This window comes from Urocampus carinirostris, chromosome 20, assembly GCF_059441175.1.
Source record: "Urocampus carinirostris isolate Australia breed hairy pipefish chromosome 20, RoL_Ucar_1.0, whole genome shotgun sequence".
Taxonomy (NCBI): Eukaryota; Metazoa; Chordata; class Actinopteri; order Syngnathiformes; family Syngnathidae; genus Urocampus; species Urocampus carinirostris.
Genome location: NC_142368.1, coordinates 28,461,677 through 28,588,915, shown reverse-complemented (window position 1 = coordinate 28,588,915; position 127,239 = coordinate 28,461,677). Strand labels below are relative to the sequence as shown.

At 42.9% G+C, this 127,239-nt stretch overlaps 1 protein-coding gene and 1 pseudogene across 5 annotated transcripts; one reads left to right on the top strand and one right to left on the bottom strand.

The window, feature by feature from the left end:
- Window positions 1-14,919: 14,919 nt before the first annotated feature.
- Window positions 14,920-71,348, top strand: enpp1 (ectonucleotide pyrophosphatase/phosphodiesterase 1). Of its 5 annotated transcripts, none has more exons than XM_088324536.1 (24): window positions 15,092-15,137; window positions 22,233-22,299; window positions 29,616-30,915; window positions 32,720-32,786; window positions 33,243-33,340; window positions 33,421-33,500; window positions 34,368-34,487; window positions 34,558-34,667; window positions 35,809-35,898; window positions 36,297-36,369; window positions 36,729-36,837; window positions 38,440-38,571; window positions 38,651-38,682; window positions 38,757-38,884; window positions 39,333-39,402; window positions 39,522-39,609; window positions 47,320-47,504; window positions 47,597-47,633; window positions 51,145-51,305; window positions 52,763-52,883; window positions 69,727-69,801; window positions 69,894-70,026; window positions 70,795-70,939; window positions 71,022-71,348. In XM_088324536.1, the coding sequence occupies exons 3-24, from the start codon at window positions 30,579-30,581 to the stop codon at window positions 71,172-71,174; spliced, it is 2,544 nt and encodes an 847-aa protein (XP_088180662.1). In that variant the 5' UTR covers window positions 15,092-15,137; window positions 22,233-22,299; window positions 29,616-30,578; the 3' UTR covers window positions 71,175-71,348. The 5 variants fall into 5 exon arrangements, with proteins under 5 accessions (XP_088180665.1, XP_088180664.1, XP_088180666.1 ...); XM_088324537.1 differs by having other exon boundaries at window positions 15,095-15,137; window positions 35,833-35,898; XM_088324539.1 differs by lacking the exon at window positions 29,616-30,915 and having other exon boundaries at window positions 14,920-15,137; window positions 35,833-35,898.
- Window positions 71,349-115,058: 43,710 nt separating this feature from the next.
- On the bottom strand, window positions 115,059-115,212 carry LOC148346805 (U2 spliceosomal RNA; annotated as a pseudogene).
- Window positions 115,213-127,239: the final 12,027 nt, after the last annotated feature.

The following is a 127,239-nucleotide window of genomic DNA, read 5'->3' as shown; positions in this document are numbered from 1 at the left end:
ATACAAAGACGGAATGGTTTAAGTAGTATTACATTCCCAACAAATGCAAGATGAAGTGGTTTTGGTCATATGTTCGCCATTAGATTCCCGAAAAGTGATATAAAAGTGAGATAAAACGAGGTAAAAGTGGTTATAGTAGCTAGGGGATGCAGATCTCGGCACGGACATTCCAAGACATTGCTCCGAAGAATGGCGTTCTATAAAGAGAGAACCTATAAAAAGAGGTGCAAAAATGTTTGGCTGTTCAGCTAATCTCCAAATCCTTAAAGTGGGTAGAAAAGCCAGAGACACTTGGAAGAAAATTGAAGAAAACAATTAAACAATTAAAATGGGCCGGAGAATAACCAGAATGGCAAACGCTCATCCAATGATCTGCTCCTGGACAATCGAACACAGTTACCTATAAATGTTATGACAGTTCGAAGTAGTCTGTGTGAAGCAACTGTATTATCAAGAATGCCACACAAATTCCCTCTGTTAAAATGGGGCATGTGGACAAGATCATTTTGCTTATTTGTTCCTTGCAAATGTTTAAAATTATAATAAAAAGTAAGTTGCTCTTTTAAAATAAATGAAAGTAAAATAGAAACAAGTTCAAATAAATTACAAAAGGTTTTTAATATTGTTGTTTTTCTGTACTGTATTTTTCTTTTTTGTTTTCAAGCCCCAGTGTGTAAAATTTTAACACTAAATTGCACTGTATTGTCCAATGCAAACAAAAACCAGTGCCATTGTCATGTCCTGCATGGTCGCCATGACAACCAGCTGGTCCCGCCCCTTGACACCGGCTGACACAGATTGTCCTAATTACGTTTGGGATTCTTAAGGGCTCGTTTGGGGACTGCCGGTTGCTGGTGCATTGCATTCCTCTGTATTGTTCTGTTTTGCTCTGTTCTGTTTTGTTTGACTCGAGGAAGACCTGTCATTCCCGTTTGTTTGAGTTAGTGCCTTTAAGTCTGTTTTGTGAGTATTTCCTAGTCTAAGTTTCTGATTGCCTGTAAGCCTGTTTTTGTTTTGTTTTTGTCCCTGCGTGTTGGACGACTTTTATTTTCTAAATAAAAGTAACTGATCGTTACGCAATTGAGTTCACCCTTCCTGCCTCACTGGTCCGGCTCCGTGACAGCCACAAAGTACAACGTAGCAGCAAGATTCCAAAGAAAAATTGTGGCAACCTCTAGGTCAGGGGTGTCAAACTCATTTTAACTCAGGGGCCACACTATAGAACAAACATTCTGTCGGGGGCCAGACTAGTAGATTAAAGAGAAAGAGAGATAAGGAAATAAGAGAAAGAGCGAGGGAAAAGGAGAGAGGGCAGGACAAAGAAAGAAAAAAAGAGAGAGAGGGAGAGAGCATGTGAAACAAAAGAGATAAAAAGTCATGAGAGAGGGGGAAAAGAAAGGGAGAGGAAGAAAGAAAGCCAAAGAGAAATAAAAAGACAGAGGGAGAGAAAAGAGAAAAGAAAGCACAAAGGGTAGGAAGAGAGAAAGAAAAGAGGGAAAAGGAAAAAAGGAAGTTAGAACAAAAGAAGTTAAAAAGACACAGTGAGAGAAAGAAACAAAGAGCAACAAAGGAAGAGAAAAAGAGAGACACAGAGTGGGAGAAAAGGGGTGGAAAAGAGAGAGAGAGAGAGAGAGAGAGGGAGAGAGAGAGAGGGAGAGAGAGAGAGAGAAATACAAGTACAGTGTCTTTGTTCGAGGCTCCTGGCTTTGGCAACATCGAGTCGACATATTTCAACCTGCCGCTTGTTTTTCTCTTGTGCTTCTCTGAGTGTTGTCTCGCGGGCCGGATTCAATCCCTTCCCGGGCGAGATCTGGCCCGCGGCCTGCCTGTTTAACACCTGTGCTCTAGGTCCACTGTGTAAAAAGAAATTTCTCGACATGTGATTACATATAAAAATTATCATTGGTTCATGTATTTTTTTTTTTGACCACTCAGAGGCACTAAATGTTACACGCTATCCCTTTAAGAAAAAAAAAATCAGAAATAGTACTAGTACCGGCCAAAAAACATTATTCTTTTTTGGGGCTCCAAAATATTGTTAGTTCATCCCTACAAATTCAGAAAATTTAAGCCACTTTTCTCCTAAAAGAAATTGTTTGTATCCTTAAACAATTTGTTGTTTGTAAGCAACTCAAATAAAAATAAAACATTCCAGCTGGCCAACAAAATCAAAGAGCCTTCAGCTGGTACAAAATGCTGCAGCGAGGCTTTTAACTAAGACAATGTGTTTGATCACATTACCCCAATTTTAGCTAACCTGCATTATATAGAATTTTAAACAACTAACCCGTACAAACCCTGCATAACTCAGACACCACTCCCACTGTCAGCTGTTAGCTTAAGATGTGATTTTAAGGTTTCTTTTGGTAGTATACAAAATCATGCATGGACTTTCTCCCTCATATCTTTCAGATCTAATTTCCCCCTATGTTCCGGACCGGAGCCTTCGCTCTGAAAACGCTGGTCTACTAGTGATCCCAAGAGCCAAGAAGAGATCCGCAGCTTCGAGAGCATTCTACATCCAGGCCCCGGTCGTGGAATGCTCTTCCCCCTGAGATTCGACCTGCAACCTCAGTGGAAATGTTTAAATCTAAACTTAAAACACACTTCTACTCTGTAGCATATGAATAACCTATATTTTATAATATGTATATTTTTTGCCCTCATGTAGGGTTTAGATGAGGGGATGGTGTCATAATAGTCTGTAGTTTGCAATAGTCTTTGATCTGTGCAGCCCTTTGAGACTCTTTGTGATTAAAGGCTATACAAATAAACATTACTTGACTTGACTTGCGTGTCAGGTTAATTGGCCAGTCCAAATTGTCCCTAGGTGTGAATGAGCGAGCGAATTGTCTGTCCCTGTGTGCCCTGCAACTGGCTGGCAACCAGTTCAGGGTGTCTCCTGCCCACTGCCCGGAGATGGCTGGGATGGGATCCAGCACCCCCGCGACCCTACTGAGGATAAGCGGAGCAGATAATGGATGGATGGATGGATGACTTGACTGTACAACAGCTATATCACATTTTGATATTCACAGCTAAATCACATTTTGATATTCACAGCCAAAACAGGAATATATTCTTGCAAATTAATGAATGCAACATTTTTCATAATTCTGACCTTGACTACTTTAAGGGAGGAAAATAAAAACTGGTACCACTTAAAAATGAATTGTAGGGTAACCACAACCATTGGGCCATAGTTTGGACAATAAATAAATAAATAAATAAAGGAAAAAGAAAAATTATGAATTCACCTTTTTGCCTCACATTTATTGCTAGCGTTGAACAAAAAAATGGTCCAATGACGTCTGCTTTTGCCGGTCTTTGACAGTACGTCAAAATGCGCGAGGCCTATGTAGCGCTAACCCGACTTGTCAACACTTTTTCCAGGTAACTCCTTTCCACAAATTCTAAGACTTCGTGGACTTTTGCTAAAATGTCCTAAATTTGGGCCGATTAAATGATGGCTGCGTTATCTTCCCCGCTATCTTGCCGTCACTGAACTCTGACGGTGACACGAAGAACATACTGGGAGCGCACATGCGCACTGGGTTGCCAGGCAGATTTTAAGGGATGGGCAGTTTGTTCACTATTGGGAAACTCTGGAAGTGGCTAATAGCAGCGGGTACTGTAACACCTTTGTACCAAGATGATATATTTTTCCGTTCAGGTACTTCGTTACCTGAAACCTTCGTTTTTAGAGACATTCGTAAGACTATAAGAGCAAGTGTTGCATTCAAAAAATGTTTCATTTTTAAGGTGTTTTACAGTCTGAAAAATACAGTACATTATTGAAAGAGACCCTAAAAAAGATTGTTGAAAAAAATCCATAGTTTATAATTTCCTTTTTGGACACTGTGAAAATGTGACAACTTGTCATTTGGATTATTTTAATTCCTTGCTCTCCGGATTCCCTACAATGAATCGCTGTTGCAAAGTTTCCTTATTTAACACTTGCAGCTGCATTTGGGTGTCTGAAAAGTGCTTTGCAAATACAATTTGATTTGATATTCTTTTGTATATTCATCAACACTCATCAATCCACTTTCCTAAGGTTCCTACAATGACTTGAATGCATACGGAGAGTGTGTTAAGTAATGTCATCATACAGCATGAGGACATCCTTAAGGCAAACCCGTTGAGACAGCAGCCATCAAAGTCCCTCATATAATAATAATAATAATAATAATTTCCTTGTATTGTCATTCTGTGTAACAATGTACACAGAACGAAATGTCGATTGCACCTGACCCGTTGTAGCGAGCCGATGCAGCCGCAGCCAACAGAGGGCGCCGCCGACCACTTTTTAAGTCTTAGGAATGACTCGGCCGGGGCGCGAACCACCGACCTCCCAGTCTCAAAGCGGGCGCCTTACCATATCGTACCTCCATGAGTCTTAACTCCCCAGCCACAAAGCATAATGGGAAGGGCACCCTTCAGCCTGAATGTAACCAAATAAGACAGCTTTTTTTTTTGCTTCATTTTTCACAACCAAGGTTCGAACACCATTTTCTTTGCCAAATTCAAACACTTTTCAAGCATTTTCATAGCCATTTTAAAAATGTTTTCAGTACCTGCTAAGGGAAACATCAAACGCTGATCAAAATAATTTTTTTTTGTTTTTTACTTTCACAACTAAAGTGAAGTTGCTATCTTGCTGCCAGCACGTACTCTGCTGTTTTGAGTAATGTCAAGTCAAGTCATGTTTATCTGTATAGCCCTTAATCACAAAGACTATTGCAAACTACAGACTATTCCTGTCTATGATCTATCTTTTTGTGTCAATGGGCAGCTATAAATTAACATGATTTCTGCCATTCTGCTTCAACAGTGATGGCTACGTCACACAGATTTACAAACAGGAAAAAGTGTTAATAATTGAATTCAACACGGAAGACAAAAAAAAGTAAAAAAGTAGCGTATCTGAAAAAGGGGAAAAATTTGCCAAATTTTGATTCATTTTAAGTGTCACAAGCCAGAAACGGAGACAGGACCCAATAGCGTTGGTTTTTACTCAGTTTTATTGAGAAAAAAAAGTGCTTGCTTCCACGATCTGATGGCAGGAACGCGGAAGTGGCACTTCCATGTTGAGCGAGGATAGTCGTAGGCAACGGGAAAACTGGTTGATAGATAGATAGATAGATATGTAGCGACCCTCATTCATGCACGACACAAGGTTTCACAGTCTCTGGGTTTATTGCCTGCATTCAGTAAACAAAACAATACAAAAATCAGGGGCATCTGTTCACGACTGCAATTATCTTTAGCGCTTACAAATTCACTTAAGCTACGGCTAGCAGACAACATGCGAGCACATTAATAATGAAACTTCCATAATAATAATGAACATAACTTTCCCACGTACCTGCATTCAGTAAACAAAACAATAGAAAAATCAGGGGCATCTGTTCACGACTGCAATTATCTAAAATATTAAAGATACAAAAAAACGGGTCATCACTCAACAGGCCGCACCTCGTGGCGTGTTTGCATCAAAACACGTTGCATCATCGTTTCAAGCTGTATTGCTTTACTTCTTATTTAGTGCTTTTTTAAATATTCATCATTTAGCACAACTTATGTATCTTTATATACAAAAATAATTTGCGAAAGCAGCTCATATGTCTAGCAAAATATGCATTTTTTATCCAACTGATATTGGGCACATCTTACCTTCAGCGCTTACAAATTCACTTAAGCTACGGCAAGCGCTGAAGCCCATAAAGTGCCAAACGAAAAAGACAGTCGCAGACGCCCATGACTTAACAACTGAATGAGGTACCGGAATATTAACAGTAATACAACAAAAACACAGATTTTGTGAGAATTCAAAAAAACATTCAAAACAATCAAATTTCAACTCTGTTACAGATAGATAGATACTTTATTCATCCCTGAAGGGAAATTCACACATAGCCGGGGGAGCAAGGGCGGTAACAAGTCCAGAAAAGAGGTCGGCAACAGGTATCAGGCAGGAAACAGGGCAGAACAGGTCGATGGCCGGGACGGAAGAGCAGGTCAGAAACGGGTCCAGAAACAGGTCGGCAACAGGTATCAGGCAGGAGAAAACAGGGCAGGAGAGTGTCGGAAGGTACAGAGCTTGTTTTTCGGAGGAGCTGTGTCTAAATTGTTCTAAATTGTTTTTTGTTGTTGTTTTGATCCATTTTAGCATTCATTTATAGCACTGAAAAGTTAATATTTGAATTTTTTATTTTAATGTGTTTTATTTCAGGGATTTTGTGTCCTAGTGTGTAAAAAGCCAAAATTGTTTTGCATTTTACGATTATTTTTGTCGAGCAGAGAATATTTTATTTTGTCGTTATTTAATGCGTGGTCTATAGAGTCGGACTGCCAAGAACAATAGCAATGCCGACCATTTCAAGAATTTTCAAGCACATCACCCAAAATTCAAGCATTTTCCTGACCTTGAAGACACAATATTAAAATGCAACCTTTTTTAAGGATTTGTAGCGTACAAACCCTGCATAACTCAGACACCACTCCCACTGTTATTGGCAAAATCTGTCCAACTGCGCCTAATTTTACTGGATTGTTGGAACACGTGCAGGGGAAGGTACACATTGCAGTTGAAAGTCTCATTGGCGGCTTGTATTGTATAATACTTGCACCCTCCCCCCACATAGCAATGATTAACCGCCCCGTCGCCATCCTTTCTCCCAGTTGATCGCCGATAAACACAGACAGCATGATCCTCACTAAAACCCAGTGTTAAAAAAGGTCACAATGACATCAGTCACAATCTGAGAGACCAATCCATTTAACCAGCCGGTCTAGTAAGATATTATTGTCCACTAATCAGGAACAAAATAAACATGTGTGTTACATTAGAGCTATCAAAAAGGACATAACTGCGTAGCAACTAATACAATCTTCCTCACTTGGACACTAATAACTGCAAAAAACTCTTAAAATACAAAGCATGCGCAGCTATGCCATTATCCTTAGGGCCATAATAACTATGTAGGATCCACAAAGTAAAGGTAACTAGACAAATTAAGAGTGACCATTTAATTGCCATCATAAGCGCCTAAGCAACTGCATAGTAACTATAATTACGATCAAAAGGGATATTTCAAATAGGGCTGTAACTAACGATCATTTTAATAATCGATTAATCTGACGATTATTTTTTCAATTAATCGATGAATTGGATTAAAAAACACATTATACATTTCCTCTCCTTTATTCAAAAATTGAAATTCCGCGTACATAAGAAAATAAAAGAGAATTATTACTTTTTTCACCGTCGAAAGACATAACAACTGCATAGTAACTATAGAATTTTAAACAACTAAAACAATCTGTGTTGGTCAAACAACAGACAAATTACATACAAAAATGTGTGCGATACACCTGCAAATATATTCCTTTTTTCTATAAAGTGCAAAAAAGGCAAATTTGTTTAAGGGGACATGAGCTTTTGGAGCAAGAAATCATTGCAAATCTGAAAACCCAGTGAAACAAATCAACATTTAGATTCCAAGTTTTTGTCTTATACCTGGTAATAACGGTAAACATGAATACATACAAATCAATGGTATACACATGCAAATGTATATGAAAGTCTTTTAAAAAGTGCAAAAAATAGGTTTATTTGTTGTTTAAAGGGACATGAGCTTTTGGAACAAGAAATAAATGCAAGTGTGAAAACCCAGTTACATGATTTTCAACATTAACAAGCAAATAGTAACCACTATCACCCTTGCTCACCAACTCACCACTCATCCTTCTTTGAGATCTTTGCATTGCAATGCAAAAATGTGAGGATGTCAATAAGGATCATGGAGATGCTATCAAGTGTTACAAGCTGCTTGCTGTGATGTGCATGATGTCTCTTTCTCATCATGAAGCTTTAATTGTTTGCTGTTTTCTTTTGAGATAAGAACTTATAGTCTGAGTATTGTTATGGCACAATTTACAAGGACACAATAACCAATCAGATTTTGCCATAAAAGTAAAACTTGAGGCTTAATTTTAAACTTATTAACATTACATAACGTGTGCAAGTTGAGATTTTTTTTTATAAAGCACAACTAAACACCGCTGGAGCCTACACCCTATGGGCACATGTTTATGATAATATTGTATTGTTCAGTAGATTTTTTTGTGTGTGTGTTTGGTGCAAACAATTTGTTGTTCCCTTTGTTATTTAGTGGTTGGTACTGTTTATTCTGCTGTGCCCAAACACACTTCATTCTTTCCTTTAACTGAAATAAAAAGTATTTTACTCACACAAAGGCAGTCACTATTAAGCTAACCAGCAAACGCTAGCACATCAAGTGGGCGACCAGAGACTGTTGTTACATTTCCTCACTTAATGACTCAAACTTTTCAGGAAAATTAAACCTTGATGCTGAATCTTACCACCATTGAGTGAAAAGGGAGGGTTTTTTTTAACGAAGCACGATAAAACACTGGGGGCAGCACGGCGGTTAGCGCTTGTGCGGCACAGTTCATGTCATGGGAACCTGTCGTGGGTTCAAATCCAGCTCCAGACTTCCTGTGCGGAGTTTGTATGTTCTCCCCGTGCTTGCGTGGGTTTCCTCCGGGCACTCCGGTTTCCTCCCACATTCCAAAAACATGCATTTCAGGTGAATTGTCTGGTCCAAATTGTCCCTAGGTGTGAATGAGCGAATGAGTTGTCTGTCCCCGTGTGCCCTGCGATTGGCTGGCAACCAGTTCAGGGTGTCCTCTGCCAACTGCCTGGAGATGGCTGGGATGGGCTCCAGCCCTCCCGCAACCCTAATGAGGATAAGCGGTACGGCTAATGAGATGAGATAAAACACTGCTTAAGATGATATAACTCAAGTAAAAAGTATCACACACATGCGCGCAGTCATTAATTGGCTAAAAAGCAAACGCTGACATCAGCTAGGTACCTGAGCCGAAGGTTACGTTTCCACACTTAAACCCGGAAATAAAAAACGAATATAAAACAAATATTGCCGTGGCTTAACCTTGTTAGTGACTCCATGTTTTGGTTTTGATTGCTGACTCACTATCATGGTGATTCCGTGCCATATTACTTTTGCAAAGCTTGCAAGTGACGCACTTTTTTTGTTTTGCTGACTTCGGTCAAACTGTTTTCTTCGTGTCTGTCATGTTTCAAGAGTTCAATTTATCGTAGCCTTTGGAAATAGCTCGTTAGTTCGCACTCCACCTCGCTCTGTTATGCTTGCAGACACGCGCTGCATTTGACGTCACTGGCTCTTCGACGTGCTGAGTGACGCATAAATCGCACCTCACCCCGAATCGATTAAACAATTCATTGCCAACTCTTTTTAATCAATTTTATCGATTCCTTGTTGCAGATCTAATTCTAAGTACTTAGAAACTGACAACATTATATTAAGGGAAGAATAACCACACAGCAGCTTAATAATAAGACTGATTAGACTAACTGAAAGTATTTATTTCATTAGCACTATTAAAAGGGACAATACAATTCCATAGCAACTGGCAATATTCTCTTAAGGGCAGAGTAGCAGCAAAGAAACTACAAATTAAGACTGATTACACAAACTAAAAGGAGTGTAGTTGTTACATTATCACTAATCAAAGAGATGTAAGAGTTGCAGAGCAATTAACAGAATTAGCCTTATGTGGACTATAGTAACTGCATAGAAACAGACAAATTAAGAATATGACGTCCTAATACCGGATATAGTAACTTGATCGTAACTACAAATACCATCACAGGGAACATGACTATGTCACGATTTGTCACTTGCCCTCACCTGCGCTCACTCTTTCAGCCCCAGCTGGCACTCGTTCCCTAATTAGTCCTTCTATTTGAGCATGTCATTCTCGTTTACTCCTTGTCAGTCTGCAATGTAAATGACTAACCGACAAAATAAGAGTGGCTACGTCATAACCAAACTGGATAGTAACTACAAACACCTTAACAAGGGACATAGAGGCTTAATAGCAACTGAAACTATTGACTAAAACCCAATAGTGACTTTATAGCATCTTCAAAAATAAGAATGACTAGAAAGACTGGAACTGTCTATTACACCGTCATTGTGAGGGGGATAAGAATGTCATCGCATCATCCTGGGGTCATAGCAATTGACAACATAATAACTGTACTAGAATGACCTAATGATCTAATCCAAATACAGTCCTAACAATTGAAATACTGTTTGTAAAAATGCTGCATGTACACCATGCTTTCGAGAGATCAACTGACAATGTGAGAGGAGCCTTCTGTTTATGTACATGCCAAACAGTGGTAGGTCCCCCACCCAGATTGCCACAAACCACACAGTGCAACTGGGAATTCAAGCTTGGATCTCCTCGTGTAACCCTACGCATTTTAAGCACTAAAATCTATTTTTAAAAAAAGACACATTCGCCAGGGGATGTTTGTGTCCAGTGAAGAAATGTCCGAAGGTCGTAAAAGTCAGGTGTTGTAGCACATTATCAGGTGACGCAGTTGAATGAGAGGGTAACTTGACTTGCTGGTGACCTTTTCTGTTTTTCTGTTTATACTTTATCACTATGAATACATTAGAAGGGATTAATGTCTATGTGGTTTTACATTGGGCAACACCGCCACTTTGTGGAAACTCTTTTTCACTTCAATTAATTAGTGTACATAACAGCCCCTTGCATAAATTGAAATCTCCTTCAAGCTTAATTTCCTTCCAAAGTTTTATACACACATATTGACAAAAAACACAAAAAAAGGCTTTGTGAAAACCGCCTTTATGTTTTTCTATCAAATCTAAAATAATAGGGAACAAATGTATATGATTAATGATTGGTCGATCAAAATTCTAGAAAATAGTTGATGGCTTGATTTATTTTCTTTAAAAAGTAGGCTGCTGATTATTCAGAAAGAATGGAAAAATAAATTGAAAAAACAGAAAAATAATCATGCAATACATACAAATGAATGCTATACACCTGCAAATATTTTAACTGAGAATGAATATTCAATGCAACCTACAAGAATATTTAGAATACAGAGGGGGGGAAATAATAATCTGAATATATATACAGTGCAACCGGAAAGTATTCACAGCGCTTCACTTTTTCCACATTTTGTTATCCATCCATCCATCCATCCATTGTCTTCCGCTTATCCGAGGTCGGGTCGCGGGGGCAGCAGCGTTAAAAGGGAAGCCCAGACGTCCCTATCCCCAGCCACCTCCTCCAGCTCATCCGACGGGACCCCGAGGCGTTCCCAAGCCAGCCGAGAGACATAGTCTCTCCAACGTGTCCTGGGCCGCCCCCGGGGCCTCTTGCCGGTGGGACATGCCCGGAACAACTCCCGAGGGAGGCGTCCAGGAGGCATCTCTATTAGATGCCCGAGCCACCTCAACTGGCTCCTCTCAACGCGGAGGAGCAGTGGCTCTACACCGAGTCCCTCCCGGATGACTGAGCTTCTCACCTTATCTCTAAGGGAGAACCCAGCCACCCTGCGGAGGAAACTCATTTCAGCCACTTGTATCCGGGATCGAGTTCTTTCGGTCATGACCCAAAGTTCATGACCATAGGTGAGGGTAGGAACGTAGATCGACCGGTAGATCGAGAGCTTTGCCTTTTGGCCCAGCTCCCTCTTCACCACGACAGACCGGTACAGGGTCCGAATGACGGCAGGCGCTGCACCGACCCGTCTGTCGATCTCCCGTTCCATCCTACCCTCACTCGTGAACAAGACCCCAAGATACTTGAACTCCTCCATTTGGGGCAAGACCTCCTCCCCGACCCGGAGGGAGCATACCACCCTTTTCCGACTGAGAACCATGGCCTCGGACTTGGATGTGCTGATCCCCATCCCGGCCGCTTCACACTCGGCTGCGAATCGCTCCAGCGAGAGCTGAAGATCACGGCCTGAGGAAGCCAACAGCACCACGTCATCTGCAAAAAGCAGTGACGCAATGCTGAGGCCCCCAAACCGGACTCCATCCCCGCCAAGGCTGCGCCTAGAAATTCTGTCCATAAAAGTTATGAACAGAATCGGTGACAAAGGGCAGCCCTGGCGGAGCCCAACCCTCACCGGGAACGAATCCGACTTTTGTTATGTTACAGCCTCCAAATTGTATTAATTTGATCTCTTATCACAAAATTCTACACAAAATACTCCATTATGACAATGTGAAAAAGTTTTTTTTTTTACTTTTTGGGAATTTATTAAAAATAGAAAACTAAGAAATCACATTTACATAAGTATTCACAGCCTTTGCCGTGAAGCTCAAAATTGAGCTTAGGTGCATCTTTTTTCCACTGATCATCCTTGAGATCTTTCTACAGCTTAATTGGAGTCCACCTGCAGTAAATTCAGTTGATTGGGCATGATTTGGAAAGGCACACACCTGTCTATATAAGGTCCCACAGTTGAGTGTGCATGTCAGAGCACAAACACCAAGCATGATGTCAAAAGAACTGTCTGTAGACCTGCGAGACAGGATTGTCTTGAGGCACAAATCTGGGGAAGGATACAGAAAAAAATCTGCTGCTTTGAAGGTCCCAATGAGCACAGTGGCCTCCATTATTCGTAAATGGAAGACATTTGGAACCACCAGGACTCTTCCTAGAGCTGGCTGGCCTTCTAAACTGAGCGATCGGGGAAGAAGGGCCTTAGTCAGGGAGGTGACCAAGAACCTGATGGTCACTCTGTCAGAGCTCCAGCGTTCCTCTGTGGAGAGAGGAGAGCCTTCCAGAAGGACAACCATCTCTGCAGCAATCCACCAATCAGGCCTGTATGGTAGAGTGGCCAGACGAAAGCCACTCCTTAGTAAAAGGAACATGGAAGCCCGTCTGGAATTTGCCAAAAAGCACCTGAATGACTCTCAGACCATGAGAAACAAAATTCTCTGGTCTGATGAGACAAAGATTGAACTCTTTGGTGTGAATGCCAGGCGCCATGTTTGGAGGAAACCAGGCACCGCTCATCACCAGGCCAATACCATCCCTACAGTGAAGCATGGTGGTGGGAGCATCATGTTGTGGGGATGTTTTTCAGCAGCAGGAACTGGCAGACTAGTCAGGATAGAAGGAAAAATGAATGCAGCAATATATGGAGATATCCTGGATGAAAACCTGCTCCAGAGCGCTCTTGACCTCAGGCTGGGGCGAAGGTTCATTTTTCAGCAGGACAACGACCCAAAGCACACAGCCAAGATCTCAAAAGATTGGCTTCAGAACCACTCCGTGAATGTCCTGGAGTGGCCTAATCAGAGTCCAGACTTGAATCCGATCGAACATCTCTGGAGAGATCTGAAAATGGCTGTGCACAAACGTCTCCCATCCAACCTGATTGAGCTTGAGACTTATTGCAAAGAAAAATTGGCAAAACTGCCTAAAGATAGGTGTGCTAAACTTGTGGGATCATATTCAAAAAGACTTGAGGCTGTATTTGCTGCCAAAGGTGGATCAACAAAGTATTAAGCAAAGGCTGTGAATACTTATGTAAATGTGATTTCTTAGTTTTCTATTTTTAATAAATTCAAAAAAAGTAAAAAAAAAAACGTTTTCACATTGTCATAATGGAGTATTTTGTGTAGAATTTTGAGATAAGAGATTAAATTAATACAATTTGAAATGAGGCTGTAACATAAAAAAATGTGGAAAAAGTGAAGCGCTGTGAATACTTTCCGGATGCACTGTATATATATATATATATATATATATATATATATATATATATATATATATATATATATATATATATATATATATATATATATATATATATATATATATATATAATATATATATATATATATATATATATCATCTCATTAACCGTACCGCTTATCCTCATTAGGGTCGCGGGGGGGCTGGAGCCCATCCCAGCCATCTCTGGGCAGTGGGCAGGGGACACCCTGAACTGGTTGCCAGCCAATCGCAGGGCACACAGGGACAGACAACTCATTCGCTCATTCACACCTATGTACAATTTGGACCGGCCAATTCACCTCAAATGTATGTTTTTGGAACGTGGGAGGAAACCATATATATATATATATATATATATATATATATATATATATATATATATATATATATATATATATATATATATAAATCATCCCTCCTAAAACGACATGTCTAGTGTAAAAATATATTTTTGAAAAGCGGAAAAATTTAATGAAAAAATATTCATAAACAAGAACTATTGTTTATTACAACGCAGAAGAATATTCATAGAACAGAGGGAAATATTCTTCTGCGTTGTCATGAACAACAGTTCTGGTTTATGAATTTTTTTTTTTTTAAATGATTCCGATTTTTAAAAATATTTTTTTACACTAGACATGTCTTTTTAGGAGGGATATATATATATATATATATATATATATATATATATATATATATATATATATATATATATATATATATATATATATATATATATATATATATATATATATATATATATATATATATATATATATATATATATATATATATAACTATATAACTCTCCCCTCCAGAAAACATGTAAAGTGAATTTAATAGGCAATTTTGACTAAAATATGTCCTTCGAACACATTGTTATTAGATATTAGCCAAACACTACACGGTGTTTACATTTCCTCCTTATGTCACTGAAATTGACTGCGCATTCGTAAATGCTTTTAGCTGGGAAAATACTGTAAAATGTGCCGTGCGCATGAATATTGGTCGCACTAGTGACATAATTCTTGTGCACCTCATATTGTACGCCAACAATCCTATGGTTACTTTCTAAAATACACTAAAAAATACTTCAACTTAGTGTTGTTTACCTCACTTAAACTTAAGATTTATACTTGTGGCGAATATTGGACATTTCCGTGTATGTACAGTACCTGTAGTTTGAAAGTGGGCGGGGCTAGATGGTGAAACTGCCTATGTAAAATTCACCCGATTTTAATTGGTCAATGAAAGAGACAAGGCGGAGTTGTGCTCCTTCAGGGAGCCACAACCCCACTCTCTATCTTTTATTTCTTTATTTTTAAAGGATTCTCCCTTTTCCACTCGCCGTCTTGTCTGCAGCCATGGAAGGAGCGTACAAGCAGGGAGAGGAGCAAAACTCGTCCCCGTTTGTCACGCCGGAGCCGGAGGTCCTAAGTCAGACGCCGCAGAAAAACAGCAGGCGATGGAAAATCATGGGCGTGGTAAGTATCTACATTTTTTTAACAAGTCTATTTTCGTTGACTTTTTCAAAAAACTTAAATATATAAAGATGCAAGGAGCAATAACAACAATGACGTCAAAGTTGCAGAAAAGAAACATATTCGTCATCTCCCCTCTTATCAAGGTGTCGGATTTAATAATGCATGGTTTATGCGCGTAAGTATACGTAGTACAAAGTACACGCATTATAAGATTGAGTGCAAGTTTAACACGCTTGATTTACACTGTGTACATGTGAGTGTGAAAATGGAAAGCAAATGTTTTCACTCTAATGTCAGGATGCAGCCCAGGAGCCAGACATGAGGTCAAAGGGACCAGTGTTGCTGACTTAGTTATTTGTTCTCTCTTTTTTTCTCGCTCATGGTAAAGGGAAGTCACAGTAGAGCAGGGGTCTCCAACCCTTTTCAAACTGAGATTTACTTTCTGTTACTAATTGGCTCAAAGGGCACCCAATTTGATATGCATTCTGTTAAGATTTGTCAATTTAATAGCGCTCTTACTCGTGGTATTGCGGTAGGACGGTTTCCATTGTGTGACATCATTACGCACTATATTTTGTTTTTGCTATTGTAGATTGCAATGTTGTATTGAATGGAGCCGCGTTCTTGCTTGCTTGCTGTTGAGGAATAAATATGCTTAAAAGCTGAACCACTATGTCCTGCTTATCTTCTCATGCATAAGAAAGCTGCACTCTCTGACATATCCTTTCCACATTTCTACAAATAACACTTACTATGTTACTACCATGTTGTTACTATGTTAATATGAAGTTAATATTTGGAGTAGGGTTAAATAAATGTTAGAAAATGTCCCCGGGCAGGATAAATTAGAGACATATGCAAGCAAACTTGAGATTTCAATCTGCAACTTCCTGGAGTACATGAACACTACCATGCATCTGGTAGTAATTGCAACACTGGCAGTGTCATAGAACAATTTGCAAAAAAAAGTAAAAGAAGGCAGATGTATAACTAAGAAATAATATGCTTCTTTTTCAGATGTAAAATATATAAGTGGGAAATGAAATAAAGAGCTATGATAAATAATCATCTAATACGAAAACACTTCCCACCTACTCCAACAACATCAAACACCATGACCATGTGTGGAAAAGGACCTGAGGGAGGATCACCCAGTGCATTTCTGAGTTTAATTTTACCATCACTGCCCAGATGAGTACAAGAACACTCACTTATTAATTATGACTAACCAATCTGCCACTATTATGGACTTGTTAAAAATAATCTGTAGTGCCCGGAAAACATGCTCACATGATTATAAATTAGTACCAAGGTCAGCCTAAGAAGAATTGTTAAATAAAAAACAGCAACAACATATTTCCTCATTTTTGTCTATAATTAAAGGCTATATAATAAGAGCTTGTCTGTACTCTAGAGTGACTCGTTGTAAGCCATGAGTACACACATGTGTTGCACAAACAATTTCAGAGCTCCTCAAAAGAACATGGGTATTTTCCCAAACAACATTTGTCCTATAAATTGTGTCCTATAAATTATCCTGTGAATTTGAATAAAAAAGGTGTAGCACGGCGGATGAGTGGTTAGCGCGTCCGCGGCACAATTCTGAGGTCATGAGATCGAACCTTCTTGTGTGGAGTTTGCATGTTCTCCCAGTGTTTGCGTGGGTTTCCTCCGGGCACCCCGGTTTCCTCCCAAATTCTTAAAACATGCATGTCAGGCTAATTGGCTGGTCCTAATTGTCCCTAGGTGTGAATTAGTGAGTGAGTTGTCTGTCCCTGTGTGCCCTGCAACTGGCTGGCAACTGGTTCAGGGTGTCCCCTGCCCACTGCCCGAAGATGGCTGGGATGGGCTCCAGCATCCCCGTGACCCTACTGAGGATAAGTGGTGCAGATAATGGAAGGATGGATGGATGGATGAATATACATTGAAATTGTATAACTGACCAATTCATCAAGGTGTAGCTAACATGGTAACTTTGAACCCTAGTACATTTTATGGTGTGGGTGTCTCAAGTGAGATAAAACAATAAAATCTACTTTGCCTTAATACACATAATTTTAAATTGGCAAAAAGCTAAGGCAAGTTATGTTTAAAAATATGAAAATAAGATTTTTTTGATTTTATAGTATAGCATAAGGCTACATTATATGAGTTCAAATCCTCTAGAGTGCTTCGTTGTCAGCCATGAGTGCTCGCAATTTGATGCATGAGCAAATAAGAGCCTGTGTTTTCAGATTTGGGAGCCAGCAAGTGAACCAGGATGTTAACACATCTGCCTACAAAGCTATTTTATAAGACCTTGTTGTCAGGAACCAGAATGGAATCTTGGACCCAATTGCGTTTGTTTCAAAGGAATCTTTATTGGATTGAGCTGACAGAGCTTGCTTAGGGCCCGGTCACACAGCCGTTTGCGTCTGTATCGAGGCTGAATCACGGCCAGAAATTTCTGCCTGTGAAGCAGACGCTGTTGGACGCTTTGAGATCGCCATACAGACGAGATACAGCAGTGCTTTACACGCGGTCGGAAATTCACACGCTGTTGGCAGCGCGAAAAAGTTTTGCGCTGCTCAAAACTTTAGACCACGTGTTAACCGCGGGCGGCACACGTGGTACACACGAGGTAATGACGCGGAACGACGTGCTATGGCCGCGGCCAGGGCGTGGTTACACGTGGGTAGGACGCGAAATATCAGCGGGTAATCGTGGGTGGAGCACGGTCATAGCATGTTCTGCGCCTGTATCGCGGTGTTATTACGTGAAATTAGCGTGTTACGCGTGTAACGGTCAAACGCCTTTCTCCGCGTATATACAGCGCGATTTGCCGAGCACACGTCAGTTGTGCTCGAGACGTCAAGGGGTGAACATGGATCCCCGTCACCGTAGTGACCTCGTCTTAATCCATTTTTATTTCTTGACATTTCTTTTCATTTCATAACAAGATAATAAAATAAAAATGAAAAACTATTACAATAATAACATATTGGCTTCTTCGGTGCCATAGCTTGAAATCTTGATCTTCACGGGACTGTGTCTTGAGCGGTTATGATTTCTACAGCCCGGTGTTATGCGGAGAAATGCATCCCTGCTGAGATTTGCATCCCCTCGCTACTACAACCACTTTTACCTCGTTTTATCTCACTTTTATATCACTTTTAGGGAATGTAATGGCGAACATATAACCAAATCCACTTCGTCTTGCATTTGTTGGGAATGTAATACAACTTAAACCATTCCGTCTTTGTTTTTGTTGCGAACGTAATCGAACGGTGATGCACACCGTATATAAATCACTTTTGAGAACTGTTATGCACTCTACCGTAAAGCTTATTATGCAGAAATAAGCTTTATGGTAGACTGCATAACAGTTTCAATACGAGCGATTTGAATAGAAAAAGGAAAAATAAACATGTTACCTGCTCAAATGTGATTTGTATACGGCGTGCGTTACCGTTCGATTACATTCACAACAAATACAAAGACGGAATGGTTTAAGTTGTATTACATTCCCAACAAATGCAAGACGAAGTGGTTTTGGTTATATGTTCGCCATTAAATTCCCTAAAAGTGATATAAAAGTGAGATAAAACAAGGTAAAAGTGGTTGTAGTAGCGAGGGGATGCAAATCTCGGCAAGGATGCATTTCTCGGCATAACACCGGCTCGGCAGCTTTTATACCTGTGGTCCACACGCGGAAATAACGCGATGAGGAAGCGGAACAGTCGCCGGCGTCTGTTTTGCGGGCATACCACCGATGAACAGCGGGTTGGCCAATTTTGCGCATTTTCCATCGCGGTCAACCACGGGCAAAAAAAAATCGCAAAATTTTACCCGCGATACAGACGCAAACGGCTGTGTGACCGGGCCCTTAGGAAGCCGAGGATTGTCGATCGCTAGCAGCGTTGGACGGAATGGCAGTTCCGTGACAGGTAGGCAGAATCGATACGTCTTAGCGGGCAGGTCGATGGCCAGGGCAGTAGAGCAGGTCGTAAGCGTGGGGCAGAAACAGGTCGACACCGAAGGCAGGCACGAATCTAAACATGAAAGGTACTGGAATCTGGCAAAACACACAGGGAGACACAAGTGCGGTCTGACACCCTCCTCTGGCCGCTGACAGCTTAAGAGGAGAGTGCCAGCCAATCAGAGAGCGCGCTCCTGCGCGCCACACTATTGCCACAGGTGTCTTCATTTTGGCAATCATGACACTTGTGTGTATACTAAAGTACCTCATTGTCAGCTGTGAGTGCATGCATGGGATGCATGAGCAAGGAGGTGTATTTTTTTTTCTTTTTTTCAATTGACAGTTACCGAGTGAACAGGGGTGTTACATTATTGGGCTTATGTGTAGTTTAGACTGCCTCATTGTTACTCATGAGTGCATGCAGTTAATTATATATTTTTATTTATTTTCTCACTTCATAACCAGTGAGTAAATTGTGGTGTAAGCATATTACCGTAAAATCCGGACTATAGAATGTATCTGATTTTAAGCTGCACGTACTACATTTTACAGGCATTATTGGTTTTGTCCTTACGCATGCCGCACCTGTATATAAGCCGCATGTGCCCACATTATAAACATGTAGCAAAGTCAAAAGTTCATCCCAAATTTGACTAGGTGCTGCGATTGTAACTATAAATATAATATACAATCCAAACACCACGATCGGCAACATGAATGGAAAATTATACCTGTAATTGGAATTTAATGCAGACCTTTAAAGTCCGGGTCCCGTTGAAAGTAATCCAATGAAAAAAATGTATATTTCCAAAGTTAAGGGTGGGAAAAATATATACCGGTATCCACTATTGTCCGCTGCAACAACAAACAGATTTAACTCATCTTCACCCCACTTCCCGTCAGCCCGCGTTTGCTCCGCCCCTTCTTTTTGATTCGCTCGTAGAAAACATATAACAATGAGTCTCTAAAATAAATACATTACAAAAATATACAGTTGCAAATACATATTTTTCATGGTTACACATATTTACAAAGAAAGATGGCACACCGAGAGAGTTTTCAAAGCTTTAATAATAATAATATAATTTTCATCCCAAACCGTGCCTGTGAAAGGTACCAACGCGCTTCAAATAACACGCTCGCAACGCATCATGCGTATCTGTTAAAAAAAGCCATACTGCAATTGCGAAATTCACAGTTAACCGTCCTCATCTTTCTCCTTATAACTGCCGCCATCAAGGGCGACTTCCTCATTATCGGAAAGAACCTTTGTCAGACTGACAATTGGTACGCAAAGAGTACTTATTCCACCGGTCTAAATCTTACCTTTTGTACTCGAGTGCCGCTGGTGGCAGTTAGAAAAATTACATAAATTGGCCGCTTCACTGAATAAGCTGCAGGGCTGAACTTTTGGGAAAAAAATAGCGGCCTACAATCCGGAATTTACGGGAGCTTACGAGCTTTAGAGTACCTCATTGTTTTGGTGACTCAGTGTATTTTCACAAGTATTTTTCAATTTGGTTTTGACTGTTGATCTTTTTTAAGCTTCTTATTTTCGCCATTAATTAATATTTTGCAGTTATGACTCTGACGTTTGTCAAATTCAAAATACATTTATTTGCACTTCGCATGGACATGAAATAGTCAAGAGAACAGTTGTCTCGTGTTGGACAAGACTAACTTGTACAAGCTTTACATTCAGGATTATTTCAACACATGCATGTCAAGAAACTTCTTTTTTTTCTTTTTTTCTTTTTTCTTTTTATCTCTGAGCACTAAATCGGAGGAGCTCGGGATTTTGGTTTGTATATTTAAGGTTAATGTTTCTGGAACTTACCCCAAATGTTCAATGAGTCCTTTTTACAGCAATGCTTATGTCTTTTCTGTCGTTAAGATCATACAACTCGGACAATTTAATTGCTCCTATTAAGTGCTTTTTTCCACCAGACAGCCTGTTTACATTGACAAAACCACAAATGGGCTAAAAGGCATTCCTGGGAAGACGGCTCACTCTCACTTTCTTCTTCCTAACCCCATAAAATTGCAGACAGGCACCGTGACCACAGCATTTCACAAGAATTCCAGTCAGTTTAAAATAGCTTTCGGTTCGCCAATTGTTTATAATTGCTATGAACTGAATGTTTATCACATTTTTTTTGGTTCATACACAATTTTGCTTTCCTCCACGCTAACTTTTGCCGGCCTAATGTGGTACATTGCGCATCGCTGACAAAACTCTAAGACCCTTTCTGACTGTATAAACCGCCGAAAAAAATAACCTTTGATTGCGACGGTCCGTCTCCTCTGCTTCCAGTCAACCATTTTGGAAACTCGTAGCGCCTCAATAATATAAAGGAGCGCAAAAGGATCGTTTGTGGGAGATGATCAGACTGATAAGAAACACAGGATGCTGGGCTGGAAATTAGATGCTAGCTTTTTTCTCCAAGTTTGACAAATGTAAAAACCAAACACAAAAAAACCCCAGAAAAAAATAAGTGTGGTTTTTGAACTTTGATATTCCAAACTCCAGAGACTGGAATTGATCCTTTTATTGGGTTTTCCATGCCGTGACAACAGATGCAACAAATGCTAGCTATTAGCTTGTGAGCTAACCTTTTTAGGGTTTTGCAATGGGTAGCAGGATTATTTATTACTTTCTAGAAGAACATGTGTCCTGTAAACTATGATGTTCAGGAAATCTGAATGAGACTAAACTACATATCATGCTATAAAGCAGGCTCTCCCCATAAAGACAGCGGAGTTGCCCGTGGACGTGTTCTGAAAATAGCTCACTAGTGCGGGGTCATTGTGATTTGTTAGTAAAATGATGTTTTTAGTGGTCGATTAAGTCCATTTAACCCTACTTCCGAATGTTAATCTGATAATAATTGCATTCCCAGAGGAAGACGTGTTGGTGGGATTGAGGAGGTCTTCGAAGTACAACATAGTAATAACATGTTATTTTAGAAATACATATCAAACTTTGTGCTCTTTTCGCTTTTTAGTAACAAAAAGTAGCTATCAGCCTGTAAAAGGTTAGAGAACCCTGCTAAAAAGTTAGCTGTCATGCTATATGTGAACTGTGAGTAGTACAGTATATGAATATTTAATGACTAAAATAAATGTTTTATTTTCAGGTTGTCCTTCTGTGCTTACTCATCATCCTACTTGCACTGATACTGTCTTACCAACACCCCCAAAACAGTAGGTTTGGCCTTTTTCAAGGTATTTTTATTTTTGTGGCATATTCAGGGGTTTTCTTTAAAAAAAATAAATATTAAAAATAATAAACATTACCGAGAAAATCACCTCAGTTTTCCCTGTCCTGGGTGGAGTACCTTTTTTGGGGCGCCACCCTCTTGTATTTACTCTCTATTTTTATTTTTCTGGGAAACATATGAAAAGAATTTAACCGCAGCCTTATTTTGAGGCCAGACCGATGAGAGCATCTTTCTTGGGTGTCATTCCGCCTCTTGTAAAACGTGCTCATTGATACATAACCAAGTGTCTTCAAAAATACTTTCACTAGTTTAAGTTGGGAACAAATGAACCGAGTAAACATGCCACGAGTAGTGATTAAGTGTAAATAGGCAAAAGCCATTTTCATATTGTTTTGATCTACCTAGTGAGTCATTAAATCCTTCCCGATGACTTGCATAATATAAAGGTTATGTTTAAACTTGTACCTTCCAGTTTATACACCTCAAGTCACATTTATTCGTAAAGATCTTGTATAGGGTCTCAAAGGGCTGCAAATTCCCACAGTTGTGGTCATTACAATATCCCCTGATCTTTCCAGAGAATAAGTCGCACCTGGAGTGTAAGTCGCATATGCTGAGGCCTCCAAACCGGACTCCATCCCCACCAAGGCTGCGCCTAGAAATTCTGTCCATAAAAGTCATGAACAGAATTGATGACAAAGGGCAGCCCTGGCGGAGTCCAACCCTCACCGGGAACGAATCCGACTTGTTGCCAATGCGAACCAGACTCTGGCACCGGGCATACAGGGACCGCACAGACTGTGCGGTACCCCATACTCCCGAAGCACCCCCCACAGGGCCTCCAGAGGAACACGGTCGAATGCCTTCTCCAAGTCCACAAAACACATGTAGACCAGACAGGCAAACTCCCATGCACACTCAAGGACCCTGCAGAGTGTGTACAGCTGGTCCAGTGTTCCACGGCCAGGACGAAAACCACTCTGTTCCTCCTGAAACCGAGATTCGACCTTTTACGGACCCTCCTCTCCAGTACCCCTGAATAGACCTTACCAGGGAGGCTGAGAAGTGTGATTCCCCTGTAGTTGGAACACACTCTCCGGTCCCACTTCTTAAAAAGGGGAACCACCACCCCAGTCTGCCAGTCCAGAGGCACTGTCCCCGATGTCCACGCAATGTTGCAGAGGCGTGTCAACCATGACACGCCCACAACATCCAGAGCCTTTATGAACTCCCGGCGGATCTCATCGACCCCCGGGGCTCTGCCACCGAGGAGCTTTTTGACCACCTATGTGACTTTAACACCAGAGATGCGAAAGCCCAACTCAGAGTCCTCCAACTCTGCTTCCCCAGAGGAAGACGTGTTGGTGGGATTGAGGAGGTCTTCGAAGTACTCCGCCCACAGATTTATAACTTCCCGGGTCGAGGTCAGCAGCGCCCCACCGGCACTATACACAGTGTCGATGGCACACCGCTTCCCCCTCTGAGACGCTGGTTGGTGGACAAGATTTCGGAAGTCAGCTTCCATGGCCTCGCCAAACTCCTCCCATGCCCGTGTTTTTGCCTCGGCAACCGCCGAAGCCGTATTCCGCTTGGCCAGCCAATACCTGCTAGCTGCTTCCAGAGTCCCACAGGCCAGGAAGCCCTGATAAGACTCTTTATTCAGTTTGACGGCATCCCTCACTGTCGGTGACCACCAACGGGTCTGAGGGTTGCCGCCGCGGCAGGCACCGACTACCTTACAGCCACAGCTCCGATCAGTCGCTTCGACAATGGAGGCGCGGAACATGGTCCAATCGGACTCAATGTCCCCCGCCTCCCTCGGGACATGGGCAAAGTTCTGCCGGAGGTGTGAATTGAAACTTCTTCTGACAGGAGATTCTGCTAGCCGTTCCCAACAGACCCTCACAACACGCTTGGGTCTGCCGGGTCGGACCGGCATCTTCCCCCACCATCGGAGCCAACTCACCACCAGGTGGTGATCAGTTGACAGCTCCACCCCTCTCTTCACCCGAGTGTCCAGAACATGCAGCCTCAGGTCCGACGAAACAACGACAAAGTCGATCATTGAACTACGGCCTAGGGCAGGGGTCGGGAACCTATGGCTCGCGAGCCATATATGGCTCTTTCTATGAGTATCTGTGGCTCAGAGACCAATTTGATTGCATGCAAAATTTCTCCATCTTGTTCAAAACCGGGGTTGTCTATCCTATCCAAGTACACGTAAAGCCAAACCAAAGCTCAACACGAAGATAACACTTCGCAGTATATATAGGGCACGTTTTTCACTACAATTTACAGTCAAGGTGTCACACAAAAAAGGGGGGGGGGAAAAAACTCGTTTTGGTTGTACAACGCTAAAGAATCCTTTATTTAAAAGTTCACTATATAATCTGTGTTCAGTGTGCAGATACTTTATGATGAATCCACAGAACTGTAAATACGCCAAAACACCGGAAGAGAACTTAGTCATTTGATTGGGTGAGTGGGAGGGATGGGTGGAGCTATGCAAAAAGTACAAGCATTCCCTCCCATCTCTCACCAAAGGTAAGCACATAAGGCTCCCTATTCTCAGAATGTTGTGACGTTTTTACAAAATAAATGCTTGCATCTGGTTTTGAAACCAATATGTATGAAAAAAAGGGTCAAAAGGAGTTCAACCGATCTTGAGTAATTGCAAGAAAGAGACAAGTTTAAAGTGGTATGTTTGTTGAATTTGGGACAGGGGCTCTGGCATTATTCTCTTTTCATAATTTTTATCAAATCATCAAAAATAAATGTGCTGAAGACTTAGCTTTTGTCTGGGGCGCCGGTTTAGCAATTTAGTAAATTTGTCTCATAATATATGGTGTGGCTCTTTCCCAAAATAAAATTAATATTTTTTGCTTTTATGGCTCTTTGAGTCAAAAAGGTTCCCGACCCCTGGCCTAGGGTATCCTAGTGCCAAGTGCACATATGGACACCCTTATGTCCAAATCGGACTCTATTAGAAGAGTGAAGCACAGCACATTTGCACCTTGTATTGAAATCACTTTTGAGTAAGACAATAATTACTTTGGCGAAATGACGCCTTATCTTCTGAAAACTTTTCTCCCAATTGGTGAGAAAAAGTGGTGTCATGTTGCCAAAGTAAATATTTTCTACTAGCTCAAAGAGGATTTCTATACACACACAGTTCTGAGGTCATGGGATCAAATCCAGCTACCAGTCTTCCTGTTCGGAGTTTGGATGTTCTCCACGCCCTTGCGTTCCTCCGGGCACTTCAAAAACAAGCATGTCAGGTTAATTGGCCGATCCAAATAGGTGTGAATAAGTTGTCGGTCCCTATGTGCCCTGCCACTAGCCGGCAACCAGTTAAGGGTGTCCCCTGCCCACTTCCCAGAGACAGCTGAGATGGGCTCCGGCACCCCCCCTACTGAGGATAACCGGTGCATATAATGGATAGATGGATATATAAACAAGTACACAACAATTTGTAAATATTTAACCATCTTAGGGTTGGTACATTCACCCATAAGCTGTTACGCGATATTTTCTCACTTTTTGGCAGTAAAATGTATAAAGGTTATTTACAAGGCCCTAGGGCTGCACGATTTTCAAAATAAAATAGCCTAATAGCTATTTTTAAGACCTGTATTGCAATTTTGATGCGATTTAAATTTTACAAGAAAAGTGCATTTCTGTGCTTTTTTTGTTTTGGGAAAAAACTTAGACATAGTGACTTGCAAACTTACCTCAAGGTTATGTCCTTAAAGACTGAGGGTAAACTGTAACAAAATAACTACAGACACTGCAATACTTATGAACGAGAGGTTCCGGATGATCGTTTGTAAGTTTAATTTGTTCGTAAGTTGATTCAGTGCTATATTTTGTATGTTTAAGGTTTATATAAGTATGTTTAAGTCTTGTATAAGTAATATTTATTGTCTTGCACTAAAAAAAATAAACATTTCCTAAAATAATATGCTCCATAAAGATAAATAAAGTTAAGTGTAACTTACCATTGGAAGATGAGCTTCAACATTTTGGCGACTTTCTCCTCCGTGGTAAAAAGTGGCAGAAAAAAAGCAATCCCACCATTTTCTCATCAAGCATCAAGCTTCCGTATTCCACTTTCATTTCAAATGAAACAGCCCGCCTCTTTACACAAACCATATTAAAAGGATGCACGAAATAATAAACAATAAAAATGTCAAAGTTCTTTGCACGCTGGAGATACAGTATAGAATGTTTACACACAAACTAGGAAGAGGAAGCAGATTTCTTCAGGGTGGATTCTGGGTGACCTGTCACAGCGCCACACGCCGGTAGCGGCGGAAAGCGACACTACAGTAATGTCCAGTAGGTTCACACAATACAAAATCTAACTTACAGCAATGTCCGGATATTTTTCGACATCCCGAAAAAAATGTTCGTATCTACCGTTCTTTGTAAGTCGAATGGTCGTAAGTATGGGAGCGTCTGTATCGATCTACAAATGAAAAACAGAATTGCAGTTGAATAGATAGTCTTTATTGTCATTATACAAAAGTACAAAGAAATCGGAGGGGTATTCCTTTCAGTGTAAGAAAATAATTTTGAGGAAAGCTGGCTAGCTACACCCTAGCGTCGGGTAACAACAACTTTTCGTGTCAATTAGAATACAAGAGTCACAAATGTAGCTTTTTTCCATGAGTAGAAGCTCCAAGTCGTCTGTTTCATTTGTAATGGATCTGGCGTTGGTGACGAGACAAGTTCGGCAGTGGTGGCTTAAGAGTTGTTAGCCTAGCTGTTAGCTTTCCCTTCAGACGCCGCCTCAGTCAATTCCTGGACGTGACAAAAAAAAAAAAGAGGGTTCGCAATGGGCAAACCCTCAGACGCGGCGTCACACGGCGCGACGCGAGAAAAGGCGGCGGGCGTGATCGGGCTACCCCCAGTTACGGGGGTAGCCCGATCACGTCGACCCCAGTAGCGTGGCGCGACGACAGGCGGCCGTCCGCGCGCGGCGGGCGAAAGGCGGCGGACGTGCGCGGGACCCCCGTAACTGTGTCGGTGTCGTGCGTATCGCGCCCGAAAGTACCTGCGGCGCGGGTTAGGGGCTCGCTTGCGGGAGCAACCGAACAGCACCCGCGGTAAAAACCCTGTCGTGAATTTGTCTCCGATCGTCCCGGGCGGACGTAAAATCGCCCAGCTGTACGACTCTTAGCGGTGGATCACTTGGCTCGTGCGTCGATGAAGAACGCAGCTCGCTGCGAGAACTAATGTGATTTCCAGCTGCGATTGGCTGGCAACCAGTTCAGGGTGTCCCCTGCCCACTGCCCGGAGAGGGGCTGGAGCTGGGATGGGCTCCAGCCCCTCCGCGACCCTAATAAGGATAAGCGGTGCAGATAATGAGATGAGTTTTTTTTTTTTATGTATATATATATATATTTTTTTTTTTTAAGGGTCGTCGCTACTTCGCAGATTTTCATGTTTTGCGGGTGGTTTTGGTCCCCATTAACCGGGTCTAAAAAAAGAATCAACATTTTTTTTTTTTAAGGTGCGCCGCTACTTCGCGGATTTTCACTTATCACGGGTGGTTTTGGTCCCTATTAACCGCGATAACCGAGGTCTTACTGTAGTCCGACAGTGTGACCGCAAACCACTGCGTTTTTTTTTTTCAAGGATTCATAGTTCCACTTTGTTAATTGATTGAGTGTTTGGCCAACAGGGGTTTGACATCACGAAGCCCCCCCGAAGCTCCTGGGTTTTAAGCAATTTACTTGTCCAAAACTATGCTTGAATATATCATTTAAGTAACATCTTTAGAAGATTTAAATAACAAAATAATTTGCCCACATACTTGATTTTTTGGTAAATAGTGCAAGGTCAGTGATAAGGTCTTTTCTTCTGAATTGTTGGCAGACTTCTTCCATTCTCGACAAGGTCTTAGCGGCTAGTAATGCTAACAAGCTTGTACGTTTAGCGAGACGTAATATATCCGAAGGCCAACATTGGCTAGCAGCATTAAGGGCAAAGAACTTAAATCTCATTGGATTACAGAGAGATGGACACATTCAAGCCCAATCAAATTTCAGTATACAGTGGAACCTCAGTTCTCGACCATAATCCGTTCCAGAACCCTGTTCGAAAACCGATTTGGTCGATCACCGAAAATCTTTTTTACCATCAAAAGTAATGTAAAATCGTTTTAATCCGTTCCAACACCCTGAATGTTTACCTAATAAAAAAAAAAGATTATGAATAGGATTTTTTACCTTTGTGGTGGACGGTGGCGAGAGAAAAATCATCAAAAGTTTTTCAACCCCTTCCAAAACTTGCTTGCTTATAGCGCTAACTTCCTTAGCCGCATCACCCAATTTCACAGCCTCCTTATTCTTTACTATCGTACTGATAGTAGATTTAGCCATGCTGTATTCACTAGCAAGATCGGAAATTCGTACACCTATTTCTTATTTAGCTATTATTTCTTTCTTAAAGGCAATAGTTGGACAAACAACTTTTTTTTTTTTCACCTGTCCAGCTCGGTAGCCTAGATGGTAGGGCGCTCCGAGACTGGGAGGTCGCTGGTTCAAGCCTCGGCCGAGTCATACCAAGGCTTACAACATTGGTACTCATTGCCTCCCTGCTTGGCGCTCGGCATTAAGGGTTGTAATTGGGGGGTTTGTTCGCCTAATGACTAAAATGGCTGCGCCCTGTTTGGCTGCGGCTGCATCGGCTCGCTACAGTTTAACTGTACGGGTCAGGTATATCGACATTTCGTTCTGTGTGCATGGTTACAAAGAATTACAATAAAAGTAAATTCTATTCTATTCTATTCTTGCACTGACCTTCTTCGGAGGCATAATTAGAGGCTAAAACACCCGTACGCCGCTCAGCATCGCACCCTAGCGTACCGGCGTTCGAATTCCGATTTTTTGACCGAACAGCGAAGCAAGAATTTCTCGAAATTTTTGGTACACCGATTTGTCTGAACTGAGAGGCGTTCGAAAACCGAGGTTCCACTGTACTGAATTCTGTGTCACCCCGACAAGGAAGTGGAAGAAATGTTGCCCCGACTCAGGTGATTTGAAAATAAAAGTACGCTTTAAGAATCAATAGGTGAAGTATACATACTATCTTAAACTTAAAATACGTAAACTATGGAAAAAGTGAAAGTGAAAAAGTTATAATTCCGACTATAGTCGGAAAAATCACATCCCTGGAAGACATGTCCAATCAAATAATTAAAGAATTATTTTGTGATATGTATGTATTTTGAAAATTGTGTAGACTGGACCACTATTTTAATGAGCTTGAAGGGCTATCTATTGCAATTCACAGGTATGTCATGTCCAGCATGGTCACCGTGGCGACCGGCTGGCCCCGCCACCTGGGCACCGGCTGTAGCAGATCGCCTAATTTGCGTGTGTGCTTCTTAAGGGGGGTTTTGGGTATTGCCAGTTGCTGGTTCATTGCGTTTTCTGTTCTGCATTATTCTGTTCTGTTGGACTTGATGAAACCTGTGTTTGCCCGTTCTGAGTAAAAACCTGTTTTGTGAGTATTCCTAGTCTGAGTTCCTGTTTGCCTGTAAGCCTGTTTTTGTTTTGTTTTGTCCCTGAGTGTTGGACAACTTTTATTTTGCAAAATAAAAGTGACTGGTCGTTACGCGATTGAGTTCAACCTTCCTGCCTCCTGCCTCCGATCTGGTCCGGTCTTGTGACCGGATGAACCAACCAAGATGTGAACTCAGCGAACGATCCCAACACAATTTGGGGAGAGCTGGAGGACGCCGTTTGGCAAGCGCCCAGTGAGGTCACCTTCCCTGTCCATTCGAACCATGGCCCCCCCCCATCGTGGCCATTGCTGTGCCTCGAATGGGGTCCCCGGGAAGATTTGACGCCGACCTGTCCGACTCTCCTGCCTGCCTGTCCGACTCTCCTGCCTGCCTGTCCGACTCTCCTGCCTGCCTGTCCGACTCTCCCGCCTGCCTGTCCGACTCTACCGCCTGCCTGTCCGACTCCCTTGCTTGCGTGTCCGACTCCCTTGCTTGCCTGTCCGACTCCCTTGCTTGCCAGTCCGACTCCCTTGCTTGCCAGTCCGACTCCCTTGCTTGCCAGTCCGACTCCTTTGCTTGCCAGTCCGACTCCCTTGCTTGCCAGTCCGACTCCTTTGCTTGCCAGTCCGACTCCTTTGCTTGCCAATCCGACTCCCTTGCTTGCCAGTCCGACTTTTGCTTACCTGTCTGATTCTCCTGATGATCGCCTGTCTTATTCCCTCTGATGATCGCCTGTCTTATTCCCTCTGATGATCGCCTGTCTGATTACCCTGATGATCGCCTGTCTGATTACCCTGATGATCGCCTGTCTGATTCCAATGATTATCGTCTGTCTGATTCCCCTGATGATCGCCTGTCTGACTCCCCTGATGATCGCCCATCTGACTCCCCTGATGATTGCCCGTCTGACTCCGCTGCCAATCGCCTGTCCGACTCCGCTGCCGATCGCCTGTCCGACCCCCCCTGCCGAGCGCCAAGTCCGACCCGTTCGACGCCGACGGCACCTGCCTCTCCCCGATCCTGCGTGTTCGGAGGAGGGAGCGGGGTTGCCCTTATCGGGAGCGTCGACCCATTCCGGGGTGCGAGGTATTTATTTTTCTTTTTGGGACCTCAGGAGCTGTCCCTTAAAGGGGCGGCTCTGTCATGTCCAGCATGGTCGCCGTGGCGACCGGCTTGCCCCGCCCCCCTGGGCACCGGCTGTGGCAGATCGCCTAATTTGCGTGTGTGCTGGTTCATTGCGTTTTCTGTTCTGCATTAATCTGTTCTGTTGGACTTGATGAAACCTGTGTTTGCCCAATCTGAGTAAAAGCCCGTTTTGTGAGTATTCCTAGTCTGAGTTCCTATTTGCCTGTAAGCCTGTTTTTATTTTGTTTTGTCCCTGAGTGTTGGACAACTTTTATTTTGCTAAATAAAAGTCACTGGTCGTTACGCGATTGAGTTCATCCTTCCTGCCTCCGATCTGGTCCGGTCTCGTGACAAGGTAGGTAGATAATGTACAAACATCGATTGAGGAATCCAAAAGTAAAAAATTGTCAGCAAACAGCAACCATAATAACAAAGCTCCCCAGAAGAGCACGCTGTGTTCTCAAGGTTACGTGTGTCAATATGATTGAGTACTGACAAAAAACAACGACTAGCACAGAGAATCCACTTTAAAAATAAATAACTAAAAACACATCGCATCGATATCGCTGTACTGATCTGAAAAATCGCAATTAGCTTTACTTCCCAAATCGTGCAGCCTTAGTAACAAGCCACTAAAGCTATGAGCTGTGGCGTTTGTTTTTGTGGCTATTGGTAGCGTTTGTTTTCATGGCTATTTGCGCAAGAGCTTTTTGAATGCCTATCATAGTCGTGCACACAAGTTTCGCAAACTTTGCCTCGCCTTTATTGGTTAGTTCCATTAAAACCGTCTTACGATTGGTTGGCAAAGTTTAACTACGAAATGTGACAATTCTTGTTGACCAATCACTCTGTCGCTCAAATAACAAACTGGAACTATAAATCATTGGGGGGAAAACGCAGTGGTTTGCAGTTACACTACCGCGATATCGATTGATTTCGGTAAATCGTGCAGCCCTACAGGGCACCCTAACATAAATTGAATGGATGAAATACAAGTTGCATAAAACGAGAAGTGAAAACACTTAATTTAACACTTATCTATTATAATCTAATTGTGCTGCCTTCGCAACCATGTATTTGACCAACACCTTTCTGATACCAAGGACTCTGCACACATGAATGTGTCAAGCTGGTTTAATAGCATTCAAAAGGGTAAAACTGAAAACACAGACTAAATATATTGCAATATGTACATATGGTGTCTGCCAGTCATATGAAAGAAAATGCATCGCAGACGCCACTTTGACGAGCTCCGTGTTCGCGGGTAATTAGCATATTATTACAAACCGGACAAATTCTGATTATAACCAACAAATGTAAATTCACAAAATACAAAGAACGTAGTTACACACAATTCAATGAAACTTCCAGGCAATGCAACCTAAACATTCCAAGATTTCAGATGACTCAGACGGTAGAGAATGGCGTGCTACCAGTCTTGTACCTACTGAAAACCTAACTTGTTGTTTTTTCAATATGACCACACAAAAAGTTGAAGTGACCTAAATGCACCTCTAAATGGTGCTAACAACATTGCAATAAAACTAAACCATAAATTAAGTCACATACCTCGTTTCAAATCGTTTAAATTTAGTATTATGATATTTGCCCTCATCAGAGGATGTTGCTACTATTTCCGTGTTTTCCCTAATAGATAAATATGATTTAATTGAAAATGATCAATATTTGATGCGTCTTATTGGTGATCATTTGCTTGGATTTGGTCAAATCCTTCTCAACGACAGTTTTTTGTCTTTAAACCTAGACGATGGCGTGCACTGGCTGCAGCAGGATATCTCCCTACCAAGTGAACAGCTTCAGTGTCCACCAAGGTAGAGTTTATTTTAAGATTTTCATATTTCTATTTTCAATATTATCTTACACAACACAGTATTGATATACAAGTAAGTGACCTGTATCCATGTATAAAGCTAAAAGGGTAGACAGAAAGCCCAAAATGTAAATGTAAAAAATTAATTATTGTGGTTGTGCAACTAATGAGCAACACCCACTTAAATGGGGTGTGTGTGGTCCCCATGGTTCCAAGTATCCTTAGTTGGCGGAAAACAGAAAAGTTTTGATATGCTGTCTTTCTCCTGCTGGAAAATCCAGTTGTATGACTCAGGCATGCGTGTACCGTGTTTATCTCAGAAGTTTTATGACAACATGGAAAAAGCAAATGTCTTCAAGTTTTTTTTCCTCTACACTGTGAACAGGCTGGCTTATGTCACTGCATTTTTTTTAAAGAAATAAGTCCACCAGATGTGCCTTCTCATGTTCTTGTTCAGTTTCACCAGGTGGCCTCTCATTCTGGTGTCCTTGGATGGTTTCCGGGCAAAGTATCTACAAGATCACTCCAGCCACATACCCGTGATTAGAAAATTACGTAAGTGGACTAAAAGTTTTTGGATTTTTTTTTTTTGTGGCAACTGGCGGCCGATAAAACGTCTTGCAAATCCGTTGCAGGTGCCTCGGGAACGAGCACACCAAATATGAGGCCAGTCTATCCTACAAAGACGTTTCCAAACCACTACACCATTGTAACTGTAAGTACTGGTGTGGGATATATATATATATATATATATATATATATATATATATATATATATATATATATATATATATATATATATATATATATATATATATATATATATATATATATATATATATATATATATATATATATATATATATATATATATATATATGTATATGTATGTATGGATCTTTTCATGAATACAAATGGCTTGGTAATAAAATGCTACCTGTGCAAATTTCTCCATAGCATTCCAATTTTGGTAAACTCAATGTCAGGTTTGGTGCGTGCACAGCTGAAGCTACTCTAGTAATGCATTTTGTTCGGTCCAGTATATAAAGGGTACAGTTTTACCTACAGTTTACTCTCAAGTGGCACACCAACAGACCCCGTTTTAGCTGTGAATTGCTAAAGAATCCTTTATATGGAAGCTTATTAAATAATGTATGCTCACATTAAGATATTTTATGATAAAAACCCACACAACAAACTAATTACACACAAACACTAGCCGAGCAGACAAAACTATTTGTTTGGGTGAGCGGTAGGGCCTGCCAGATCTATGCAACTCAACACGCTCCCCTCTCTTTAATGCGTGCCCGTTGAGCTCAAGGGGAAATACAGCCACAAACTTTTCATTTGCAATTTTTTGGGTGACACATGGAGAGCAGGTTGAGTGGTTTTGCTGAAATGTGCCTTTAAATATGTGGTATGGTTTTTTTACTGTTATGACTCTTTGGGTCAAAAAGGTTTGCACACCGGGAATGTTTGTCATATTCAAAGATTCAACCAAGAATCCAAATTCGCTGACAGTACTTTGAAAAATAGTCCTGAACTACTGTAACAGCATCTGTAAATGTATTTTATTCTGCAGGGCCTTTACCCCGAGTCCCATGGAATCATTGACAACAAGATGTACGACGTAAACCAGAATGCTTTTTTCAGCTTAAAAACCCAAGAGAAATTCAACCCCAAATGGTACCAGGGCGAGCCAGTAAGTGCCCTAATTACGTGATTCTATGTTATGTTATTCCAGATCTAATCATTTTCATCTTTCTCTCCAGATCTGGATCACTGCCATGCGTCACAAATTGAAAACCGGAACCGTCTTCTGGCCTGGCTCGGACGTCGCCATCAACGGCAGCTTCCCCGATTTCTATAAAATCTACGACAGGTCAGATTTTATGTCACGTAACATTGCCTATGGGTTATTATTTTTACGGTTGAAACTAACGATTATCCTAATATTCGATTCATCTGTTGATTTTTTTTTTGATCAATAGATGAATCTGATTTTTAAGTCAAGTCATGTTTATTTGTATATTCCTTAATCACAAAGAGTCTCAAAGGGCTGCACAGACCACAGATTATTGTAAATCACAGACTATTATTACACCATCCCCTGATCTAAAACCTACACGAGGGGCAAGGAAAAACTCAAAAACCTCAACATGTGGAAAATGAAGAAACCTTGAGAAGGGACTTCACATGAGGTAATCCCCCTTCTAGGATGACCAGGCCGCAATGGATGTTCCAATCACAAATAATAAACATATATTGTCAACATAAAATATAGGTCATGCATATGCTATAGAATATAAGTGTGTTGTAAGCTTGGATTTAAACATTTCCACTGAGGTTGCAGATCGAATCTCAGGGGGAAGAGCATTCCACAGCACCGGGGCCAGAATTGAGAACGCTCTCGAACCTGCGGGATCTCTTCTTGGCTCTTGGGATCACTAGTAGACCAGCATTTTCAGAGCGAAGGCTCCGGGCCGGAACATAGGGGGGAATTAAATCTGAAAGATATGAGGGAGCAAGTCCATGCATGATTTTGTATACTACCAACAGAACATTAAAATCAAATTTTTAGCTAACAGGGAGCAAATGCAGGTCAGCTAAAATGGGGGTAATGTGATCAAACTTTCTTGTCTTTGTTAAAAGCCTCACTGCAGCATTTTGTACCAGCTGAAGGCTCTTGATTTTGGACTTCGGTAGGCCGGAGAGTAGTGCATTACAGTAATGGAGACGGGAGGTAACAAACGCATTTTCATTTCCTCCTCTTTATTTCAATATTGAAGTTTTGGACCAATGGAAAAGTAGTCAACAAAACTTCAGAATATTCTATAATATGAAACAATCCCAATGTGCAAATGCGATATGATATGCTTAGGAATCTGCCCCTTGTGTTTAGTTAGGCATACCCTCATTTTCTTTTCTTTTTCATAAATTGCGTGACCTGACAAATCGATAAAATTAGTTGCCAACACTCTTAAAAATCTATTTTAATCGATTTTATCTTTTTTTTTCTGCAGCCCTAATTATTTTCGACTTTACAGGAAAATGACCTTCGAGTCTCGTCTGTCGACGTTGTTCGAGTGGCTGGATTTACCGCAAGGAGAACGGTATTTGTGGATAATGTTTGCCCCCTTTAATTCAAGGGGTCGAGATTCTAATGATAGTAATTACATAATAACTATTACAGAGACCCCTCGCTTTTTCACGCTTTGGTTATTGCTGGTTCACTCATTTGTGGATTTTGAATAGAACTGATTTTGTCTCTATTGTTTGTTGATATATAAATGTAATGTGCATTGTCTTCTGTTAGCAGCGGGGACTGATTAGGGAGGGTGTTCTGTGTTGAGTGGGTGTGACTGTCAGTGTGTTCAACTGTGATAGATGGGCTGGTGTGACGGTCTGTGTGCGCAACTGTGATAGGCTATTGTGAGTTTCTTTGTGTGCGACTGTGATAGGCTTGTGTATAGTGTAAATTTAACAGCGGTGATATGATTTTTTTTTTTAGACCTGACTTTTACACCTTGTACCTGGAGGAGCCTGACTCATCGGGGCATCACCACGGACCGGAAAGCAGTCAAGTAAGTCTTTGTCTCAACAGGTATCAGAAAAGGAAGATTGCGGAAAGCAGCTTGTTTTGGATGAATGGGAGTGAAACCTCAACCCCCGTTTTGGAATCCGGGGAACGTGCCACAGTCATAAAAGACTTGTATATAAAATTTGGGTTAAATAGTTAATTAAATATGCCAAGGAACAAAGTAAAGCAGATTTTGGGGAGTGGTTTTAAAACAACTGCAAAGTAGAAAATTCAGTTGAACAAAAAAAGTTAATCCCAGCAGAATGGACAAAAATTCAGAAAACATCAAAACTGTTTTCCCAGGTTACGAGACCTGATTATCACTATTGATGACGTTGAAATGATACTCATTTGCGCTACCAGGTTATGGAGGCCCTGAAGGAGGTAGACCGGATTATGGGACTCTTAATGGATGGCTTGATGCATAGGAACTTGCTCCATTGCGTCAACCTGATTATTATTTCCGACCACGGTGAGTAACGAAGAACGTGTATTATCTAATGAAAATATTTGGATGATGTATTCACGGTGTTTTTCATACATGGGAAGATTCTGACAGGCTGCCAGGGTTTAATTGGTTGTGTGTTACAATAACCTCCTGTAAACCATCGAAGAAGAAATAGCATCCTGTCTTAACAATGATTACAAAAGCAGCTATATTTCATACTGTAATTTACCAAATCACCAATATGAGTCTGACATTTACCGTATTTTCTGCACTATAAGGCGCATTGGGTTATAAGGCGCACCCCCCAAAAATAGTTTTTTTGTCAAATATTTTCCATAGGGCGGATTTATTGCTCGTCTTGGGTTAAAGAGGTCACAGGTTCGATTCCCAGCTTCTCCGTGTCGAAGTGTCCTTGGGCCAGACACTGAATCCCTAATGCCCCTGATAGCATGTAGTTGCCTTGCATGGCTGACGCTGCTATCGGTTATTTAGTGTGTAAAAGGGAAAAGTGTGAAGCAACTTGTAAAGCGCTTTGGGAGGTCTTCGTTGACTTCAAAAGCGCTATATAAATGCAGAACATTTACATACATAAGGCACACTAGACTATAAGGCGCTACAGTGGGAACGTCAATAAAACAGTCAGATAGTTCAGTCAAACTTATTAACCCCTTAACATTTTGACGGCTCGGAAAAAAGCAAAATTTGGTCTCAGACACGTACGGACACGGTGTCTGTACGATGTCACCAATAACTCAAATGCGTCATTCCACATATCATAAGGAAGGCTAAACTCTTGGGATTCATGAACTGCCAACCATTTCTTAGTTATTATTTTCTTTTTCGCTGGCAACTGTGTGTACAGCAAAGTAAGAATTTAATTGTGCAGGGAAACGTGGTTCTTTACTGTGCATATGACAATAAAAACTTTGAATTGAATTGAATTTAATTTAAAAATAGACTCATCACAGAAACATCAAGATCAGTCTAAAACAAGATACTGGGAAAAGATAAAGCTCACCAGAGTCATCTAGCAGCCATCACATTCAATAATAATACGCAACCATGGTCCTCTTACATCCGTGAGTGTAGTAAATCTAACCGTTTAAAATATTCACAGATTGACATTTTTTTCGACTGCATGCTTTGTCAGTTGCAAGACCTTGCGACTCAATATTGATCCATATTATAAGGCGCATGGTCAGCTTTTGAAAAAAATAAAGGCTTTTAGGTGCGCCTTATAGTGCGTAAAGTATGGTAATTCAATTTAAAACACATATCGGTGATTTGGTCTGTTTACTTGCAATATGATACCTTAAAATAGTACAGCATCAGCATTGGAACAACACCAGTTAGTTATTAGTCCTGCATTGCTGTATGCTCTGTGGGTGTCACTTGTTAGCTGTGTCATTGCCTTTCACAACTAGTGTACTCAACAGTTTTGCAAAGTCACACATTCAACATAAATCTAGCCTTTTGATTTTGCTATGAAAATGCAACTAATCGATGTGTTTAAAATTAAAGGTTACAAAATGTTCATCTGGGCGAGCATGCCCATGCACTGTCCATCCACCTGGGTCTTACAAAATTCTGTGGGAATCAATGATTTGTACATCATCATTTCCAAAGGTATGGAAGAGGCAACGTGCGAAAAGGCAGAATTCGTGTCCTCCTACCAGGACAACACCGAAAACTTTGGCATCATCCAAGGCGCAGCCGCTCGGATCCGGCCTAGCCGCCTGCCGAACGACTTTTTCTCCTGTGAGTCCCACTCAATTCCCAGAGTGTGTTCTTTTTTTTATATCTCACCTCCAACTACACTCATCCTCCCCCCCTGTAGTTGACTACGAAGGCCTGGTGCGCAACCTTTCGGTATGCAGAAAATTGCAATTGTGACTTACGGTGAAGATGATCAAACGCGTGTTGATCTGGCGTCCCTGTTGAAGTGCAGGACCCCCGAGCAGCCAATGAGGGCATTTCTTAAGGAGGACCTTCCCAAGCGCTTCCACTTTGCCAACAATGTGAGGATAGAAAGAGGCCACTTGTATATGAAAGAAGGATGGCAGGCTGCCTTGTAAGTCATGCATGTCTTTTATTCCTAATTTGATATAAATTATTTCAGGGGTCTTCAAGAATGTTAAAGAAGAGAGCTAAAAAAAGAAAGAGAAAGAGAAAGACAAAATCAAAAGGAGACAGAGTGAGATAGAAAGAGAAAGAGACAAAGGGAGAAAAAAGAGTAAGAGATAGAGAAAGAAAGGATGATGAGAATAAAGAGAGAAAGAAAAAAAGGGAGAAAATAGTAAGAGAGAGGTGAGAAAAAGAGGAAGAAATAAATTAATAAAGAGATACAAGATAAGTAGTTAGTAGTGTTAATTTGACTCAGTCGACAACAAGAAAAAATAATTTTACTAAAAAATCCCAATGGTTGGATATTTTCAGAACAGGTCTGCGGGCACCTCAGCTGTCTTCAAAATGCACCCTGGTGCCCACAGGCCCATGTACTATCCATCTTCTGTCCACAGAAGCCGCAAGGAAATCAAGTACTGTTCAGGCGGTTTCCACGGCTCTGATAACCTTTTCACCAACATGCAGGTGAGACAAAAGCAGAAATATTTATCACTGAATGTAAAAATCCAGAACAGATTTAAATCTCTATGCTGATAAACAAACCACCATCTGTAAGAAAGGAAGACATTTATTTTATCTTTTAGGCAATCTTCATCGGCCATGGTCCCGGATTTAAGAGTGAGACGATTGTGCCTCCTTTCGAGAGCATTGAATTGTATAATCTTATGTGTGGTAAGTGGCACATCAGTTTATACATTCCGAGTGGAATGTATGCTGTACATCAGGGGTCTCTAACCCTTCTCAAGCCGAGAGCTACTTTTTGTTACTATTCAGCGCAAAGGGCACCGTGTATGTTAAACATTTCTGAAGTTCGGGGTTCCTTGAAAATGCTTGAATATTAATGTTGTTTTCAAGGTTTGAAGAGTGCTTACATTTTGGGTGAATTTATTTCTTTCTTGTGTTGGTAATGGGGAAATTGAAAATTGGCCTTTAAAGTCTTTAAAAAGTGCTTGAATTTTGCAATGATAAAGGCATATGAACCCTGAAAATAACAACTTATCATGTCATTACTTTGTTGTTACCAGGTTATTGCTATGTTATTATCAGGTTCATTCTTGGAAGTAGGGTTAAATATACTCAGTCAACCACTAAAAAAATAATTTAACTAGAAAATCACAATGTCCCATCACCGTGAGCTATTTTCAAAATAGGTTTGCGGGCACCTCGGCTGTCCCTAGGTGGCACCACATTGGAGACCCAGGGTGTAGGTTGTCTTTCAATTTATATTAGATGTTGCAAAATACATAGCTACTGTCATAGAAGATTTGGATGTCCAAAATTGGGTCAAGTTGTCATATTTAGATATTCAAAATTCAGAAAAAGAAGGAGTGAAAAAACTACAAAAACAATTTGAAGTACTGAAAAACGAAAAATATACCTAAAAACTACACAAAATATTCTGAAAAATAGAGAAGACATAGAAATAAAGAAAACGATTACACAAAAATAGGGATCAAAAGTATTTCGAGAAATCTTGCGGAAAACTGCGCTAAAAACATTCCAAAAACAGAAAAACTAAAAAGGTTTCACAAAACCTTACAAAAAATATTTAGGAAAAAAATTCAGAATAAAACTACAATTAGAAAAAAACAACAACTGACATAGAAAACATACTCTAGTGCAAAAAAACAGAAAAGAATCTTCTCAATAACATTGTAGAAAGAGAAAAAACTTTTTGAAAAATCAAAAAAGCAGAAAAAAGCAAAAAAACTAAATCTGACAAAACAGCATAAAAAATACTCCCAAAAATAATTAGTCAGAATAACAGGAGTGTTTTGAATATCAATATGTACTGGCTTAATATGTTTTTTATCCCTTTTAGCTAACTAAAGCTTTGCAAATTTGCAATATGTCAAATCCCTGTGCATAAGCTATAATCAAAATGATTGCTATTGTACAGCCTTCTGTATAAATTGAATTGTTATATAGATGTGTCATACACAAGAGCTCTATAGAAGGTCCAATTTGCAACTTTTTTATGGCCAAATTCAAGCATACCATCAGAAGAAAAATCCAGTGCTGATCAAAAGAACAAGAGTAAACCAACTCAATCCCCTACCCTCCTAATCATAGCCCTACACATAACCCTAGCCCTAACCCTGTTTTATATTATAACCTTATCTCTAAACCCTATCTGGATCAGGAGCAAATGTTAAAGAGGATCTACAGAGCAGAAGTAAATGGAAGGAGACCAAGAGGAAGGCCGCGGTTCACATGGAGGGATGGTGTTTTGAGTGCACTGGAGGAAAGAGGTCTAAATGTAGTGGAAGCTAGAGCTATAGTTGGTGATAGAAAATAATAGAGGTGTTGTTAAAGGATAGTGGGATGTTTGGACACCTTCAAGGGATGGTCAGGGCACCTGTATGATGCGGCAGGGGTAAGCCAGTGCTTGGGGCCCTGCTGTTGAACAGAAGAGTGTGTTGTGTTACCCCGACCCGAGTGACATGGCCGCTTTCTTTTGTCCCGTTTCATCTGGAGGGACGAAAGCATGACCAACTTGGGTGCCGAAGTGCTTAACTTGTTTGGGTGTTTGGGTATTTGCGTTGGCAATGGTCATTTTTTTGTTTTTTTTTTGCTACTTTTTCCTATTCTTTGTTTTTGTGTATATGTTTGTCCTGCTGTCGGTCACCCCTCTCGAGGGATATGACCAGGGTAGATAGATAGATAGATAGATAGATAGATAGATAGATAGATAGATAGATAGATAGATAGATAGATAGATAGATAGATAGATAGATAGATAGATAGATAGATAGATAGATGGATGGATGGATGGATGGATGGATGGATGGATGGATGGATGGATGGATGGATGGATGGATGGATGGATGGATGGATGGATGGATGGATAGATAGATAGATAGATAGATAGATAGATAGATAGATAGATAGATAGATAGATAGATAGATAGATAGACAGACAGACAGACAGACAGACAGACAGACAGACAGACAGACAGACAGACAGACAGACAGACAGACAGAGAGAGAGAGAGAGACAGACAGACAGACAGATAGATAGATAGATAGATAGATAGAAAGATAGATAGATAGATAGATAGATAGATATCTAAACCTATTCTAGACCACACATTCAGTTTAGGCCGCGAACATGGAACTCAAACCCTAGTTTCTAGCTCTAACACTGGTTCAAACCGTAACCCTAGCGCTAAACCAATGGTTCCCAAACTTTTGCTGGCTAGCGTCCCCTTGGCTCCCCAGTGTATTCCTTTGATGGAGGTTTGTTTACCCCTCAGTCCTTTTGTAGATCCACCTTCTTTGTCTTTTTGACATGCCTTGTATTGTAATTTGTGATAATTCTGGTACAAATGGCTTTTGTTTCCTCTGGACCTAGCAACTAAGCGAAAGCAAATTCTGCAATGGGCGTTTTCTTCTGTTCCACGTCCGCTTCGTCACAACCAAAATAGGTCCAAACAAATGATGTGCCGCCCTTCTTCAGTGCAAGCTTTGTTTCTTTCTCTTTTGTCGACTATGTTTACTAAGTCCGCCATGACACTCAATGAGCTCACACAGTGGGTGTAGAATAGTGTGGTGCTTGCAAACTTTGAATTGCGTTTATTGGCTTGTGCTATTATTAAAACTTGCCTCTGATTGGTCAGCGCTTTACAAACTTGCACAGTAACAATTGTGGTTGGCCAAAAATCCATCACTCATGACAAAACCTTGAAAAAAAACGCAGTGCTTTGCGGTTTCACAACCGCATTAGGTTTAAACTTCTGACTTCGACTTAGGACTGCCGCCCCCCTAACGCCGCCTTCTTCTTCATCGCCACCCCAGATCGTTCCACCGCCCACTTTGGTAACCACTGCGCTAAACCTATTCTGAAACCTTATGTTTAGACCCCATCATGGACCCCATATTCAGAAACCTAAATTCAGTTTAATACCCTAAAAAGGACATAAACCTTAGTTTCTAACCCTAGTTCCAATCAAATTTTGGAACTATAAAATAAATTTAAAACTGGTGTTTGAAGCCCAAAACGTAGCCCGACACCTAACCTAAGAAACATTGCAAAAATTTCAAGCATTTACAAGCACTTCACCGAAAATTCAAGCACCTTGAAAACCCAACATGTCAAGTCGAGTCATTTTTATTTGTATAGCCCTAAATCACGAAGAGTCTCAAAGGGCTTCACAGATTATTCGTTGGTCGTTCGTTCGTTGGGGTTGTCCATCGATTCGATGATGACCATCTTCTTTTATTTGTGAGTCTGCTGATGTTTGAACAGTCCGATCCTGGATTGTGGTCGGAGACTCAGGTAAAAGAGGATACCTGCGCAATGACGGTTTTTAAAGTGGCGTAAGGGGTGTGCTTTCCCCAACGCCACTATCTTGATTGTAAAGAAGATGGTTCCAGTGGCAAGGGAGACCCTAGACGACCGGCATCTTTCTACAACTGCAGGCGGCTAACGGGATCCAGGTCTGTAGGAAACCACCTCAAAGCATGCCGCCACCAGCTTTTGGGATCACTCTTAGTCTGGACTCTACCCTTCGACCTGTTCGGCTTGGGTAACCCTACCAGGAGTACGAGACTCCCGCCGACATAGCTCTAGGGGTCATGGAGACGCGCAAAGTGCCCCACCACGATAAGGTGGTCGGGACACACAGATTATTACACTACATTACACAGACTATTTTTCAGCCGACGAGAAGAGTAGGTTATTGAGGTTAGTGAGTTTTAAGCTTAGATTTAAACATTTCCACTGAGGTTGCAGATCGGATCTCAGGGGGAAGAGCATTCCACAGCACCGGTGCCCGGATGGAGAATGCTCTCGAACCAGCAGAACACTTCCTTGCTCTTGGGATCACCAGAAGACCGGCACTCTCAGATCGTAGGCTTCGGACAGGGACATAGGGGGAAATCAGATCTGAAAGATAAGAGGGAGCAAGTCCATGTATGATTTTGTCTAATACTAAGAGAACCTTGAAATCACATCTAAGGCTAACTGGGAGCCAATGCAGGTTAGCCAAAATCGGTGTTATGTGATCGTACTTTTTCGTCCTAGTTAAAAGCCTCGCTGCAGCATTTTGTACCAGCTGAAGAGACTTGATTCTAGACTTCGGGAGACCAGAGAGTAGTGCATTACAGTAATCGAGACGGGAGGTAACAAACGCATGAATTATAATTTCCGCATCCGACTGAGACAGTATTGAACGGATTTTAGCAATGTTACGAAGATGGAAGAAAGCGGTTCTAGTAATTTTCTTTACATGCGTTTCAAAGGATAGATCAGGGTCAAATATGACACCTAAATTTTTAACTGAGTCACTCTGTGTAATGTGACATTTGTCAATGTTCACAGCAGTTTTTGAGAGTAAGTCACGGCATTTAGATGGACCAATGACTAACATTTCGGTCTTTTCAGAGTTCAGACGCAAGAAATTGAGTGACATCCACTCTTTTATCTCAATGAGGCAGGCCTCCAAATTTCCACAGTTTAGTGAGGGAGATTCTTCCAACGGAAGATATAGTTGAGTGTCGTCTGCGTAGCAGTGGAAGCTGATATTGTACTTGCAAATAATATCACCTAATGGAAGCATGTAAATGCTGAAAAGAAGGGGGCCAAGCACTGAACCCTGCGGAACACCACAGGTAACATTAAAGGGCTCAGATGTAATTTCGCCATATTTAACACAGTGCGTCCTATCTGAGAGGTAGGATCTGAACCACGAGAGGACGGTTCCTGAGAGACCAATCCATTTTTCCAACCGTTCTAGTAGGAAATTGTGGTGCACTGTGTCAAAAACAGCACTAAGATCCAGCAGCAGCAAAAGTGATGAAGCGCCAGAATCCATTGCCAGTAGGAGATCATTTGTTACCTTGATCAGAGCTGTCTCAGTAGAGTGGTTAGCCCTGAATCCTGATTGCATAGATTCAAAAAGGTTATTCTCGGATATGAAATCATTCAGCTCCTGTGCCACTACTTTTTCAAGTACTTTAGAAAGGAAAGGCAGGTCTATAATTACAAAAGATTTCTGGATCAAGGTTGGGTCGTTTCAGTGTGGGTTTAATAACGGCGGACTTAAAAGCTGCTGGAACTACACCTGAGGAGAGTGATATTTTTATAATATTTAGAACTGAAGGTCCAAGGACGCCAAAAAGACTTTTAATAAGTGAACCTGGGAGCGGGTCGAACTGGCAAGTTGTCGGTTTGGCCGCATTCACCACCTGTTTGAGATCATCAGTTCACTAAAACTGGTTAATTTCCCTGGACAGCCATTCTGTCGTGCATCTTTAATATGTGTGGTATTAATAATGTCTTTAGCAATTTCTTCCTGTATGCATTGAATCTTCTTAGTAAAGAAGACCATTAAGTCATGAGCAGAGCGCGTTGAACTATCTGCGATAGTCTGTTGCCTTGTAAGCGATGCTACAGTGTCAAAAAGGACTTTGGGATTGTTCTTTTGAGAAGCAATCACCTTCGAAAGGTAGGCTGATTTTGCAGAGGCAAGGGCCGCTTTATACTTTGACAAGCTGTCACACCAGGTTTGATGGAAAACCTCAAGCTTGGTAGTGCGCCATTTTCTTTCCAATTTCCTGCATTCTTGTTTAAGGGTTCTAGTTTCATCAGTAAACCAAGGCGTGCGTCTTTTAGGACGTGATTTAAGCTTTATGGGCGGAATCCAGGACACTAGTCAGGGTAGTATTGAACTCATTCATGAGTGAGTCAATCGAGCATTGTATGAAGGAAAGGACGCAACTGCTCCAGGAAGGAGTTCAAAGAGCTCAGAAACTGTGCCAGTGCTTATATTGCGTCCGCTAAATCCTTCAGCTTTTTTAGCACTACATTCAGCTAGCACCTCAAAATGTAACTAAATAATGATCCGAGATAACGGTAGTACAATTTTTGAGGTTAAAACTCCTCAAGTCAGAACCAAGTCTAGCATGTTTCCATCTTTATGGGTTGGCAAATCAACCAGTTGATTAAACCCAAATGCATCAATTAGAGACCGAAACACAATAGTAAGTGAACTGAGTGGGGAGTTCATATGAATGTTAAAGTCCCCCATAATTATAATTTTGTCTGCATAAGGTTACTAGTTTAGACAAATGTTCAGCAAATTCGTCTAAGAAAGTTGTGTATGGCCCAGGTGCGCGATAGATAGTTATTACATAAATTGACAATAGAGAGGACCGCATCACAAGAGCCTCAAACGCCTTGTAATTATTAGAGATACGAGGATTAAATTTGAGCGTTTTTTCAGAAATGAGCGCGACACCGCCACCCTTTTTCAACGTGCGTGCTACATGGCTACTCGTGTAGCTGGGGGTGAAGCATAATTTAGCGCTAAATACTAAGTTTCACAAAGACCGATACAGTTAAGTTTATAATCACGAATAATGTTATCAACAAGTAAAGCTTTAGGAGCAAGCGATCTAATATTTAAAAGACCAAATTTTAGCTTTGCTGAATCATTTGACTTAGCTAAAGTCTTTGTAGTCTTTGTCGTCACAAGATGTCGCCGTTGTCGTCGTTCGTTAGCATTGAGTTTAAAGCGTCGGTTGTCCGGCGAGGAATGAATGGTGGAATTAGTCACATCCTCGCGTCCTTCTTGCTCCTTCCACTTCGCACGCTTCACACATTTACCCGCACGGCACCACACTTCTCTTTTCTGTCTTTACGGCGCCGTTGTCGTCGTTTATTAGGAGGAATAGTTGTCCACAAGGATGCCGGATCTCTTTGAAGTTCGTTCGGTATATCTTAGGCGGTGTAAAAAGTACCCGAAAAGTCGAAATTTAGACGCCCCCCCAACCGAATAAGTTCGTCCGTACTGTAAGAAGTCAAGCATTTTGAAGGATTAAAGCAACCGTGTGAACCTCGAATTTTTTCCTTTTTTTCACTTACTTTCAATAAATGTAACTATTAATATAAATTTACTTCGATAGATCCATCCATCCATTATCTGTACCGCTTATCCTCAGTAGGGTCGCGGGGGTGCTGGAGCCCATCCCAGCTACCTCCGGGCAGTGGGCAGGGGACACCCTGAACTGGTTGTCTGTCCCTGTGGCAGGGCACACAGGGACAGACAACTCACTCACACATTCACACCTAGGGACAATCTGGACCGGCCAATTCACCTGAAATGCATGTTTTTGGAATGTGGGAGGAAACCGCAGTGCCCGGAGGAAACCCACGCTAGCACGGGAAGAACATACAAACTTCGCACAGGAAGTCCGGTAGCTGGATTTGAACCCACGACCTCAGAACTGTGCCACACACGCGCTAACCACTGTGCCGCCGTGCTGCCCTTTACTTCGATAGATAGCTACTTAAATGATATGAAATATGACAATCAAGAGTTTCAGCAAAAATGTTGCACTTGTTTTTTAATTTTGGATTTTGTCCCTCTCTCCCAATAGATCTCCTGGCCATCCCTCCTACGCCAAACAACGGCACCCACGGGTGTCTGAACCACCTCCTTAAGCATCCTGTCTACTTGCCTGTCCACCCGGCCCAGTTGTCCCACGACACCCCCTGTGAGGTGGACGCATCCCGCCCGACTGTCAATCTTAAATGCGTGTGCACGTCGCACAAAGGAGAAACGGTGAAAATTTCCTTCAGAGAAAATTTTAAGACTGAAAATACATGTATTAATTTTGCTGTAATGCATTTCAACTGTGTTGCCTTCTTTACCAGGAGGGTTCAAATACTGAATTCAGAACTCCAAACACCAGTAAGTTTTTTTGATTCTTTTTTTCCAGTATTCATATGGGTGCTTAAAACTCCTTAAAAATGCTTGACTTTTGATGTTGTGTTTTTACGGTCAGGAAAATGCTTGAATTTTGGGTGAAGTGCTTGAAAACGTTTAAATCTAGGATTAAAACACACTTATATTAAAAGAGCCCATGAATGACCTATATTTCATGGTAACAATGTCTGTGTATTGTTAGTTTTGTATTGTTTGTTTGTTCCCTTGCAACATCCATTGCAGCCTGGTCATTCTGGAAGGGGGATTACCTCATGTGCAGCCCCTTCTTAAGGTTTCTTATATTCCTCATGCTGAAGTTGAGTTTTTCTTTGCCCTTGTGTTGTCACATTGCCATGGCGCCCAATTGGCCCCGCCCATGTAAGCCCCAGCTGCGGCTCATTTACAGATTGGCTTTCCGTCTTTTTAAGCTCAGTGCGCTCTCTCTTACTTTGTCAGTCCGTCACTTCTGCCCCGCAAGACGTGGGTTACGACTCGGTCCTGTCCCTGTTCGTATTTCCTGTCCAATATTGTTCCCATTTATTTTGTCCTGTTTAACTTCTGTTTCCAGTTTTGTCTTTTTTTGTCCTGTTTATTATTTTGTCCAGTTCTCGTTCCCGTATAGTTTGTCCTTTTTATTTTTGATATCCTGATTCATTATCTGATTTTATCCTGTCCTGTCCGGACTATACGGTATAGACCCCATCTGTCCGATATAATCTCAGGCAATTGGAATCAATCTCGTCGGTCTCTGGCTCCCTGTCTTTCCACGCCAAACAGCTGCCTAACGTGCATGACTCCCCATTTCCTGTAAACTAAAAGGCTTGTGTGAGAATGTCACGCGTTTGGCTCCTGATCCTGTTCTGGTTCTTGAAACGTGTAAGTTTTAGATCAGGGGATGGTGTAATAATAGTCTGTAGTCTGTTATAGTCTGTAGTCTGTACATCCCCTTGAAAATTCTTGTGATTAAAGGATTGATTGATTATTGCTCCAGCGAAGGTCGGGGGGGCCCGTCCCTGTGCGTTGAGCCGACCAGATGAAACCAGGTTTTTCCAATGCTGGCGGTCCTGTGCCAGCTGTTCTGCATCCTCTACAGCAACTCCGTGTTGTTGGAGGTCGCCCGCAACGACGTCGAGCCATCGAGTGCGGGGTTTCCCTCGTGGTCGTCTCCAGCCTGCGGCCTTTGGGTCAAACTGGAGAATGGCTCGTGTCGGATGGCCTGGTGGTAGACGAAGGACATGGCCAAACCAGCGGGTGCGGTGTTGTGCGACCAAGGAAGATGCTCGGGGCTGGCACGTGCGGGCTCTTTATTGGAGACTCGCTGGGGCCACCTGATGTTCTCGATGGTTCTGAGAGCCCTGCTATCAAAACTGTCGATTCTTGTGGCCAGGGTGTCGTTCAGGGGCCATGTTTCAAAGCCATAAAGCAGCATAGAGAGTACGGCGAGGTTGTAAATGCGGAGCTTCGTCTTGCATGCGATGGTCTGGTGCCGCCAGAGTGGTTTCCAGATGAATTGCAGAGCAGATGCTGCCAGGGCTCTTCTGCGGAGAATCTCTGGTTTTAGGTCCCCATTGTCTGTCACCATGGACCCCAGATAAACAAAGCTCTTGACAGGCTCTACGAAGTCGCTACCAATTTGGATGGTAGGTGGATCTGGTCCATCACAAGAACTTGGTTTTCGTCAAACTCACTTGGAGGCCAAGCCGCGCTGCCTCTTCGCTGTAAATTCCCAGAGCATCTCTCAGCTGGCTGTAGGAAGTGCTGAGCATGATGGTGTCGTCAGCATACTCCAGGTCAGTCAGGTGGTAGATGCCGAAAGACACTCCGGGGATGCGCTCACTAACCCTGAACATGGTCGATGATGCAATTAAAAAGGTCGGGAGCAGCCACGCAGCCTTGACGAACGCCGCTGGAGATAGTAAACCAGTCGGAGTCAATGCCGTTGATACGGACACAGCTCTCTGCGTTGCTGTAGAGCAGCTTGAACAGGGCTATGATCTTGGGTGGTGCTCCGAGAGCTTGGAGGATGTTCCACAGTGAAGAGTGGCAGACGGAATTCTAGGATATACAATAAAACTTGACTTGACATTGTGGCCATTGGCATGTTTCTTGGTAGTCTGGCTCAATGGCCCATGCAATTGGCTTGTCAATATTGTTTCGTCATGTGAAGTGTCGCTGACCCCTACTAGCGCACCCAGGAGGGCAGTTCTTTTTAGAAAACCGGCTCTTTAGGCTAGGCTCCGAAATGGCTCCTCAATTTTTTTTATTTTTTTTAATAACATATTATCAATAATAATAGAACATTGTCCACCAAATTATTTGGTAATTTGTAAATGCATATATTTTGCAGGTGATCCCTGAAAAACACATGAAAAATAAATACAAATATTGACAGATCTACCCCCAAATAATTTGTATCATACAAAACAATTTTAGCTTTTTACACACTTAACAGATTTGAAATAGAAAAACATGAAATCCTTGAAAATTAAAAAAAACATAAAATAAATAGTAAAAATATTAAAAAATGATAGGATGCAAAGTAACTATCTACCATTCTTTTACAACCAATTTAAACACAGATCCTCTGAAAAACACGCAAAAAATATAAATGAAAATAAGTAAAACAATAAGCAAAAGATCAGCAGTCTCTAAGATTGAAAGATTGAATCTGCTTCAGAGCAATCAATATCATGAAAAATAGTTTAAATTTTGCTCAACAAACTGGGGGAAAAATGATACTTTGTAAAAGAGATTGTCACAAGCCAGAAACGGAGACAGGAGCCATTAGCGTTTGTTTACTCAGTTTTATTGATAAAGAGAGAGAGCAGTACTTGCTTCCACAATCCGATGATCGACGGACACAGGTAGCAGGTGGCAGGAACGCGGAAGTGGCACTTCCGTGTCGAGCGAGGATAATCGTAGGCAGCAGGGATACTGGTCGCTAGCCGGGACGGGAGAGCAAGGCGGTATCGAGTCCAGAAAAGAGGTCGGCAACAGGTATCAGGCAGGGAACAGGGCAAAACAGGTCGATGGTCGGGATGGAAGAGCAGGGCAGAATGCAAATACATTGTACTTTGTGCTTTTTTCTTCTCAGTGAGCCGAGCCAAAAGAGATACTTCTCGAAAAAGAGCCAGAATCTCCATGACTAGTCTGATAAAATTGTCCTCTTGGATGCGACAGTAGGGGTCAGTAACACATGTCAACTGAATAATAAGGACTGGATCCACCGTCAGTGTCATTTTCACGCACTTTATTTATTTGTCCTCATTTAAAAGTAAGGTCTTACGAGTCAGACTGCCAAGAAACACAGCATTGGAAATAAATTTAAGCACTTCAACCAAAATTCAAGCATTTTTCTGATCTTGAGAACACATTATTAACTTCAAGGATTCCAAGCATTCGTATGAGCCCTGTCGTTTCCAAAGACAGCTTCCACTTTTTATGACGCCAAGCCTGGTTGACTCTATGTGGGTAGCATTTGGTTTCTCTATTGCAGCTGTCAGGTGGAGCTTACGCCGCTTACACCACCCTTTCGGGGTGCCCAGTGTGGTTCAGCCAGATGCAACCTTTTGTCTTCTGCACCAGCCCAACTACGTGACGGGCTACAGCCAAGACCGTCACATGGCTTTATGGGTGTCGTATAGCATCCCCAATTTGGTATGTCTTTTAATGTTTTAGCTGCTGTCCGGGCCATGATGAGTTGCTCTCGCACAGCTTCAACTGCAACTTCTTAAAATAATAGCTAGAGATTGTTTTGATGGGAGGCTGGCTAGTAGCAGGGACCGTAAATTCCGTTTTCGTCATGGTAAACCCCCCTTGCTTGCATGCTTGAATTCTTAATTCATGCTTGAATTCTTAATTCTGGGTTCATATGGGGAGGCAGGCTTCTACTTGTCTACTACTTTTACTAAAATATATATATATATATATATATATATATATATATATATATATATATATATATATATATATATATATATATATATATATATATATATTTATATAAAAAAATAGATTTAAATACTAGGCAAAATTACCTGAATTATCATACCAACGTTTATTTTTATAAAGAAAAATTGTATTAGGTAGAGAACGGTGTATTTCTTTTACATAAAGGAACCTAAGGTCTCTGCCATGTTTGTCTGGCAACCTGCTGCTACGCTGTGCTCTTTGGCACTGGTTTCTGGCCGCTTCAGATCATCGGTGTGAATCAGGCCCGCCAAAGGTTTTAACTCAGCCCGCGGGAGTAACCTGATAGAAGCACAAGAGAAAAAGACTTGCAGTTTGGATGCTGCCAAAGCCAGGCTCCACTCACAGAGCAACTGGAGCTATTATTCTCTCTCTCTTTTTATTTCTCTCTTTCTCATTCCCTCGGTTCCCTCTCTCTCTTTTTCACTCTCTTCCGCTCTTGCTCTTTAACTACCTATCTGTCTTTATTTATTCTCTTTCTCTCTCTCTCTATTTCTTCCCTCTCTTTCTCTGCCTCTTGGTCTCTCTATTTCATCTTTCTGTCACACCCTCTCTGTTTTTTCTTCTTCTGTCATTCTTTTCTGTTTTTCTTCTCTCTTTGTATTTTTTCCTCTTTCTCTCTGTCTCTATTTTTTCTTCATCTCTGTCCCTCTATTTGTTCTCTTTTCTCTCTCTCTCTACTTCTTTTCCTTCTCTCTCCCCTTTTGTCTCTTTATTTTTTCTGGATTTCTCGTCCTTTTTTATTTTTCTCTCTATGTCTCTATCTCTTTCTTGCTATTTTACTATCTCTCTCTATCTCTCTCTCTCTCTCTGTCTCTCTCTCTCTCTCTCTCTCTCTCTCTCTCTCTCTCTCTAACATACTAGTATGGCCCCTGTGAGAGTATTTTTTACATTTACCATGTGGCCCAGAGCTTAAATTAGTTTGACACCGCTGCTTTAGAAAAAACAGTACCATCTATTGGTCAAGTACATAATACACACTGGGGCTTTAATATTATAAACAAAATATTACTGTCCTTGAAAAGCCATTGTTCTATTCACAATGTGTGCATTAAAGATGCCATCTAGTGGTGAAAAGGGAAATAGGACCAAGAAGAGTGAATTTTTCTCTTAAAAATGCCACTAAAGCCCAATTTATTTTTCAGGCCACAATAAAACCTTGGCCCGAATCACCACAAATGTGTATTCGCTCAGATGTTCGAATTCCACCAGCCAGCAGCCAGATGTGCGGCAATGACAACTCCCATGGCTTGCTGTATCCCCCAAGTGAGTGTGTTTCCACCTCATCACCGTAATGGAACCTGACATGTCCGAGAGCTGCTTTGTCATGTAAAACTAAAAACAAAAAATACAGTATTTGTGACCATTGTCAGACAATGTTTTCTTATATTAGGTTTCCCGCATAGCATTGAAAAGTCTTAAAAGGCATTGGATTCATTATTCTAAAAACAAGGGCTTAAGTAAATGGTGATTGGTAAATGGTCTGCATTAATATAGCGCTTTTCAAGTCAATGAAGACCTCCCAAAGCGCTTTACATTGTGCTTCACACTTACCCACACACACTCACTCACCAATAGGGAGTCAGCCATGCAAGGCACCTACCTGCTTATTGGGGGAAATTAGGGATTCTGTGTCTTGCCCAAGGACACTTCGACATATAACACGAAGGAGCCGGGAATCGGAATAAGTAGCATGAAAATCCACTTTTTGAAAGTTTTAAAAATGTGAGCACACAAGATTTATATTTCATCTCATGTCATCTCATTAGCTGCACCGCTTATCCTCAGTAGAGTCGCGGGGGTGCTGGAGACCATCCCAGCAATCATCGGGCAGTGGGCAGGGACACCCTGAACTGGTTGCCAGCCAATCGTAGGGCACACAGGGACAGACAACTCGGACAATTTGGACCGGCCAATCCAACTGAAATGCATGTCTTTGGAACGTGGGAGGAAACCGGAGTGCCCAGAGGAAACCCACGCAAGCACAGGGAGAAAATACAAACTCCGCACAGTAAGTCTGTTAGCTGGATTTGAACCCACACAGGAGGTTCCCGAGACCTTAAAACTGTGCCGCACACACGCTAACCACTGCCCCACCGTGCTGCCCGGATTTATATTTGTTTGAAGCAAAAAATGCATAATTAAGAAGGAAGAAAACATGTATACGTTGCATTTGGATTATTAGTTGCATTTTTGGGGACAATTCATTTGAAAAATTCAATACCAAAAACATACAGTGCATCCGGAAAGTATTCACAGCGCTTCACTTTTTCCACATTTTGTTATGTTACAGCCTCATTCCAAATTGTATTAATTTAATCTCTTATCTCAAAATTCTACACAAAATACTCCATTATGACAATGAGAAAAAGTTTTTATAGATTTATATTATATATTTGTCGCCGATTTACGATTTCAACCTCGATAACACAAAATTTTGGGGACCCATAGATCTCTGTTGGGACCCATAGATTTTTGAGCATGCGAGTCCCCGGGACCCATCACTTTTCAGAAGGAAAATGAACACTGAATACTTGGTCAGGAATCCCTTTGCAGAAATGACTGCTTTAGTGCGGCGTGGCATTGAGGTAATCAGCCTGTGGCACCGCTTAGGTGTTATGGGGGCCCAGGATTCTTCAATAGCAGCCTTAAGCTTAGTGTTGGGTCTGGTGTCTTTCAACTTCCTTTTCACATTATCCCACAGATTCTCTATGGGGTGAGCGTTCTCCATTCGGGCCCCAGTGCTGTGGAACGCTCTTCCCCTCCTGAGATTCGATCTGCAACCTCAGTGGAAATGTTTAAATCTAAGCTTAAAATACACTTCTATCCTATAGCATATGAAGAACGTATGCTTTATGTTGACAATATCTGTGTATTATTTGCCCTCATGTAGGTTTTAGTTCAGGGGATAGTGTCATAATAATCTGTTTTGCAATAATCTGTGGTCTGTTCAGCCCTTTGAGACTCCTTGTGATTAAGGGCTATACAAATAAACATGACTTGACTTGAGAGTTGGCAGGCCAATTAAATACAGTAACACCATGGTCAGTAAACCATTTACCAGTGGTTTTGGCACTGTGAGCAGGTGCCAAGTCATGCTGAAAAATAAAATCTTCATCTTCATTAAGCTTTTATTAGATGGAGGCATGAAGTAATCAGAAATCTCCTGATAGCAAGCTGCATTGACCCTGTCCTTGATAAAATCCAGTACACCAACACCAGCAGCTAACATGGTGCCCCAGACCATCACTGACTCTAATTACTTGACTCTGGACTTTTTTGGCATTTTCTTTTCCCCAGTCTTCCTCCAGACTCTGGCACCTTGCTTTCCCAAGGACCTGCAAAATTTACTTTCATCTGAAAAAAGTACTTTGCTCCACTGATTAACAGTCCTGTGTTGCTTCTCTGTCGCCCAGGTCAGCCGTTTCTGCCGTTCTTTCTGGTTAAAAAGTGGCTTAACCTGGTGAATGCGGCACCTGTAGCCCATTTCCTGCACACGCCTGTGCACTGTGGCTCTGGATGCTTTTACTCCAGACTCAGTCCACTGCTTTCTTAAGTCCCCCAAGGTCTGAAATCGGCAGTTGTCCACAATTTTTCTCAGAATCCGGTCACCTCTTCTGGTTGTACGGCGATTTCTACCACACTTTTTTCTCTTCCCACGGACTTCCTTAATACAGCACTCTGGGAACAGCCTTTTTGCTCAGAGATTTCTTTTTGTGTCTTACCCTCTTGCTTGAGAGTGTCAACGGTGGCCTTCTGGCAGCAGTCAGGTCAGCAGTCCTACCCATAATTGCAGTTTTGAGTAATGAATCAGACTTGGGAGTTTTTATCAGTCTCAGGAATCATTCGCAGGTGTGTAGAATTAACTGGTTGACTCAGATAACTAGGTCAGTAGCCTGTTTAACATTTCATAATATGCTATTTTTTTGAGATAGGAATTTGGGGTTTTCATGACCTGTATGCCAAAATCATTCATATTAAAAAAATAAAAGACCTGAAATATTTCAGTTGGTGTGTAATGAATCTAAAAAGTATAAAAGTTTATTTTTCATCATTACATTTTGGAAAATGGGGAACTTTATCACAATATTCCATTTTTTTAAAAAAGACCTGTATAAGTCTCACTGGAGTATTAGTAGCAGCCCCGGCCAAACTATGAAAATAACAGTGACTTATAGACCAGAAAACAAGAAAGTAACTAGGGCTGCACAATTAACCGAATTCTAATTGATATCGCGATGTGACGTAGTGCGGTTGTAAAATCGCAAGACCCTGCGTTTTGTTCAAGGTCTTATAGTTTTTTGATTGATGGAGTGTTTGGCTAACTGTTAGGTTTAAGTCCCCAACATTTTTAATAAAACACTCTGAAATAAAAGAAGACATAGAGAATCGGTTATTTTTAATCGGTTATTTTATTAATCATTATCATGAGAGCCGCGGAGACAAGGCTGTTACACATCTCCTCCTCGCTCGCTCTGAACAAGTCCCCGAACCCTCCCTTCTAATATTAAGAAAAACAACTTGAGTTATGGCATGCACAGGTCAGGGTGCACCCACTGGGATGTGAAACAGACAGAAACAAAAAACAACTCATGGCCTTGAAGAACAGCTTAGGCTGAAAACTATACAAAAAGGGCTGAGAACACTTATAACATATGACTGTCAACTGTAGGATAAATATATGCATATAACTCCAACAATTCCCCCCTTTTTTTTTCTTTTTTTTTTTAAATCCAACTGGTGATATTAATACTTCATTCAACATTCAGACATAACTAGGTTTTAACTTTTATTTTACTGAATGTCTCAAAATTTCCCCCCTGAGTTAAAACCTGAGTTCACTATCTATGAATACGAGTGAAATAAGACACATTTATAAATTTGCAAGATGAATTTATCAATCTTCCTCAAATACATTTACACTTTGTATTAACAAGACTCTATATAACTTCAAGCAGACGTATTCTTGAATGTTGTTGTCTTTCAGTCTTTTGATTTGCTTATTCCACATTACAATCACCATTTGAATGTTACTTTTGGCCCATCAAAAATACTTTCAAAATGTGTCCATCTCAAACACAAAATGACTTTATTGACTTTTTTGTCAGTTCCACTGGCAACGACTGCAGGAATCTCCTGTTAGCTGTGAAAAGCAGCTGGGATGTGCCCCATCACCCCCTTGGCCTCGCTGTTGATAAGCGGCGCAGATAATGGATGACTGATGTCTTTGTGTCTTTCAGCAATTTTTGTCCATGACCTCTTTTTGACAGATTGATATGTCCTTTGGAGAGTGCACTGACTTTCAAAAAGAAAGGAAAGAGTCTTTTTGTGGAATTCACTGGCACTTAAGAGTCTCATTAATTCCATTGTGCTTACGTAGTGGGATTTTTTTGTTGTTGTAAATTGGCCGTATTATTCAATTTTTTCTCTAAATTTAAGTACTAGTAGACATTATCTTAGTTTAATCAATTTATATCCATTTATTTCCCATGCAATTATTTTTAAATTAGCATATGTCTCGAAATCAACTAATCCGTTATTTTTATTTCTTATGACCCTCTTCAAGATTGTTCAATCTATTTCTCATTGTCTTCTAAAAATGCTCTTCCATAGAAACCGTTTCCTTTTAACTTAACCAAACCATAAGTCAGTATTTGTTACACATTTGTTTATCACTTGTCAATCGTAACACTCATTCTAAACAAAATTCAGTGTGTAATCAATTGTCCTCCCAATTGTCCTTTGGGCTAAACTTGTCAAAATTCCAAACCCTCACACTATCTAAGGGGCGGTCACACAGACATTTGCGGCTGAATCACGACCAGAAATTTCTGCCTTTGAGGCGGACGCTATTGGACGCATTGAGTTCGCCATTCAGACGAGATACAGCGGTGCTTGACACGAGTTCGGAAATTCGCGCGCGGGTGGCAGCGCAAAAAAATTTTGCCCTACTCAATTCTTCAGAGCGCGGGTACGCAGCCTTTCACGAGCGTATTGAGGCTGATCCACGGCCAGAAGTTTCTGGCCGTGAAGCAGATGCCGTTGGGCGCTGTTGGACGTTTAGAGACCGCCATATAGACGAGATAGAGATTGTGCAAGATGGCGGCTGCGCATGGATACATGCTTGCGGCTAGCTCTCCAGCTAATCTTCTATTTATTGCCGTTCTCTTGTCTTTTTTGCTTTCACTTTTGGACACATGTGTGGCCAAAAACACTTACAGTAGGGACGAACTTATTCGGTTGGGTGGGCGTCTAAATTTCGATTTTTCGGGCACTTTTTATACCGCCCATTATATACCGAGCGAACTTCAAAGAGACCCGGCATCCTTGTGGACAGCTATTCCTCTTAATAAACGACGCCGACGGCGCCGTAAAGAAAGGAACCAGAAGCGTGGTTGCCGTGCAGGTAGATGTGTGAAGCGTGTGAAGTCCAAGCAGCAAGATGGACGCGAGGATGGACGCGAGGATGTAACTAATTCCACCATTCATTCCTCGCCGGACAACCGACGCTTTAAACTCAGCGCTCACGAGCGGCCACAACGCCGGGAGCTTTTGAAGATCTCGACAAAGACTACAAAGAGTTCAGCTAAGTCAAATGATTCAGCAAAGCTGAAATTTGGTCTGTTAAATATTAGATCGCTTGCTCCAAAAGCTTTACTTGTTGATAACATTATTCGTGATTATAAACTTAACTGTATGGGTCTTTGTGAAACGTGGTTACGCCCGGATGAGCACTTAGCGCTAAATTATGCCTCTCCCCCAGACTACGAGAGTAGTCATATAGCACGCACGCTGAAAAGAGGTGGTGGTGTTGCGCTAATCTCTGAAAAATCGCTCAAATTTAATACACGTACCTCTAATAATTACAAAACGTTTGAGGCTCTTGTGATGCGGTCCCCTCAATTGTCAATTGATGTAATAACTATCTATCGTGCACCTGGGCCATACACAACTTTCTTAGACGAATTTGCTGAACTTTTGTCTGAACTAGTAACCTATGCAGACAAAATTATAATTATGGGAGACTTTAACATTCATATGAACTCCCCACACAGTTCACTTACTATTGCGTTTAGTTCTCTAATTGATGCATTTGGTTTTACTCAACTGGTTGACTTGCCAACCCATAAAAATGGGAACACGCTAGACTTGATTCTGACTCGAGGAGTTTTAACCTCAAACATTATGGTTCTACCGTGTACTACTGTTATCTCTGATCATTATTTAGTGACATTTGAGGTGCTAACTAAATGTAGACTTAATAAAGCTGAGGGATTTAGCGGACGCAATATAAGCACTGGCACAGTTTCTGAGCTCTTTGAACTCCTTCCTGGAGCAGTTGCGTCCTTTCCTAAATACAATGGCTCGATTGACTCACTCATGAATGAGTTCAATACCACCCTGACTAGTGTGCTGGATTCAATAGCGCCCATAAAACTAAAATCACGTCCTAAAAGACGCACACCTTGGTTTACTGATGAAACTAGAGCCCTTAAAAAAGAATGCAGGAAATGGGAGAGAAAATGGCGCGCTACCAAGCTTGAGGTTTTCCATCAAACCTGGTGTGACAGCTTGTTAAAGTATAAAGCGGCCCTTGCCTCTGCAAAATCGGCCTACCTTTTGAAGGTGATTGCGTCTCAAAAGAACAACCCCAAAGCCCTTTTTGACACTGTAGCATCGCTTACAAGGCAACAGGCTATCGCAGACAGTTCGACACACTCTGCTCAGGACTTAATGGTCTTCTTCACTAAGAAGATTCAATGCATACAGGAAGAAATTGCAAAAGATATTGTTAGTACCACACGTATTAAAGGACTGAAATTTACAAATGCACGACAGGTTGGCTGCCCTGGGAAAATGGCCGGTTTTAGTGAACTGTCACTTGATGATCTCAAACAAGTGGTGAATGCGGCCAAACCGACAACTTGCCAGTTCGACCCTCTCCCAGGTTCACTTATTAAAAGTCTTTTTAGCGTCCTTGGGCCTTCAGTTCTAAATATTATAAATACGTCACTCTCCTCAGGTGTAGTTCCAGCAGCTTTTAAGTCCGCCGTTATTAAACCCACACTGAAACGACCCAACCTTGATCCAGAAATATTAAGTAATTACAGACCTGTGTCAAACCTACCTTTCCTCTCTAAAGTACTCGAAAGAGTAGTGGCACAGCAGCTGAATGCTTTCATATCGGAGAATAACCTTTTTGAATCCATGCAATCAGGATTCAGGGCTAACCACTCTACTGAGACAGCTCTGATCAAGGTAACAAATGATCTCCTAATGTCAATGGATTCTGGCGCTTCATCACTTTTGCTGCTGCTGGATCTTAGTGCTGCTTTTGACACAGTGCGCCACAATATCCTACTAGAACGGTTGGAAAAATGGATTGGTCTCTCAGGAGCCGTCCTCTCGTGGTTCAAATCTTACCTCTCAGATAGGACGCACTGTGTTAAATATGGTGAAACGACATCTGAGCCCTTTAATGTTACCTGCGGTGTTCCGCAGGGTTCAGTGCTCGGCCCCCTACTTTTCAACATTTACATGCTTCCATTAGGTGATATTATTCGCAAGTACAATATCAGCTTCCACTGCTACGCAGACGACACTCAACTATATCTTCCGTTGGAGGAATCTTCCACACTAAACTGTGGAAATTTGGAGGCCTGTCTCACTGAGATAAAAGAGTGGATGTCACTCAATTTCTTGCGTCTTAACTCTGAAAAGACCGAAATGTTAGTCATTGGTCCTTCTAAATGCCGGGACTTATTCGCAAAAACTGCTGTGAACATTGACAAATGTCACATCACACAGAGTTACTCAGTTAAAAATTTAGGTGTCATATTTGACCCTGATCTATCCTTTGAGATGCATGTAAAGCAAATTACTAGAACTGCCTTCTTCCATCTTCGCAACATTGCTAAAATCCGTTCAATACTGTCTCAGTCTGATGCGGAAACAATAATTCATGCATTTGTTACCTCCCGTCTCGATTACTGCAATGCACTACTCTCCGGTCTCCCGAAGTCCAGAATCAAGTCTCTTCAGCTAGTACAAAATGCCGCAGCGAGGCTTTTAACTAGGACAAAAAAGTACGATCACATAACACCGATTATGGCTAACCTGCATTGGCTCCCAGTTAGCCAAAGATGTGACTTCAAAGTTCTCTTAGTATTGTACAAAATCATACATGGACTTGCTCCCTCTTATCTTTCAGATCTGATCTGCCACTATGTCCCGGTCCGAAGCCTACGATCTGAGAGTGCTGGTCTTCTGATGATCCCGAGAGCAAAGAAGTCTTCTGCTGGTTCGAGAGCGTTCTCCATCCGGGCACCGGTGCTGTGGAATGCTCTTCCCCCTGAGATTCGATCTGCAACCTCAGTGGAAATGTTTTAATCTAAACTTAAAACTCACTTCTACTCCATTGCATACGAATAACCTACTCCTCTGTCGGTTGAAAATAGTTTGTGTAATATAGTGTAACAATCTGTGAAGCCCTTTGAGACTCTTCGTGATTTAGGGCTATACAAATAAAAATGACTTGACTTGACTTGACTTGCTTTACTCGCGGTCGCAAATTTTCACGTGGTTGGCCGCGTTCAAAACTTTTGAGCAGCTCAAAAGTTTGAGCACGTGTTTAAACCGCGTGCCGCACACGTGGTCAACACGAGGAAATGACGCGGAAATGACGCGGAACGACGTGCTCTGGCCGCGGCCAGGGCGTGGTTACACATGGGTAGGACGGGAAATTTCAGCGGTTAATCGTGGGTGGAGCATGGTAATAGCATGTTCTGCGCCTGTATCGCGGTGTTATTACGTGAAATTAGCGTGTTAAGCGTGTGACACTCAAACGCCTTTCTCCGTGTATAAACAGCGCGAATGCCAAACACACGTCAGTTGTGCTCGTGACGTCAAAGGGGTGATCATGGATCCCCGTCAGCATAGTTTCTCTTCATTTTGAATAAATCTTTCGGTGCATTCGCAATGATCGCAGCAACGCTTTATTGCTAGGACCTTAATTTGGCCTTTTGGCTGAGAGTAAGAATTTCGGCTCCTAAGCTTTGTAGCGTATTATGATCTGATCGATAATGAATAATGAATAAAGAAGATAGACCAACAACCCTTAAACCTCACCCCCGCCCCCCAGTCAGCGTAGTGACCTCGTCTCAATCCATTTTTATTTATTGACAGTCCTTATCAAGATAATAAAATAAAACTGATGCCATAGCTTGAAATCTTGATCTTCACGGGACTGTGTTTCTACAGTCCGTTTCCGAGATTAGCTTCCCCTCGCTATTACAACCACATTTACCTCGTTTAATCTCACTTTTAGGGAATGTGATGGCGAATATATAACCAAAACCACTTCGTCTTGCATTTGTTGGAAATGTAATACAACTTAAACCATTCCGTCTTTGTTTTTGTTGTGAACGTAATCGAACGGTAATGCACACCGTATATAAAATCCTCCCCCCCTCGCGTGAACGCGCATTCTGCTGCGCTTCCAACGAAAGCGATCGTATTCTATATAAAACGCTTATTAAAACTTTAAATCGAGCTAATTATAACAATTGGGAGATCCTAGTCTAAATAACGCGTTTATTTAAACAATAAAGTGCGATCGTATTCTACAAAATGCGTTTGTTAAAACGTGGATGAAAAAGTCACGCGGGGGGGTGGGGCGGTTATGGGTGTTGCATAGGACTCGGATTTGGGCACAACACCGGCTCGGCAGTTTTTATACACGTGGTCTAAACACGGAAATGATGCGCAAATGACGCGATGAGAGGAAGCGGAACAGTCGCCGGCGTCTTTTTTCCGGCCATACCACAGATCAACAGCGGGTTGGCCAATTTTGCGCATTTTCCATCCCGGGCAACCACGGGCAAAAAAAAAACGCAAAATTTTAGCCGTGATTCAGCCGCAAATGTCTGTGTGACCGGCCCCTAAACATCAAGATCTAAAAAAATCTAAAAAATGTCATAACTTTTCTAATTGTATTTTCTTCTCTCTGTAATCATAATCAATCTTTTGTTATTGATTCAATATAGAGCAATACATACTTGTCACTTATGAATTATCTTGTTGAGTGTATTTATTTTGTTTATTCATTATCTTTTATTTATTTATCTTTGTTTCTACGCATTAGTCTTTGTTCTATGCAGCCCTTCGAGATCCCTTGTGATTAAGGCTATACAAATCAACATGATCTGGTCTGACTATTAATACGTTTCTTTTTTCCTTTGTTTAAAGGAAATATTTCATTCATTGACTGAAATAGCTTCAGCTACGTTATTAATGATTTCTAATCTCGAATTTTCTTTTCCGTGTTAGTTTGTCGTCATTTTCAAACTTCTTTCAAAATTTTGATTATTTGAAATAGTTCAAATGACCTGCATCATTTTATTGAGAGTAATGTATTATTGAATACGAGAACAACTAAGGAAATAATCTTTTTACGTATTACGCCTCTTTTGAATTTGTCCATTTACAAACGAGAAGATTGACACTAAAATTATGGACGGTTTTTAGTCATCTTCATTGCTTTAATCGTCCTTGCTTTATTAGGAGCAAAACTACACGTCTTAAAGTTATTACCCTTTGCTATTCGCATTTTCAACGAAAAATGATTAGTTGTTTACTCAAATATTCTTGTATTATACACTCAGTGTTTTCATTTTCCCACTTACCTGTCCTAAACGCATCATTTATGCTGGGGACGCAACTTTTTTTCCTTTAAATTGTCATTATCATTTAGTTTACTCTTTGACGAAGATTTAACGCATTACAAGCCTTATCGTTATTTTGGTTTTGCTGTATGTGTTTTTATTTTCCTGCACGCCGATCTTAGCTAATGAGATCTCGTCGCTTCAAGATTACGTCATTGTTGTTGGTAATTCTTGTCGAGCGAAGGTCAGTCTTTTTATTAGACAAATGGCTTTTTTCCTTGTTCAATTCATCAAAGAGAGCTTGCTTTTAAAAGGCTCATTTGCTTTGATGATTGATATCACGAATTATGTTGTACTAAGATGTTAAAGAAAAGTACTGTAAGTAGAAAAATGGAAAAAGACAAGCCGGTTATTCGCAATTACTATCAACAAATGCAGAAAATAAATTAATAATTTGATGATCAAAACTGAATGAATACGCAGATATCTACTATATTTGTCATAACTTCGATCTTTGTATCACTAAATTTCAGGGGTTCTTAGATCTCTGCCAAGATCTATAAATCTTTTAGCAAGCTAGTACACGGAATTCAAAATTCCTATCATATTATCATTATTGATAGTTCAGTTTTAAAATTGTTTCATATATATATATATGTATATATATATATGTATATATATATATATATATATATATATATATATATATATATATATATATATATATATATATATATATATATATATAGATAGATAGATAGATAGATAGATAGATAGATAGATAGATAGATAGATAGATAGATAGATAGATAGATAGATAGATAGATAGATAGATAGATACTTTATTCATCCCCGTAGGGAAATTCACACTTCCAGCAGTCTACCCCGTTGTTTATTAACAGATTAACATGATGCCCGAGGGTGCTTGTAGCGGAGTGGATGACGTCACGCCAGTCCAAAAGTTCGACATTCCTGCGGCAGATGGAAATCTTTTCTTTGTGAAAATCCAGGGAAAGCGGCGCTGCCACGAGCGGCTGCCTTTTCCAGCAGCTGCCCAATTGTTTTATTGTCTGCTCCTATCTTCGGTGTTTTTTCTTCCCGTTTTGACAACTACACTATGGATTACTTCTATCCTATGGACATGGGTTTTAACGCACAAGAAATGCGTGTATTTCAACTCCTTGCCCTGAGGAATTCTCGTGCCGGCGTGATGAAGGGGCCCATGATGGAAGAAAAGCCGAAGCTAGCGAAGCGGCTAGCGGCGTTATAAGTCTTCGGTACCATCCGTAATCATGGTAAATGCGAATTCACGACCAAATAAGATCATCGAGTGCTTTTTGAAAACATCGAAGCGCACAGGGAGCGCAGTTGCTGTGTTTATATATATATATATATATATATATAATAATGATAATTTACTTGTATTGTCATTCCTTGTAACAATGCACACAGAACGAAATGTCGATGCACCTGACCCGTACAGTTAAACTGTAGCGAGCCGATGCATATATATATATATATATATATATATATATATATATATTTATATATATATATATATATATATATACATATATATATATTATATATGTGTGTGCAGCACGGTGGCGCAGTGGCCAGCACGTGTGCAGCATTACTAAGGACCTGGGAACAGGTGTGTGTGTTCACAACCAGCCACTGGTTCCTGTGCGAAGCCTGCATGCTCTCATTGTTTACGTTAGTTTCCTCCGGCTATCCGGTTTACTTACCTCTTTCAAAAACATGCATTTCAGGTGGACTGGTTGGTCCAAATTGTCCCTATGTGTGAATGAGCTAGTGAATTGTCTATCTTTGTGTGCCCTGCAATTGGCTTGCAACCAGTTCAGGGTGTCCTCCAATCGCTGCTCGATGATCGCTGTGATGGACTCCAACATTCCTGCTTCCCCACTGAGGACAAGCGGTATAGCTGATGAGATTTACCTGTCATGGTTATGGTTCATACCGGCCGAATATGAACACAAAACTTTTCTGCATCTCACCTGTAACGCCCTTATTGTTGCCATATTCCTTTAATATCATTAAAATTGGTTTTTCACTTACCATTGTTCATCCCATGTAATATCTTCATCATCGTTATTAATGCTACTTTTTCCTTACCGTTCTTCCATTTTCTCCTCAGCGGGTTGTTGAGTCCAAATGAGACAAGAACCAAAATTCCAAAACTCAAAAACATCGTTAGAGCAACACTTTTGCTATAAAATCAAATTTTACCTTAGTTCCTTTGTAGTGTTTTCACGATAGTTCCCTAATAATATTTCTGTAGTCTATAATATTTCCCATTATGGCAACAAAATAGTGTAGTGTTTGTATCACTACAGTATTTTTGTAGTCGAATTTATATTATTGTAATACTTTGCATTTCTCTCATTTCTTGTTCTAAAGCAAAACAATATGTTATGTCTATGTTCATTTGCCTTCAAATAGATTTTCATCCTTTATATAATTCTCTTTTATTTTTATAGCTTATCTATAAAATTATTGTCAAATGTTTTGCACAATGCTGACAACTTTTTTTTTTTTTTTTAACTACGGTGACTATTTTTCACCAAATGCATATTACACAAATCTCAACTGTATGTAACATCTTACATGCAAATATTTTTGTGTAAATATTGTATCAATTATAACTATAACCTTATCTTCTCCTTAATTTAGTGTCCACTTACTTCCTGCGCCCTCATTTTCACCTCTTTTTTTTATTATTCACAGCCTGCTCGATCAACTGCATGACCCCAGGTGTCACGTGTGAATCCTCCCATTCTACATCTAAAACCATTCTTCAACCCAGAAAAATACTCCCTTTCTCTTCTTCCACTCCTATCACGTCCTTTTTAATTAATCACCGCCAAAGTCGTCGCTATGACCTATGATCCTACCTACTCAGGTTCAAACAGTTTCTCGTTATCTTCTGAAAACACTCCTTTTTATGATACACCACGGCATTTCCACAAAGGTAATGCCATAAGTCGCAAATGGTCTGCATTTATACAATGCCTTTCAAGTCAATGAAGACCTCCAAAAGCACCCTATAATGTGCTCCACTCTCACCCATTTACTTACTCTAGATTTAACACAGTTCAATGTTGAAAAAGTAAGGTTATTTGTCCCAATCTATTGTATTAAGGTTAGTCTCACTTAATTTTCTACAAATTATCTCTTTTAATATTTAATTAACTTCCCCCTTTATGTTTCTCTTTCTTTTTTGTTTTTTTCTTTAAACCAATTAAATCTACTATTTTAGCTTCACTTATTTAATGTGAAAATGGCATGTATTGATCTAAGTTATCTAACTCATTTGAATTCCACTCAATCAATTTTTTCCATTTTCATTGAAAAAAAAATATTTATAAACAATTTTTTCAATATTTTTTTTGTATAAAAATGCCCTTATCTCAAATTAATCTATTCCAATTCACTCAACTAGATTTTTCCTAGTCTTCCTAGTCCTTTTTTACCAATTTTTTGAACTGAAAACAGGAATATTTTATCTTTTTCGGTGTTATTCTGGCATTATTTTGATTTAACGCATCTAAAATAGCTCATTTTTATTTTTCCTAAATTTCTCACTGATTGCGGTTGGATCTTCCCTATAAATGACTCTCCAGTCTTCACATTGGAGTTCATCGAGTATTTATTATTATTATTATTATTTTTTTATATAAAATACAATTGCCCAGAGACAACTTTATATTTCATTCGCTCTTTCTCAATCACACAGACGTCTTGTTTTTTTTTTTTATCGTGATCACGCTCTTACATCGCTTGTTTACCTTATAGAGTCTAGAATTGTCAGGGTTTTTCTGTTAAAAATCTACCCCCCGTAGATTTTCCTTTTCAACGGAGGATTCTTAATCTTTGTCTCTGTTAAGAATCTACCCCCCGTAGATTTTCCTTTTCTACGGAGGATTCTTAATCTTTTCGACGGAGGATCCTTAAACCTTAAGAATCTACCCCCGCGAGACATTTACTTTTCGACGGAGGATCCTTAAACCTTAAGAGTCTACCCCCCGCGAGACAGTTACTTTTACCGGTTATCTATCTTTTTGACGGAGGATCCTTAAACTTTAAGAATCTACCCCCCGCGAGACATTTTCTTTTACCGGTTATCTACATGCACATCATGTTATGAATAAATTTTACTCACGATTCTTTAAGTCCTTGGCTTTCCGTCAACCGTCAGATCCCAGCCCGCGAGGGAAGGTCCAGTCCCGGAAAAAGGGTCTTTATGCTGTGGCCACAGTCTTTCCTGGATTTTCCTCTCGCGTCCTGGAATCGTCAGGTATCTTGGAATCCGGCTCGAAGGACCAATTAAATGTTAGGTTTAAGTCCCCAACATTTTTAATAAAACGCTCTGAAATAAAAGAAGACATAGAGAATCGGTTATTTTTATTTGGTTATTTTATTAATCATTATCATGAGAGCCGCGGAGACAAGGCTGTTACACATCTCCTCCTCGCTCGCTCTGAACAAGTCCCCGAACCCTCCCTTCTAATATTAAGGTTCTTGGAGAAAAACAACTTGAGTTATGGCATGCACAGGTCAGGGTGCACCCACTGGGATGTGAAACAGACAGAAACAAAAAACAACTCATGGCCTTGAAGAACAGCTTAGGCTGAAAACTATACAAAAAGGGCTGAGAACACTTATAACATATTACTGTCAACTGTAGGATAAATATATGTATATAACTCCAACACTAACTATATACACGCTCGTGTTTTCGCTTGTTGGCTTTTTTCGTCCTCTCACTTGCTTACTTGGGGGTTATTTGGCGTATGGGTTATGTAACATGTTTATGAATAGTTGATTGGATGCTTAACATGGTTTTGTCTCGCCGCCATGCTCCTACGTCCCAAAGGAGAGGAGGGGGTGATGTTATCTTTTAATCTACAGTGAACTTTTACCCATGGGCGTAATCAGCCTGTTTTGGAGGGTGGCCCCAAATTCAACCGATGCATCCCTAAAATTTTTAGCCTTTTTTAAACTCTTTTTTTCCTCAATTAAGACCAGGATAAGCATAAATATGATGAAAACGCTAGATGAAAAAAAGAAAGGAAAACAAAAAAAATGTGAACAACGCAGTGTCGTAAATACTCCACTGCCTTGAAATAGTCTCGTCCATTTGATTCCTGGAACTGCTGTGGAGTTAGGGTCCAGGGAAAACGTGCCCAAATCAGGTATTCCACACGAAAACATCTGATTAAAAACATTCCACTGTTCTCAAATATATTTTTTATCTGCTACACAAAATAATATCTAAAAAAATATTTTGAAAAGTATAAATGAATCCGTGATTTGCACGTTTTTTACTTACAGATTAAAGGGACAATATGTATTATTTCACCACTCAATGTTGCTGTATTGTGTAGTGCAACCAAACACGAGTCCAAGAAGAATAAAAACTATGAAGACTCAAATTGACTAAAATGCTCAATTTTACATCCAATTTTCTTATTCAGCCTTTTTTGAGGTTTATAGTTACCCTTAGCAGCAAGATGTAGGACAATTAACTCATGTTATGTAAAATAAATGCAAATTTCTCGAGCAACGATTATTTTTTTTTAAATGCACGTTTGTATCATAGTTGGTGTATTTTATATTATTTTTCAAATCAATATTTTTTTCTTAATGGAAGATTTTTTTTCTACCACTCGGAAGTGCTAAATACTATAACTGTCCCTTTAAATGTTCATATTACGATGTGGGCGTCAAACCCTTACCCCTCGGGCTGCAGATGGACCCTGCCCTAGACTGTCCACCCACTAGGGTTTGACAGAATTCTATAGGAATCACTGCTCACTAAGATTGAGTATTCACAAAAAATACCACAGAAAAGGCACTTTAAAAAAAAGAAAAGAAATCGAAACTCGCACTAAAATTGCAATACGGGTCCGAAAAATCGCAATACGTATTTTTCCTAAAACCGTGCAGCCCTAGCAGTAACATTTATCCATTGTCTTTTTTAATATTCAACAATTTACTTTTGTGGCAACATGGCGTGACCACAATAACGGAACTATCAAAACGAAGATGTGCCTCCAGTTTGGCCATTCAGAGCAGACCCATGTCTTAGGTACCCCTACCGTACACATAGCAACTTGGAAAAAAGATGTTTAGTTTAGACCATGGCAAAATGTAAATGTTATGAGAAGTGGCTGTCCTACCAAAGTTTTTCCCCATGGCTAAAAGCTGTGTCAGGTAATGTGTTTGAGGCACAATGTATTGTGTGCAAGAAATATTTGTTTGTTTTTTTGTGCGTTTTTTTTTCAATTGTGTTTTTTTTTGTCTACTTGGTCTTAAATCTGATTTCAAACATTATTGGAAAGTCTTCAAAAAAAGTCTGGGATTCAATTTGTCTCAAGCTCTAGGAACCATTTTTTTGTTCTCTTGCATTTTCCTCCCAAAAGGCCTGAATGTAAAAAACGGTGCCCGAGACGCACGCATCATAAGCAACATGGTACCTATGTTCCCCGCGTTTCAAGGTGAGCTATTGTGTATGCAAATGAGTTACGCATCAAAGTTTATCATATGTGGTACAGGTAAGAATTCCATAGTTTTTTTCTGCTTCCATCAGATTTTTGGAACTTTTTCCATGGTGTCCTCCTCCCAAAGTATTCTGAGATGCTGAACGGAGTCAATGTCATGAGCGGTCCAATATTCGATGAAGATTATAATGGAAAAGTCGACGCCTTTAGGACACTTGCACCGTAAGATGTATTTTTAATGTATTGTGGATGTTCACTGTTTAGGGTTGTGCAATAAATTTAAAAATATTTATTGATTGACCAGTTTTGGCTAGGTACAAGAAACCGATAGGAATATTCTTTTGGCTTTTCGTTATTAAAGTTTGTTGAAATAAAAGTTGGGTGAAGTTTATTGCTATTTTTCTGAATAAAATTGTAGTTACCTTTTTTTATTATTTTATTTATTTAGTGAGATAATTAATCTTTTTGAAAACAAGACTTTGTAATCAAACTGTGGGAAAAAAGTCGGGTTAGTGTTGTTCTTTTGTTTAAGATTCTTTCATTTTTGTTTAAGAATCCTTCGTTTTAATATATTTTTTGTTTCATTGAAAGAAAATTGAAATTATAGTATTGAATTCAAAACCATCACAATTTTTAGGTAAGAATGAAAATTAGGTTTATTTTATTGTTTTCTTTAAAATAAAATTAACTAATTATTACTGCATTTTCAAATACATTTTTACATTTTCTAAATGCTTTAACTTTTTTGAAGGAAAATTAAAACTGAATATTTATTTGATCGTCATTTTATTTATGTTTAAAATGAAATACAATCTTATTTTGAATATTTATTACTATTTTTTAATGTTTAAATTATTTGGAAAAAATGCATAATAATATATTTATTTTACAATTTATTATCAATGTCATGCATTCATTTGTCTATATATATTTTTTTTTATCTCCTTGCTCTATTACCATTTAATAACTGTATTTCTGATGACCTACCAGGAACGAGGCTTCCATGCCGACACACTTTTTTATCATCCTGACCAGTTGCCAGAATTCCACTTTTGGTCCCGAAAACTGCGATGGTCCCCTTGAAGTCAAATCATTTATCCTGCCACATAGAACACAGTACAACGAAGTTCACCCTGTAAGTAAATGCCTGTGTGCTTTGGCCACACCTCTTCACAGATCCCGGAAAACTGCAACCCACCTGGACTTTTTTTCCACAGGTGGCTTCAGATTTTAGGTGGATGCAGGACTGGATGGATCTGCACAGCGCCCGAGTCCGTGACGTTGAGCTGCTTACTGGATTAAGCTTCTTCCACGACAGGTTGTCCGTGGAAGAGACGCTGCAGCTTAAGACTTTTATACACAGTGCTTGAACTCTGTTAATTGACTATTGTATTGAAAAAAAAAATCAATTGATGCAGTCTTTGTTTTGATGTCCATTTCTTTTAATAGTTTTATTCTGAAAGAAATTATTTGGTCATGCAAAATGTGATAAATTGGTTGTAGATTTCATTAATTTTGTCATTAAATGACATATTTCTTCCAAAGGCCAGAACCAAAAATGGACTGACAAAAAAACATTGTTCTGACCATCATATGTGTGTAGGTGCATCATAGTTTTCAGACTGATACCATGAGTATCTGGTATTCTTTGGTAATGGCGGTTTAGTAGAGAAGAAAAAATCTCTGATTTTGGCTTAAAAACAACAATTTCTGCAGACAATTAATTGTCACAAAAAATTTTCATTGACGAATAAATTGTCAATATCGCCCCCCCCTCTGTTTTTTTGCTACTATGATAATATGAGCTTAATATTACATATGCAGGCACTGTACACCTTAATAAAGGAAAGCAATTTAATGGTCAAGAAATTAGGTCAAGAAATAATCAAGAAATCATTATTACTTAACTTTCTGTTCCTTTTATTAAAACCATTGCAACAGGGCATGATTTCACCCTGTTGGGTTAAACCCTTTTGAGGAACCGGTGAGGTAACAAGTCATAAAGTCTTTGACTCAACTTTTCAGTAATGAAGTGCAAAATTAAACAAAGTGCAAAAATGGTGGTCCACAAATGAGAAAAAATCCTGTAATTCCAACACACACACACACACACTTGATCTGTCTCTTTGCTTCAAGTTCTTCAACCTCTCCGACTGCGCGCTAAGACCAAGATACGACTACTGCTGCTGCGCGAGATGCTATTTGTGGATGTAGAGCAAATAAGCCCAGCACAAAATTGACTTACAAGTAAATCAGAACTTTGGAATGGATGGAACGACTGCGTCCCCCTTGGACAGTTCCCGAACTGTACCCAATTCACTTTGTACCATAATGAAATCTGATAACATGACGATTTGAATGTAATTAAAACATCCAAGGCTTTGTATTGATAAAATAATGTTCTCACCGTACGTGATTATGGCGATTGGAGGGGCATTCTCAAGTACAGAACATAACTTACTTTTTTGGCTTTCTAACAAGCTTAGCAACTTCTAGACTGTTCACGATTTTCTGAGTATCGTTTGCGATTCTTGGAGTAGCGGAAATCAAAGACCACGCCTGTAGAGGCATGACCTGGTCAAGCAAGTGTCAAATCTTTTAGACGGCGCCCATAGTGGCATGGTCTGGTCAAGCGTCCCAAGTCTATATTATGAGGGGAAATGTTCAACAGTACGCTCGCTCATTCTGTCTGACTGTTGTCTTATGGCCCGCATGGCTGGTGCTTCATCTGACCATGAAGGCCTGCATTGCGGCTCTGGTTCCAGCATGTGGTTAATACGTTATGACCAATGGGAGCACGAGACCAAATCTCTCCGCAGCAACAAGTACGAGGACGGTTTCAAACTTAACACCATGTTTGCTGGTTCTTGGGGAAAAAGCGTTATTTTTCTGTACAAGGGAATCTACTCAAATCAACTAGCATTATAGCGGGAAACTTTCTTTTTGTGCTAGTAACTTCAGCGGTCGAAAAACTTCCACAATCTCCGGCGATAAGCCCCCACTGCCACCCCTTTTTTTTAAATCGTTACTTCGCTGTGTTAATAAATTGTGTGATCATTTCTATCGGCCAGGTTCATTGATGCAGTTTTCTTGGGATTTGAATTCATATCAGAATTTAAAAGAACTCAAATAACAACAATGTAATTTTTATCAGTGTAGGAAATTCTAGCATCCTTCAGAGAAAAAAAACGATTTATGGTGGAGCACAGGCAACACCTAAAGGCAAATTTGTTTACTGATTGCAGTAAAGAATAATTGGTTTCAATCCTAACAATTTTCAAAATTGAAGGTAGCAAAATCCCTACACAGACAACGCACCACTGGCCTTAAAGATGTGTGCAAAAGGGACATGAAAGCAGCTGAGATCGACCCCAACTCATGGGAAGCTGCTGCTACTGACTGCAGCCCCTTGAGACACGCTGTTCGAACTGCGTGGGGAGAACACAGGAGAAGAGGGACAAGCAGTGGCAGGACAAAAGGCAATGGCGAAGAGAGAGAGCAATCTATGCACCTGCACCACTGAGTGCTTTTACATGCAAGCATTGCGACAATGACTGTCATTCAAGAATCGCATTGTTCAGTCACACCCGACGTTGCCCCATACCAAACTGACATGATGACTATCATAGCGCAGTCCATTGTCTCTCGGGACAAAATAGAGACTGATGATATGAAGCTCCTCATTTTCTGTAATGCAATTAAAAAACAAAAATGCAAAATGTCATGCATTCTGGAGTTTTTTTCAGACAACTAAAATATTACAAGACTTTCATTTATTTACTATTGCTGATTATGTGCAAAACTCAAACATCCTATTAAAAATCATATCTCATAATAATAGAATATTAAAAAAGTATACTAGTAGGCCAATTGACTAATCAGCAATACTAAAATAATAAAGGGCTTGTAATATTTCAGTTGGTTGATAATGAATCTAGATCAGGGGTCTCAATCATGGTGCGAACAGCTGAACCACCCCTGGACCTATTCCGAAAATAGGTCACCAGTGCTAGGTCATTGTGAATTTATTTTAAAAACATTTTTAGTTATTGACTTAGTCTATTTAAGACTCTTTGGGATTAAGGGCGGCAGCACGGTGGCGCAGTGGTTGGCGCGTGTGCGGCACAGTTCTGAGGTCATGAGATCAAACCTCTTGTGTTGAGTTTGCAGGTTCTCCCCGTGCTTGCGTGGGTTTCCTCCGGGCACTCCGGTTTTCTCCCACATTCCAAAAACATGCACGTCAGGTTAATTGGCCGGTCCAAATTGTCCCTAGGTGTGAATGAGCGAGCAAATTGTCTGTCCCTGTGTGCCCTGCAACTGGCTGGCAACCAGTTCAGGGTGTCCCCTGGCCACTGCCCAAAGATAGCTGGGATGGGCTCCAGCACCCTGGCGACCCTACTGAGGATAAGTGTTGCAGATAATGGATGGATGGATGGATGATTAAGGGGTTGGGTAGGGTTACTATAACTGGATTACTTTCAATTACTTTTGGATTACTCCAATACCAAATGTGCTAATAAAAGACAAAATAAACTAAATATGAATAAAATTACTAAATTTTGTGCAGGCTTGGGGAGTAACGGAATACATGGAACGGCAAAAATGAAGTTGGCAAGCTGTTTGGATTTATTTTCATTTTGTTTCTGTCGCATTTTATGTTAGTTTTGCCAAAGATCAAAGAGATCAAAGCCAGGAGAGAAAGCTTACCACGTGTTGTGAGTCATCATTTTATTCATATTTAGTTTATTTTGTCTTTTATTAGCATATTTTCTATTGGAGTAATCCAAAAGTAATTGAAAGTAATCCAGTTAAAGTAACCCTACCCAACCCTGTTAAGGGCTATACAAATACAAATGACTTGACTCTACTACTTAGGGCTGTCGCAAATATCTGAGATATTTATCAACTTGAGAATATTTTTCATATTCACAATTAAAGTATTTTTTTCTCTCCACCCCCTCTTGACCTTGACTGAAATGAAAATACATCAACGTGCAGAGACTTGTATTCAGACAACACATACACCAAGAGTGTGTGGTCATCATGGCAGGTTAATTTTGAGTTGAAAACCTGTTTTCAAAGCCTAAGAACTTGATGCAAAGAAAATAAACATATGGCTGCTGCTGTATGTTTCATTCAATTTAAGTATTATGATATCCTAGAGCTTTCCGTCAGTCAGTGTGTTGAGTAACACTCCATCTTCTGATGAACTGAATGTGTATGACAGCAGCAGGGAAAAGTAGATCCCGAAGAGTGTGGGAGCGAGAACTCACTCTTGTTATACTTTGCTTGTGATGGGGAATTGGGCAGAGGATGAGCCGTCAAACTGCACTGCGCCCTTCTTGTCCTCATTGGAGGAGGTAATCCACCCCAGCAATTTTGGTAACACCCTATTTTATGCAGGAGCATGAAGAGGCCTTCCCTGCTGCCTAGGTTGAAGGCCTCCGTCAGGTCCATACGGCGATGTACAATGTTTTTATTGCTCTGGGACCGAAGGCTTTCTTTATACCTTGGAACATGCCTCGAATATTCCTGCTTAACCAGTACTGACTGGCGCAGTGTCTTGTGGTCCTCTGGGCGTTGTCCCTTGCTGTTTTCTGGGCAGCAAAGTTGCTGGCTGACGGCTCCGCTTTGTAGTTGATCAGAGTGTCGGGCTTGGCCTTGATGGTTGGTTCTATCACAGGGGGCTTTCCTCAAACTAGTCAGGGTTGTGTCGGTTTTTCTTGCCAAAATCTAGACAGAGCTGTGCTGTGAATGGTGCCACACAGAAAGTTCCATCTCTCTTGAGCAGTCTCAGCTGTTGGCTGGTCCCTCAGGGACTGTTTCGCGGTAGTCGACGAACTGACTTCAGTGTCAGACGTCAGAGCATTGTTGATACCTGTGGGATCTGTACGCTTTGGGTAATGGAACTTCTTCAGCATGAAATGCACTTTTCTGCAAACCAAGGTGTGGTCCATAATCACAGTCTGCACTGTGAAAGCTGTTTGCGGTGAGTATGCTCTTCACTAGGGCTTTTCAGCTGATCAGGTCCAGCTGGTGCCAAGGTAAGACCTTGGGTCCATCCAGGACTCGTGATGGTGGTTTTGTGTTGAAGACCGTGTTGGTAATGCACAGCTTGTGGTAAGAACACAGTTTTGGGCAGTCTCTAGCAATAGCAGCATCAAGCCTTACGTAAAATTCATCCTTTGCTTCCGGAGTGAGGCAAGGAGTTGGCGCATAAACGTTGAGTATGGTTATAAAACCTGTGGAGGTGGAGTGGCGATAGCGAGTATGCGTTTTGTTCCACCTGTTGGTGGTCTGATAGCAGACAGCAGGCTGTTTTTCACTGCAAATCCGGGTCAGGTCAAAATTCCCATATCTGCAATAGACCATTGGAGTTAGATTTAATTTATTTAATTGCTTAATGCTGTTTTGTTGTTAAATATGAATAAATATTACAAAGTTCTATAACACACCTACCTGTCTGTTCTTCTCTATTCAACTGACTCGAATACTGTTCAGAAATGTTTTGGAGGAAGTTATCAGGAGACCAGAACAGACCAGGAAACCCCAGAGCATTCGTTTCAGTGCTTTATTTAAGGAAGCGTTCAGGGCTTGCGGGAGACGTGATGGCCGTCAGACTCAGCAGCGGAGCCGGAGAGATAGCTTCGGATCAAGTGGCCAATAGAAGTGCGGAAGTCAGGCTGGTTGAGTTTACCAGGGCTGGAGAGGAGATCGAAGCGTGGGACGGAAACAGGTCAGCTCGGAGGCAGGCAGAAACAGGTAAGCAGAGCTCTTTGACGAACGGGAAATCAGGAGAGACACACAGAGTTACCAAAGTACACGCTGACGAGGAGGTCTGGGCGCAGCGTGCTTAAGAGCGAAGTGCCAGCCAATCAGAAGGCACCCACATGATTGCTCCAGGAGATCAGAGTTAGTAATCATGACAGCAACGAAAATTGCGAGTCAGAACAGTACAGTACCTAGAATTCCTCCGACTGGACAGCATCAGCATCCGAAGGGGCGGCAGAGGGTGGGTCCGGAGGTGAGTGTGTAGAAGACCCTCAGGGACGACCACGGCACGGCGCTGGTTGGTCCGGGTGTTGTCGATGGAACTCCTTCACGAGGGAACGGTCCAGGATCTACCGGGTGGGAATCCATGACCTCTCCATATCCCTTCCAGTCGACCAGATATTGGAGTCCTCGTCCCCTGCGTCGAAAGCGGAGCAGGCGATGAACCGTGTAGACCGGGTCCCCATCCAGCATGTGTGGGGCCGGAGGAGGACTCTCGGGTGCCAATGGGCTCTGGCGGACGGGCTTAATCCGGGAGACATGAAAGGTTGGATGAACCCTGATCGATCTCGGCAGGCGGAGACGGACCTCTGAGAGGTTGATGATCTTTTCCACTGTGAATGGACCAAGGAATCGAGGCGCCAGCTTTTTGGATTCCACCCTCAGCGGTAGGTCAGTGGAAGAGAGCCAAACCCTTTGGCCAACTGATAGTCCGGAGCGGGCCTTCGTCGTCGGTTAGCCCCAGTCGAATGGGACTTGCCTGCCCGAAGGAGTGCCGTCCTGGCTTGTGCCCAGACATGTCGGCAGCGCCGGGCATTCGCTGTCGCAGACGTGCAGGAAGCCTCCCCCTCTTGGCTGGGGAACAGGGGAGGTTGGTAACCACTGGAATGGAGAGATTCCCGTTGAGGAGCTGACCAGGGAGTTGTGGGCATACTCCACCCAAAGCAAGTGCTTGGCCCACGAGAGCGGTTCCCGAGACACCATGCAGCGCAGCGCTGTCTCCAAGTCCTGGTTCACTCATTCAGACTGTCCGTTGGACTGGGGAGGGAACCCTGATGAGAGACTGACTGACGCCCCCAGTAGACGTCAGAATTCTCTCCAAAATCCTGACGAAAATTGAGGACCCCGGTCAGAGACAATATCATTTGGAATGCCATGGAGGCGAAACACGTTCTGCTGAACGGCCTGGGCGGTTTATTTAGCGGAGGGGAGTTTAGGTAGAGCAACAAAGTGCGCCATTTTACTGAACCGATCAACTATGGTCAGGACGGTAGTCATACCTTCAGATTCAGGGAACCCAGTTACAAAGTCCATAGCAATATTTGACCATGGTCGATGAGGGACCAGTAGGGGATGTAGTAGACCGGCCGGACGCTGGTGAGAGGACTTGTTCTGGGCGCAGACTTGACAAGCCAGGACGTAGTCTTTTATGTCTCTAGCCATGGAAGGCCACCAAAAACGCAGAGACACAAAACCTTGGGTTCGCGCTGTCACTGGGTGGCAAGACAGGCGGGAATCGTGCCGAACGTAGGAACTCTGGGACGAATAATCGGCCCTCGGGACAGGAACTGGGGCCGGCTTGGTCTAGAGATTGGAAGACAGCGGGAGCATTGGTTAACCCAAACGGCATTACCAGATATTCGTAGTGGCCGGTGGGGGTGTTGAATGCCGTCTTCCATTCGTCTCCCTCCCGGATACGGACCAAATGGTAGGCGTTACAGAGATCGAGATTTGTAAATATTGTGGCCCCTAGTAGTAACTCGAAGGCAGAAGCAAGTAATGGTAACGGGTAACGGTTCTTTACCGTGATTTCGTTGAGTCCCCGGTAATCGATGCAAGGTCGGAGGGACCCATCCTTCTTCCCAACGAAGAAGAACCCTGCTCCCGCTGGCGAAGAAGTGGGTTGAATGATGCCGGCCGCCAGGGCATCTGATATATACTTGTCCATAGCCTCCCTCTCGGGAACCCACAGGAATAGAGCCGACCCTGAGGGGGAGCGGACCCGGGAAGGAGATCAATAGCGCAATCATAAGGCCTATGGGGCGGCAGGGAAGAGGCCTTTGCCTTGCTAAAAACCTCCAGTAAATGATGGTAGCACTCAGGACAGGTCGGGTGGAGTCTTCGGGGAAACGGGGCGATCTGGTCGAGAGGCCGCGCGCAGGCAGGTTTGATGACAGTCCATACCCCACTCCAATATTGAGCCAGAACGCCAATCAGAATGTGGATTATGTTGGACCAACCAGGGGTGGCCAAGAACTATAGGTTGACGCAAGGAGTGCAGCAGATGAAAACAGATTTTCTCTCGGTGATTACCGGACAGTCTTAATTCGACGGGGAGCGTTATCTGTGAAACGGTGCCCAGCAAGTGCCCATCTACCGCTTGAGCCGAGATTGGATTAGGGAGTGTCTAACAGGTATATCTAACTTGCGGGCGAGGGACAGATCGAGAATGTTTACCTCGGCACTCGAGTCAATCAGGGCCGGAAATGTCTGAGCAGAATCGGAGAGGTAGATAGAAGCCTGGATAACAGGTCTAGCGTTCTTGGGAGCAGGTACAAAGGCTGAGCTCAATCGGACGCCCCCCATGTCCGACGAGCGTTGGCTTTTACCGGACAGGTGGCCACGCGATGTCCCTTGCCGCCGCAGTATAAGCATAATCTTTCGACGTACCTTCGCTGGCGTTCCTCGGGGGAAAGAGAGACCCGGTCCACCTCCATTTTCTCTACGACGGGGAATGCCGGGACCTGGGGTTTCGGTACATTACCCTCTTCTTGAGTTGGGCGGGTAACGACTCGGTTAGGACCTCCCCGCTCCCGTCGTCTCACCTGAACCCGGCGGTCGATCCGGGGGGTTAATTCGATCGCCTCATCAAGCGTAGCCGGGGAAGCGTGTGACACCAATTCATCTTTAAGATAGTCCGCCAAACTATGCAAATAAGTGTCAACCAGCGCCTCTTCGTTCCATTGGCTTTGTGCCGCGAGGGTATGAAAGTCAATTACATAATCGGCTTTTGTGCGCCTTCCCTGGCGAATGTTCAGTAACAAGCGGGAGGAATCGGCCGACAAAGAACCCAAATCAAATACCTTTGTCATCTCTCGTTCCCCAAAGACGGGCTCTTCCCGTGAGGTGGTTTGTAACGAACGCCACTTTCGCCGCTTCAGTAGCGAAATTACGGGGCTGGAGATCGAATATCAACCGGCAATTTACTAGGAATGGATGGATCTGGGCGGAATCTCCACAAAACTCCTCTGGCTCGCCCACTCGTGGCTCAGCGAATCCGGCGCCGAATGATCCTGGAGAGGGCGGGGCCGGGATTCGCCACTGTGAACTTGACGGAGCGCTGTCGATGTTGGGCACCGATTAAGTGGCCTGTTGGACCATTATCTGAGAGAGATTGGACCAGTCCTGAGCCAAATGATCCAGCTCATGCCGTTGCTGGCGCATTTGCTGAGCCAGGCTGGCCACTTCAGAGGCGACTTGTCGAACCGCACTTTCGACAGAAGGAAAGCGCGGGGAAGCGCCATGCTGGTTCTCGCTTCCGTGGTCGTCAAGGGGCAAAGGAACGAACGCGGGATTCATTCTGGTCAGAGTGTTCTATCAGGAGACCAGAACAGACCAGGAAACCCCAGAGCATTCATTTCAGTGCTTTATTTAAGGAAGCGTTCAGGGCTTGCGGGAGATGTGATGGCCGTCAGACGTCAGCAGCGGAGCCGGAGAGATAGCTTCGGATCAAGTGGCCAATCGAAGTGCGGAAGTCAGGCAGGCCGGGTTTACCGGGGCTGGAGAGGAGATCGAAGCGTGGGACGGAAACAGGTCGGATCGGAGGCAGGCAAAAACAGGTAAGCAGAGCTCTTTGACGAACAGGAAATCAGGAGAGAGGGAAACAATCTTGGGAAACCTTTAGAGCAGGGGTGGCACGCGAGCGCACAGCAAAATAATAAAAATGATCATAATTATTTTTAAAAATGCACATTTTTACGTGAATTTTAGACATTTTCAGTTGCGTGCCATGTTGTCAAGAGGCTTTACTGTAGCGCCCCTCCTCTGCTCCGTGTGTGTCTGCGCGTTGCCTCACAGAGGAGAGATCCGTGTATAAACCCAGCCACAGAAACACCAGCATGCAATAAATGAATAAATTAATCATGACAGCTCTTCCAGCAAAAAAACATTCGGCTGGGGCTTTTTGCAAAAAAAAGGACCGTATTTGTGCATTATGCCTCGAGAGCGTTGTACCTCACACGTCAAGTGTTAAACGTCATTACGAGACGAAACATGAACATGAATTCAAGCATGGGTCTGACAAGGCGGAAACATTAAAACTCGCTGTCTCCAGGTAGCATTAGTTGCACAGGAAGACTTAAAAAAAAGAAGGAATTAAGACGATGGTAGAAGACCAGAAAAGGAAAGTGAAAAGCAGGATATGGTAAGTGACATTAAGATGATATCGAGTTTGAATTATAGAGTTATTAACAGAACCAAAGAGGGACCACACGCAGTCAGACTAAGAAGGAGAAGGGATCCAAGCAGGTAACAGCAGAAGAGGTAAGTAAATGAGAATAATAACAATATATTAAATATGTATGACGATACCTAAAGAGCAAGTGATCTAAATAGTTTCAAATAACCAAAACTTTCAAATGAGTTTTAAAATAATGAAAATAACAACTTATTAATACAGGAAAAGAATAGTGGGATTGAAAATTACTAATAACATGGCTGTTCTGTTTCAATTACTGAATGAAATGTGCTTTCTTTTTCGAAAAAGCACACAAGTATTATTAGTCAAGTCAAGTCATGTTTATTTGTATAGCCCTTAATCACAAAGAGTCTCAAAGGGCTGCAGAGAAAAAAGACTATTGCAAACTACAGATAATGATAATAATATATTTTAGTATAATAATGAAATGCGAGTCGATAAGGCAATTTATTAATAACAAGTATGCGCCATTCTATATTGAATCAATGAGAAAAGATAGTTGATTATGATGGAGAAGAGGAGCTACAAGAGATGATGAGATAAGTCATACAATAGTTATTTAAGTATGAACGTGTTACAATTGACAAACGATTAATAAATATGTAACAAATGTTCATTTATAGTTTGGTTGAATAAAAACAATTTGCCTATCCTATGGAAAGAGTGTTTTCAAAAGACAATGAGGAACAGAATGATCGATCCTGAGAAAGATCATATGAATTTAAAAATAGCAGATTAATTTATCTTGAGACAGATCATGAAAATTCAAGAATATAATTGCATGGAAAATAAATGGATAAGAAATGATTAAGCTGAGATAATGTCTACATGGTCATTTAACTAAGAACAAAAATTTAGGCTACTGAATAGTCCAGCGGATTTACAAAGACATCCCAATATGCAAGCATGATTGATTTAGCAGTATTTTAATTTCCACTAAAAAGAAAAGACATTCTGGACATAGATGAACAAAATACTGTTTGATGTGATGGGGGACACAGCTGAAAATTGAATAAGGCATCCATTCATCCATTGAGCCGCTTGTCATCAGCGGGGTCGCGGGGGAGCAGGAGCACATTCCAGCTGTCTTCAGGCAGTGAGCAGGGAACACCCTTAACTGATTGACAGCCAGTTGCAACGGAACTAAAAAAGACAATGGAGTCATTTCATTTTTGAGGTGGACACATTTTGGAAAAATATTTTTGATGGGGCAAGCAACATTCAAACAGTGGATTACGAGTGATCGTCACATGAACTGTGGGGCACAAGTCAAGGCCGTCTTGTGCCCCTACTGGAATAGAAAGGACATTCAAGAATATACGTCTGCTTGAAGTCACATTAGAGTCTTGTTAATGACAAAATGTTTACATATATGAGGAAGATTGATAAACTTATCTAGGTTGTCCATAATTGATGATTTATAACTACATCGATGAACTTGGTATAAAGTCAATATAGACTGTTTCGAATCATTTCAAATGTATTTTAGGAGACAAAATAAAAAAGGAGAAATGTTTATAAGCATTAAGCTTCTACTAAATAAAGCCATTATGTTCACTTTTGCTGGAATAAATGCATTCTGAATAGGCTCTCCATCTAACGTGTTTATTTTGCTCAACATAACGAACACATCATATTAGAGGGTTTTACATTTCTTGCCAGCTTCAGAAGCATCAATGTGATTACAAAGAAAAATAGGAATAGGAAAATACATTTGACTTTATTTAAGTTAACAAAAGCACTAAGCATTTACATTTGTAAAATAGTGCAATCAGAACCTTAGAATACTGAAATTTAGAATACTGATATGATGAACTGGAGGAGATGCTGGGATGTAAGTAAACGTCTACATTGAAATTTTTAATGAAAACATTGCATGCAACAAGATTGGACACAAAACTTCAGAGTAAACATGATATTAAGATTTTGAAAGGAATAAGAGATGAAGAGTATAAAAATAAACAAGCGAGGAAGAAAATGTTTACAAAAGTAATGCTTAAAGATTGGCCTAAAATTATAATGCATCATTTCTGATTAAAATACAAAAACGAAGAGTGAATCATAACAACAGTAATTAAATAAAAGCATTTTATTCGGCTAGTGGAGGATTTAACTCGTGGGTTTATTCTAATGATGATGATAATCAAGCAGTGACTGAAACAGTGCAATCAGCCAAATTTGAGACTTGGAGACCGAATAAACTGACAATTCTGAAGAGGAAATTGTTTAGACTTTATTTATTAGATTTAGAATCTTGTGATCTGGTGGTTGTCGAGTCCACCGAGGAAAGATTCATTGTCACATGTCATGTTTTAATTTTCACAAGAAGGTTAAAAGCGCAAGTGAACACATACTTACGAACCAACACTGAACATTTTTTTGCATTGCTGAGTCTTGGTGGCCACTGTGAAGTGGGCCTGTGGGTAAATCAGCATGCCCTTCTTCTTGACGCCCACTTCCTTCTGCCACCAAGTGAACCTTGTTGCACAAAGTTTTGTTTTTCAGGTCAACCTACCTCCAGGAGATTACTTACAGCCAGGACATATTTGGAAGAAGCTCACCACAACCACTGCTTTTGTATTCCATTGAAGAATGGAAAATTGGGTAACCCCATGCACCACCCATGGCCTTAACAATTGATGAACAGATAAGCTCGACCCCATCACTTCAAAGCGCCAGGTGGACCTTTGAGCAAGGCTATTGATGGCGTCAGAACCCTCAACAAGAATATAAAGGATTTCATCACCATGGAAAAACCCCTCCTGCCAGGAGTTCCTGAGGTCGCTAACGCAATCAGCGCTATGTTTGATGAAGCAAGAAAAGTCTTCAAGAAACAATGCAGAGAACAGGGCATACCAAATCCTCTCTTTCCCCGCAACCTTTTTCATGTAGTGGCTAAATTGAGCCATGGGCAAGCCTATGTCTCAACAGGGGGGGGGGAGTGATATCCAATAGTACAACCTATTTTTTTTTTTTTTTAATGTAGGTCTTGTCTAGTGTGTAGTAAGCAAAATGTTCAAAGTAACATAAGACCTAAAAGAGGGAAGTGCCCGGCTGGGACTTACCCACTTGAGATTATACACATAGATTTCATTGAATTGAACAGAAGTGGTCAATACAAATATTCTCTGGTACTAGTTGATTAACTAACAAAATGGGTTGAAATAGTGCCAACAAAGCATCCAAATGCACTCACAGTAGCAAAAGCCAATTGCAAACACATCGTTCCTGATCATGGCATCCCAAGGGTGCTAAGGAGCGACAATGGCAGCCCTTTTGTCAAAGCCATAGTTAAGAAAATGGCCGCCCACCTAAGCATCACACTCAAACACCATTGTTCTTATCACCCACAAAGTCCAGGCCTAGTTGAAAGGACCAATGATACAATAAAGCTAAGACTAAAAAAAGATACAGAGAAACAAGAAGATCCATTAACAGAATGGCTCTGTTAATTATTTCAAGATAGAACTGTGTCCCGGACAAATGACATGCCTTCTACCCCTCTCCTATCCGGAGCTACCTGGCTTCAGCGCTGTTAGGGACAGAGACACAAAAGCCTGTGGGAAGCGGAGAGGAGGTGGACTCGGTATCTATATGAACACAGGGTGGTGTAACCCTGGGCACAAAGATTTCCATCCGCTCCAGGGACGTCAAACTTTTGGACTAGAGTGTGACGTTATCCACTCCGCTGTTGATAAACTATGACAAAGCCATCCTGTTAATCTGTTGATAAACAACAAAAGGAAAATGCTGTAAGTGTGAATTTCCCTACAGGGATTGTTGTAGAATAGAAACTTGCATTTGTAGAATGAATTTGCATACATTTGTTCAGGAGACTTGCTGACATGTAGAAAGACTTGCTTAACGTTGGGAGAAATGTTGCTTACATTTCGGGAAGGTCTGGGCGGACGAATTAGTATAAACAATCCTCCTTTCAGATTCAGATTCAGATTCAGATCTACTTTATTGTCATTCTAGTACACGTGTATACAGAACGAAATGTCGATGCATCTGACCCCCACAGTTTCCTTGAATGTACAGATATAAATAAAGTTGTATTGTATTTTGGCTACGTATAGTATTTTACCATAGTGCCGATAGTGCAAGAAGAGTAGCTAACCAGATGTGCAAAATGGGCAGTCAGGTTAACAAGTCAGGTACACAGTAACATTAACACTGTAACAATAACGCTGTAATTACAATAGTGCAGAGAGCGATGTGCAAGGAGTGGCAAGCTATAAAAAACTGCCAGTAGTGCAAAAAGTCAGATTAGCAGCCGTTTAGATTTAAGTTAACTATATGTTAGATTGACCATTTAACAGTCTAATGGCCAGGGGGACTAGACTATTGCGGAGCCTGGTGGTCCTGCACCGCACACTGCAGTACCTCTTCCCAGAGGCTAGCAGAGTGAACAGTCCATGATGGGGGTGAGAGGGGTCCCCGGTAATGTTCTTAGCATGGGATAGGCAGCGCTTCTGGCCAATGTCCTGAATGGAGGGAAGTGTAGTCCCGATTATTTTCTCTGCTGTCCTCGTTACCCTCCTCACACTACCCCAGTCGGTAGCGCTGCAGCCTCCACACCACACAGAGATACAGCTGGTCAGGATACTCTCTATGGTGCCCCTGTAGAATGTGATGAGGGAGGGTGGGGGCAGGTGGGCTCTCCTCATACTCCGCAGGAAGTACAGGCGCTGCTGTGCCCTCTTAACCAGTGATGCAGTGTTCACGGACCAGGTGAGTTTGTTTGTAATGTGCACCCAGAAACTTGATACTGCTGACAACCTCCACAGCCTTGTTGTTGATGCAAAGTGGGGCATGGTTGGGCTGGTTTTTCCTAAAGTCGACAATGATCTCTTTAGTTTTGTCAACATTCAGGACCAGGCTGTTGTCCCTGCACCAGCCCACCAACTGCTCTACCTCCTCTCTGTAGGCCAGGTCGTTGTCATCCCTGATGAGGCCCACCACTGTTGTGTCGTCAGCATACTTCACGATGTGGTTTGTGGCGGACCTAGGGACGCAGTCGTGTGTCATCAAGGTGAACAGCAAGGGGCTTAGGACGCAGCCTTGGGGGGAACCCGTGCTGAGGTAGATGACATCTGAACTGTTCTGACCTATCCGCACTGATTGGGGTCTGTCACAGAGGAAGTCCAGCAACCAGTTCCGCAGGGGGGTGTTGAAACCCAGGAGTCTCATTTTGTCTACCAGATGTTGTGGGATGATGGTGTTGAATGCTGAACTGAAGTCCAGGAACAGCGTTTGCACATGGGTGTTCTTCTCCTCTAGATGTGTCAGGCTCAGGTGAAGCGCAGAGGAGATGGCATCCCTGGTGGAGCGGTTTGTCCTGTAGGCAAACTGAAAGGGGTCGAATGAGGAGGGGAGACTGGAGGTGATGTGCTCTTTAACCAGTCTCTCAAAGCACTTCATTATGATAGGAGTCAGTGCAACGGGCCGGTAATCGTTGAATGATAAGATCTGGGGTTTCTTTGGCACTGGGATGATGTTGGCAAATTTGAAGCATGATGGTACTTTGGCTTGGTCTAGCGAGGTGTTGAAAATGTCTGTTAGTACACAAGCCAGCTGATCGGCGCACTCCCTAAGTACCCGCCCCGGAATGTTGTCCGGGCCTGGAGCCTTCCTTGTGTTGACCCTTCTCAGGGTCTTCCTCACGTCAGATGAGTCCAGGTGGAGTGCTCTTTCGTCCTGATTTGGAACCGCTTTCGCTGCAGTGGTGCCGTTTTGTGCCTCGAACCTTCCAAAGAATTTGTTGAGGTCATTCAGAAAGTCCATGCTAGTGTCCTGCACTGGGGCGGTGGTTGGCTTGTATTTGGTAATGGCCTGAATGCCTTTCCACATATCCCTGGTGTTGGTTTTATTGAGGAAACGTTCCTGGATTTTTTGACTGTACGTTCGCTTTGCTAGTCTGATAGCACGGTTCAGGTTAGCCCTCGCTGATCTCAGCGCCTCCTTGTCACCAGATTTAAAGACAAGGTTCCGTACTTTTAGTTGTTTGCGTATCTCAGCAGTCATCCAGGGCTTCTGATTGGCACGGGTGCATATAGTTTTGGTATTGCTGACGTCTTCTGCGCATTTACTGATATAGGCTGACACAGAAATGGCGTAATCATCTATATTTATTTTGTTGTTGTAAGTGGCAGCCGATTTAAACATGTCCCAATCAGTGCAATCAAAGCAGTCCTGTAGTGCCTCCATTGCCCCCTCAGACCACACCCTCACCTGCTTCACGGTAGGTTTTTCTCTGGTCAGCAGGGGCTTGTATGCTGGAATTAGCATCACAGAAAGGTGATCTGATGAGCCAAGGTGGGGGCGGGGGGCTGCTTTATATGCACCTTTGATGTTTGTGTAGGCCAGGTCTAATGTGTTCCTACCTCTTGTAGCAAAATTTACATGCTGATGGAAATGCGGGAGAACTGTTTTCATATTGGCCTGGTTAAAGTCCCCCGCCGCAATAAAAATGCACTCGGTGTAAGCATGCTGCAGTTCACTCACAGTTCGGTAGAGAACGTCCATTGCCTCCTTCGTATTAGCGCTGGGGGGCACGTACACGGCAGTAATGATGGTCGCGCTAAACTCCCTCGGTAGGTAGAAGGGTCTGCAGATCACCGTCAAAAGTTCAATGTCTCGTGAGCAGTGATTCGAGATTATCTTCGCATTTCTACACCAGTTGTTGTTTGTATAAATGCGTAGACCGCCACCCTTGCTTTTGCCGGTGAGCTTGCCGCTTCTATCAGCGCGGAAAGCAGTTAGCCCCACAATGCTAACAGCGTCATTCGGGATAGATGAGTTTAGCCATGTCTCCGTCAGAATTAAAGCACAACAGTTCGTCAACTCGCGGTTCGATGAGAATTCCACTTGTAAATGGTCCAGTTTGTTGTCCAGGGAGCGGACGTTGGATAGGAAAATGGATGGTAGAGGCGTTTTGAAGGGTTTAGCCTTCATCCGAGCCGTTAGCCCGGCCCGACAACCTCGTTTTCTTCCCCGGTCACAGCGCTTCCGCTTGCCACTTTTACTCGCTGCTTTGTAGGCCGCTGTGTTCTGTTGACGTAGCACTCCGAGGCTAAGTAAACACTCCAGAGTGATCGTCGAAATTTGCGCTGGATTTCTGGATGTTCGCATATCCAGCAAAAAACTGCGATCGTATATTAATATGCAGTTAGAGTTGTCTTTGTTCGCCCTCATAAACTGAGTCGAAGATTGGGGTTTTTGACTAGATCCAGCCGCAGCCATAGAGGGCGCCGCCATTTTGAATAAGGGAGGACAAGAGATAACGGCAAAGGGCAAACTGACCCAAACTTAAAAACACTTCCAAATAAAGACGAAACCCTGTGCATGCCACGTGAAAGGGACGGGCTGCACCGTTTACACATGCTGTGTTGAAACTTTAAAGACCCACGCATATCTGAGATTCTCTGAGTTTTCTTGTTGAGATTGTTGCATCAATAAACAAGAGCTCCCTCTCACGCCATTGATTCCTGCATTCTCTTTGAACACGTATGAGACGAATTCTCGATCATCATCATCTTCTTCAACAAATTGGCGCTGCAACGTGATTTGGCTTGAGATCGAGATTTCCCGTCGTAAAAGCTGCCCCGATGAGCAATTGAGGTAAGGACAGTTTTTTTTCCTTATTTAGTTTTGCTTGTCGGGATAGCTGAGGTGCAGGGGTCTGTGACGTGAGAGCCGAATTATTGTCAAATCGTGCACGTGGTTTTCGTCCGCAGTCAGGCCCATTTTGGACGGATGAGATACATTGAGTATAGAGTGAGTTGAAATTTTTGTCCGACATTAATCCTGTGCTCAGGGATTTTGTCGGGGTTTTTTTGGGACGGCTGCCAAAATCTGATAAGATGCAGCGGTCGTCGGTAGGTGTACATGGGAGGGACGGTTAAGTCCAGTTCGTATAATTGTCTTGAGATCTGTGAAAAAAGCGGTGATAAGACGTCATCGTGGCTGAAGTGACAGTTCAAAAGTGGACAATCTAGATATAGTTTATACGGGAATGGGTTTCCCTAGAGGATTAGGGTTTAAGACATTGACGTGCAAATGGTACTTAATTACAAGTGCGGTGCATGACACTTCACCATTCCTGCAATCTGAAAGATTATACCGACGATTAGGAAATTGAGCAGTTAATCAGATGTTTTATTATTAAGATAAAAAATCGCATAGAAAAAGCGATGTAAAGACTGTATGTGTGGAGCACTAACATATTTCTAATCCGTGGTAATGTGTTCTTTTGCCTTTTACGGTCTTGTATTTGCGTGTATTCTCTCTGTCTGTGAATGTGTGTGCGTTGGTACGTGTGTGTGCTGGCGTATGTATGTGTCTCCGTTAGCACTCCGGTAGCAGCGTCGTATCCCCCGTCCACGTTCACCCCCCCATCTGCCTTCGTTTACTTTCCTCCTCGGCTGCTTGTGGGAGCGCATGTGAGTGTTAACTATTTGTGTGCTAAACGGTTTTGTGCAACGCGCAGGCGAATTAGAGTCTTTTATTTTTCAGCTGGGGAGGGAGATTTGTAAAAAAAAAAAAGGAAAAAATAATAAATAAAGAGTGGAATGACTATTTTTTATTGTATGCAAATCTTGCCCGTGCGGACACAGTGTTAATAGAGAATGATTTGAAAGCACAAAGTGGTTTTAATGATAAGTGAAAACAGGATGTAGAAAGAATGTGCGATTGGTGTTTATGATAGATATACGAAGCTTACTTTACTGGAAAATATGTTAGGATGAGCAATTCATCCTAGCGCTTGGTCTGCGTGTGGCCCTTTGATTTGTGAGATCTTGTTCTGTTAAACGACTTAATGCAGTGGTAAGCTAAATTCTTGTACAACGAAGCCCATTCTAGTAGGAGGAGCTGGGTCTGCCCAAAGATGAATACTCATGAAAGGGGTTGAGCCAGGAATAAACTGTTTGTGTCCAAGCAGAGGCTGACCTAGCGGGCCGAGCAGAGGAGAGGGCCCCCACAAATCTGAGCCTCCTCAGCCCATCCCGACTTGGGAATATCAGCCCCAATTTGCAAAAGCAAAGGTCAGTACACAATAATTGAATAAATATGAACATTTGTGTACCAGTGAAGCTTTTGGGATTGCGTCATCCGGACAAGGCCAAGCTGATTGAAAAGGTGTCACGAAAATGGGAGGAGAGGACGAAGAATCTTCAACCGGCGTGGCCACAAGGGGGTACGTTTGATGCATACACTTGTGGCGTCATGGTGGTGAGAATCATGGACTACAAGTCTGGCAAAGATAGCAAGAAACGACAGGAGAAGAGGAATACTGAAGAGGAGATTTTGAAGCTGTTTAAGACTGAAGGAATGCATTATAAGGAGAAAATTAGGGAAGGACTGATTCGACTAAAAGATAAATCATTGAACGCTGATACGACAATTGGATCGGCTGGGTTGTATCCAACTTTGGTCGGAACAATGAAAATAAATGGGGATTTCAAATATGATGAAGGAGAAGGAGACGAGATGAGATCGCCAGCCCAAAACCTGGGCAATGCGCCAACAAGTCCTCAACATCATCCTATCCCGAAGCATTGTAGCACGGGGAGAAAGTTCGACGGAACAAAATGTAAAGAAACGCTCGACTGCTATGCAGAAAGAAATAAAACGGTCAAAGGAAAGTCAGGTGAATCGTTTTGGGTCGACATGGGAACCGGAGGTGTCCGACAAACCATCCGGAACTTGGAAGAGGAACAGCAAGGTGCTGCGATTCGCACTACAATTGGAGAATTGGAGGAAGAACTGGACAGTCTTCACGCAAGAACTGAGGCAGGAAGGAACAGTGAAAGACCTGGATTGTCAACTAGTGCGACCGGAAATTATGACCCAAGATATAGGCCAAATATCTGGCCGCCAAAGAGATATACAGACCCTGGTCAGTGTCCAATTTAATCAAGGGAAACGAAGGTCAGTACATCCCTTGGCAGACGCTCGACCTTGCTGGACTGATCTCCTGACTGCCAGACATACATGAAGGTGCTGGGAAGTGGATTCGACGGTTTAAAGAAGAGACTATTGGCAAGCTGCTGGCCATCGGCGATATCAAGTCAGTATTGGCGCAATGTGTAGGTGCTTCAGGGATGGAGAATCTTTTGCGTCACAGCAACAATGGATGGATGGTCGATGTAATGGCGGATGGAACTGAATTTAATGCCTACCATGCAGTAGTGTTGAGGGCACTACGGGATGAATACCCTGCCAAGATTGATCCGAAGGCATTAAAAGGTGAAACTCTCGCCGAAACTGAGAATCCAGCTTCATACATCGGCAGGGTTAACCTCAATGCCATACAGGGAGTTCCGTGACCATGTTTTCAGAAAGGATCAACAAAGGCAGCAGGACTTAGAAAGAGCTGAACCACGGAAACTCACTCAGATGCAGCTCTCTGACCTGCAAAATAAAATTAAATTGAAGACTCAAGCACTTGTACTGGACCAACCCTCCCAAACAAGCATGACGGCGCCGCCTATCGATCCATCACCAAGCAACCGCTTCCAGGTGTTAGTGTTTATCAGCAACAGATATAATCCTGATTTAAGGCAACGCAAGCCTGAACGAAAAGACACTGTGGAGAGAGAGGGGTGCTACCTGTGATGATAAAGGACTTTGGAGATCACATGAAGGACTGATTATTGCTCCAGTGTCACTGCTGACTATGTTGATATCGGAAGCGCACAATATAGATCATTGTGCAAGGGGGGAAGTTGTAAAAAAGCTGAAGAAACAAGGTTACTGGTCTCCATATTTACAGGCCACGGTAGACAAAGTGCTCAACCAGTGTGAAATCTGTGCAGAGAATAATATCAGAAAATATATACGAGCACCGATTGGATTCATTCTGGTTCTGCAGGGACCGCTTAAGCATCTCGTTATTGATTATGTAGATATGATAAAGACGGTCCAAGGAAAACGATATATGCTCGTTGTGATCGACCGATTTAGTCGTTGGGTTGAAGCAGTTCCATCAAAAGATCTAGGTGCGGAAACAGTAATTAAGTTTTTGATCAGAGAAGTTATTCCGCGATTTGGTATACCGTCAGAAATAAGCTCAGATAACGGTGTGGCATTCGTTCAAAAGGTCGTGAAGGGCATCCTACGAAAATTACACATTAAACAACAGTTGGGTGCGGTGTATCACCCACAAAGTCAGGGGATGGTGGAAAGAGTAAATGGAACATTAAAATCAAAGATAAACAAGATCTGTGCGGGTACTAAGCTCAACTGGGTGGATGCGCTACCGTTAACGCTGATGAGTTATCGCATGCAAACTCATCGGATCACACATTTAACACTGCATGAAATCCTAACCAATGCCAGCGCCGCATCTGAGAGGTCCTTATAAGGGGCCGCCGCTTGAGCAACTACAAACTGAACTGAGAGACTATATGAAACAATTGACAGCTATCCAGAAGGCCATCTACCTGCAGGTGAAGGGACAAGAGTCCAAGGTCGAACAACCATTTGAGAAGACGGTGGTCCCAGGGGACCTCGTGTACATCAAGGTGTTTCGACGAAAGTGGAACCAACCGAGGCGTGAGGGACCATACACCGTCGAGGGCAGCTCAACCTGGTACCATCTGAACCACTGTAACAAAGCTCACGCTGCCACTGTCAATGGGACCAACCAAGATCAACAAGGCAGTAACGTTAAATTAGGAAAACAAGATGTGGATAATAAAGTTGTGTGTGGTAATAAGTTGTCTGATATGGTTGTAACTAGGAGCAGAGCTCGAGAAATCGCAACGGCGGATGGAAATCGCGGGTCCGGAAGTGCAGCCGGAGATCCGAACAGCGGCGCTGCAGTTGCAGACCTTGATGCATCAAAGAGACAGCAGCCCAGTTAAGTGTGACACAACTGTACAACATGCCAAAACGGTTGAGAATTTGGAAAGTACAATTCGCAATAGAAGACAATTTGTAACTACTGAAATCCCGAGTATTAGGGGATTAATCCGACAAAAGAGAGACGTGCAACCAGTCGGAGTGCCAGCTGAATACCAGAAACCAAATATGTTAATGACCGTACAGACTAAAGTAACAGATAATAAGCAAAACGCTAACAGCTGGTGGACCAATTGGTGGGTCACTCCAGCACCTAGAGTGATGATACAGACGAGAGTTGTGACGACACACCAAAAATCAGAGAAACCTACACCCAAAATTGGCGTTTCACACGAACGGTGCGCAACGTAATGCCCGCGGGCCTATGGAGTTCCCAAATAAAAAATTTTCCGGTCCAAGATTTGTTTTGTTTTTGAATTGGAAAACGATAAATTCAGGAGTGAAAAGTTTAGAAAAATAATGTTTGAGTTATTTTAGATGTGTTAAATTAAGTTAATGCCAGAATAACACCAAGAAAAGATAAAATAATGACAAAAAAAGATAAAAATATTCCGGTTTACAGTTCAAAATTGGAAGATTAAGTACTGTAAAGACGAGGAAAAATCCAATTGAGTGAATTGGGATGGATTAATTTGTGATAAAAGCATTATTATACGAAAATATTGAAAAAGCGTGAATAAATACTTTATTTTCAATGAACATGGAGGAAAAATTCATTGAGTGGAATATGAATGAGTAAGATAACTCATTGTAGATCAATGCACGTCATTTTTACATTAAGTAGGTGAAGCTGAATAGTAGATTTAATTGGTTTGAAGTCAAGTCAAGTCAAGTCAAGTCATTTTTATTTGTATAGCCCTAAATCACGAAGTCTCAAAGGGCCTCACAGATTATTACACTATATTACACAGACTATTTTTCAGCCGACGAGAAGAGTAGGTTATTCATATGCTATGGAGTATAAGTGAGTTTTAAGCTTGGATTTATACATTTCCACTGAGGTTGCAGATCGGATCTCAGGGGGAAGAGCATTCCACAGCACCGGTGCCCGGATGGAGAACGCTCTCGAACCAGCAGAACACTTCTTTGCTCTTGGGATCACCAGAAGACCGGCACTCTCAGATCGTAGGCTTCGGACCGGGACATAGGGGCAAATCAGATCTGAAAGATAAGAGGGAGCAAGTCCATGTATGATTTTGCATAATACTAAGAGAACCTTGAAATCACATCTAAGGCTAACTGGGAGCCAATGCACGTTAGCCAAAATCGGTGTTATGTGGTCGTACTTTTTCGTCCTAGTTAAAAGCCTCGCTGCGGCATTTTGTACCAGCTGAAGAGACTTGATTCTAGACTTCGGGAGACCAGAGAGTAGTGCATTATAGTAATTGAGACGGGAGGTAACAAACGCATGAATTATAATTTCCGCATCCGACTGAGACAGTATTGAACGGATTTTAGCAATGTTACGAAGATGGAAGAAAGCGGTTCTAGTAATTTTCTTTACATGCGTTTCAAAGGATAGATCAGGGTCAAATATGACACCTAAATTTTTAACTGAGTCACTCTGTGTGATGTGACATTTGTCAATGTTCACAGCAGTTTTTGAGAATAAGTCACGGCATTTAGATGGACCAATGACTAACAGAGTTAAGACGCAAGAAATTGAGTGACATCCACTCTTTTATCTCAATGAGGCAGGCCTCCAAATTTCCACAGTTTAGTGTGGGAGATTCCTCGAACGGAAGATATAGTTAAGTGTCGTCTGTGTAGCAGTGGAAGCTGATATTGTACTTGCAAATAATATCACCTAATGGAAGCATGTAGATGCTGAAAAGAAGGGGGCCAAGCACTGAACCCTGCGGAACACCAAAGGTAACATTAAAGGGCTCAGATGTCATTTCGCCATATTTAACACAATGGGTCCTATCTGAGAGGTAGGATCTGAACCACGAGAGGACGGTTCCTGAGAGACCAATCAATTTTTCCAACCATTCTAGTAGGAAATTGTGGTGCACTGTGTCAAAAGCAGCACTAAGATCCAGCAGCAGCAAAAGTGATGAAGCGCCAGAATCCATTGCCAGTAGGAGATCATTTGTTACCTTGATCAGAGCTGTCTCAGTAGAGTGGTTAGCCCTGAATCCTGATTGCATTGATTCAAAAAGGTTATTCTCGGATATGAAATCATTCAGCTGCTGTGCCACTACTTTTTCAAGTACTTTAGAAAGGAAAGGTAGGTTTGACACAGGTCTATAATTACTTAAGATTTCTGGATCAAGTTTGGGTCGTTTCAGTGTGGGTTTAATAACAGCGGACTTAAAAGCTGCTGGAACTACACCTGAGGAGAGTGATATGTTTATAATATTTAGAACTGAAGGTCCAAGGACGCCAAAAAGACTTTTAATAAGTGAACCTGGGAGAGGGTCGAACTGGCAAGTTGTCGGTTTGGCCGCATTCACCACCTGTTTGAGATCATCAAGTGACAGTTCACTAAAACTGGACAATTTCCCTGGACAGCCACCCTGTCGTGCATCTGTAGATTTCATCCCTTTAATATGTGTGGTATTAAAAATGTCTTTAGCAATTTCTTCCTGTATGCATTGAATCTTCTTAGTAAAGAAGACCATTGAGTCATGAGCAGAGTGCGTCAAACTATCTGCGATAGTCTGTTGCCTTGTAAGCGATGTTACAGTTTCAAAAAGGACTTTGGGATTGTTCTTTTGAGACGCAATTACCTTCAAAAGATAGGGCGATTTTGCAGAGGCAAGGGCCGCTTTATACTTTAACAAGCTGTCAGGAAAAAACTAAAATTAAGTGAGATGGTTATATGTCAATTTCCCATTAAACTGGTGGGCTAAAAAGCCTGTGTTAGAGGGTGCATAAGGAGGGAATGTTGTGTTGAGAATGGATTGTTGGCAGAGCAGGTAGGGAAGTTACAAATACAGAAAGATAAAAGTTAGTAATAAGGAAGTAAAAAGGGGAAAAGAAAGTGAACATTAAGGAAGAGAGAAGCAGGGAGCATACAAGTAAGAAAAGAAAGAAATGTGAAGGGGAAAAGTTAATTAAATAAATAAAAAATTGTTGGAAATAAAGTATCTATCCATCCATCTATTTATCTATGTATCTATCTACATTTTATCACATTTGTTGATTTTTACGTAGTTTACTTTTAGCTTAGCTTATTTCACTTACTTTTGGAGGTGTAATGAAGTATGTTAATGTTTATCTTTAATTTTATATTTTTACATTTTTTGGAAAACGTATCTTCTCTATTTTTGGGGTATCTTTGTGTCATGGTAATTAATTTTGGCTCTGGTCTCTTTCAGGTAGTGGACTGATTTCATCAGTCCAAAAGAGGGAATTAAGTTACATACTAATTTATACACTTTTATCTTACATGAGTCAAAATGGCGATACATTTAGCCCTAGCCCCACAAGGTTTACGTGTTATCATAGGGGAACATTGTTGTACCTACATTCCCACGAAAACGAAACCATGATTGATGCTATGTCCACAATGAAGACCCTAAGGGATACTTTGTCTCGAGAAAGGTGTGGCTCCAGGATGGCTAGATTGTTTGTTTTATGGGAACTGGACGCAGGTTCTGTTGAAAGTCCTGTTTTAGTTCATCATGATCACCCTAATCTTCCCCCTATTGTGTGGCACATGTTTCCGTTGTATGGTGCCTCTCACGAAACGAATGTTCAATAGAATGTGGGTTGTTTAAATGTACCATTACAACCTCATTTCCACGGAAGATGAAGACTTTTATAAATCGCTTGATGAAAGCGTCTGAAGGACTTTAAACTCGTCTCCTGCCCCCAAACATACACGAAGATCCAGGAACTGCATGGAGACAAGTTTGTTATTTTGACAGGATGCATTTCATTATTGTATTTTCATTGTTCATACTTTTCCAGGTGTCAGTCAGACCAAGAGATTCTTGCTCCCAAGCAGGGGGGGGATTTTTGCCCTGATGAAGGTTTTCGCCCCTTCCTGACTGCCACCCAGTTGTGATTCCTTTTATGATTCCATTAAAGCCGCAAGGTTGTATGTCCTTCGATGTTTAGAAATCCACAACAAGGGGGAAATGTAAAGTAGGCTTCAACATATTTGCTCAAGGTGTGCATTTCTAATCAGTTTTATGTTTCCATTTTGGTATCTCTTCGTCTTTCTTTCTTTGTTTACGTTTCCAAGGGGGTGGTCTGTGGTCTTTTGTCTCAACATACCAGTATCTTTCCATGTCTTCTGATTTCAATAAAACACAGAGTCAGACGGGGGATGACTGAGATTGAGATCGAAATTCGAGCGACAGACAGATGGTGTATTTCTACGCACTTGGAAAAAATGTATGCACACTAAACAGTACTTGTAGGGCCCACTTCTCGAAATCTCAATAAAGTGAGTGGGTAAGTCACTTTGGGGCATCGTCCTTGTTTGGGCCTAAGATGATTCCCTTGCATGTTATGTTTGGAACAATTGAGACAACTCCTGCAAAAAACTTAAAACGAGGCCAAGTGGGAGAACTCCTCTACCATACTCACCCTCCCCCCTGTTGAGACGTGTGTCTTCCCGTGACTCAATTTTGCTCCCACCATAAAAAGGCTTCTGGGTAGGCATGGTTGTGTCTTGTTTTTCCAGAGTCCATCTTCTTGTTCCGCTCCGTCCTGGATCCAGGCGTCTCTTTCCTTGGCAGGTGCTGCATCTTGCATGTCGATAAGGACTTGTCGTAGTAGAGTAGGGTCTTGCTTGGTTTCTTCTTCCTTTTGGACTATGGTTTCTGCAGTTGTTCTTTTTGCAGCCGTGTCTGCTCTGGCATTTTCCAAACTCACACGGTCTGTCCCTTTGGTGTGAGCCTCGCACTTGCAAACTGCCATTTCTTTGGGCAGTTGAATGCTAGTCAGTAATTTCTTGAGGGTCGAGTCCACAGGTTTCCCGGTGGAAGTTTGCGTTCTTCATCTTGCCCACTGGGCGGCAAACCCATGAACAGTGGAATAAGAATACTGGCTGTCGGTGTAGATGGTGACTGATTGATCTTCAAACATCGCAAAAGACTTAGTTAGTGCCCTAATTTCTGCTGCTTGAGCTAAAAATAAAGTATTTTTGTCGTCGACTACAGCAAAGCTGACGAGGTTTCTTCCTTCTGGGGATTTTGATACAGACCCATTTAAATAAACGTGGGTACTCTTCTTGATTGGTTCATCTTCGGAGGTCTTTTCCGGTTTTGCAACATTCATTTGTCTTCTGAAGGCACCGATGAGGGTCGCCGTCCTCTTCAGTTGGTAGGAGAGTGAGAGCTGGGTTCAAAGTTGTGCATCTTTTTGATGGTCAGATGAGGTTGGGACAAATGGGTGGTCACCAGGGACAGGTGTCTTTCTGGTGACGAAAAGTCTATCCAAGATTTATTCATGAAGATGTTCACAGCATGAGAAACTAGGAGAGTTAGGGGATGAAATAACACCAGCTCGGCTGATAGTTGGACTGCTAACGCTGCAACACAGATTGCTCAGACGCAGGGGAATAAAGCGGTCGCCACTGGATCAGGCAGGGCGTTTGAAGTAGAAGGCAATGAGCTTGAGCTTCCCTCCTAACGTTTGCAACAGCGCAGCGGTCATAAAGGCCCCTTCATTGTCCACTGTTAAAGTGAAAGGTCTGGTGTAGTCTGGCAATCCTAGCACCCATGAGGTGTAGATTTCTTCTTTAATCCTACAGAAAGCCTGTTCTCCCTCTGGGTCCCATATTACCTTTTGGATGAGTGCCATTTCTCGTTGGTATATGAAGTCCAGCAGTGGTTGGGTAAGTTTGGCATACCCGGGGATCCAACTTCTGAAGTAGTTAGCTAAACCCAAAAAGGCCATCATTTGCTTCTTTGTCCCAGGTCTTGGCCAGTCCTGCACAGCCTCACGTCTTGCTTCGGTCAGGCTCCACCCTTTCTCTGATAATTTGTGTCCAAGGAAAATTATTTCCACTTGACAAAATTGTAATTTTGAGAGGGAAGCTTTGTTTCCCATTTCTACTAGATAGTACCGCTTGTTCCCTGTTTTCTTCTTCGGTAGGGATTGCCACCAAGATGTTATCAATGTAGATTAAAACCTGAGTGGTGGCTGCGTGGTTATGTTTGCCGACACATGCATTGATTTCTTAGGAGAATATTGCAGGGATGTCACAATACCCTTGTGGAAGTCGTGTGTAAGTGTACCTTTTTCCCAAAAAGGTAAATCCAAGTCGATAATTCGATCTCAGTTCATTCAGTAAGTTATGGGGGATCCAGAACACACGGTGCTCTTGACTGCTTGGTTCACTTGTCGAAGATCCTGAACCAGCCTCCATCTTCCGCTGCCCGCCTTTTTTACTGGAAAGATGGGAGAGTTGCACTCGCAGGTTGGGTCCTCGATTAAGATGCCTGCTTCGAACATCCCTTCCACAACTGGCTTGATTCCATTGACTGCACCTGGTTTCAAGGGGTATTTTCGGACTCTTGGTCGGTAAGAGCTTTTAGGTTTGATGGTGACTGGTTTGACCGTTGTCATAAGTCCCACGTCTGTCTTGGAAGATTCCCATAGTGTCGCTGTCACTTCAGGCTGATCTTCGGATGTGAGGGTCAGTAGTTGTCATGGCTTCAAGTGGGTGCTTGGTGTGGCTGTTGTGGTCCAATTAAGTACTTTCTTTGCCACTTTTCCAAAGGGTTGGATCACTTGTTGAAGTAGGTCGGTGTAAACTGGTCTCCAACCATAAATTTCTCCAAGTCCCCTTGAAACGCTTGCCGTGCATTCCCAGATACGGCCAGGATGCCTCTTCAGGAAAATGCGTGGTCCTCCGTACTGGTACGGGTCATGGAGTTCGCTAGATCAATCGTTCAGGGTTACAATGGCTAGCACGTCGCCTACTTCTGGAACATAAAGGTGAGTCACTTATGCGTTGGGGTCCCAGTGATTTAATTTTCGTACGTAATTTTCTTCAGCCTTTCCGATTTTAAGGGTAATGCGCAATGGCCATTGGCACGGTTTTTGGCCACGCACATGTTCTACTCGGGTCCACTGCACGCTTCCTCGCAATGTTGCTCCGTCCAGGGTCAAAAAACGTAAATCGTTTGGGCATCGTCCCCATTTAGGTCTCGATGGGGGTTTGCCACTCCTACTAAGGGATGTATTTGGTAGATATTTGGATTGGCAAGTTCTCTTGCCTGGCTCCTGGTGGTCATCCTTGATCTAGGGAGGCGTGGTTCCGGTACAGTGGGCGTGTTGCTGGAACAGTTCCAGAAGTCTGGTCCCTCTGTTGTGCTGCTGAATTCTGCCTCTTGGTATTGTTCTTGAGTCAATCCTCTCCCTAGAGTACCAACTGTGATCACTGGTCTGGCGGTGGCGCCGTTTGGAGCTTCTCCACCAGGGTACACTGGTTGTTTTGAATCCTCCACTGGACTGGCACTTTTTCTTTATCTTCTGGCTTGATACCCATCATGGCCAATGTCTTGGTCTGCTGTTTGTTGGTCTGTTTCTCCAGGGCTTATACATCTCTTTTTTTTTAGCTTTTTTTAGCTTTTTTTAGCTACCTGCTTGACTTCTGTTGCCGACCTCGTTTCCGAACTTGACACCGCCCTTGCTCTCCAGTCCCGGCTAACGACTTGTATTTCCTGCCTGTCTTTGACCCTCCTTGCCCGACACGGAAGTGCCACTTCCGCGTTCCCGCCACCTGCTACTCGTGTTCGTCGATCCTCGGATTGTGGAAGCAAGCCCTGCTCTCCCTCTTATCAATAGAACTGAGTAACGAACGCTACTGGGTCCTATCTCTGTTCCTGGCGTTGTGACAAAAAGTGTAAAATCACTTGTTAAAAATCAAAATCAATCGTTCAATAGTTTAAAAACAACCAATATGCAGATATTGGAAAAACACAATCGCTTGCCTAAAAATGGTTACACAAAAATGAAAAAATAAATACACCTGCTCATCATCCAAAAATTGAAAAAGTGTAAACAAGTATGCAAATATTGCAAAACTCAGCTGTTTATCAAAGTCGGCAATATCAAATTTAAAATCCACTCAATTCTCAAAATTAATGTAATGTTATTTATAATTCATTTGTATTTTTCTCTTCAAATCAATAAAACCTAACTGCTCTCTTCCTTTCAATTAAATGTAAAAATTACAAATAACGATCTGTAATAGTTTGTCTCACTTATTCGCATTGTAGATTACAATTTTCCTCTTTTTATTTTTCCCCTCCCGAAAAAGGTATGTTTAGTGAATATTTGATCTTTTTCAGTATTAATCTGTCATATTGAAATTCATCTACCCAAAATCACTTTTTTCAATTTCAATTAAATAAACAGAAAATGTTTTCGGACCGCAAAAAAAAAAAAATCAGCTTTGTGACCACTTTGGGGCTCGCGCTCCACATGTTAAACCCCAATTTATCAATAATTCTATTTTTTTCACTCCTTACCGCATAAACTAGCAATTCATCCTAAACATAACTTTGTTAAACAATATCAGCTCTTCTGAAAGCGTTTTTTGACGTTTAAAATCACAAATTGGAGCCATTTTTTTGGGGTGGGTGGGGTGGGCGACGAATAGTACACACAAACACAACAAAAACTGAAAGTAGAAGTTGAAGGTGATATACACACATAAACAAATAAGACATACACAGGGCCCACAGACAATCTAACGTCTAATTTTATTCTTTTTATTCTCCCGTTCGAATTCAAATTATTTTACTACTGCAGTTTGGAATAATCGTTGCTATTGGTTTTCACTTATAACCTTAGAAGAACTTTAAAAATGCCTAATTCTTTGGAGGTCTCTTCCCCCCCCTGTTTTTAAGTTATTCGTATTCCGGAAGCAAACTGTGTGCCACAACCCTTACATTAGGGAGCCTCACACACAAATTTTGCACAATCCCATTACTCTCACTTGGCCATGAGAGCCCTCCAGTGAGGTCCCTCCACAGGTCCCCTCAGTGAGAGGAGTGCAAGTGAACATTGTCGCCTAAGAAATGTGATGGCACTTGCAAGGTTCCACCCCAGTCCAGGTGTTGGCGTTAATACTACTTGGCTGTAGACCCCAGTGACGTATTGGCCTACGTCACATGTAAACAACTCGAGTCTCAACCTGTGGTGTGGCAGTTAGTGAGTCCATGCAACGTTAAAAATGCCTGCTACAGTTGTGTTATTACCGATCGCCTGGAAGCGCATCACCTTTTCCGTCACTCCAATCGACGGAGGAGAAATGCGTTAAACTGAAGACGGCTTCGGTGCCATGTAGCACTGATTTATCTTTACAAGGTACGGTCATTAAAAAAGGACTCGGTTGGTCAAATACAGTAAGGGTTAGGGTACAACCCAAGTTCACATAATATCCTGTTTGTGTAGACATAAATGACAACCTACTTATTAGTATCTTAATGCCATTTTCTGACGTAGTAGGGGTCTGTAATGTGTGACACGATGAAAAGTAAACAAACACAAGAACAGTCCACCTTGACCCTTAAGCTGACATAATATCGTGACCAAACCTTCCCTGTAACACCCAAATACATTTGTTCATAAGTAATTTAATTCAAAAGAGTTGTATTAGATATGAAAAAGATAATTTCTACATTTTTTCATGATGCATACGTCACAGTAAAAGCAGTCGTTTTCTTCTCTATGCCCACATTTATGTCTAAATTGTGTATCTTATCTAGAATAGAATAGAATAGAATAGAATAGAATAGAATAGAATAGAATAGAATATACCTTTATTGTCATTGTTACAAAATGGGTTAACATATTGTGACAACGAAATTGGGCATGACACTCCAGTTTTATACATTCACAGTGAGGTATGAGCCAAGAAGATAAAGGAACAGAGAAGATAAGGTTATAAAACAAGGGGGATAAGGCTATAGTTATAATTTACATGGTATTTACACAAGAAATGTCGGCATGTGGGATGTTACATACAGTGTTGTCGTGATACCGTTGGTATCGTAAGGGTTGTGCAATATTGCATTTGGTGCAAAGTCATCATAGTGCAAAAAAATAGTCAGCATATGCATTGGTGCAAACATAGACATCATAGTGCAGAAAAAAGGAATTTGTCAGACATTGTGCAAGGTGAGCAGTAAACGTAGTGCAGTCGACATGTGCAAGAACATGGACTATTGTGTTCCAGAGTGGCCGTCCCATAAGCTTGGACAGGTTGGACAGGAATGTTTCCATCCTGTGCTTATGGTTTGATGTAGAGTCAGAACTCATCCAGGACTTCAGGCGGAGCAAGAAGGCCATGTGGGCCCTGTAGTAGCTGCCGAAGAGGGAACAGGACCATGGCTGGAGGTCCTGATCTACGTGTACTGGCTGGCCCACGGTCTGTCCTACCGTGTGGTGTCACGGGTCTTCAGTGTTCCCAAGTCCACCTTACACAGAATTGTCCACCGGTTTGCACAGTTAATATGGAAGGAATTGCCCAAAGCCATGTTTTAGGCTCTAGAAGTCGGACCCACATTTGCATCCTGTGCTTTTCTGCATAGTGTTTACATAGACAGCGGGGACATCCAATACCTAGATCAGGATGTATCAGAGGACAAAATGGACCTGCAGCTTCCAATTCCAGAACTTCCTGATCCCAATGAAACCTCTGGAAATGCCAGAAGAGATCGACTCGCCTCACTGATGTAACAAAGCGCAAGCTCTACATTCTATAGTTAGATCAACTTGAAAAAAGTTCTGTTCCTCTTTTATTTTGGATCTCTATTAGTTATAACTGCAGCAGTCACTATTTGTCCTGAGTTCTACACAAGTTAATGTACATACTTGACCTGTGCGCCATGTGTATTTGGTATATTGTTTCTCTAAGTACAACTACTATTCATTAAACGTCTTTATTTTGAGTATCACCTTGGTGGTTTATTTCATAATGATGTGACATACTGTGTGTGAACTGTGTGTCTGTTGGACAGAAAACAACTACAAATTACTCTGGGTTGAATAGCTGTTTACTTTCAGAAAAACAAACTCACAATGGTCCGAAATACATAAGAGTAAAAAAATAATGTGTCACAAAATGTAACAAAAATATACCAATACTTCCATAAAATTGGAAAAAACAAACTGGAACTTCATTGAGTTCTTCATAAAATAAAATATTTTCCTTTTATAAAACAAATGGGAACATAGCGGAGATGTCACTGCTCTGGCAATTTGTCCATGAGCCTCCCAAAAAGGATCAGAAACGCTCAGTTTTGGCCTCAGTTTCTTCGTGCGTTTTCTGCCCTCTGGCAGACTCCTCTTTCAAAAAGTCGAGGACTGTATCGTGCTTCCTCTTATTTCTGGGTGATTTGGAGTTTGGTACCGGAGTGGAAGATGCCGACGACGTGCCCGGTGGTGTGGATGGTGTGGTTGCTGTGATGGTGGCCAGCTCTTCCACGGGACGTTCTACATTGGTCCTTAGGTTGGGTGAAAAAAAACAAGAATAATTACTTAATGCAAGTGTATTGTCCATAAACAACCAACTGTATTGGGTGCTGTACATAAAGAAAACGTTACCGGTGGGTCCAGTTCCTGCTCCTCTCAACTTACCATTGGTGGTTCTGTGGGTTCAGGTGGAGTGAATGACGCCACCAAAACTGGTGGGTCAACAGATGGCTTACCACTGAGAACCGCATGCACAGCCTCATAATAATGCCAGTTTTTTGCCGTCTGTTCTCCATTACAAGTGCCTGATCCAATTTTAGGCATTCTTAAGGCCTTTCACGGGCGTATCGGGGCTGAATCACGGCCAGAAATTTCTGCCCGTGAAGCAGACGCGGTGGAAAATGTGCAAAATTGGTTAAACCCGCTGTTTACCCGTGGTATGCCCGCAAAACAGACGCCGGCGACTGTTCCGTGTCCTTATCGCGGGTAACCGCCGCTGCATCGCGCTTGACCGTGCTTACCCGCGGTACACACGCTAATGCACGTGATAACACCGCGATACAGGCGCAGAACAAACGTGCTATGACCGTGCTCCACCCGCGATTACCCGCTAAAATTTCGCGTACCACCCGCGTGTAACCACGTCTTGGCCACGGCCGTGGCACGTCCTAGCACGTTCGTACCGCGTCTTTACCTCGTGTGTACCACGTGTGCCGCCCGCGGTTACCCGTGGTCTAAAGTTTTGAGCAGCGCAAAACTTTTTCGCACAGCAAACCGCGTGTGAATTTCTTACTGCGTGTAAAGCACGACTGTATCTCGTCTGTATCGCAATCTCAAAGCGTCCAACAGCGTCTGCTTCACGGGCAGAAATTTCTGGCCGTGATTCAGCCTCCATACGCCCGTGAAAGGCTGTGTGACCGGGCCTTTAGGTTCTGCAATCACAACACTCACAGTAACATGACACTATAATATATTATGTATGTATTTGAAATAGGATATACATAGCAGCTCATGGGTTATGATGATGTAGATGGAATTGATTTTTTCATTACCTGGTATCTAATTTTAAAGTTTTCCCATGTTTATTGCTGCCTGTTGTCCTGTGATTCTCCCCTCCAGGCCGATCGCTTCGATAGCTGTTCTATGACATTAGAGTGGGTTAATGCATTGTCACGATGATAATGGATAACTGCAGGTTAGGCTACTCACTCCCACAGTTGTTTTGTAGTCAACTTTTTCTTTGTGAACTCCTCATCATTTTCTGTCGTGAATTTGATCAAGGCTTTGGTTTGCAAAGTCTGAAACATTAGCCCACATGACCACATCAGACGCAAGTTGCTCACCAATAGGCCAATGCAACTTGATGTGGGACAGGTAATTATAGGAAGTGTTCTGGATGATTATTTAATAGTGAATCGATACACAAACCTGACAAGTTATTCTTATGGCTATAAGAGCCTTTTATTGCCCAGCATCACATATGCTTTAGAATCGTCTCCACATTTGGACAAAGTTTTGAGAAGGTAATTACTTAATTTATTATGTGTTGACAGAGATGACTGTGGACTATGTGATAAATATTTGTTTCATCTGTATTTCCGCGTGAAAAATGGAGACATTACTCATGATGCATGATGAGAACTAATTCATTTTGACATTCACCGAAAGCCTACCTCTCCTCTGCGTCAATTATGTATTTGATCTCAAATGAAAGCATTATATTGTATATAAAACAGGACGCACAAAATTGTGTGCAGTAAACAAGCCCAATGACATACAGTATATCCATAACGTTTTTGTGACTATATTGCTTTAGTGACTGGCCATGGAGATGTAAAGGCACGGTTTGTTTAAGATAAAAACAAGGATAGGCTAAACCGTGATTTTTTTGCACAATTATTCTACTCTACAGTTTGGAGTGTGAAGAGTTTTTGCGGCTCTTCCGGTAGATTTGTGCACTGTGTAAAGTATCGATTTTTCAATGATCATGTTTTAACACGAAAATTATGGTTTTTATTGCATTCATGTCTAACTAAGATATCTCAATATATTTCGTTGCAAACACATACTCTGCCCATCTCTTCCTGACTGCACTACCGCTAACAAGCATCTACTGTCCTTATCTTTTACTTTCTGTTCCTTTCCAGACTCACTCTTTCTTACTCTTTTCACTTCTTTCCAGAACACTTTTCTCCTTTCCTCAAAGTTCACTCCTATCTTTCGACACCATTCATCATTTGCTTCCCTTTTCGCTGCTTCCACGACTACTTTTACCAACCCTTTCTTCACTTCATACCTTTCATACGCATCACCCCGCTTATCTTGCAGCCACTCCTCAAAGGCACGTCTCTTCTCTGTCACAGCCTCTGAGACCTCATCATTCCACCATTCTCTTCCTTTCCTAATACCTCGACCAACTATTCTCATTCCACACACTTCTTTCGCACTCCTCAACACTGCCTCTTTAAACCACTTCCATTCCATTTCCACTCTCTCCTCTTCTCTTCTATTAACCGTTCATACTCTTCTCCGATCCTCTCTTTAAACTCTCTTTCCTTTTCTGCCTTATTCAACTCTGACATTTTCACCTCTTCCCTCACACTCTTCTTATAAAAAGCTCTCCACGATCCATTTATTCTCAGTTTTCCTTACACATAAAAATGATCAGACATACCACTCATTTCACCTCTGTAAACATGCACATCCAACAATGAATGAAAACCTTTTAAAAAAAAATTCGAACATTAAAATAAAAACAGGACAAAAACAATGAGTCAACAACAAAATAATGTCACTTAACATGTTCGAAAAGGGGTAGTCAGAAGCAGATGCTTATTTTTCCTACCCCTTTATCTTCCCTATTAAATACATTTTACAAATCCTCCTTTCCTATTATGTCTAGTATAACAAAATACCGTGGATATACTTATTACATAGGCCAGATAACAATAATTATAATAATTACTATAATCACATATTTTATACACTAATCTTCGCAATACCCATCCCTCAACGTCATAATGCGCCTTGTCACCAAATGTCACTGCGGCACCAATGATAATAACAACAATAAAATCAAACATAATATTTATAATAACAGTTCTGATAAAATAATAGCAACAATAACAACAAGTTAACCATAGTTTTAAACGCAGTATTTCCAATCTCCCTCATATCCCATTCTCTTCATCCCTGTATTTCGCCAGTAATGCTTTTTTGTATCTAAATTTGAACACATGGATAGTTGGACATTGTTTGATCTCATCCTGTAAACTATTCCAAAGTTTGAATCCACACACAGACACACACATACTTTTCCTGGTTGTTCTCACCTTTGGGATTTTGAATTCACTACAGCCCCTCAAGTTATAATTTCCCTCTTTCCGAGTGAATAATATTTGTATGTTTTCTGGCACTATGTTTTTGTTGACGTTAAATAACAGTTGTGAAGTGAAACATTTTATTAAATCATCCAATTTTAATAATTTGGACTGCATGAATAAAATATCGGTATGATCCCGATATCCTACCCTGTGTATGGTTCTTATTGCACAATTTTGAAGGATAAAAAGGGGCTGTAGTGAACTTTTGTAATTATTGCCCCAGACTTCTGCACAATATGTTAAATATGGCAGAACGAGAGAACAATAAAATAAATACAATGCAATATCATTTAAAATAAATTTGGCTTTATTAATAAATGAAATGCTTTTAGATACCTTAGTTTGTATGTGTCTGATGTGTTTTCCAACTTAATTTATTGTCTATAATGACCCCTAAAACTTAATTTCTGATACAATGTCTATTGCAACACCATCCATTTTTACTTCTAAATCTTGATTTGCCTTACGATTACCAAAGAATATTACTTTGGTTTTATTTAAATTTAAAGATAATTTATTTATATCCATCCATACTTTTAGGTTAATTAGTTCACGATTAATACAGGTTACCAAATCAATATAGTTATCATTTGAATAGAAAATGTTAGTGTCGTCTGCAAACATTACTATTTTCAATAGTTTTGAAACATTAAAAATATCGTTAATATATCAATTAAATAACTTTGGTCCCAGGATAGAACCCTGTGGTACTCCACAACAGATGTCCAAATATTTAGATGAAAACTCTCCCATTTTTACATATTGCTTCCTCCCAGTCAAATAACTTTGAATCCACTGCAAAGCCACTCCCCTGATGCCATATCTTTCCAGTTTTTTTAATAGTATATTATGATTAATGGTATCAAATGCTTTTTTTAAGTCAATAAATACCCCGACTGCGTATCTCTTCTTTTCTCCTACTGCATCAATAATTGCCATTGTTGCTGATCTGTTTGCTCTAAAACCATATTGACTTTCATTAATCAATTTATGTTTATCTACAAATTGTTCGAGTCTATTATTGTAAAGTTTTTCTAATATTTTAGAGAACTGAGGAAGCAGAGATACCGGTCTATAGTTTGTAAAAACGTGCTTGTTTCCATTTTTGTATATTGGTATAACTTTTGCTATTTTCATTTGATTTGGAAATTTGCCTGTTAGAAATGATAGATTACAGATGTAGGTCAATGGTTTCACAATGCTATTTATAATTTGCTTAACTAGTACCATATCGATGTCAAAACAATCCATAGACGTTTTGTTTTTACAGTTGTTAACCACGTCTAAGATTTCTGATTCAGTAACCCCAGATAAAAACATGGTCTTGGAGTTCATTTTTATCAGTGACTCAAATTGTTTACCACTGCACTCTGGGATATTTGCAGCGAGCTCTGGTCCAACATTTACAAAATAACTATTGAAATTCTCCACAACTTGATTTAAATTATAATTTTCACTGTTCTTATCAATAAAATAGTTTGGATATGCATTACTTACATCCTTTCCTTTTATTATACTATTTAATATATCCCAAATACCTTTGATATTACTTTTGTTATGATGTAATAAATTGGTATAGTATAATTCTTTGCTTGCTCCTGTCAATTTGTTTTTATACGTTTTATATCGGGATTCGACTTCCTCAGTTCTTAGTTTAATAAATTTTCTATAAAAGGTGTTTTTTTCTTACAAGCATTATATAAACCCTTAGTTATCCATTGATAGTTTACAGATTTATTCTTAATATTAGTTTGTCTCATTAGGCAATTTTTGTTATACTTGTTGGTGAATGTTTCCAAAAATATGTCAAACGCACGATACACATCATCTGTACCATATATAGCATTCCAGTTTTGTTTAACTAAGTCATCATAGAGTGATATAATAGTCTCTTCAGTTCTAACTCGTTTGTAAACATAATCAATAGTTGATTCTTGTCTAGTAACCTTTTCATCATACACTGCAAATACTGGCAGGTGATCAGAAATATCACAAACCAGTAATCCGCTGGCGTTTGTAAATTCCATATTATTTGTAAATATATTGTCAATGAGTGTTGCACTGTGTGAAGTGAATCTACTAGGCCTTAATATAGTTGGGTACAAACTCATACTGTACATCATATTGATATAGTCATCAATGTTTTTATGTTTGTTTGGATTCATTAGATCGATGTTGAAATCTCCATGAATGAATAGTGTTTTGGCGCCTATTGCTGAATATGTTTTTTCAGCCCAGTTTGTGAAGGTTTCCAGATTTGAGCCAGGTGATCTATATACACAACTGACAATAATATTTTTTCTTTTTTCATTTATAATTACTATTGTAATACATTCAAGTAAATCGTCAATGACAAATGACATTTTTTTGTATTATTTTCTATTTGAATCTTTTGTGCACATATATAGCTACTCCTCCGCCTATTTTGTTTGTTCTATTTACATAGTTCAAATTATAGTTGTTTAATTCAAAATTAACACCCCTTTCCTCACTGAACCACGTTTCAGAAACCTCAATCACACTAAACGGGTTCTTAAATTGCTGTAAGCATTCAGTGATGTCATCAAAATGTGTGTACATGCTTGTACTGTTAAAGTGTATTATTGAGAATTTGCCTTCAGATTTAACAAAAGTATTATATTCATTTCCAGTATAATATTTCCAATTGTCTGAGCTAGCTAATAGAAATTTGTGGTCAGGATCGAAGTCATCTAATCTTGAATTATTGGAGTCAGTGCTCAGTTCCGGTAGATCATGGCCTAATATATTATGATGGATTTTTTTATTGTGATCTTTAATAAAGGTGTCCATATTATCAGTCCAGGATGCCATTGTTACACTTCAGGCAAAACTGTCCAGCTCCTGCATTTCTCGGACCCAAAGTATTTTTGCTTCTTCTGGAGTGCCGTTTAACTTTATGTATACTCTACAGTTTGAAGTCCAAGTTCCTTGTATCTTGTTTGTTTTCCTCAAATATCGAGCCTGTCTTGCAATGTCAGAGTTTTGTTTGCTTAAGTGTTCATTTAAATAAACATTTGTCCCTTTTAGTTTTTTTCCTTGCTTAAGGATTTCATGTTTTCATTTCCTGTTGACAAATCTCACGATAGTTGCTTTAGGTCGGTTCTCACATCTTGTTAATTGATGGCATGCTTCTATGTCCTCAGGATTGATGGATATCCTTTTTTTGCCCATAAAAGCAATGACCTGTTGCTCAGCAGAAGCTTCATCAGCATCCTTTGCAATATTTTTATTTGCCACAGCCTTGGCATAGGTCCGAGGTTTGATGTCCGATAGCCGATCTCGGAAAGCAGGACGAATCGGCCACCTTCCTGCACTGGTTTTCGAAAGAAATCCGCCGAGTCAACGGCAACGTCAACTCCGTGCTTTATTACCTTTTCGAAACCCACAGACGCCAAAATCGTGGCATTCGAGTGGCCATCGCACATTAGCTGCTACGCTAGCTTCACTCACGGTGCGGCGCGGTGCGTTCACGTGCGAATTCTGTAGTCCAAAATGTGTACTCTGCGCTCCCCACTCACAGAAATATGCAATCGGGATAACGGATCTCAGCCACGATTGGGCACCTTGTCTAAGGCAGAAACAATCTACTCAACATCCCTTTGCTAACAACTACATAATCCATCAGTGCTCTATCCACCATCTCACTACCATCCACTCGGACAAAGGTATACTTATTCACGTCCCTCTTTTCGAACAATGTATTTGCAATCACCAACTAATTTTCCACACATAACTCAATCAATTTCTTCTCACTCTCATTTCCTCCTGGTACTCAATATCTACCAATCACATTTTCAACCGTTCCATCACCCACTCTAGCATTCAGGTCACCTAGTACTACAACTTTCCACCTTTCTTTTCGCACTTGCCGACACAGTTGGACAAATCCTTCCAGAACTCCTCTCTCTCCTCAGCAGTTCTTTCTGAACCAGGTCCATATGCACTTATAAATATCCATATTTCTACACCCCACTTTAACCTCACCCGCATCAATCTGGAAGATATCTCTTTCCACTCCACCAGTTTTTCCTTTGCTTTCTCTCTCACAAGCACAGCCACTCCTTCTCTAGCATGTCCACCCGTAATGTTGTGGAAAAAAGATGTGCTGACATCAGACTTTCGGGAAAAGTCTTGGCAGACGAACTAAGTACAGTTTGACCTGCCAATACTTTCTGAGAAACCTGAGGCGAAAACATTTCAGAAGAAGTTACGTAAGCCCTCTTGCGGGGCTGAACCCCCCTTTCAGTTTTACTCCTTTGAAGCTATAAAAGCTCTGTTATGTCTAAGATTCTCTGAGTTTTCTTGTAACGCTGAAGATGCAAATAAAGCAAGAAACTCCCTCTTACGTAATCTGCATTCCTGCATTTCTCTGAACGCATACGAGGAGAAAGAATTCATTCTCGAACCTATATTTCTCCAACAGTAACTCCAGACTTTCTACCATACATACCTCCAAGCTGTAATTCACCCTTTTCTTTCATCTTTGTTTCACTCAAGGCCAACACATCAACCTTCCTTTTAGTCATCATTCTTCTGATCTCCTCTTTCTTCCACTCAGTCGCTTTACTTCCACATCCTCTCACATTTAGTGACCCTTTAACTAGGGTTTGCGGGCCCTTTCGGTCTACCGCCCCCTTTATTACATTATTGTAGTCATGCAAAAAAAAAAGAAAATAAATAGTCTCATTTCCGTTAGTGGAAACGCGTCACGCAAAAGTCTCACGAGAGACAAACATATCTCTCGTTATAACCTACCTTCTTTCCTTTCATCTTATTGAACGCTCGTTATAGTCTGGTCTATTCCTTGGCCGTCGTTGACTGAGGTAAGTCGTGACTCAACGCTCTAATTGCTCTAAAATAAATTCATACACGCTTTAAGGTAACCATTTGGGTACTGTAAATAGTTAGAGGTGTTTGAAGGCTTAGATATTGTGTTTCTTGGTGTCGAATCGCTGTTCTAAACAGCCAAACAACTCGTGGTAAAGAAGCTTGGGTGAATGCTAGTTGGGATGGGAGTCCGCAATCAGGCCGTACATGTGTTCAAATGTGACTGTTTAAGATTTTGCCGAAAATTTCGCAATTGTGCTTTTATCATTTAGCACTATCCGCATTTTTGTTGCCTATTATTATTTTCGCTAATTTGCCTCTAGCTTTAGGCTTCTTCACTCTAGCTGTTTGCTAACCCTTTAGCGTAGCATCTTGCTCACTGACTATTTTTTTGTTTGTCCTTTTATTTTTCCTTTGAAGTTTTTGTTGGCAAAAGGTCAAGTCAGGTAAGTTTTTTTTTCCTTATGCTCTGTATCAAAGGATGTCTATGCTCATGGAACCGGACAGGACACGTTTTCCTAAATAATCCTACCAAGAAACCTTTGAGTAATTTTCACTCATTAATCTGAGTTACATTATACACATGCACACAGACTTTAAAATGAGGAAAGGATGAGCACAAACGACATAGTAAGGAATACAATGCCACTATGTTGCATTTGTAATGGTGGTTGTATGAGTACAAGTTTTAGGCATGAAAATGTCTCACCCTAAGGAGAAAATCACAATCAGACGGCTACCTAAGTGAATTGTATAGAGCTGAGAAGAACATGTTTTTATGTGGCGAGGAAGATATTGTGAGATTTTTCAGAGGGAGTTGGGTGTTTGGGGTAGTGAATTTGAACTAAACTCAGTGAAAGGTTGCGCAGGCAGGAGTACTGTAGTTATTTGAGTGTCCTATACCGAGAGTACTGTATTTGTGTCATGTCATGTTTATTTGTATAGCCTTTGATCACAAAGAGTATCAAAAGGGCTGCACAGACCACAGATTATTGCCAACCACAGATGGCTCAGCCACTAATTTGACATTCCAGGTATTCCTCATAAAATGTGTTTATAACACGATGCCTCTAGTATTTATTTTTTTTTTGCCATGAATTCTGACTTCACTCATGGAAGACTGTATTTACGGGTAGGTCATGCATCCGAGTGTTAAATACTTGGGGGGAAATTACAAAACTAGCACAGAAAGTCCACCTTTTAAAATTGAAGATTGCAATACTGGTCTGAGAAATCACAATCTGGCTTTTCTCAAATCGTGCAGTCCTAATTCGGAGGCATTGAATTGTGCGCCCGCCCATTCTGGCATTTTTACTGATGGCATAGACCAGTCTTTTGGTCACGCCCACCCAATAAACACACAAAGTCTGCCCCGTAATCGCATTTGCTGTGTGCTCTCCTCGACCACAATGCTCTGTTAATGATACATTTGTCAAAGAAAACAAAGACCATTCCATTCACGCTCCGCAAAGCAGTGAACCTGCGATAACTGAGGCACGCAGTAGCGAGGGGTCTCTGTACTCATATTTTGGGTGGGCCATTTCGAGTTCTCAACAGGAAACTTTTTTTTTAATCCGTTGCTAAAATAAATTCCTATGAATTGGGATTAAAGTACCCATTTTGAAAGTATTTTCTATGCAATTTCTCATTAAAATTGTCTTGTCCAGCCTCACGCTGACAGCGGTCCACGATGCCTTACCGGAGGACTTGGTGTTCCCCAGCGAGATCGTAGGCAAAAGGATCAGCATAAAGCTCGACGCAAGACGGCTCATCAAGGTCCAACTGGACAAGGCGTAGCAGAAAAACGTGGAACACAAAGTACGTACAGTATTTGCAGTTTAAGCATAACTATTGCCACTGTCTGAAACAACGTCTGCCCGGACACCCGGGGCGTGCATCTTTTACGTCGGGCGTACAACTTACACAACGTCTCCGCCTGGGTTGCCGACACCTTTTTCAAGAGAAAATGAAATACCGTATTTTCAGCACTATAAGGCGCACCGGGTTATAGGGCGCACCCCCAAAAAATAGTTTTTGGTCCTATATTTTTCATACAAAAGGCGCACCGGATTATAAGGCGCTACAATGGGAACGTCGACAAACAGTCAGATAGTTCAGTCAAACTTCTTTCCCCCTTAACATTCCGAAAGCTTGCAAAGAAGCAAATACGTGTCTCAGACATGTACGGAAACAGTGTCTGTACGATGTCACTCAAATGCATTGTTCCAAATATCATTCGGAAGATTAATGTCTTGGGATTCAAGAAATGCCAACCATTCCTTAGTTTCTATTTTCTTTTTTGCTCGCAACTTTATTGTGCATATGACAATAAACACTCGGAATTGAGGGGGGGGGGGGGGGGGGGGGGTTTTAAGGGTTATTTAGCTTGTTCATAAATCATTATCCATTATCCGTTATCGGTCAGTTCATAATACGCTACAAAGCCTAGGAGCCGGGACACTTACTCTCAGCCAAAAGGCCAAGCTAAGGTCCTAGCCCTAAGGCCTTGCCGCGATCATTGCGAATGCACCGTTCCCGGAGGTACTGCAATACCGGGCCGTTGCGTGGAGTGGACAGAGCAGGCTCCTATGCCATCTCCGAGTTGCAAAAATCAACGAGAGTACACAATTTTGGTACCACAATCAGCATTGAGTTTAATTTAAAAATAGATATCACAGAAACATCGAGATCAGTCTGAAACAAGATACTGGGAAAATGTATAGCCGGAGTAGCTCACCGAAGTCGTTGTGTTCAATAATAATGTGCAACCATAGTCCTCTTATATCCGTGAGTGTAGTAAATCCAGGAGAGTAAAATATTTACAAAAACAGTACAGAATAGTAAAATACTGTTTTCTCTATGCCGTAGTTCTACCCAACATGCTATTCACATTCATGTTTTTCGGCCAATTGCAGGCTTTGTTTTGTCCCTTTAGCCTATGCAAGCCTGTAAATGATAAAAAGGATCCGCCTCCTTTACCTCCAAATAACTTTAGCCAATAGTGATCGATTCAACTGATGATTGACACATCTTTTTCGGCCAATTGCAGGCTTTGTTTTGCCCCTTTAGCCTATGCAAGCCTGTAAACGATAAAATGGATCCGCCCCTTTTACCTACGAATAACTTTAGCCAATAGTGATCGATTCAACTGATGATTGACACGTCTTTTTTGGCCAATTACAGGGTTTGTTTTGCCCCTTTAGCCTATGCAAGCCTGTAAATAAATGATGATTGACACATTGATTAGCCAATGAAACGCCGGTATATAAATCCCAGCATACACCGCGGACTACTTCGCGTTCGGGGGAAAATCTAGTCGCCGGCTGCTTGCATTAGTTGCAAGACTTTGCGAATTAATATTGATCCATATATAAGGCGCACTGTATTATAAGGCGCATGGTCAGCTTTTGAAAAAAATAAAGGCTTTTAAGTGCACTTTATAGTGCGGAAAATACGGTATTTCTTTTTTTTTTTTTTTTTTTTTTTTTCCCAAACCAAAAGTTTGCTTTATTCTGATTTGAAAATCTTCGTTCGGTTTGGAAATTACGGTTCGTTTGTCAATTTGCATACTCAGCAGCCAATCTGAAGGCTGCATCGAATAACTCGTGCTCCCGGACTCTCCGAGTGTTATAAGGTCATGTACCGTATTTTCCGCACTATAAGGCGCACATAAAATCTGATTTTTTTTTTAAAAGCTGACTTTGCGCCTTATAATCTGGTGCGCCTTATATATGGATCAATATTGAATTGCAAGGTCTCGCAACTAAGAGAAGCAGCCACCGACTTCATTTTTCGCGTAGAAAAAGTTCGCTGTGCATACTGGGAAATATTAAACAACGATTCTTTTTTTTTGTGCGTTTGTATAAAGACCCTGAAATGGCTCCTTTTAAGAGACACGCTTACAACGCAGAGTTTAAACTCAAGGCGATCAGTCACGCAGTAGAACACGGAAATAGAGCAGCAGCGAGAGAGTTCAACATTAATGAATCGATGGTGCAGAAGTGGAGGAAGCATGAGGATAAGCTGCGCCAAGTAAGGAAGACTAAACAAAGTTTCCGTGGCAATAAAGCGAGATGGCCACAGTTAGAGGACACACTTGAACAGCGGGTTGTGAACAAAGAGCAGCAAGTAGAAGTGTCAGTACAATCACTATTCGAATGAAGGGAACAGCGCTGGCACGGGAACTTAACTTTAAAGAATTCAGAGGTGGTCCTACTTGGTGCTTTCGGTTACTACTGTTTCACAGCAACTGCCAGCTGACTTAGAGGAAAAGAAGGCCACTTTCCGCACATACTGCAAAAACAAGATTACTGAAAAAAAGATCCGGCCAGAGCATATCATTTATATGGACGAGGTTCCACTCACCTTCGATATTCCTGTGAACCGCACAGTGGATAAAACGGGAGCACGTACAGTGAATGTACGCACCACAGGGAATGAGAAATCCTCCTTCACTGTAGTTCTCGCCTGCCAGGCTAATGGCAAGGAACTTAAATTTTTCAAGAGGAAAACTTTGCCAAAAGAAAACTTTCCAGCCGGCATAGTCATCAAAGCTAACTCGAAGGGATGGATAGATGAAGAAAAGATGAGTGAATGGTTGAAAGAAATTTATGTGAAGAGACCGGGTAGCTTTTTTTACACAGCTCCGTCCCTATTGATCTACGACTCCATGCGCTCACATATCACCGATAATGTCAAAAAACAAGTGAAGCACACTAATTCAGTGCTTGCCGTCATTCCGGGTGGATTGACAAAAGAACTCCAGCCGCTAGATGTTGGTGTCAACAGAGCATTCAAAGCCAGACTGCGTACTGCGTGGGAGCAGTGGATGACAGAAGGCGAACACGCGTTCACCAAGACGGGGAGACAGCGCCGGGTGACATACGCCACCATCTGTCAGTGGCTCGTAAATGCCTGGGTTGATATATCAGTCTCAACTGTGGTCCGAGCTTTCAGGAAGACGGGAATTGTCCCCGACTGCCAGACAACAACAGCGACACTGACTCGGTTAATGACGACCTTGATGAGACGGAGCCGGACGTGTTGGAGGGCCCATTCACTGAGATGGTCAATTCGAACACTGCAGAAGAAGAATTCGAGGGATCCGTAGATGATGAGCTGATAGAGTGAGCTTTATGTTTTTCTTTTGTGTGTTTACGTTTTACATTTTACAGTTATTATGTTGTTATTGTTTTGCACTTGTTATTGTTTTTGCACATTACTAGTGTCACTATATTGTGATTGAACTAACGTTTAATTTATCAGTATCAGTATCAGACGTTTTTTTGCGTGTTGACTAAATGGAGGAAAAGTAAAATGTTATGCCTTGCTGTTGTCGTCGTCGTCGTCGAGTCACTCAAGGCGCCTAATGTAATCCTTAGTAGCGCTAGACTCGCTCGTGGGAGGCTCCGTAGTTCTCCGAAGGAGAGGGGGCTGCGACTGTCCTGTGCCGCCAGGCCTGACGGGGTGTGACCCAAGCAAACCAAGCACACGAAGCCTCTGAAGTCCTTAGTACGTTCGGACAGGCCGGTGCATGATTTATGGAAGGCCCGTGGGCAGGTAGTACAGGTGGTTGGGGTGTGGTCGCAGCGAATGGTTTGAAAGCACCACTGGCATTTGGACTGGGGGCCAGGGTTGCTCTCGAAGTCGCCCACCCTAAGAAGAACAGAGAGAGGAGAGTAGAAGAAAGAGAAAGGGAGGGACAGAAAGAAAGAGAGAAAGACAGCTAGAGTAAAACGCAAAAGGGGGGAAAAAAGTGAGAGAGGTGGGGAGAGAGTAGGAAAGAGAGGGATAGAGAAAATGAGAGACAAGAGTGTAAAGGGGGAAGAGAGAAAAGAAGAGACAAAGAAAGAGAGAGGACCAAGAAAGAGAGAGCGAGTCCGAGTGGATTGAGTTGGATTCGTAAGGCTCCCCCGGGAGAGAGCCCTTCGCAGGACACCATGGGAAGGTTCCTAGTCTTTGTCCTCCCCTTGCTGTTGTTCAAAGATGTGTCACGAAAATGCTTTACCTCAGGGAAAATAATAAAACAGCTGTGAACAACAGTGAATAGAGTTGTGGAAAGCTTGTTTGTTATCTATTAATGAAGTTTGACTGACCTATCTGACTGTTTTGTTGACATTCCCTTTAGCGCGGCACCATCTAATGGTTGCATAACGTAACTACAGCCTCTACTGTAGCGCCTTATAATGCGGTGCGCCTTATGTATGGAAAAGGTTTAAAATATATCATTCATTGAAGGTGCGCCTTATAGTGCGGAAATTATAGTACGGTATTTGCATCTAATTTTCCAAAGTAGACACATAGAGAACACAAGAAAAATGGATGGATGGTTAGGAATCAAGCCAAAACCTCAGCCCCAGAAGAAATATTCAAAAGAAGCTAAAAAAATTAATGAGGCTACAAAACATAAACGGACATTAAATGCATTGTGGAAAGAGTTCACGTGGCTTGTAGCAGACGAGGCAACGCAAACATTTCATGAATGAAGATGAGTAAATACAGGTAAATACTGATGGCAGATGGGAAACAGCGATGTCATATTCATGCAATGAATGTTATAGGTAGATTTATAATAAACTTAATTTTAAAGTGTTGTTCTGTTATATATTCTGATTATCAATCCTTAATACTTTGCAACAATGGTGTTTTTGTTTTTTGTTTAATTAATTATTTTTGTTATTTATTCGTAAAAAATCTAAAAAAGAAATGCCAAATTGAACTCTACGTGAAAACTTTTTTAATTGTAATTTCCTCTCACTCTAATCAACTATCTTTTCTCATGAATTCAATGTAGAATGTCACCTATTTGTCACCAATAAATTACCTAATTGACTCGCATTTCATTATCAATATTCTTGTGTTTTTTTCCTCTTTTTTTTTTTACAAAGAAAGCACATCTCATTCAGTGATTGAAACAGAACAGCCATGTTATTGATAATTTTCAATCTTGCCTTTCTTTTTCTCTGTTAATTAGTCGTTATTTTCATTATTTTAAAACTCATTTGAAAGTTTTGGGTTATTTGAAATTATTCTGATCACTTATTATTTTGTGTGCAAATTCTTTTTTGTTTTCCACGTATTAACACCCATTTAATATCATTCTTCTTCTCATTTACTCACCTCTCTCACGGTTACCTGTCTGGATTCCTCCTCCTTCCTCTTCTGAAATTCTCATCAAACTCACCCTCCATTTTATTCATCTAGATTTAACACAGTTCAATGTTGAAAAATACAATTATTTATCCCAATCGACGCTATTAAAGTTGAACTCACTTAATTTAAATTTTTCCTTCAAACCAATTAAATCTACTACTTTAGCTTCACCTCTTTTGATCTTACTCATTTGTATTCCAATCAATACATTTTTCTTCCATATTCATTGAAAATTTGGTAATAAATACTTTATTATTACCGAATTTTCAATATTTTTGTATAAAAATGCCATTATCTCCAATTACCGTACTTTCCGCACTATATGGCGCACCATGTAATAAGGCGCACCTTCAATGAATGATATATTTTAAAACTTATGCCATACATAAGACGCACCCCCTTATAAGGCGCATGGTCAGCTTTTGAAAAAAAACAAGACTTTTAGGTACGCCTTATAGTGCGGAAAATACGGTACTTAGTAAAAAGTAAATTACCAGAAATCAACATAACACAAACGCAGGGCCCCACATTCTACAAACAAGCCACCACAGTTAGGAACACCGTCACCAACACAAACTACCTAATTAAACAAACAATCACACCTACTACGGAAAACGGAAAATACATGGACCCGTCTGAATGTATGGGCCTTTCGGAGGCCATAAACTCAGCGCCGGGCCGGTGTTTGGGGAATTGTGCCCGCCACTAGTGGTTGAATACTGGGCTAGTGTTGAGGGAACGTCGGGCCCTCAAGTATGGTGCCATTAGCGGATTTTTGAGGTACTGCACTCCCATTGGAAATGCATTGGCCATAGGAATACATGGGCGCTCCGTCCACTACGATGTAATTCCCTCACAATATCTGCCCCCGCGTGGCCGCGCGATGCTACTGCAGCCCCGTTGGGAATGAATGGGCCTTTCGGAGGCCATAAATACAGCGCCGCTGCATGGATTTCGGCGGTACTGCGGCTGTCGTTGAAAATACATGGACCCGTCTGAATGAATGGGCCTTTCGGAGGCCATAAACTCAGCGCCGGGCCGGTGTTTGGGGAATTGTGCGCGTATTATCGGGCCAGTGTTTGGGGATTTGTGCGCGTATTATCGGGCCGGTGTTTGGGGAATTGTGCGCGTATTATCGGGCCAGTGTTTGGGGATTTGTGCGCGTATTATCGGGCCGGTGTTTGGGGATTTGTGCGCGTATTATCGGGCCGGTGTTTGGGGAATTGTGCCCGCCACTAGTGGCTGAGAACTGGGCTAGTGTTGGGGGACTTGTGCCTGCCAATAGTGGCTGAAATCCGCGCCGGTGTTTGGGGAATTGTGCGCGTATTATCGGGCCGGTGTTTGGGGATTTGTGCGCGTATTATCGGGCCGGTGTTTGGGGAATTGTGCCCGCCACTAGTGGCTGAGAACTGGGCTAGTGTTGGGGGACTTGTGCCTGCCAATAGTGGCTGAAATCCGCGCCGGTGTTTGGGGAATTGTGCGCGTATTATCGGGCCGGTGTTTGGGGATTTGTGCGCGTATTATCGGGCCGGTGTTTGGGGAATTGTGCGCGTATTATCGGGCCGGTGTTTGGGGATTTGTGCGCGTATTATCGGGCCGGTGTTTGGGGATTTGTGCGCGTATTATCGGGCCGGTGTTTGGGGAATTGTGCCCGCCACTAGTGGCTGAGAACTGGGCTAGTGTTGGGGGACTTGTGCCTGCCAATAGTGGCTGAAATCCGCGCCGGTGTTTGGGGAATTGTGCCCGCCACTAGTGGCTGAATCCCGGGCTAGTGTTGGGGGACTAGTGGTCGTAAAACCGGGCCGGTGTTTGGGGACTTATAGGCCGACACAAGTGGCTCAAAACCGGGCTGCTGTTTGGGGACTTGTCGGGCCACCATTGGCTTGCAGCACTTGGAAAATTGCACTAAGTCCGATTGTCGGGTCACCAGGGGCTCGTAGGACTTAGAATTTGTGCCACTCCCCGGCCGGTGTGCCGGTGTTTGGGGACTTATAGGCCGACACTAGTGGCTCAAAACCGGGCTGCTGTTTGGGGACTTGTCGGGCCACCATTGGCTTGCAGCACTTGGAAAATTGCACTAAGTCCGATTGTCGGGTCACCAGGGGCTCGTAGGACTTAGAATTTGTGCCACTCCCCGGCCGGTGTGCCGGTGTTTGGGGACTTATAGGCTGACACTAGTGGCTCAAAACCGGGCTGCTGTTTGGGGACTTGTCGGGCCACCATTGGCTTGCAGCACTTGGAAAATTGCACTAAGTCCGATTGTCGGGTCACCAGGGGCTCGTAGGACTTAGAATTTGTGCCACTCCCCGGCCGGTGTTTGGGGACTGGCTGCCGCCTCTTGTGGGCCGGTCCCCGGCCGGTGTTTGGGGACCGGCTTCCGCCTCCTGTGGGCCGGTCCCCGGCCGGTGTTTGGGGACTGGCTGCCGCCTCTTGTGGGCCGGTCCCCGGCCGGTGTTTGGGGACCGGCTTCCGCCTCCTGTGGGCCGGTCCCCGGCCGGTGTTTGGGGACTGGCTGCCGCCTCTTGTGGGCCGGTCCCCGGCCGGTGTTTGGGGACTGGCTGCCGCCTCTTGTGGGCCGGTCCCCGGCTGGTGTTTGGGGACCGGCTGCCGCCTCCTGTGGGCCGGTCCCCGGCTTGTGTTTGGGGACCGGCTGCCGCCTCCTGTGGGCCGGTCCCCGGCTTGTGTTTGGGGACCGGCTGCCGCCTCCTGTGGGCCGGTCCCCGACTTTTGTTTGGGGACTGGCTGCCGCCTCATGTGGGCCGGTCCCCGGCCGGTGTTTGGGGACCGGCTGCCGCCTCCTGTGGGCCGGTCCCCGGCCGGTGTTTGGGGACTGGCTGCCGCCTCCTGTGGGCCGGTCCCCGGCTTGCGTGTTTGGGGACTGGCTGCAGCCTCCTGTGGGCCGGTCCCCGGCTTGTGTTTGGGGACTGGCTGCCGCCTCCGGTGGGCCGGTCCCCGGCTTGCGTGTTTGGGGATTGGCTGCCGCCTCCTGTGGGCCGGTCCCCGGCCGGTGTTTGGGGACTGGCTGCCGCCTCCTGTGGGCCGGTCCCCGGCTTGCGTGTTTGGGGACTGGCTGCAGCCTCCTGTGGGCCGGTCCCCGGCTTGTGTTTGGGGACTGGCTGCCGCCTCCTGTGGGCCGGTCCCCGGCTTGTGTTTGGGGACTGGCTGCCGCCTCCTGTGGGCCGGTCCCCGGCTTGTGTTTGGGGACCGGCTGCCGCCTCCTGTGGGCCGGTCCCCGGCTTGTGTTTGGGGACTGGCTGCCGCCTCCTGTGGGCCGGTCCCCGACTTTTGTTTGGGGACTGGCTGCCGCCTCATGTGGGCCGGTCCCCGGCCGGTGTTTGGGGACCGGCTGCCGCCTCCTGTGGGCCAGTCCCCGGCCGGTGTTTGGGGACTGGCTGCCGCCTCTTGTGGGCCGGTCCCCGGCCGGTGTTTGGGGACCGGCTGCCGCCTCCTGTGGGCCGGTCCCCGGCTTGCGTGTTTGGGGACTGGCTGCAGCCTCCTGTGGGCCGGTCCCCGGCTTGTGTTTGGGGACTGGCTGCCGCCTCCTGTGGGCCGGTCCCCGGCTTTTGTTTGGGGACTGGCTGCCGCCTCCTGTGGGCCGGTCCCCGGCTTGTGTTTGGGGACTGGCTGCCGCCTCCTGTGGGCCGGTCCCCGGCTTGCGTGTTTGGGGACTGGCTGCAGCCTCCTGTGGGCCGGTCCCCGGCTTGTGTTTGGGGACTGGCTGCCGCCTCCTGTGGGCCGGTCCCCGACTTTTGTTTGGGGACTGGCTGCCGCCTCCTGTGGGCCGGTCCCCGGCTTGTGTTTGGGGACTGGCTGCCGCCTCCTGTGGGCCGGTCCCCGGCTTGTGTTTGGGGACTGGCTGCCGCCTCCTGTGGGCCGGTCCCCGACTTGCGTTTGGGGACCGGCTGCCGCCTCCTGTGGGCCGGTCCCCGGCCGGTGTTTGGGGACTGGCTGCCGCCTCTTGTGGGCCGGTCCCCGGCCGGTGTTTGGGGACCGGCTGCCGCCTCCTGTGGGCCGGTCCCCGGCTTGTGTTTGGGGACCGGCTGCCGCCTCTTGTGGGCCGGTCCCCGGCCGGTGTTTGGGGACCGGCTTCCGCCTCCTGTGGGCCGGTCCCCGGCCGGTGTTTGGGGACCGGCTGCCGCCTCTTGTGGGCCGGTCCCCGGCCGGTGTTTGGGGACTGGCTGCCGCCTCTTGTGGGCCGGTCCCCGGCTGGTGTTTGGGGACCGGCTGCCGCCTCCTGTGGGCCGGTCCCCGGCTTGTGTTTGGGGACCGGCTGCCGCCTCCTGTGGGCCGGTCCCCGGCTTGTGTTTGGGGACTGGCTGCCGCCTCCTGTGGGCCGGTCCCCGACTTTTGTTTGGGGACTGGCTGCCGCCTCCTGTGGGCCGGTCCCCGGCTTGTGTTTGGGGACTGGCTGCCGCCTCCTGTGGGCCGGTCCCCGACTTTTGTTTGGGGACTGGCTGCCGCCTCATGTGGGCCGGTCCCCGGCCGGTGTTTGGGGACCGGCTGCCGCCTCCTGTGGGCCAGTCCCCGGCCGGTGTTTGGGGACTGGCTGCCGCCTCTTGTGGGCCGGTCCCCGGCCGGTGTTTGGGGACCGGCTGCCGCCTCCTGTGGGCCGGTCCCCGGCTTGCGTGTTTGGGGACTGGCTGCAGCCTCCTGTGGGCCGGTCCCCGGCTTGTGTTTGGGGACTGGCTGCCGCCTCCTGTGGGCCGGTCCCCGGCTTTTGTTTGGGGACTGGCTGCCGCCTCCTGTGGGCCGGTCCCCGGCTTGTGTTTGGGGACTGGCTGCCGCCTCCTGTGGGCCGGTCCCCGGCTTGCGTGTTTGGGGACTGGCTGCAGCCTCCTGTGGGCCGGTCCCCGGCTTGTGTTTGGGGACTGGCTGCCGCCTCCTGTGGGCCGGTCCCCGACTTTTGTTTGGGGACTGGCTGCCGCCTCCTGTGGGCCGGTCCCCGGCTTGTGTTTGGGGACTGGCTGCCGCCTCCTGTGGGCCGGTCCCCGGCTTGTGTTTGGGGACTGGCTGCCGCCTCCTGTGGGCCGGTCCCCGACTTGCGTTTGGGGACCGGCTGCCGCCTCCTGTGGGCCGGTCCCCGGCCGGTGTTTGGGGACTGGCTGCCGCCTCTTGTGGGCCGGTCCCCGGCCGGTGTTTGGGGACCGGCTGCCGCCTCCTGTGGGCCGGTCCCCGGCTTGTGTTTGGGGACCGGCTGCCGCCTCTTGTGGGCCGGTCCCCGGCCGGTGTTTGGGGACCGGCTTCCGCCTCCTGTGGGCCGGTCCCCGGCCGGTGTTTGGGGACCGGCTGCCGCCTCTTGTGGGCCGGTCCCCGGCCGGTGTTTGGGGACTGGCTGCCGCCTCTTGTGGGCCGGTCCCCGGCTGGTGTTTGGGGACCGGCTGCCGCCTCCTGTGGGCCGGTCCCCGGCTTGTGTTTGGGGACCGGCTGCCGCCTCCTGTGGGCCGGTCCCCGGCTTGTGTTTGGGGACTGGCTGCCGCCTCCTGTGGGCCGGTCCCCGACTTTTGTTTGGGGACTGGCTGCCGCCTCCTGTGGGCCAGTCCCCGGCCGGTGTTTGGGGACTGGCTGCCGCCTCTTGTGGGCCGGTCCCCGGCCGGTGTTTGGGGACCGGCTGCCGCGTCCTGTGGGCCGGTCCCCGGCTTGCGTGTTTGGGGACTGGCTGCAGCCTCCTGTGGGCCGGTCCCCGGCTTGTGTTTGGGGACTGGCTGCCGCCTCCTGTGGGCCGGTCCCCGGCTTTTGTTTGGGGACTGGCTGCCGCCTCCTGTGGGCCGGTCCCCGGTTTGTGTTTGGGGACTGGCTGCCGCCTCCTGTGGGCCGGTCCCCGGCTTGCGTGTTTGGGGACTGGCTGCAGCCTCCTGTGGGCCGGTCCCCGGCTTGTGTTTGGGGACTGGCTGCCGCCTCCTGTGGGCCTGTCCCCGGCTTTTGTTTGGGGACTGGCTGCCGCCTCCTGTGGGCCGGTCCCCGGCTTGTGTTTGGGGACTGGCTGCCGCCTCCTGTGGGCCGGTCCCCGGCTTGTGTTTGGGGACTGGCTGCCGCCTCCTGTGGGCCGGTCCCCGGCCGGTGTTTGGGGACTGGCTGCCGCCTCTTGTGGGCCGGTCCCCGGCCGGTGTTTGGGGACCGGCTGCCGCCTCCTGTGGGCCGGTCCCCGGCCGGTGTTTGGGGACTGGCTGCCGCCTCTTGTGGGCCGGTCCCCGGCCGGTGTTTGGGGACCGGCTTCCGCCTCCTGTGGGCCGGTCCCCGGCCGGTGTTTGGGGTCTGGCTGCCGCCTCTTGTGGGCCGGTCCCCGGCTGGTGTTTGGGGACTGGCTGCCGCCTCTTGTGGGCCGGTCCCCGGCTGGTGTTTGGGGACCGGCTGCCGCCTCCTGTGGGCCGGTCCCCGGCTTGTGTTTGGGGACCGGCTGCCGCCTCCTGTGGGCCGGTCCCCGGCTTGTGTTTGGGGACTGGCTGCCGCCTCCTGTGGGCCGGTCCCCGACTTTTGTTTGGGGACTGGCTGCCGCCTCATGTGGGCCGGTCCCCGGCCGGTGTTTGGGGACCGGCTGCCGCCTCCTGTGGGCCGGTCCCCGGCCGGTGTTTGGGGACTGGCTGCCGCCTCCTGTGGGCCGGTCCCCGGCTTGCGTGTTTGGGGACTGGCTGCAGCCTCCTGTGGGCCGGTCCCCGGCTTGTGTTTGGGGACTGGCTGCCGCCTCCTGTGGGCCGGTCCCCGGCTTGCGTGTTTGGGGACTGGCTGCAGCCTCCTGTGGGCCGGTCCCCGGCTTGTGTTTGGGGACTGGCTGCCGCCTCCTGTGGGCCGGTCCCCGACTTTTGTTTGGGGACTGGCTGCCGCCTCCTGTGGGCCGGTCCCCGGCTTGTGTTTGGGGACTGGCTGCCGCCTCCTGTGGGCCGGTCCCCGGCTTGTGTTTGGGGACCGGCTGCCGCCTCCTGTGGGCCGGTCCCCGGCTTGTGTTTGGGGACCGGCTGCCGCCTCCTGTGGGCCGGTCCCCGGCTTGTGTTTGGGGACCGGCTGCCGCCTCCTGTGGGCCGGTCCCCGGCCGGTGTTTGGGGACTGACTGCCGCCTCATGTGGGCCGGTCCCCGGCCGGTGTTTGGGGACCGGCTGCCGCCTCCTGTGGGCCGGTCCCCGGCCGGTGTTTGGGGACTGGCTGCCGCCTCCTGTGGGCCGGTCCCCGGCTTGCGTGTTTGGGGACTGGCTGCAGCCTCCTGTGGGCCGGTCCCCGGCTTGTGTTTGGGGACTGGCTGCCGCCTCCTGTGGGCCGGTCCCCGGCTTTTGTTTGGGGACTGGCTGCCGCCTCATGTGGGCCGGTCCCCGGCTTGTGTTTGGGGACCGGCTGCCGCCTCCTGTGGGCCGGTCCCCGGCTTTTGTTTGGGGACTGGCTGCCGCCTCCTGTGGGCCGGTCCCCGACTTTTGTTTGGGGACTGGCTGCCGCCTCATGTGGGCCGGTCCCCGGCCGGTGTTTGGGGACCGGCTGCCGCCTCCTGTGGGCCAGTCCCCGGCCGGTGTTTGGGGACTGGCTGCCGCCTCTTGTGGGCCGGTCCCCGGCCGGTGTTTGGGGACC

Coding starts and splice junctions, on each gene's coding strand:
- enpp1 (XM_088324536.1), top strand. CDS start 30,579: ATGATCGCCTGTCTGATTACCCTGATGATCGCCTGTCTGATTACCCTG. Junction 32,787..33,242: donor CAGCTTCAGTGTCCACCAAG/GTAGAGTTTATT, acceptor GTTCTTGTTCAG/TTTCACCAGGTGGCCTCTCA. Junction 70,027..70,794: donor GCCTTTAGGACACTTGCACC/GTAAGATGTATT, acceptor ATGACCTACCAG/GAACGAGGCTTCCATGCCGA.